Below are 143281 nucleotides of genomic sequence, written 5' to 3'. Positions count from 1 at the left end.
AACCGTGAGATCTACCATCTTTATTTTGGGATCACCACGTGTGAGGTACTAGTGTAAGGTTAAGACGGTTCGCGAACGCGAGAAGAATGAGTGCGATTAGTCAACACAAACGGGTGAAACGTGATTTGACTGAGACATCGCTATAGAAGATACGCAGGCCCGTAGCGGATTGCCAAAACTTTATTGTCTAAGGAATAAAAAGAAATAAATATTTATTGTCTAAAGATTTAAATATGTTTTTAGTTGTTTAAATATATGACATTTTTTTAACGTCTTTTAAACTAAAAGTTGTTTTTTTAGCTCTCGTATATGATAAATGTTTTGTTTAGTCTTTTTTAGATGTCATTAGTATGTGTCAAATAAGGAATTATGAATGTGCAATTTGTGATCATTTTAATTTCTAATTTAAATTTTAAATATATTTTTTGATGATAAAAAACCATCAACAAATTGGAATGAGTAATCACACCACCAAAAAATATTTTATGATGAACATTTTACTAAATTTATTGTTATTCAACAGTTTAAAGCAACACTAACATCAATGAACAAAAAGAATTAGCCTCTAAACAAATCCTTGAGAGTGTGAATGCGAGTGTTCCACTCCTCACCTTGTCCCTTGCATGCTTCACCTTGGAGCATCCAACAAACACTTTAGGGAGTATGATGACTCAAATGGTGATGGCATCGAGAGGGTCGAAGAAAAGGAGTTGGTTAGAGAAACGATGATTCTGACTTTGGAGGAGGTTCTTGCCAGCATACCAAGCATACCACACATTATTAAGAAGGTTTAAGGAGAGCTCCACCAGTTCGATGAGACCCAATCACGCTTACCATGTCATCGATATCGTCACTCCCCATGTAACTTGGGACAATGAAGGAGAATATGCAAACCCTCAAGATATTGTTCCCAGAGCTTCCCACCCATACATAAGGGAGCGTGTAACCCATATTCAATGAGAAAGTGAAGTAATGGAAGTCACATATGGGTAGTTTAAGTTTTTCATGATGATGTCTTTTGCTGTTTGTGTGGTTCATGTTTTTATTGTTGAGTTGAAATCAATTGAAGAAATGGATCTAAATTCCCATTTTGAACTTGCTTGGGGTTGAAAAGAAGAGTTCCTCTTTCAAGAGACATTTTGTTTTCAAGATGGAGATTTATTTTTTCCTTTATCGAAAATTGAATCTTTGTATTTTTTTTAAGAGGTGGTTCTTGAGATTTTGGGGAGCATGGGTAACGAGTGTTTATCTCTTTTTTTATTTGATTTATTCTGATGTCACAAATTATAAATTTCATATTTCTTGTTTGACACATTCTAATGACATATGGGAAAAAGGGACTAAAAATGTATTTTTCTTGTTTGGGGACTACAAAAATAACTTTTAATTATTTGGATTGAAAAAGATAGATCATATATTTGAGAGACTATAAATATATTTAGGTCTTGTGTAAATGATAAGAAAACGTTAAAAAAAAATCATGAATAACATAATTTTTCATCTCTTAATAAAAATGTTTCTACTTTAAGTTCCTTAACTAATATCTTTAACTAATTGATTTAAAGTTGTTAAATATATTCAAGAAAACAAACTTAAATAAGATTACTTCTTATTAAAGAGACATGTGATCTATACAAAAAAATGATAGCATGTCCAAAAAAAATAAAGACATAAATTTGTAATAATAAAGTAAATCACCGGAAATTAAGTTTATCACAAGGCACTAGACAAGTTAAGATTTAAATTCTCACTAAAAGAAATATTTATATATTTTGTTGTCTTAACACTTCGATTCATCATAAAAATAAGACTATGACTAGTTTGAAATTTGACAGAGAAATAAGTAAAGTCTCTGTAATAATCATTTTCATCAAAGATTAAACTCAAATAATATCCGAACAATTCAATATTAACTTTTGCACATTAACTAATTGTGCTCAATTATTTGATTTAAGAAATATCTATATTAAATTTATATTTGTGATACGTTTGAATTATTAACTTGTATTGCCCAAAGGATTAGACGCCAACCATCTGTTGCGCGCTTAGGTTTCCATTATAACGTGCTTTTGTTTTTTGACGTTCCATTAAAATGTTTTTAAAATGACAATAAATGAAAATTGTTAATGGACTCTCAATCCTCTCACTCGTTAGGGATGTGTAGGATAAAACTAACGGAAAAATTGAAAATTAATTAAAAGCTAAAAATTAATTAGTAGTTGAAAGTTAAAAATCATCTTATTGAATCATAAATCTTTGGTAAAATAATCTAATGAAGCAAGTTGAAAAATAAAAAATCACACAAAATGAACATATTTATGTTATATTTTTATACAAATTTTAATTTGATTTTCTTGATAAAAATATTTTTTAGTTTTTATAGTTTTAGTATTGAATTAACTTTAAACACTTCTAGCTTTTTATTTATGAAATATAAAAAATTTTAAAACTACATAAAATTATTATATATTATTATTATTATTATTATCATATAATAAAAATTAAAAAAATAAGAAAATCCTATCATGTGTGAAAAAGGGTAAAAATAATAAAATTTTATCTTAAATAGAAAAGATTAAAAATAAAATCTAATAAATGTTCAAGAACAAAAAAATAATGAATATAAAAGGCTAGAAGTTAGTATTTTAAAAAATGGAACTTGAAGTACCATTTCAAAAAATACTAGAAACTATTAAAAAAAATTGTTTCCTAGTAAAAAAATTAGTTTGAGTGTTCGAAAAACAAACTTTTTCTAATAACTTCTAATGTTTTTTTAACTCTACTTGAAGTAACATTTTTTTAAAGCATTAGCTTCTTGCTTTTAAAATTTTCTTTCATTTTTATCCTCAATATATTTATCCAATTTTCTAGTTACTCTTTTTAAATAAATAATGATTATAATTTTTATGTCATTTTACACTTTTTAACTAGTTCAATAGTAAGTTTTACCAAATACTTATAATGTAGGCTATGTTTGGCAAAACTAACAAAAAACTTTTAGTTGATAGGTGGAAGGTGAAAAACTAACTTATTAAATTATAAGTGTTTGATAAAACTAAATGTTGAAATAACTCGAAAGTGTAAAATGATATAGAAATAATAAAATCGTGATTTATTTAAAAAGATAATGAGGAAACTTAATAAATGTATAAAGGATAAAAATTGAAGAAAATATAAAATGCTAGAAACTAACATTTCAAAAAATGTTATTTCAAGTAGTGTTTCAAAAAACACTAAAAACTATTAAAAAAACTTGTTTATCAAACAACATTTCAGCTAGTAAATTTTTTTATAAATTAGTTAAAATACCTTACCGAACATAATTTTAATAAGCTAACTTTTTAACTTTTAATTTTTAATTACTAGCTAACATTTTAACTTTTAACTAGTTTTGTGGAACATAACTTAAAGCAGTCAAATAAATTTTTCCGCTAATAAAAAAATTAAAAATAAATTAAAACGTTTTTCCTAGGGCATAAGCCTATTCACCCATGAAAAGCTTTCCATATGCACAAGATGAACAAATATTTTGCCACAAATTAATAAGATTTTGTATAGATCAAAGGTTTTATGTTTAGTTTTGGAGAATTCAGCTGCGCGTTAAAAATTTAGATGTGGAATTTAATTAAATGTTGTATTTTGATACTAGCGGCCTTTGATAATAAAAAAAAGAAAGAAAGATTCAATTTTTCCTACAACGTAAATACGTAATAGCGTAATGGATTACATTTATAGTTGACCTTTTTTTTTATTTAAAAAAAACGGTGTGTATAAGTTTTCAGTTCCATGCCAGTTTATTCTTTGTAAACACATCTCAATCTCAATATATAAAATAAAATTAGTAATTGAATTTAACATTTCACAATATGATAATTAATTATTAATATAATGTTAAACACACATATTCTTAAGAAATTAACCAACATATTTTCTAACACGTTGTTTATTATTATTGATTTCTAAATTTACAAATTTTGTAAGCCCACTTCTTATTTAATGAGTTATATTTATGATTTTTTTAGTTTTTTTTATAATTTTAATAAATATGAAAGAATGTGTTAGAATGAGTGTATTAGAAAATAAGTTTCTAGTACTTTTTGTACGATGTAATTTTCTAGAATTCTCAATTATAGAAAAATAATATGATCTTAGAAATTAATTAATGATTTTCACACATGTTAAGGAATAACACATTTTTTTTCGTGATGAAGATTCTGTGTACATTTTGATTTGCTTGAAAAATGAAAAAGACAATATTTTCTAAACACTAGAGAGGGAGTAAAAAAATATAAAAATAATAAAATGTATGATGTGATGGAAGAAAAAAATAAAGAAAAATAAGAAATATTAATAAAGTGTTTAAAATTATAAGTGATTCATTCCCCCTATTTTGTTATTTGCGACTTCCTTCTACTCACTCTTTCATGACAGTGAGGGTTAAAATAATATACCAATAACTAAACGGACCATCTTTTATATGAATGGAAACTAACCTCTTAAAACCATGACTCCCATAAAAAAATAACAACTATCTTTATAATCTTCGGCTTAAACCCATTTGCCATTTAATCCTTTATTATTTATTATAACTAACATGTCTCTCACGTGAGAAATAAAATCTTACACTTCTCACATAACATAATAACAAAATTAGATCCCTTTCAACCTATTCCTTCATGGGAAAAGAAGAAGAAGAATAACACACGTAATAGGGAGGGGAAGCCAAATGATGGAGAGAGAAAGATAAATTAGATAGAGATACAAAGGCTTAAGAGAAAGTAATGAGAAAACCACTAAAGGATTTGGGTCTACAATATTAGTAATATTCAGGATAAATATTCGTTTTGATGCTGGAATTTGTCAAACATTAACATTAGATCCTTAAAAAAATAAAAAATAATTTTTTTATTTTTAAATGTGTAAAATGTACAATAAATTTTTTATACGATTATTTTTTTTTATTAACTCAAATAACCGTGCCTACATAATATCTTTAGTGATGATGTGGCAACTAATGATTGTCATGTGTCATCTTTATGATTATCACTTGTAAAAAAATAATTTTTCAATCTGATTTCTAAATTTAGTAACTTGTTGTCATTTTAATCCCTAAACATACTGACTTATTGACATTTTGGTTCATGAATTTAACAAGTATTGTCATTGCAAAACTTATAAAAGGAAGAAAAATAAAAGTGTTATAATCACTTTCTTACATATCCTTTTAATAGGGGCAAATGTAGTAGATCTTGTCCCTATTTTTTTTTCAAATTTTCATATCGTTGTTCAGTGATTGAATATTAGAGGACATGACCCCATATAAGTTGAAAATATAGTTCATCCATTATATTCTTAATGGAAAAGGTAGTTATTATGTGTCATATTGAAGTACACTCATAACTGTGAAATATAAGCAAATTTGATAGTCAATTTGGATTAATATATGAGTGTATTTTTTTAATTTATTATTGTTTTTAAGGAAATAATGAAGAAATTAACATCTTTGTTAATTTTGATTAACAAAATTCAAAAGAAGAAGATTTCAAGTGTTTTAAAGAAAAAATTGATCCAAAAACTAGAAAAAAGGCCTTGAAGAAAAACTGAAGAAATAGACAGCTAGCTTAGCTTGTCAGTAGGCTTAGTGCGTTCACGCGCTTAGTGCACAACTCAGGCTTAGCATGCGGAAAAGTCCATAACGAAGTCCAAACGCGCGTTTAGCGCGAAGTCGACGTGAAAATTAAGCTACTTAGTGTCTATATAAGGAGGAGGAAGCAAAAGGGAAAGGCACACCGAGCCTGAGAGCTATCCAAAGCCTGGGACCTATCCCTTAGGGAAAACCGTCTTTCTTAGTCATTTTTCCTTTTCTTGTTATTGGTCATCCATCCCTTTTTCTGTTAGCCTCTGAAGTGTAAAGTCTCTCATGACTATGAGAGACTACACCCCTTGTTGGAGCCTAGTAATAACCCCTTGTAATGTAACTACTCTTCTTATTTATTAATATTATTTTTTTTTTGTGTTTTTTATTGTTATTGTGTGGTTTGGTCATCCATGCATCTGTTTTTAGGGGTTATTCATTAAGAAATGGTAATATCTAAAGAATTGGGAAAAGACATCTCAACATTGCATTGCTAGGGATAGATTGACTTTGTTGTTGTACTTCTGCATACATCTTTATACTTAATGTTGTTTATGATTTCATCTTTACAAAGGGATTTGAGAGAGAGAATACATAAAGTAGACTCTTCATCGTGAGAGATCAGGGTTGAGCATATTAGTAGATGTGGACGAAAATTGGGAAAACAATTAATAATGAAAAACATTAATATTGCATTAAGGATAATTAGGCATACTAGGCCCCAACATATTTGCATTATGAAATCATCCTTTGGATTCATCTTTGTTTATTTTATTAGTGTTGTCTTTTTAAATTTAATTTCTTTCATTCTCTTTATTTTTATTCTACTTCCTCTTATATTGCTTACAAATTGTATATTTCTCAACGCAAGTATAAACAAAATTCTTGTGGATTGACACTCAGTCCTCCGTTTTAATCTTTACTACCTGTGATAAAATTGATACACTTGTATAAAATATAATTCATTCATTATATTAGTCATTTTGAATATCTTTACTTTTAACTCCCTCCTTAATTAAATAAATATAATGTCATTTTAAAATAAATTATTTGTTAGTATCTATATATTTACACAATATACATTTTTAATTTGATTCTTATGGAAAATTTATTTAACTTTTATATGTTTAATTATTTTCAATTTAGTTATATTGTTGTTTGTCACTCTTATAATATTATTTGCTAGAATTATGGTTTAATAAAATATAATAAATACAATAGTGATTTTAAATATAAAATATAATATTTTTTATTTTTATATTTGACAAATTTTTTTATTTAATTTTCATCACCATAAATAATTATTATCATTATAAATAAATGTTATTTATTATCATTATGCTAATAATTTTATGTAGTGTAAGACAATTAAAAATTCAAAAATTTGTTTAGGAACCCAAATGACAATACCTGATTAAGTCTGGGAACCAAAATGTCCCTAAATTGTTAAGTTCAGATATAAAAAAAAAAAAAATTTTTACATGTGGCAATTATTAGTTGTCATTCTATAAAATTTTAATTTTTCATCTTTTAAGAATTTAATTTTCAGCGTCTAACAAATTCATTAATAAAAGTGAGTATTTATCCTAATATTTATATTTTTCTAAAACTAACAATTAAGTTTTCCATACATATCACTAATATTATATATTATAATCCTTTAGTGTATAATATGACAAGACATCAAATAATTAATCTGTATGATCTCTTTTTTTAATTATATTTTTTTTCATTCACAAAATTTAAACTTAAGAAATTAATTAAAGATTTCAAATCAAGATCTACTTAAGTCAATAACATATTAGTAATTAGGTTGAATTTAAAAACAATAGTCAATTTTATTTTTTTTTTACCAAAGATTTTTAGGTTTTTCATTATATAAAAGTAGAAGTTTCTCTTATTTGCTTTGATAAATTTTTTTTTTTTTGCATTTTTGTTCATTAAAAATGATTTTAATTTTTTTAAAAAGGAACGGATCATTAAAAAAAAAAAAAACTGGCCTGATTAATGAATGAACTAAGATCATAAATAACCTGAGTAGTGACGAGTCTGAACAAGCACACGGTTTCTTGGATTGCATTTGCATCTAAGGCAAAGCAAAATAAATACGTTCATATTCATATACTTAATTAGCATATTAATTGCGTTATTTTTCCTTTTTGAATACCCTCAACATAGCCACTTGACCATAACACACCCTCAAAAATCCAAATCAAGAAAGAACTCAACGAAGCCGATAGTTTCCTTCAACGAGACGGTGACCTTCCACATAGAGAGAGAACCAGCAACGAAAAATATCTGTTCCCTTTTTGCAATATCGGTGACCGGTCACCGAACCAACCAGTCTTCACCATGAGAGAGATAAATGTTTATATATTCCTTCCCTCTTAAAACGAGCCTCAGTACAAAAAGAAAGTGTTTCTTCGCTTCGCACTTCTCATCTCTCTCTCTCTCTCTTCCATGGAATCCAATAGTCGGCGACGCTTTCACTCTCTCCGGCGACGATGAACTCATCGCCGAAGAAATGAGTTCGCGCCGATTCCTTCTCTTTCCTCGTTTCGTGAGTTCCTTCCTCTCACTCCTCCTCCGTTCTCCGGTTGCCGGAAAACTTATCCGGCGTTAGAGACACGGAGAGCTCATCGCGATTCCGTTTTCTTCCTCGCTTCGTTTTCTACTTCTCTTTTTCTTTCACTTACATTGCCTCTTTCATTCGGTTGTTTCCGATCGGATCCATTTCACCGTCGCCGGCGAAGTTAGTTGGAATAAGCTTTAGCTAACTTTACTTATAAACCTTAGAAATTATTAAAATAGAAAATCGGAATTTAATAGTTAGTTTCGGTTTTTAGTTACTTAACGGCTTAACGATATAATAAAAAAAAGAAGCGCCACGATGTTAGATCTTAATCTCAATGCGGAATGGACCGATTCGTTTAGTAACGGTGACTCGCCGTTACCGTCACAGAAGTTTCCAGAGGGTTCGAGGAACCAAATGGCGGAGTCAGGGACTTCGAATTCCTCCGTGGTGAATGCGGACGGGTCCAGTAACGGCGGCGGCGACGAGGACTCGTGCTCCACGCGCGCTGACGATGTGTACACCACCTTCAATTTCGATATCCTTAAAGTGGAAGGCGCGAACGACGTCGTAACGAAGGAGCTCTTCCCGGTGATGAGTGAAGGAGCTAAAGGACACGCTACGTCGTCATTTTCAGCGAGGAATGGTTTTGTGGATCTCTCGTTCGATCGCGAAGGAGGGGACAGTGAGATGAAGATGCTTCAGCCTCAGACTCAGACTCAGACTCAGCAACCAGCGAAGAAGAGTAGGAGAGGACCGAGGTCTCGAAGCTCGCAATACAGAGGGGTTACTTTTTACAGAAGGACGGGAAGATGGGAATCGCATATCTGGTTCGTGAATTTTTGTAGTAATATATGAAGTTAGCTTTGGTTTCTTTTGCTTTATAGTTGCGTTTTTCTTTCCTTTTAGGTCTTACGGGGAAGGGAATATTTAGTTTGATTTTGGTGATACATGGTTGAATTGCATCTGACTTTTTTGTTTTTTGGTCTATTTTTGTAATTATTTGCTGTAGGGATTGCGGGAAGCAAGTCTATTTGGGTATGGATTTTTAATTTATGAATTTATGATTTTCAGTGTTTATTTTAGGGTACACAGTTTTTGTACTATCTGAAATCGTTTTCTATGGTTTACTATTTTAAGCATCTTTTGACGAAATTGGTATTTGAGCTTGTAGGTGGATTTGACACGGCTCATGCTGCTGCCAGGTAGAGCTTTGCGCTTATTTTGGTTTTCTTTGTTGTAATTTTGGGTTTTAAGAAACGGTCTCTTTGTTTTCGATTTTTGAGGATTTGATTCTTGTGTTCCTCAACTGACTTGGACTTTTCTTAATTAGAGCCTATGATCGAGCTGCTATTAAGTTCAGGGGAGTTGATGCTGATATCAATTTCAATCTGAGTGATTATGAGGATGATCTTAAACAGGTTAGGAGAATCAGAAGCAATTTGTTGGATATGAAACTAGATGGTGCGTATGATTTGTTTTTTCACCAGTTTCTTACTGGGCAGATGAAGAATTTGTCCAAGGAGGAATTCGTACATATACTGCGTCGCCAAAGTACTGGTTTCTCAAGAGGAAGTTCTAAATACCGAGGAGTAACACTCCACAAGTGTGGCCGGTGGGAAGCTCGAATGGGACAATTCCTTGGCAAAAAGTGAGGACATATTTTTATATATCAACTTAAGTAGTGATCTACTGTGGTTATATGAGATATTATGAATTTAAGCACCTATTGGGCTGCAAAGTGAATTGGTTTCAGCTTAGTTCTTGATGCATCTTTATGCTTTTTCCATGTTTGGAGAAACATGCCTAAGATAGTAATATAGAGATGTGTTTTGGTTATAGAGATTGCAATGCTTTCATGCAGGTATATATATCTTGGTCTATTCGACAGCGAAGTAGAAGCTGCAAGGTCCTAGTGATACATGAATTGCATTCTACCTGCACTGAATTTTTTTCCATGAATTATCAAGCTCATTAGGCTCCATCCAACACGTATCTCCCTTTTGATTTTCTGGAAATCAGGGCTTATGACAAGGCAGCTATCAAATGCAACGGAAGGGAAGCAGTGACCAACTTTGAGCCAAGTACTTATGAAGGAGAAATGAAATCTGCAGCCATTAATGAAGGTAATACTTAATAGCAAATATCTTCTTTTACTTTTAATTTCTAAGTGATTTTCTGAATGAAAAGTGTTCATTTTGTGAAATCGGATTTATATTTTTTCAAACACAGGTGGCGGTCAGAATCTTGATCTCAATTTGGGCATAGCAACCCCAGGACCTGGTCCCAAGGAAAATTGGGGGCAACTTCACTTCCCCTCCATCCCTTACAACACACATGGTGGAAGAAGTTCAAAGGTATAATTGAACCTCGTCTTCATTTTATTCAAAGTTTATTCTAAATTAAGCGGAATGAAGGTGGATAACACTTTTTATGCTCTCATCTTAGGGTGTTCTTGATTAACCGTTCAGTTCTATTTAACACCATTGACCATAGAGATATGGATTGACGTTAGAAGTGCATTGGAAAGTGGGAAATGAATAAAACAATGACACTTAGTTTAACATAACTCTTCATATCATGATAACTGTTGAGAATGTTTGTCTGGCTGTAACGTTTTTGTAGCTCCCGGGGGGTTTCCTTGTAGCTAATTACAACCTGTTTTCCTTCGACATCATTGGTTTTTGTGGAACTTTGGGTGTTTGGTATTTGTTTTTATTAACTCTAGATGTCCTATTGAGTGATCATAATTAACATGGTTCTCTTTATCTGCAGATGGAAACCAATGTTAATTCTGGAATTGGTAATCCATCTTTGAAAAGGATGGTTGTAACTGAAGATCGTCCTTCATTATGGAATGGCATGTCTCCTAATTTCTTTCCCAATGGGGTATTCCATTTGGCCTTGATTGCTTATTTCTTTATTGAGTACTTCATTTAAAACCTTCATAGTTATTTCCTTGCTAGTGTCTTCAATTACATAGACTACCTGATCCAAAAAAATTTCATTAGAATTCTAAAGAATGCTTGACTTTTAAATGGGGTGCATACGTTACAGCAAAAGTTGATTTTTTTATGTTCAGGAATTTACTGATTAACTTCTACAGCTTTTGCTGTAATTTTTGTCATTGGACAGTCAAGGGAATTGTTGGTATTTTGTTACACATTTAATATTTGTTCCATGTTATTCAATTTTTTAACAAAATGAATTGGTCCGATATGTGTCTCAAAAGCATTACTTGGAACGGTCAGTCTTTGTAATAATCCATGGTCTCTCTTTTTTTTTGGCGGTCGGTAAAGCATGGTCATTATATCAATAAAATAAGACAATTATGGAGTTTAACTTGAGTTTGAAACGAAAGCCCATCAGAGGATTGTGATAATAGTTTCACTGAATATTCCGCCACATTCATTTTATTTATTAGTCTATCTAGAGGTTTTTGGTTATATAACATAGAACTTGGAGTGTAAACACAAGTCTATGATGGCATGTATTCTGTATGTAAAAATATCTCTAAGATTGTTACTTATTTAGCAGGAAAGAGCAGAGAGAATCGGCATTGATCCTTCAAAAGGACTCCCCAATTGGGCGTGGCAAACACATGGCCAGGTCAATGCTACCCCAGTACCATCGTTCTCTGCTGCAGCATCATCAGGATTCTCAATTTCAGCTACCTTTCCATCGACTGCCATCTTTCCAACAAGTTCTATGAACTCAATTCCCCAGAGTCTCTGTTTTACTTCATCCAGCTCGCCTACCCGCAATGTATCTGAATATTATTACCAGGTTAAGCCCCCGCAGGCACCACCATAGCTGATCTAGTAGTACAGATTAAAGGCAAACAAAAAAAAGTGTCTATGGTCGAAATTCTGTGTAATTCAGTGACTGATTGGTGTATACTGAGATTTGACACCTTCTTGTTACCTCTTTTGCTTAAACTCTAAGATCTTTGAAGCAAATGCTATTTTTAGTGCACTGGCACAACGATGTTTCTGTTTCCCACAAATTTGTTGGCAATCAAGATTCATGGTATGCACGGCAATCTTGAGATTATAGGCCCTGATTGTGCATCCCAGGAAATGGGAGAAAAGAAGGAGTATTTTTATTTTCTGTTTTAGTACTCAACCCAATTTGACATGGGATAAATCATGGTATGTCTAGTTTCTTCCTTCAATTGTATAAAACAACGGTCAATATTTCCCATGAGATTTGGGATCTCTTCACCTAGTATATGAACAGATTAATAAGGCAAAGAAGGTAGATAGGGTTACACCAGTACCACTTGCAGACGTTTCCAATGGTAGCTAAATTCATATGGCGACACTAACGTTACTATTTTTTTTATCAGGGAAAACGAAACAGACCCAAAAGAAAAAGAATTTTTTAGAATGGATAAAAATACTATACTTTAAGCAGGATACTACACGTTTTCTTTTTCTTTACCTTCATAATGGGGGCCATTAGTTTCGTTTTTGGTTGATGGTGATACATACCGGCCTATCATATCAAAATGAAAAGGAGGGGAAGAAAAATTGAACTCTATGATGATTAAGGAGCCACCCTGCAACTTTGTAGCAACGAGGATCGACCTCGTCCAATGACAATGCCAATGGGTGGCAAAAGTCACATTACACTTTGTCTAGTTGTCATGTACTAAATTGGTAGAGCAGTTTCATTCACAATTGATAGCAATTACATGAGTGGGGAAGACCAAACCTATGGAATTGGATAATGGATGGTACTATTCATATTCATATTCATATGTCATCTCTCTCTCTGTTTTATTGTACCGTCAGAAAAAAAAAAAAGATCAGTCAATAATGTGAAAGAGTCTGTTTTCCCAGGCCTACGGGTACAGGTGTTAAGATGTTTGAGCCTTTGAGGAGAGGGGAATGTTAGGTCACGACCCCGCAAACCTGAGCTATAAGCCGAGGGTGGCAGGTCCATTAGGGCACTTGTCAGAACAGAGTTTTTGTGTGTTTATGAGGTAGGGGACCAGCCCTTAATGCCTTCTCCCTTCTTCATCTAGCTAACTCCATTCATACGCCAGAGTATAGAGGTCCTTTTGAACAATTTTCACAAATAAGCATAAATATCTTAGGCTCTTAGCTATGTATTTTAGCTTCAACTTACAGTGCCAGCTAGAGAGTTTAAACCAAAAAGGGGAGAGAGAAAAAAAAAAAAACTCTTTGAAGCATCATTTTTATTATGCCCACCCCGGTGAACGGTTTTGCATATGACAATTTTTGTCAACTAAACCACATCAATATATAAGAGAGAAATTAAAAAAGAAAAAGAAAAATGAGTAGATTGATATGATAGAAAAAGATAAAAACAAAAAATAGTGGGGTAAACTAGAATTATAGGAATCTAAATTAGTCGTTCAATCTAAACTTTCATTTTTTCCCCCTATTATTATAGTTTAAAACAATTATCGTTATAATTTTTCTCTATTTCATTCCCTTAGTATTGTGGTTGTAAACTTGTAATAAATCTAGGCTCTGTTTTCTTCGGGTAAACAATTGCGGATCTATTTGTTTTGAATTATTCTCAACGCCAAAAAGCTTTGCGCCTACAGAAATTTAATGCAAAGTTGCAAACATACTGTTTTATATACGCAATATATGCAAAATTTCCTGAGTTCTTTTTAAGGACGCGTAATTTCTTTTAGGAGGAATATAAAAAGTTAACAAATAAAATATGATTTATGGTCATTCATCTGTGAAGGGATATGTTCTTGGTATGGGCATCTATCCAAATGGTGACCATATTCTACTATTCTCCCACTTCTTCAATCTCTATGCTGCCAGTTCTGGCTGTTGATAACCTAAGCTAACAAATCATGTCATTTTCATGAATGATAAATGCAATTTGCACCACAAGTGTATCTTGTTTTTATTCATTTAAAATACTTTATTTGATATTTGTGAGTAAATCGTTAAATTTATGAGATTCTTATCATCGTCTTTCTTCTGGTTTTTTTGTTTGTTTCCTGCACTGGTGTTGAGTAGGGTCTTTTAACATGTCTCCATTCAGTGAGTCACAAGGAATTGTTTAGATAATTTTTTAATAAATATTTAGAAGAGAAAATAAAAAAGTAAAATTAATTAAACATTTGCTATAAATTGAATTTCTTGTATTTAACTTTTCAAAAAGTTGATTTTATTATGAAATAAGTCAACCAAGTTGCTAAAAATCTTGCTAGGGCATTTAGGTTCCATGCCAGCCATCAAGTTTTTGATTGCTTACCTTCACGTAATGATTCTATTATTATGAATGAAATGATGAGCCTTTTTCCGTAAAAAAAAAGTTGATTTTAATAATGTATAAACTAATTTTATATTGTGAGATAAGTTTCATTCTTTTTATCTTCTTATTTTATTTTTCTATAACTATTTATAAAGAAATTTATCTAGATTTGCATAAGACATCTTAAATAATGTAAATAAATATATGCATCTAGATTTGTGTCCTATGAAACAGATATTCTTCCCCCTCACTATAATTTTTTTTTGTCCGAACCAATTTGCCATCCTAAGTTGGAGTTTCGTAGCTCTGTTTATTTACTAGGCAAAGCAAACTGCACTGCTTTGTTTTTTAGGTTTATCGTTGATCCGATTGTTAATTACATTAAAATCGCTGAGTTTTTGAGGTAGACATGTTTCTTCCTCAATATTTCTGAACAAGCCTCTAACATGTATTTTAACACGATACTTACACGATTTTGCTTATTAAAGAGGTTTCAGAGGAGATATAAGGCTACTCGAATAGTTGAAAGAAGAAGGATGAGAGACCACGTGTTCAGATCCCCTTAAATTGATATTTTTAATACATAGGGTGAATAATTATTTTTGTCCTTGGATAAAACATTGACAAATTCGTTTGAAAATTTTAATTTTAGTCTTGAAAGTGAAAAAAAACATGACAAATTTATTCATCTGTTAATTTTTATTTGTTATGATTAATGAAATGAAAGAATCTATTTAATATATTTAAGGATGAATTTGTTAGCGTTTTATACATTTAGGAACAAAAAAAGATTATTTACCTAAAATATAATTTAATTTTCATCTTTTATCTCTTTTTTAATCTTTTAATCGCTAAATATAAAATTAAAATAAACACTTAAAAAATAAAAAAACAAACATAAGTTAAATCAAAATAATAATAATAATATGTTGCTCTCAAATTTTTATTGTGACAGCATTGTCCAGTTAACCAAAATAAATTTGTCATATTTTTTTTTTAAATTTAAATTTAAATTTTATCTAAATATATGAGCAATTTATAAGTTTAAAGATGAAAATAAATATGTAACCTAAAATCTAACATTTGTGATAAAAAGAGGTTATTGACTATTGCAATTTGCAACGTGCATAAATGTCCTGTACGTACTTCATTAAAAAAAAAACATCTAAAATGTGTGGCTCCTAGGAAGACAGCACAATGTAGTTAGGAATAGAAGGACCGCCTATGTGTGGCGGGTGTTTGTTTCCCATATTTGTTTGTCTGCAAGTCAGTCCTATAATTGTTGCTATTGATGTGGGACAGTTACTTTTACTACCATTGACATTTACCATTTAGCAACGCCAAGTGGGAGGACCCCCCAAAAATACCCAATCCAATGTTTTTAAGAAGGGAGACAGTGTTTCAGCCACCTCTAATAAGGTCCCCACCTCCAACCACGCAGATCACTTTTTTTTTTTTTTTTTATCCCTAAATATTAATTTTATTAAAAATTTAAATTCATAATTTCTTTCTTTATCTTTTTCCAATTGTTAGATTAATCTTATATTTTCTCGCATCTTAGTCTTAATCACGATAAATAAATATATAATTCATCAAAGTATGAAAAGTAGTCTCTTTTTTTTTTTTATCTTCCTCTTTTTATTACTATTATGTAATAAGTACAAAGTATTTACTACAAATTGTTCTGGTGAGTTAGCAGATGTAACCCATATCTTATTGGATCCGTTCCTGATCATAAGTAAATATCGGCCGGTAACTATGTTTGTGTAACATCGTCATCTTTTCTCTAATGATTGATGTTAGTGGCTCACGTTTTGCTTAAAAGCACTGTTGCTTCAATCGATGGAATCACTTTCTTACAAAATTGAGGAAACCAATTCCGTGATTAAATTCTGACATTGAATGGTTCAGCACATTATTGTACGTAGAACGCATTTTGGTACCATTCGAGGAATTTCGGTGAATACCCCAGTTGCTCTTAGATTATACGGTGATGCATTTAAAAAGAAAAAAAAAATGTCTTTTGATGAAATTTAATATTTGCGAAACAACAAAGCATCTCCTATTTGATACTACTATACTCTAGGAATTGAAGCTTGGTAGTTTACACAGGTGATAGAAAGACAATAGTGAGGATCAAACCTATTCGGATTAATAGTATATCTGATTTCCAGTTTAACTTGCTCTACATGAATTTTGAGATCAAATCCAATGATTCACTGCAAACTAAACATAAAAAGAAGGGTGAGGATGCTTTTGCAAACTTCATTTTACCACCAATGCTGATTTGCAATAGATATCCAGACATGCATGCACTAAGACTTTTATAAAAAATTCACACCAAAAGGACATATTATCATTATATGATGATATAGATTAAAAAATTTGTAGAAGGATTTAATACTATTCTTAAAACCATATTATCTATTTTTAGGTATTAAAAATACATTTAACCTTAAATTATATATATATATATATATATATATATATAGAGAGAGAGAGAGAGAGAGAGAGAGAGAGAGAGAGAGAGTAGAGGAACCGTAAAGAAATAAAGCACATTATAAAAATTTGAAATTGGTACTTTCACAGTATTTATCCTAAAATACTTTCTCTGCCTCACCAATCACCATTATGTGGTGCTTTCATCCCTTTGCCAATTTGCCATTAGGGTTGTTCCGACAATGATACGACACGCCCCTCAACCTCAATAAAATCCATACGACAATGGTAAAGTCAATTTGACATATGATTCTTGGCGTTGTTCAGCCCATTGCCATCATTGTGGGTAGTTGCAGAGTCGAATCTAGCTAGCAAAAGGACATACAAAATCTCAAGACATGAAAATAAGCAGGAATAAGACTAAGTAAGAATACTGTGTTCTGTTTTATTGATTATTGTTTAGTGTTTAAAATATTTGATGAACACAATTCATTAAATAAAATTGGATTACTTATAAAAGTGAAGAAAAAATAACACCAAACTCTTGAATTAAATGACATGTGATTGTTATATTTTAATTAATAATCTCAAATTTAATACTTAACTATGTAATTATATTAAATATTCAAAGAGATATTTTGTCCCTCCTAATAGTCTTAATTTGACTAAAACGGGATGATATCTAATGAATAATACACATGATTTATAAAAAAAAAAAATCACTATTTTAAGAGAAGGGCGAAAACGATAAATAAGGCGATGCAAAAAATTAATAAAATTGACAAATCTCCAAACAAGGTTAATTTTGAAATTTGAAGTTCAAATAATTTTTTAAAAATTAAAAATGATCAACTAATTTTAACAAATCCTACCATCAGTATAAATTAGTTAAAAATTACTTGTAAAAAGAGATAGAGGGAGTAATTATGTTCCGCAGAACTGGCTACAAAACTACAATGCGTTAGTCGAAATGTTTGTGATTTTGCCAATATTTCTACTCATTGGATAAATCTAGAATCTAATTACCCAAATTTGTTAATCGGACATCAGATATTGACAGTTACAAATACTCTCAACATTTAGCACGAGGAAGTTTATTGAAATGCCCTAGTTTTAGGATTAAGCTCAACTGACCAAAATATGCGCAGGACTATGATTGTGTTGTAACTAGTTTTGAAATGGGTCTCGCAAAGACTTCAAAACCTGTAATCGTCTTGTCTTCTTGAACTCGAAGTCTCCTCACTTATTATTATATATGCCACTTGACAGGACTAATAATAAATGAAATTATTACATAATACAATATGTGGTCTAGAACAACTTTCATACCATAGGTTATTATTTTTTTATATAAATAAAAAAACTGATATTATATAAAGATTGATCAGGACTGGTGACTATATAGTCTTTTTTTTTTTTTTTTACATAGCGTGACTATATAATCTTAAACCAAATAATAACTTATATAATATATGATTCCTTCGGAGTGGATCACAAAACACCCCAAGGATGCGTCTGGTCAGATGCGAGCAGGTCATAAAGCACACAATAATTCCTCTTGTTTGGAGTCAAATGAACTATGGGTTGGAGCAACAATAATTACTTCCCCAACGATAGCTTGGCATCAGATAATTTCACTAATTTACAAGCCATTAATTAAGGAGGACGGACTAAACTATATTTTAGACAAATTTTATTTCGAAACGGTTGACTTCTCAAAAGACACATAGGTTGATTAGTTAAAAATAAAAATTATAACTTACATGGAGCCTGGAAAATTATTTAGAATATTCAAACTTTCCCCTAAATCTATTTCTTCATTAAGTTATGATTTGCGGATAAGATGCTATTATTATTAATCTTTCAAGTGAACTTCACGAATAATTTTTTTACAACGGAAATTACATTAATCTAATCTTCTACATTATATGTGTTGGGACTTAGTTTGTCCGATGCTCAGTTTTGACTCGGTGGTCCGTTTTTTTTTAAGTCAATGGCTCAATTTTTTACTCTAGGCCTTTGCGATTTTTGCTCATTTTTGGCTTAACTAGGTCCCTGATGCCAAGCTTCGGCCTTGTGCTAAGTTTTGGGACTTAGTTTACCCCATGCTCAATTTTATCTCGGTACTTCGTTTTTGGTAAGTCATTAGCTCAATTTTTGACTCCTATAATTTAGAGAATGATGCATCATTTTCTCAATTAAACATTTTCAATGATTATCTTTATCTTATTTAGATATACATGTTTATGCTATTAAAAAACATCTGAATTTTTTAGATTATGCAGAGAAAATAGGAAGGGAGAAGAAGAGAGAAAGATGATACACAATAGATTAACTTAAAGGCTGTAACTGGTCGTCCATCTTAGAATCTTACAATCCGTCAATTAACAAAAGCAAATAGAACAATTTTTTTTATTAACGGGTTGTTTTATTTTATACTATAAAGAATATCAAATAAAAGAATGCTTGTTATTTAAAACAAATTTTACCCCTTCTTTTTGGAGGATAAAAGGGCCTTAGGAGGAGGGGGGAAGTTGTTTAGGACAAAGGTAAACCATCCTCACAAAATGAACACATTAAGACAAAAAATATGCATAATCATTTTGGCTTAATTAAGTTTTTTATACCTGAAAAATAGGTCACTTTTAAATTATTATCTAACATTTATTTTTTTTCAACCAAGCACCTGAAAAGATTTTATTTTTTATTTTACTATCTATCATTAGTCTATTTCCGTTAAGTGATGATGCGATAGACGAAGTGCTACATCATCGTACCTGGTCATTGATACCTCAACACCGCATCATTTTACCTTGTCACTAATACTTCAACGCCACACCATCACCTTCTTCCCCTCCTCCAAGGAAACCACCACCGCAGACCACGCCATGCCTCCACTGTCGTCCACCGCACCATCCAACCGAGGGAGGAAGCCACAAAAATAACAGTGTTGGATTTGGGTACAAAGTGAGGAAGCAACAAAAAATTAAACGAAAATAAAAAAAAAATCTTCTTTTTATGTTAAACCCATTTTGTCCTTTTCTTTTTTCTTCAACAATAAACTCAACATAAAATATTGAACCCACATCAGTTAGATAATCGAAAAAAAAATTGCAAATGAGATTTTGAGACCAGATCTGCCATTAGAAAAAACTTTTGAAAAGAAAAAAAGATTTGCAAAGTGAAAAAATGAAGGCAACACCAAATCTGGACAATGGCGACATTGAAAGGGAGGTGGCGGCGTGGGTGATGCTCAGGTTGGTTTAAAGGATCCCAATTGCTCCAATTTCCTATCAACTTCTCTTCGAATTAGATTCAACTTAAATAAACAACAATGTTTCATTTTATTTTTTGTGCTACTCTTGGTCGCGCTTGAAGTCGTGGAAGACAATGGTTCTTGCATTATTGGGGTGATTGAGGTGGAGAGAAGTGGATGATGGCATTTTGGGTAGAAAAAATATCAAAAGGTACCTACCCTAAGGGGAGAAGAGGTTGGAAAGCACGATGGTGGCAAGACATGGTTGGCGATGGTGACACAATGGTGGTGGTTTCCATTGGAGAATGGAAAGAAGAAAAGAAGGTGATAACATAATGCTAAGATGTTTGTGATAAGATATGATGTGATACTCTGTTTATCACATTATCACTTAACGAAAGAAAACTAACGACAAATAATAAAATGAAAATAAAACATAAAAAAATTTTAGATACTTGATTGAAAAGAAATATTAGGTAGTAATCTAAAGACAGTTTATTTTCCAAATATGAAAAAATTAAGTCAATCCTTTTTAATAAATTCATAAACCGTCTCATTCAACATATCCAAAATCAGCCCTAGAGTAATAATGTCCTAAACATTATTTCATACACACCTTAGATTTTCAGCTGCGCCAAATGCTGAAAATTGACTGGCTAATATAGACATGCCCAAAGTTAATCATAACAAGGCATGGGTCACGCCGTCCCTGCTGGTTATATTAGTTTGAGAAACACTACCAAAATCAGAAAACAGCTAAATAATAACAAAGGGAAAATACAGTGCACTTAGAAGCCGCGGTGAATATATGAAACGATTAAAAAATAAACTTCCACAGAAAGAAATGACAAATTTAATTGACTTAAGAGAAAAAAATTGGCCAGAAGCTCTAACAGCACAACGGTATTTCATTCACATCACATGGATAATGGACCTTTCAAGTTAAAAAGCGATATATTATGAGTATCAAACTGAAGCATGTATATCCACTTCAAAACAATTTCCCTTTTACTAGTCGTATCAAACCTATAATTCTACCCACAAGGGTAGTTAATCTAAAAGGTAAGTTACAAACAATAAATGAGACCGATCTTGTTGATTTTGAATCAACAAGTTTCCATGCTCCGTACTATGAGGGAAAGACTCAACTAAGATCTACCTGCCAGTTTGATCACGTCAGCACTGACATTTTTGATATCTTATAATCCCAAAACAGCTCACTTCTGCCAATCCAGAACTAGAAAGAAAAAAGAGGGAAATGAGTGCACAATTACCAAACAAGCAAAACACCAATGTCATTCTTGACATAGAAAATATGAAACCCAGTACAAAAATGAACCAAAAAAAACTTTTTTTTATATAAAATGTTCTGGCACAGGCAGGTGAAAACACTTTCATGTGTATGCAGGGCAATGCCATATAAGCCAATTAAATCATGAAAACAGAGTTAGTTTGCTAATTACCAACTGTAGCCATAAATTACACTTCTTGGAGCTTCATCATTAGGTAGCCCAATACACGCCAGCAAGAATCAGTTCCATCATCCTCAGCAGCACAAAAAATTGTTTGTCCATTTCTGCTAGGTTTTACCATTTCCAACAACAACAATGACAACATAACTAGCAAAAGGTCACATCCCAAATGTTCTGTTGTAAAGATCCCCAGAATTTGGCATCCGAAATTTTGAATCATCATATCCTGAATAAAATTTATTGAATCCAAGTCTTTCATTTCTCAAAAGCTCAGCCACACCCAAACCATTTCCACTCTGCACCTCATTCCACCCATCCCATTGCCCATTTGACAAGACTGCATTTGTAGACTGCTGCAGAGATAGCTGTTGGAATGGGCCTAGATTACTGACTTGGGATTGATCTAACCTTGAAGAAACAGCATAGGAATCGCCAAGTTGAGAAAAAGTATTCCCAATTTCAGAAAATCTAAGGTTTTGCTGTGGTGCGAGAGATCTTTGCATCAATAATTGTAGTCTGGCATCATTTTCGAAGTAATTTAATTGTGGCATGAAATTAGATCGAATGTCCAGTGCCGGGCTGTTCAGTGCACCTTGAAGTCTCCCTTTGCCAACTGCCAAAATAGCAGGGTCCATAAATTCAATGTCCCCTGCACTACCAAGGTTTCCAGCTGAAGGTGTCTGATATGAATTTCTCAATAGGGAAGAATGGTCAAGCAAAGAATTCCCTGTCAAAAGGACTAACATATTCGACAATATATCAAAAATGGTATGCGTGGAAGGATAATAGAAACCATAACTAACCAGAAATGGAGTCAAAAGCCTGCTCCACTCTCTCATGGGAAGAAAACCCAGGTGGTGGCAGCCTGCTTGGAATGGAAAATCCTGGTGGGGCTGAAACTTGTGCTCTTGAAATGGCTGTCAACCATAACAAAAAGTAAGATCATTAGATTAGGTGAATACAAAAATCTGAGACACCAGAAATAGATATTAACACAACAGCTGTGCAGAAATCAGAGGAAGGCAAATAGGTTGCCCAGGAGTGCAGACTTACATATAGCTAAAACTTTTGAACTTTCTAACTAGAAAAGGGGCAATTACGCAACAGAACCAGCAGTTGTTATGCCACTTTGATACAGTGGACATAATTTTCTTTCTTATCCAGTGATCAATAAATCATCACAGTTGAAATCATAATTGAAAAATGTATGTTGTCCAGATACTTTTCATACACTACATTCTTAACAAATTATTATACAAATTATTATTCAGTCACGACTGTTCTACACAATACAATGTTGAGATTTTTTACAGGAGCAAAATTGGTTTCAAAGTCCCCTTCCAGCTGAAGGTCTTCATTATATTTAGTTATTTAGCCCTTATAAAGTGAAAGAATGGCTTTTTAATTATTGAAAAGCAAGGTTGACGATAAGCTCAACCTGTAAATTGAGCCTTCAGTCTGATTAAATTTTCTGGCAGAAATCATCCAGCTTTTTAAACAGTCTGAATACAAACTCAATATTGGCCTGTTAGCTGCAGCAGCTTCTGAGTTGAAGACAAGTAGCATATATCACAAGCCAAGAAAAAAAGACTCTAATCCTCCAACATTGTTGAAAAGTCACAACAAAGATGCAATTTCTCTTCTTTCCCCATACACAAATTCAAAGCACTTGTGTAATCAAATACCACAAACAGCACATAAATAATCAGGTAGCAAAAAACTACTATACATACAACAGGAATTCAGATAACCGAGGAAACCACAATTTTAATCTACAAAACAGCAAAGGAGAAATTGTGAAGGAAAAGAAAGCAAAACCATAATGTACCTAAAATTATAATAATATCAGATGTTTTAAATACATGTTAATCACCAAACAAGAATGGCACACAAGCAATCATGGAAATGTAAAATTGAAAATAATAGCAGAGAAACAAATAATAAGATATGCCATTAGAAACGTAGGCATCCCAAGAAAGTTATTGTTACTCACCAGAAAACTTATTAGAAGATGCAATGGGATGACCACTGACCAAATTATCAGCTTCCTCAAAGTTACCGGTAGAAAATCCATTTGCAATGCCCAACTTATCCATATACAAGTCTCTTTCTGCAAAATTCTGGAAGACTGTATGGTTTGGCCGTTGATGGCTGACACCATAAGATGCATGTGCATCAAACATTTGGATTTTGGATTCCTCTTGCCTCGCAAAAGAGAACCTTGATTGATTGTTACCATTACCTTTCCAAGAACTAGATTTGTTTAAAGGACCAGACCGGTTATCAGTATTGTCACCCAACAACTTAGCTAAATTATGAGGTGATGTTAGTGAGTCATCCCAGGTATCAAAATTCATGGACAATATATTTGAAATTATACTACTTTCACCCTTATCCCTAGCAACATCATGCCCAAAATTAACATCATCACCGACTAATCTTTGAATGATATGCCCATTTCTTTCATCGTGAAGCAGACCATAGGAGCTGCTGCTGACCAATTTTTCCGGGTGGCCATTACATAATATATTGGATGCATGTAACATAGATTCATTTTGAACTCTATCATCAGCAGATACAGAACCTGCATTTATGGCAGTACAAAGTTCCCCATGCTGCAGAAGACAAGGGCTAGAATGGTTTGATGCATGAAGGAAACTGGTTGACTTTGGCAAATAAGAACGGCAAACAACTTCTGGATCCTTGAGTCTTTGATTATCAAAAGATGTCACATCATCATCAATTTCAGCAGTATCTGATACTAGAGATTGAGAATCCAATTTCCAATCACACTGTTCCCTAGAATTACAGGCCACATTATTCAAGGTAGCTTTACCAGTCACATTTGTAGTTATCACATCTCTAAATCTGTCAACATTATATTTTGATCCTTGAATTTGAGGGGATTTAACCAATGCATGATCAGTAGGCGGGCTATTAGGTTTGGTTATACCGCAATGTTCGGCATTTCTATCAATGTTAATTGAGGACAACTCATTGGACAAATTCTGAATCTCTTCATTGGTAGCAGTCATTGCTTCCTCAGGACCAGAGTTACAAGACTGTCCAGTCATGTTAGTAGAATATATTGTGTTTGCTGTAGTACAATTGCCATCACTATCTCGGGACAACGGTAGAGAAGACAACTGGCTGTTCAAATTCACGAGCACAGGAGAAACATCAGAAGCTGAAGTTTTTTCTCCTGCACTAACCAGACTGCCCACGCTATTGTTATATTGTTTAACAGGTTTCAACAATTCACTTTTCACTGTAGGTGTCATACTATGGCACCCATCACTTGATGGTGGCCTCTTTGTAACATCAGAAGCCTGAATTGAGCCTGTAACAGCTGCAGAAAATGCTAGTGTGCTGCAGCCTGTATCAGGTTTCGGCTTGGATGGCCCATTTGGATATGATAGACCTCCAGCAGGGGGCTGACAATTTGAGGCCTGAGTACCCCTGCCAAACATAAACATAGCCAGGAACCATAATTATCTTTAGATAAGATCAACCTTCAAAGCCAAGTACAAAATTATACGTGGTGCATACCATGCAGCACTAGCAGGAAGGGCCATATTTTTCCCATATATTCCATTTGGAGGTGAACCTCTTACAATGTTAACAAAGTTCTGATTCATAAATAAAATTAAATGTCAGTTTTTTGCGTTGGCTGAGTGCATAAATGCACTTCACTCAGTTTAGCAATTAAAGATCATAATCCAAATGAGCTTTCTACATCAATATAGTGAAAGCTGACACACAAACAATATGGGGTTATAGGAAAGATTAAAAAAAAGGTCTTACACAAGAAGAATTTTTAACAATAGGCTTTACAGATGAACTATTCATATTATCATCCAGTGGAGGAGGTAATACATTCCCTGACCGCCGTTGCATATTGTTTGTGGCACCAGTGATTTGTTGAACTCGACTTCTTCAAAATAACAAAGTGAGCTAAGATATATTTATTGGAAAGCACTATATTCAGTTCAAGCAACTACAAGTACAGGAAAGCACAATCTGTAAACACATCCTTTTCCAGCACAATATAATTAAAGCAATTTCCTTCATTTTAACCAATTAAATAGTTTGAAAGCAAAGATCACAAATCCTCAATTTCATCAAGAAAAGGTTTTATTTATCTGAATCACAGTAAGTATCGTCAAATTATCAGAAAAGTACCTAGTGTATGCTGAAATTATTTCATCCTTGGTAAAACTATCTTCTTGGGAGCCAATCTCATGCAAATATAGACAATCCGGATTGCTGCAAGGCTGGTCATAGAGATATTTCCTCAATTACAAGAACAAGTAATTAAGCATAATTTGAAAATTCTATCTAGACCAGTAATTCTCATACCACATTTCGGAGCCATGCATGACAATATTTTGTGGTTCCAAAACAAGCCCTGAAATGTTGAATCCAAAAACACACACAATTGATGAGCAAAAGTCAATGCTAAATATCCCATGTATGACAAGTTTCAATGAATATTTGTACCTTAAAGGTCTACCCTCCAAAACAAATCCATGTACATTTTGAATACAACAAACCGCTTCCTCTTCCTTTGAATAAGTTATATATCTGGAAAAAAACCTTTGATTAGGAACTGTAGTGTTTTTATTAATATATTAATATATCCTATAAAGATAATCATCTGTGCTAATGTAGCAGCAGGAAATAAATGGAGAAAGGGGGAAGATACACCCATTCTCAGAATTTTTTCATGTTATTTGCTTCCTTCCTTCTAATGTGAAGAGAAATGTCCTAAAATTCAAAGCTATCCAATTCAAATCAATGACAACAAGATTAAACAGTATAAGTTCTTTTTACAGTGGCGAGATAATTAACAGAAACCCATAATACCATCAAGGAAATCACAAACTTGAAGAGAATATACTTACACACTACAAGTATCATTCGGAAACTGTTGAATTACACCAGCTGCTGTTCGAGACATTGACACTTTTAAGACCTTCCCATACTGAGCAAAATACTCTCTCCGCTGAAGAAGCTGGATGAATGGTGATTAAAAATAAAAATTTGTTCCAAGGAAAATAGCCCAAAAAATTCCAACGAAAAGAGAACAAACAAGTTGAATGGCAACATTAAGGGGCTCAAAAGAGTGGATGAGGCGAAAATTTTACATCTTCATCTGCAAGATTGAGAGGCAACCCAACTATGTAAACAAGGTTCCTCTGAATCACTCGCACACTGCTGAGCTGCTTGCGCCCATCAGATGATTTAGACTTCGCTTTCTGAGTCTTCATCTTTTTCTCCATATTAATTCCATTCACCAATCTACAGGAAAAATATCATCTAGATAAATGCACACAAAAAACGGACTAGGAACAAAAAGTTCAGTAACTGATATTTTCCTTTGTTTCATTCTCAAAACAAGAAAAACTTTATAGAGTTCCTTATATATATCTCATTGAAATTTGCTAAGAAACTCAAAATTATGAGTAGGACTCACATCATTTCAACAGTTCTTATAAATTTCAGCAAAACAGTAAAGAGTGCTTTGTTAGCATTTCTCATTTTGATAAATAATTATACAAATACATTGATGTATATTGAATAATAAAGTGAAGAAAAGACCTACAGAAACACTACAACATAAACAATCCTACAGAAATAAGATAGGGTTCATCGAATAACCTCTCACAGTTTGCAGCCGTCCCAACAATCTTTTCCTTATCATAAGGAGAACGACATGCAGGGCATCGCCCCTCAGTGTCATCCTTCTCAGCCATGTCCATTATGTGGTGCCAGCACCAGACACAGATCTGCAATCAAGGAAAGATGAAACTGACATTTATCATAATGAGTCTTTGTGATAAAGGCACATCACATGTACAAGTCAATTTCCAAAAGATGAAGGATTTCCAAGAGACAAATGCTATTGGGGAGAGTTACTGAATAAACATTTGAAGGATCAAAAAGAGGGAAATTTTATACAGACTGCAGACCAAAGAACAAGTAGGGACAAAAATTAATTAAAATTTTAACAAGATAAACATAGAATCAAACCTCATAACCGCATTTGCAAGGTTTCAACTGCTGATCTGTCAAATCCATCTCTTCAGCACAGAGAGGACAAGTTCTTTCTCCTTCGTCACTCATGATTGCCTTGAAGAACAGGATAAACCACAAAACACCCTTGTGTCAAATAAAATAAACATAAACATAATAAACAATGGGCATCAGAAACTTAACCCTGAAAGGAGAGCAAAGCACTTATCCAGCTGATATGCAAAACAAAGGAACCAAACCACAGCTGTAAGAGTGAAAATTATGATATACCCCTCAATACAGCTAGTTATCATACACGGCTCTCGACACAACAAGTTCACAGTCTCTTAAGATTGTAAAGCATTCACCTAAGGAATATTGTGACCGGTGAAAAAGAGTGCATCGGAAACTATGTGGATGAATAATACAGCTAGTTATCATACACCCGACACAACAAGTTCACAGTCTCTTTCGATTGTAAAGCATTCACCTAAGGAATATTGTGACCGATGAAAAAAAGTAAAGTGCATCGGAAACTATGTGAATGAATAATAACCATAATCAATAATAGCATCAGGAAATCTAGACAAAAATCCAAATAACCCCCGCCCCTCAGTGTTTCGACTCTGGCAACATTTGATTGATCAATAATAACACCAAATCACTTAAAAAAAAATCATAGATGCATTGAAGTACGGCGAACCCGAGACACCACAGATCAACTAAAACATCAATCAGAACAGAGAGAATATATAGATATACAATAAAAACAACCATAAAAATTGACAATCGAAATCGAATATGCAACGAGAACGAAGAGAAAGCTCTGAAGATTAGAAAAAGAAAGGGGGGGGGGGGGAATATTGGACGGTGAGAATATTAATAAATAATAAACGAAATTTGAGAAGGGATTAGGGATCTAAGAAGATATGGTATTGGATTGGGAAATTAGGGTTAGGAATTGAGAGTTGATGACTCACAGTGGTGAGATCGAGAAGACGAAACTGTGAGGAGGAGATTGTGTTGCGAGGGCGGAGAGAGAGAGAGGGCGAAAAGTTAAGAGGGGCAGAGAAAATGTGTATTTTAAAAGAGAGAGAAAGGCCCTGTTTGGATGATGGCGTTTTCGGCTTTTGGCTCTCTATCTCTATCTCTTGCGCGTCGCTGTCATTTGCGTGGTTAAATAGCCTCGGTTTTTCAGTTAATTACTGGAATTGCCCCTCCTTCACACCTCTTCTCTCCCTTATGTTTTTGTTTTGTTTTGTCCGGCATCCCCCCAACTGGTTCCTGCGGTACACGTACTCCTTGCTCCTCCGTGTGTGGGGTTTTGGATGCGCGACACGTGGCTAGTCCTTCGATCCTACGAATGTTCTTGCGGACAAGTTTTTGGTGCGGGATACGGGGGCAAAAATCAAAAGAATTTAGTTCCATCTTTTAATTGATATGTCACTTTTTTTAGACAAAAAAAATGTTTAAGCCATATCATCATAAATATATTATAATATTAACTATTATTTTCAATTAATAATAACTGTAATTACTTACCTTTGTTAATTATGTAGTTACTGGAAAAATTAATTGCCTTTGACTTATTTTAGAATAGTCAAATCCAAAATAAAAAGCTTATGTTTACCAATGATAAAAACTTGAATTTATAATTTATTGTTTAGTCCCGCATTATTTAATCAACATTAATTAATAAACATGAATGCTTATTTAAAAGCGTAAACGCAACAATATTTATTTATCTATTTATATAGCTTTTACGCTTATCTTTTTTTGGTACAATTTTTTATGCTTATCTATCTATTATATATAGTGATTCTAAACAAAATGTATTTTATATTGCATTTGTTATCTTTTTTGTTTTGGTGACCATCAGATTTTTTGGTTGGCTTCTTAGTGGATCAGGTTGTGTCCACAGATTTTCAGTATTTTAGGCTGGCTATAATATGACTAATTCTTTTAATTTTAGGTTCAGTCAAGTTCTTTGCCAATTAGTAAAAAATAATATAATAAGTAGATTACAAAAAAATCCTCAACAAACACAGGACAATCATAGTAAATATAATCGAACCAAAATTATTTTAAATATATTACTATACTTTTTGGGTAGAAGTTACTATATTATTTCAACTTGGTATAGAATAATATCATAATGTTTCCTAATTTATGTTGTATTTGTTAATATTCAATTTTCTGCTCAATTTAATTTATTGATAAATGGATTATGATCATATCTTCGTATTTTTACTTGTTTCTTAAAGTTTGGGGAGAAATAATATCTAAGGAGATTAAGGTTGGACATTATATCTCTCAGAAGAAAAAGGTTAGACATTATATCAATTGATGATTAAATTTTACATAATTATGTATAAATTAAAATTCCTAATAAATTTAGGTTAAAGGATATTTCAACTTGTTATAAAATAGTTTTATAATGTGTACTGTTTTATGAGATAATTGTTAATTAATATTTAAATTTGTTCTCAAAAAAAAATCCACGTTAAGAAAATAAGAAGGGAAAAAAATATTGGTAAATTGTGATTGTAGTATCTCCCTGCCTTCTTTACTTAACTTTCTTGAAGTTTATTGTGAATTATTTATTTAACAAAAATATATTACATGATGATAAATACTTAAGCATCACTTGGGTAATGTACCAGAATGGGCCGTGCATGTTTTGGACGGCTACCCCCAAATGACCCAAGTCCATAATATTTAAGAACCGACCATTTTCCTCATTTAAACCAAAATGTTTGATATTTGATACTATGCTGTGATCTCATCCTTGGTTCAATAATTCAAGTTTCGTTTGATGTGGAATTTAGTTTTAAGTTTTAAAATTTTAAATACGTATATGATTAATTTTTAGCTTTCAATTTGTAATTTTAGTTTTCTTTGGTTTTAAATTTTGTTGATAATCTTATAATTTTCTTTTAAAAAGTTTAATAAAATCATGGGAAGATTTTTACATGAAATTGTGATTAAGGGGCATGGAGTGAGAGCAGAACAAAACAAAAAATCAAGTAACTAAGTTTTTTACATGCTTTCGTGAGCTGCATCAAACAAAAAAATGCCAACATTGAATTTGTCTCTAAATTATATATTTTCAATGGATGGACTCAAATTTGGTCAATCCTAAGCTTCACGTGAGTCATTAATTATAGCGAGTCAAGTCAAAATATGCATTCAATTTGAGTTTCTAAAATGAGTCACAAGTTTAGTTTGTATGAGTCTTGTCCACAGATGATTAGGTTAGACTAAAAAAACTCATTTAATTCTTGATCAAGATTTGAAGCACAAACCCTATATACAATTGAGTGGGTTTAGGCTGATTGTGGACTTGATGTAGGTTGTGGGCTATATCAAATATACAAAATAAATAAATAAAGTAGACTTTGGCTTATAAAATGAGACTCAAGTCTAATGAGAGCTTAATTTGTATGAGTTTTTTTAGCGTTAAGTCTTAGATCAAGCTCAAATCCTCATATTTAATTTGTGCTAAAAATTTAAAGTTCAAAGTCAACATTTCATTAAGCAAATTCAAGACAAGTGGTCAGAAGCTTTGATGTATGTAAGTCGCAAGTGTTGGTTCAAGCCAAAAAAATCAAATTCAATTCAATATTCTAAAATAAGGTTTATGCCCAATGAAAACCCTATCTATACTATCTTAGATTGGTTAAACTCCAATGGGGGCATGAAAGAATTGAGTTAATAAACACTTGTTTAATCAATGCTTGGTATCTAAAGCTCAATCCCTTATGTTTCATTAAATGGGTTTGAGTTGAGTTGATTACAAACTAAATGCATATCAAAACTATAGTAAAATTTAGACCAACTCAGTTAAAATCATTTATTTTTGTGGTAACAAACATTTTGTTCTTTAAAAAAACAAAAATTATTTTTGTTTTTTTAATTATAATTTTCATTTTTATTGTATTTTATATGTATATACAATACAATAAATATAAAAAAAATTAATATTAGTTTATGAATAAAACTAAAAAATGAAAAATTAGATCTATGTCCAATGGATCACAATTACAAAAAAAAAAGTAGTATTTTATTTTGGTTTAGCAGATAAATTTATGTGAAATAGTGTATATGATCAATTTAGTAAAACTTTTTTCCTAAGATACATTATGAGAAAGAGATAAGTAGTGCATAAGCTTAGATTAAGTCATGATCCAATTGACCTAAAAATGATTAAATTTAATTTGTGTTTAAAATTTAAGAATCAAGTTCAACATTTCATCACGTAGTTTAAGTCAAGTTGATTAGAATAAAAAGGCAAAGAAAATATCAAAATGGATAAAATAACTTCTAAATACTTAAAAATAGAATTAGATTAGAATAATTTTAAAACCTAAACTAATATTGCTTACAAGATTAAGTTTGAAAACAAAAAATGTTGAAACTCAACCACTCCAAGTAAGGTATAAGTTTATACATTTTTTTATCTTATTGGTGGTAAGAATTCACTCATTTAATTGATAGTTTATTTCCTTTATTTTTTTATCACAACAATTATTCAAGGGGTATCCCCAAATAAGATCATCCAACTATATCATGTATTTTTTAAACTTAAGAAACCTCTTTTTTAGTATAAGTGTGTCTTTTGCATGTACACGCTTAATTCTCCTTTATTGAAAGTATGAAGAGTATTATAACAACACTATAAGCATTCAATTTGTTTTGATACTAGATTTTAGTCCATGCTCTTAAAATTTAATTATGTATTTAGAAACAAACTAGCAAAATGATAAATTGTGGCATTGCAAAAATAATTGTCAAATTATCACAAAAAATGAAAATATTAAATATCTAAATACAACAACAATTATACAAATATTCAACAACACCTATCATTGCGACATTCTCACACCAAAAACATAGCCTATACAATTGCACACCTATCATGACCAATGCCCATGTTATTAGTAGAGATGATTATAAAAGAATTAAAGAATATTTAGCCATTTATATGCTTACGTAAGTTTTAATATATTTTGAATTTTTATAATATTAAATAATATTTTTAATTAGTAGTTTCTTTTTAATTTCTTATTGTGTTGTCATTTTTAAAAAATTATTGAATGACTACTTGCATGTTTACTAGTTTTAATTCATAGACGTTCAATATATAATAAAAAAACTTAAAATATATTAAAAATTAAATGGTTAATCTTAATTATTAAAATATATGATTTCAAACTTTCAATATAATTATTTTCTCAAATTCACCTAAAAAATGGAGCAAATATTTCATCTAACAATTTTGTTACCCTCCATACAATAATCATTAAATATGTTGAGTAGCTTTGATTGTTGTCGTATTTTTTTATAGAATAAATTTTATTATAATATAAACTAAACCTCTAACAGAAAATGCTAAAGTCCAAGAAAGATAAATTATATGTACTCTATACTCCATATTAATGTAAATAAATACAAACAAAATAAAAAATATTTCAAATGTTAAACCCTTTTGCATGTGATAACAATGCAAACCTTATAATGTCTATTTGTCACCACATCATGATTCCGACAACCAACGAAAAAACAACATCATGGAGCACAAATGATGCACAGCTCCAACATCATCACTCAATATCAAGCTTTTATTCAACATTCAGTACCAATCATATTTTCGAAAAGCATAAAATATGATCTCTAAACCAACATCTTTTGCATGGAATATAAGATGAAATTGTATCTAGTGGAATGTTAGAACTAATAAAAAAGAGACGTCGTAATTAAAATAACTTAAAGTTTTGAATCTCACAAGTACAAAAATCATTATTGGAACCATTATGATAAAATAACACCCAAACAATTGTTCAAGTTAGAAAATACAACATAATATTTGATATTACCAATCAACCACAAGCAAATTGAAATGGTTCAAGATTGAAATCATAACATACAAAACAACTTAATGGATTGAAATATATCATGTATTATAGAGCATCCAAGTTATGAAATTCCATAACAAAATCATTCATTGTTGGCTAACCACTTGTTGACGTATTGCTAACACTTATGTTTGGTAAAAATACTATTCATGTGCAAAATTCATATAATTATATGCAAGAAAAGTGTCACAATGAGATAGGAGATAAATGTTTAGACTTTCCTTTATGTCCAATTAAGTTGGGGTCAAAGATAAAATTATGCATCACTTTTTAATTCTTTCAAAATCTTTTTTTTATAAACTAAAAAAAATACATTCAAAATAAGCTAACTCGAATACAGAGTGAATTATTACACCTACATCAACTCTTTATACTTCAAAGTTTTCACTCATCCTCATCACATAGATAGGTGTAGTGTTAGAAATGAGTGAAGCACCTCACTCATGAGAAAACTTAACAAACATTTCAATGAGAACCTTTACACATAAGCTTTTAGAGCAAACACATGTTTGTTTCTCATGTGAGTTTGCCCCAATATAAAATAAAGGTCCTATACTACATGGTGAAGTGAGATTTGGATTTTTTTTTCCACACATATATAGTTTCAATAGCCTTGCAGTGGTCATGCATAATATACTGAATCTTATGCAAAAAATAAATGTGTTTATCTTAATTTTATTGTATCTTTCTATCCACAAAGATGTGAAATGACATTGGATTATGCACGATGTACATTGTATGCACATTCAAGTTAACCAATATATCAGTTCGGGAAAGGTGAAGGGAGAAGAGAGAGAAAAAGATCGTATGTTCGAATCTCTCAACTAACATTTTTAACAAAACTAACAAATTAACATTTGTTAATAAAAAGAAGTTAACTAGTATCTCAATCACAATGTAAAGTAAAATTAAATTAAATAACTTTTGTTGAATTAAATTGCAAATATAATATTTTAATTTTTGTATAAAATGTCAGATAAAATTACATTTATCATGATAAAAAATACTTATAAATATATAAATTCCTGTGATAGACTATAATCATATTAATGATTAGAAAAAATTTATATATTTATAAATTAATTGATAATGAATCCTATAGGTACTCAAAAAATATCCACAATCAAAGAGAGTATCGTAATAGTTATCACACTCTATACCCACACTAATATATAAATCTATATACACTCGTGTTTGTGATGCGTATATGTTTACATACGTTTATTTATATACAAATGTGTATATTTATATGTTTACATATGTTTATTTATATACAAATGTGTATATTTATATGTATAGACACACATCTCATATTACAAAGTGAAACTTCTCAAAATACTTACAAAGTATTGTTTATTTTGATGGACCGATTCATTTTTTACTTCCATTTATGTCGACTCATCCTCATTCGAGGAAGGGATATGAAAAAGATAAAAAAACAATATTTAACATAATTTAATAGCTTATATAAGTCATGCATGTAAGTGTTATGTTCATTCAAACTTCGGCTCAATTTGTCTAACTCAATACGCTATATTTTAAAATTTCTCAATATTCCACGCAAACTTCACATCTTTTCATCTCAATATCACACTTTAAGTCCTTCTCTATTTCACATTTCCCCTGCATTCTTCTTCCTCATAATTTTTCTTTTCTTCCCTCAAGTAAAGAGTCTTCGCATACCCAACCAAACTAAACTTATAAAAGACAACTCCCTCTCTTCATGTTTATAAGACCCAATTACTTAGTCCACTCATTGTCATTAATATCTCTCTTTCTTCTAATTATTTGACAATACAATATATCTTATTTTAATGAGAGATATTTATAGTTTATAAATAATTAATGTAATAAACATTATCAATCGAGTCTTGTAAAATGAAATAAACACAATTTCCAACTTTAATATTTAAAAATTAAGATATATATATATATATATATATATATTTATCTTTGAACTATTTATTATTGTTGTTGTTAGGAGTGTACTTTACTTATGTTAATTCCAAATTGACTAGAGTGAGTTATCTAGTTTAGGTAAAGTTACTAATTTACCTAATTAATAAACATAAAAGTACATATCATACACTCCTTCACGATTTATAAAGAATTTATCTTCTTTTTGGTTTTTATTGAAATCAAGCACAAATGTACCTCAATAACACCACAATTTTTTTTATAAATGTTGTTATTCATATTTTCCATCAAAATATTATTATTGTACATTTATAAACAAATTCCATATTTATTTTAATTATGGCATTTAAATGTTTCTAAACCTAAAATTTCTATTATTTGATTTTCATAAATATTTTATTTAACACAAAAATTCATGTTAAAAATAAATTATTTAGGGAAATATTTTAATTGCAGTTTTACATGACAAAACAAATGTGATAAAAAGTTATTTCCTTTAAATTCCAGTCCATAAATTGTAACTGAATTACATAAATAATTTGATTTTTATAATGATTCTGATTTTTCAAAAAAATATTTTTTTTATCTTCTATAAATTGTGAAATTGAAAGTTGTATTGCAATTAACCAGTTCCTTCTTGCTTGATAGTTATTTTTATGTTGATTTATAATAAATAAAACTCCTTTGCTCTAAAGAAATCAATTTGCCAGAAAAAATCCTTCCACATTCAATTATGTTATAATTTTTTCCATTTGAAATTATATAATTTTAAAAAATAGATCCCATATAAAATTATATTCATAAACAAATGTCATGTTTAATTCCATATTCAAATTTGTTATGATTATTTCTAAAAATTAATTTCCGTATTAAATCATCCTATAAATAAATGTCATGTTAAATTATTTTTGTAAATAATTGTTTGTTTTAAATTAATAAATTTTGGTATATTAAAATGCTACTAAAATTATTTCCGTAATCAAATTCTATAATGAATTATTCCCATAAATAATGATCTATTATAAATCAATCATCTAATCTAAAATTTGAACTTAATCATCTTTTTAAATCTTAAAATGATGTCAATAAATAAATAATAAATAATTTAGTGGTGATGCAAATATTATGAAAAAAAAAACACAACACCTAGAATTTTTAGATTGAAAAAATGTCATACGTTCACATGTGACAAACGAAGATTTATTTTAGATAAGATGTTTGATGTACATGTAACACAAATGATGATTCTAAATAAGGGAGTTGATTCCTCTCCTGGAGGAGTAAGTAGGAGAGAGACAAACATAGATGGATTTTTTAATAAATTAAAATAAAAATGAATGTTGGTGACATTCTTTTTAAATTATCTTTTAAAGATTTTTTATGATGGATTAAAATTTATTAAAAATTATTAATTTTAATAAATTTGGTTTCTCACTTAACATAAATTAAATTAAGAGAAAAAAAATCATTAAATCGAGAAATTAAAAAAAGTATGTTAGAAAAAAAAATATCGCTGTCATTCCCTTTTTTTCTAAATGAGTCATTACTACCATTCAAATTAAATTTACTTAAAAAAACAACTTAGTTTTAATCTTATTTAATACAAAAAATGATTGAATATCAATGAGAATTCCTAATTTAGACTATCTTTGAAATTGAAATGCTGAATTTATATAAATAGAAGAAGAAAATTATTTCAAGATTTCGTTAATGATAATTGATAAGTAGCCTTTTTGAGTTTTTAAAATACATACAAGTCGCGTGGACAGCTCAAAGTGAGGGATGGGGAGCAATCAGATTGCGTCAGCAGGAAAGGAGGGGAGGTGTGGAAGAGGGTATGCCTCAACGGTGACATTAATATTGCCCAATATGGAATCTTCTGAAGTGGAACGCGTTCACATTCTCGACTTTTATTTTTTTATTTTTATTATTTCTGCCACGGAAGGTTACCAGCTCCGTTTATAATTTTCAAGCTGAATTTACGTAACTAGCCTTCCACGGAGACTCGCGCTGGACGTGAATTTTGAATTTTAGATTTGTGTTGCTTTTCAAATTAGGCATTACAATTATTTTTTATTTCTTTAATTTGAAATCATTAAATATATTCAAATCAATTTCAGTCATAATTTCCTATTTAAATCATTGAATGTATATTATAGTAGAAAGAAGCAATTTTAATAATTTGTCAAATTCCCTTCCTTAATGGTTACCTACTCCAATAAATCATATAAAACGCCTTGGGTATTTTCTATACCTTAATACCTTAATTATTATACCATAATCAATTGTAATATGTATTAATTAAAAACATGCAACTTGTGATGTGTTTTATAATTGACTATTGTTAATGCGTTTTATTTTCTAAAGCATATTTCCTCACTTTAGAGGAGACAAACAGTTAATAACTGTGATAAAATTAAATACATATATATTAAAATCTATCTAGCGAAAATCATATGAAAGATTTATAATGCCTTCGAGTAAATATTTAAAAATTTATTTTTAAAACGTTTTAAATTTATAAAACTATTTTTGTTTAAAAAAATTGAGTTTAGAATGAAATGCTCCATATTTGAAAGTTTTCATTTTTAATAAGTTTAGAAGAAAATTTCACACAACATTTTTAGTCTAAGGTGAAAGTACTACTTTTCTTTTTAATTAAACTTACTTTTAAGGTTACATTTGATACATAATTTTTTAATTCTCAATTGAATCATTAAGAATAAGATTCACAAAAATACTACAAACATGTTTACATCTAATTACCATGCAAAATATTAATTTACAGTCAATTATTAAAAACTTTTTCTTTTTTCATATCTAAAAAATATTTTTATTCTTTTTAATTTTTCATAACTTTTAATCTTCTTGATACTATCTTTCTAAAAATATTAAAACATTTCTTATATAAGACTTAAATATGTTTAAATTTTCTAATAAATGATTAAATTTTATTATAGATTTTTAACAATTTTTTTATTGTTTTATCATGGTATATTAAAATTTTTATTTAAAATTTCTGTTTTGAGTTAAGTGATATCTTCATAATCATTAATAATATTAAAAATATTAATTTGAATGATAAAAATCATTAATGAAGACAAAAATTACAATAAATAAGAGATCGAAAATAACAATTTTTTTTATTAAAAACCTAAAATAAAATTCGATATAAACATAATATTATTATGATTAAATTACTCATTTAGTCCTTATAATTTTATGATTATTATTTTTTTAGTTCTTTTAATTTAAAAATGATTTTTTTAATCACTATAATTTAGATTTTAATTATCTTTAGTCTTTATAATTTATATTTTAATTCTTTTTTAATTTTTATAATTTAAAAATTATAAAGACTAAAAAGAAAGAATCATAAAATTATAAAGACTAAAAAATTTCTTTTAAAACTAAAGAATTAGAAATTTAAAACATCACTTTTAATTTACAGCGACTAAAAAAAATAAGAATCATAACAAAAATAAATAAGTAATTTAATCTATTATTATTATTATCCCTAGCCGCTCCAAAACATGGCTGTCAGTATGGTACGAAAGCGCGATCACACAACCCAACACAGCGAATGTACTAATCCCGTCAACGAGGGCAACTTCGTCATTTCACCCTCAAATTATAATAGTCAAATGGGCTTATGGCTTAACGCCACCAAATCCGTTCTCACTCTCTTCGATAACAATAATCCATTGTTGCCTTTTACAATCCCATCCTTTGTTTCTCTTTCTCCTCACTGGTCAGTCATAAAGCCTTTCCTCACCTACCCCACCGTGCAATTTACACGTGCAAACCTATCCCATCCGTCAATTTCCCAAATCAACAAAAACCGCATGATAACAATCCAACGGTCCATGATCACCTACTAGAACTTTCTCCGCTTCTCCCCGTTATATCTACCTTCCCCCTCCCACACTTTCTTCATTGTTGGCTTGTGCTCTGCTCGTGCCTCTAGGGTTATCATATCTCCATTTCCATTTCCTCTCTCTCAGTTTCCAAGGTTCGTTTCGCTTCGCTGCATTCTCCGAAATCCATTACTCTAACTTCACGATCTGCATTTTAACCTTTTTTTGTTGTTTAGAATCTTAAGCTATGGGAAAGTCTTACCCAACCGTGAGCGCTGATTACCAGAAGGCCGTTGAGAAGGCGAAGAAGAAGCTCATAGGCTTCATCGCTGAGAAGAGATGCGCTCCTCTAATGCTCCGTTTGGCGTACGTTTTTTTTTTTCCATTTAACTTTAGATCACTGTTATTTACGACTCTGAGTTTGTTGACTGTCGTTTTGACACGTTTTGGTACGTTTTGTGTGCAGATGGCACTCTGCTGGAACTTACGACGTGAGCTCGAAGACCGGTGGTCCCTTCGGAACCATAAAGCACCCCTCCGAACTCGCTCACGGCGCTAACAACGGTCTTGACATCGCTGTTAGGCTTTTGGAGCCACTCAAAGCGGAGTTTCCTATTTTGAGCTACGCCGATTTCTACCAGGTGATGATTTTTTATTTGTTTCGTTTTTTTTTTCGTTTTTTTTATCTGAGAATTTGTTGTTACTTGTCTTTGGTGCTTGTGCGCTTATTTCTGTGTTTGTGTTTAACGCAGTTGGCTGGCGTTGTTGCCGTTGAGGTCACCGGTGGACCTGAAGTTCCCTTCCATCCTGGAAGAGAGGTATCGTACTGCAAGTTTTTAGTTCACACTGTTACTGTCCGTTGTTCGATTTGATTAAATTTTATATTGTATATAATAATACATGATAATCTATGTTTTGTAAACTGATTTGATTGTATTTTTAATTTTTATGCTGAATTTTGTTTTGCTCGTAGTGAACGGTAGTTGTTGTAGAGCTATTGAATTGTGGATTCGGATTCCCTGCATTCAATTTTATTCATTCACGCATTAACAATTTAGAACTGTTTGATGAAGATAGACGGCTCATTAAGTCATTTAACACGTTCATATTTTATTTCAACAAATCTGATTTATTATAAGCATTTATCTGATTTGTCAGATGTCCATCCATTGGTATGACTGTGTGAATGCGTTATTTTGACTGCACTGAATCTGTTTCCTTGGATTCTCATGGTGTATAATCTGTGGCATTTCCCCCCATAAAATTCCTTTAATAGCTAACATTTTTTCCACAAGATTCCGTTAATAGCTAAAACTCGCAATTTGTTCTACAAGATTTGCTTGGGATACTTACCAATTTTGATTGCATGTATTGTTGCTTTGGATACTTTGCAGCATATTTGTTGCTTGTATTATTATTTTGCACCCAATTTTAGAAAATTACGGGGCACTATTTTGCTGTCGCAACTTTTTTGTGCGATATGATTGATTGTCATTTTTGAAACTAATGTGGTGGTTTGTTCTGATCAGGACAAACCTGAGCCACCACCAGAGGGTCGCTTGCCCGATGCCACTAAGGGTCAGTACTCTAAACTTGTTTCAAGAATTTTGTGATTGGTAGGGATTGCTTTGCTTAGGGTTTGTTCCTGATTGTTGCAGGTTCTGACCATTTGAGAGATGTGTTTGGCAAAGCTATGGGGCTTAGTGACCGAGATATCGTTGCTCTGTCTGGGGGTCACACTATTGTATGTTATGATTTTAAATTTATTTGTTTTAGCTACATTGTCAAATTATACTGCTATTATATTGGAAAAAATGTAATATCTAAACTCGTAGCTTTACTGGTGTAATTTTGCCAAATGTATTTTGTAGGGAGCTGCGCACAAGGAGCGTTCTGGATTCGAGGGTCCCTGGACCTCTAATCCTCTTATTTTCGACAACTCATACTTCAAGTGAGTATTTTTACGTCTCAGCAAAAAAATTAACACTTCTTTTTTACTTGTTGGAATTTTCATTCTAACTCTTTATCTATGTCCTAAAATGTTTTAGGGAGTTGTTGAGTGGTGAGAAAGAAGGCCTCCTTCAGCTACCTTCTGACAAGGCACTTTTGTCTGACCCTGTGTTCCGCCCTCTTGTTGAGAAATATGCATCGGTATGTATTTCGTAATATTTTGCATAACATTGAATTTTTGGAATGTAGAACATTTCTTGATGTATTTGATTTGGTAATGACTTCAGGACGAAGATGCCTTCTTCGCTGATTACGCTGAGGCTCACCAAAAGCTTTCTGAGCTTGGGTAAGTCTTGATATTTCTTACATTGATAATTTATAAATTCATGATTTTATGAAGCTTTTCTCTCCGTTTTACTTGACATGTTTTGCGTTGTTAATTGGGTGGTTCTGATTCGTGTCATGACTGTTGCCTCTCAGGTTTGCTGAAGCCTAAGCAACGTTTTGGGGATTGTTGGAGAGGCACAGTGCCCATAATATTTCTCTCATAAATTCTATGGTCATGGTTTCTAATGCGCCACTGTGGGTTCCTCAAATTTTTAGATAGCTTTTGAATGTATTTTGCTGGACGTGGTGATGATGATTGGAGTTGGGTTGTTTTTGTTTGTGGTCGATCCTTTTGTTAAATAACATTGTTCAGCGATTGCGATATTATTACCCTTTCGGACCTAGCCTCGATCTTTAGTTCTTACCGACTATATATAGCTATTGCGTTTTCCCGATTTAATTATCGTATTTTGTGCGTGTGGTTGTTCTTGCCGTTTAATTGCTTTGTAGTATGTGACCATTTACCGTAATAACTAGTAATTTGTCTATTATTACTGGACAAATGTTTGTGGCGAAAGAAATTTAGGACCGTTAGATTGGCGCGCTTCATCCTAAAAAAAATCATCCATGTCGACAATGCCCCTGCTGTTTTCTTGTGTTGATTGCGTATTTCTTTTTGCATATCTGAGAAAAGTCGTTGCGTTTTTTTTTTTGTTTTATTTGAGAAAGGAGGGTGGTTTGTGATTTTCAGATCTGAGAAAGGGTAGGTGTTGGTGGTGTTGCCATCGTTGCCTTGGAAAGGAGAGTCGTTGTGGTGGAGGTGCTGTTGCCGTCGTTGCTGTAGTGTTGGTTATGGATGTGAAGGGAGTTGGTGCTGTGGTATTGCCGTTGTCATCGTTTCATTGCCGTAGTTTGCCTTTTTCATTGTCGCTGCCATTGGGGTTGCGGTGGTGTTGCTGCCGTTGAGCTTTGGTGGTGATGATGCGGTGTGGTTGTGTTGGACTGTTAGCTTTTTAAATAGTCTGGATTGAAATGTGTACAAAAATATTCACAAACCAATTATAAAGCAAACAAAAATACTCCCAATAAACAAATATTTACTAACACAAAGTAGATAAGGGAGAAAAATAAATAATGAAAAAATCTTAACCTTTGATTAAACAAATAGTTTATCCAACGGTTGAAAGCAACTTTTTCATTCTCATAATGGGAAACTTGCTAACTTTCCCACGCTGGCCTTCGTCTGGTAGCAAGTGCATGAATGCTGATTGTCTTGTTAAGTGCTAGGGAGCTAAGTACGGATTTCGAACCAAGTTGTAAAGAGGGTTTAATTCAAATCTTGAGTGGATTAGCACTTGTAAGTGCCACGTTGTACGGACCAAAGTAAAAGATTTGGGTCAAGTTGAAATCGATGAAAAATGGGTCAGCTGTTTGGGTCGTTGAGATCATGTTGAGACCAAGTTGTTTTGGGGTGAAGCTAGGTGCAACCAGCATTTTTGTTGGTGTAACCAACACTTTACGCAAAAAGACTTTATTAGACTTTATTACCCTTGGCTTATTTTTAAAACATTTGTGCACCCAGTGCTTCAGTTTCTCTCTCCTGCTTCTCGTATTCTTCTTCTTCTTCACCCAACGCTTCAGTTTCTCTCTCCCGCTTTTCATATTCTTCTTCTTCTTCACCCAACTTTTCATTTTCTTGCGCGCTTTTGGTATTCTTCTTCCGGGGCATTGCCATTTGCAGTGATGTGGAGTTGCAGTGAGGTGCATTGAGGAGGTTCCTGTGAAGAGCTTCGCCACCATCCACCGTTGAGGTAAGCGTCATTTCCATTTCTTCTACTTTTGCGCTGCTGTAGTTAGGTTGATCCGCTAAGGTAGTTAGGTTGATCTGCTAGTGATTTAGTTGATCTGCTAGGTTGTATGTTGATTCGCGTTAACGGCAGGTGAATAGACGTAGATGACTCGCAATTGTATTTGGGGTACGGATCAAGTTGATCCGCAAAAATCTTGCGGATCAACTTGATCCGCAAGAATGTCTTTTAATTTTAAAGAGTGGAAATTAGGTTATAATTTATGAAAAATGGTTTTTAATTAGGGTTTAGGGTTAATTTTGAGGCTTTTAGCCTGAAGTATGATATTGTATAATGGTTGTTTAAGATATTGGTTTGAAATTTGGTTTTAAGGCTTTTTATTGTATTATGTATGAAAGTATAATGCTTGTTTAAGATATTTTGGTTGGTGTCAATTTATATTTTGAAGGTTTTAGTGGTTTATTACTTTATTTATATCTTGTATGGTAGTGAATAATAAATTAAAAATAGGAACACAAACTATTAGGTTGTAGCTTTACTTTGAACATAAACTATTAAGTTTTGCTTGTCATATGGTGCTTATCATATCCTATAATCTTTTTTAAGGACTTCTCATATGGTGCTTGTCATGTGCCTAAAAAAGATTAGAACCCTTAAATTTAGACAACAATTTCTAATGGTCCAAAATTTATTGAAATTGTTGTATAATAGATCATTAACCACATAACAGAATGATAAACTATGTTAGCAATAAGAGAAATAAATGGTGCCACTCGGATGCCACATAGCTGAACCTAGCTGAAGTGGAGGTGTATCATTGGGAAAAACTTATAATTCATGGGACACAACCACTGATCTTAAAGTCACTACCTTTGTTCCTAGTGAAGATTCTGATTGCATTGTTCTTAACCAAACAAAAATTGGATTCTCTCAAGCTGAAAACCAGCTAACCAGCTTCCTTGATCCTACGTAGTCTAAGCTGTAACCTTTGCACTTCTTGTAAATGCTCAGGGCCTCAACCATGCCTCTCTGCACATTTATTGAAAATGTTAAATTAAAAAAACTACAACCTTCCATATGAAGCATACCTTGAAACCATTCCAAGAAGCCTCTTGTATAAGGTTTTTTTGAAGACATGTCCAACGACATGTGTACTTGTTTCAAATGATGCTCTAATTTCCGTGTGCTGTAGCGTCATCATGTTGTTCATGGCATCTCAGACACTGCATAAGTCTCTAAGGCTATTTTGTAACACTTTTTTTAAAGCCCAATGAACAGATTTAACCTTACATTTCAGATACACAAATAACAATAAACATATACAATAATAAAGTTCCATCAATTCATCAATGTTAATAGAAATAATTGAACAATTTCATACCTGTTTGTTTTTGTGTTACCTAAGTGCATCACCTTATTCGTCCATGCGGTAACAAATTTTTTCTTGTGTGGGATTATCCATGTATCCTTGACATAGTCAACAAATATTGGCCAAGGTGAACAAACCATTTCAAACTTCTTTAGGCACTCATCAAACTATTGCTCCGAAGGACAATCAAGAAGAGTTCCCTAGGCATCCATGACATACTTCCAAGCATTTCTTTAACCAATTAATGATTTACATTTGGTCTTCACATTCTTGTTTATGTGAAAGTTGCACAACAAATTTGTACACTCAGAGAATACAGTTTTCATTGCATTTATCAATGTTTGGTCTTTGTCAGTCACAATAACTCTAGGGAGGACATCACGTCTTAAAAATAAACCTCGAAAGCATTCTAAAGCCCAAACCACATTATTAAGATGTTCACCCTTTAGATATGCAAAATCAACAGAGAATGTCATCTCAGTTGGTATCATTCCAACAAAATCGAGCACTAGGAGTTTGTACCTGTTTGTTTTGTAGAACTGTCTATGAAAAACACCAAATTATATGCGTTGACTAATTTCACTGCATCAGGGTGACACCAAAAGATATCACGAACCACGCCTTCATCCTTTAATCTGTGTCAATGAATATACTGATCCCGTTCAAGAAGCTTCATTAGATGTTGTATTTCGGTATCATTTCCTCTTATGGAAGAACGGTATGCACTTCTTGCATTGTATATTTGTTTGATGGTCGTACAACTATTGACATTGTGCTCCTTCGGAGTTAGCAAAATATTTCTTGGTTTGACCATTGACTTCGTCATATCAACAATAAGTGTCTTTTCAACTTTACTCAATCGCCCGACATATGAATGTCCAACTAATGACTTGACCAATTCATGATTATGAATCTCACAGATCAACTTCACCATCCAGTCTTGTCCTCCAACTACTAGCTTGCCACGAAGCTTGAAGGAACACCCACATTTCCTAGTCCAAGTATCTCTTCTAAAAAATTCTTATTTCCTACATCGATACTTGCTACTCCTTTCACAGCCAATTAACACAAACGAAGTCCTTCCTCTGCTACCAGTGTTTGTGTCAGTTCTTCCTTTACTTAAGTCCTTCCTCTACTCCTTTAATATTTAATTATTTTATATATGTATTTATTATAAAGTGAGAAGAAGAAATGGTAAAAAAGGAAACCTCATGATTATTTTATTAGAATAAAAAAAAATTATTATCTTTTTTTTTTATATTCTTAGATAACATTAAACGACATGTAAAAAGAAAGGAGAGAATAATATATAAGAAAATGACCCTCAGGGTTTTCAAATACAGAGGAGGAGGTTTAGTGTAGAAAGAAATAAAAGAGTATTGTTATATATAATTAAAAAATAGCTCAAAAGTACAAGTATAATTTGTTCAAAAACTTCGTAGCTGGGATGTTATTAGAAGTAGTTGTCAGTTAGAGATTAACAAATAAATTTCTTTATAAACCTAATCAATTATTTGCGCAAATAATTATCCTCAAGTCGAAAATAATTTTACCAAAATTATTAATTTTGGTGACTGAAAGGGTCCAAATGCCGAAACAAAGGAATCGAATCATTTTATAGCTTTATATATTATGCATAGGCATAGGAATGCTTGAGTCAAAAATTGCAATTATACTAACACGCTTCTGACTCAATTATTCAGTTTTCTTCTGGCTCAGGAGAATAACATCATTCTATTATATTTATTATCATTATTATCTCTCACGTTAGTTTAAGAAAATACACGAGGTGGCTTTGACGAGCATATAAATCACATAGAGGAAAAGAAAAGGTTGATGGCTGTTGAAATAATTGAACGAACGAGCTCCGTAGATGAGAGGCGGCTACGATCTGAGCCGTCAGATTAGGTTTCGTACGCGTCACACGTGTGCGCGTGTGGTTCGTTTCGTTAATTTTTCCCCCTCGCGCGTTTTCACACCTTCTTCGTGGCACCTGCTCCGAAAGAGTGTGAAGTGAAGACTCAACGTGCTTACTTACTCGGCCGAGTTGACCGAGCGAAAAATAAGAATCACTCACATGCCCGCCGGCACGCACGCACGCACTGACTCGGTGACTTACTCACTCGCTCCTTGCGGACACTATTTAAATTAAAAACCTCTTCCTTCCACTTCTCCATCGGCTTCGTCTTCTTTCTCGTTCTTACTTTGACGGTTTCTAGAGAGAGAAAGTGATGGCCGGAGTTAATCCAAACGGCGTCGCCGATTTTGCGGCGGTTCCGACGCATGGCGGACAGTTCATTCAGTACAACATATTTGGAAACCTCTTCGAGGTTACGACGAAGTACCGTCCTCCGATCATGCCTATCGGACGCGGCGCGTACGGAATCGTTTGGTACTGATTCGTTCGTTTTCTTCGATTTATTTTGTTTTTTTTTTTTTGAAAACGCGATTGATTTAATTAAGAAGTTGTGTGTTTCTCTGATTCGGTTTTTCGTTCCTCGATGAATTGGATTTGATTGTGGATATGTTAATCTGTTAGCTAGTGCTTGAGTGTTTATTGTTTAACGTTTACTTTTTTTTTTTTGAGAAATCTGAATATGTTGATGTGCTTTTTGAAGCTCACTGTTGAATACCGAGACGAACGAGCTGGTGGCTGTGAAGAAGATAGCGAACGCTTTCGACAATCACATGGACGCTAAGCGTACGCTTCGTGAGATTAAGCTTCTTAGGCATTTGGATCATGAAAATGTGAGTGATATCTCTCCTTTGCTAAGTTTGACTTATTTTAGATATATCGTATCATATGATACAAATTCAATTCGTGCTTGGTGGAAATTTTTTTCATACACTGTTTTGATTATGCCACGTAGTGTAACATATATTTTCATGAAATAGTCAGTTAAAATTAAGATTCCAATATACATGCAGCACTGTCAGAGTAATTTTTTTTATATGATTTTTAAAATAATTTTTATAAAAAGCAACAAACATAAGACACGACACATTTTATATGATTGAATAATAATGTAGAAAATCTTTACAATATCAGTGCTCTCTAAAATTAAAACCAAAACTGTTGTGAATTTTCATATAACTTTTTTAGAAAAGGTTGTAGCAACATAAAATGCTACTATGCCAGTAAAATACATGTGGTGAGTGGAGACACGTTTGCTAGGGACTTAATAGAGTCAAGTCACATCTCCCAATTGACCATGACTTCCTAATTTGTGGAACACACGATGACATGGTACTGGGATTTAGTTATAAACTTTTGCTATTCATAACATTGAATTTAATTTAACTTATGCTTAATAAGTTGGTTGTGTACTTGTGTTGGTACGGCTTTAATGTTTACACTGTAGTTTAAAGCTAGCCAAGTCCACATTAATAAAAGAGTTCACACCGTTGTCTATTTCGTTGTGATTAAAATGTGTTTCCCTGACAGGTAATTGGTTTGAGAGATGTTATTCCTCCACCCTTGCGTAGAGAGTTTAATGATGTCTACATAGCCACTGAACTCATGGATACTGATCTTCACCATATCATTCGCTCCAATCAAAATCTGTCAGAGGAGCACTGCCAAGTGAGTGCTCTCAAATTGTTATTTTCTTAAAAAAAATTATATCATAAATATTAAGTTTACACATTGGAACTTTGTTTTGCTGATGATTGGATGCTCTTGTACTTGCAGTACTTCTTGTACCAGATTCTTCGTGGGCTTAAGTATATACATTCTGCAAACGTAATCCATAGAGATTTAAAACCAAGCAACCTGCTGCTAAACTCAAACTGTGATTTAAAGATTATTGATTTTGGTCTTGCGAGACCGACTTTGGAAAGTGACTTCATGACAGAATATGTAGTCACAAGATGGTATAGAGCTCCCGAATTGTTGTTGAACTCCTCTGATTACACCTCTGCTATAGATGTGTGGTCTGTTGGTTGCATCTTTATGGAGCTTATGAATAAAAAGCCTCTGTTTCCGGGCAAAGACCATGTGCATCAGATGCGCCTATTGACAGAGGTGAGATTGAAAATATAAATTTAAACATGATGTAAAAAATTGCATTAAATGCTCCCATAGCTGCTCATATAAAACATTGATGATCATATAGTTCAAGTTATTTAATATCATGAATATAACCAATAATTTAATTATAAATGGTAATTCTGGTTCCATGCTTACTTATCCCTCTTCTCTTATCCACAGCTTCTTGGCACCCCAACTGAGGCTGACCTTGGGTTAGTGAAAAATGAAGATGCAAGAAGATATATCAGACAACTTCCTCAATATCCTCGCCAACCTTTAGCTCAAGTCTTCCCCCATGTTCATCCCGCAGCCATTGATCTTGTTGATAAAATGCTGACAGTTGATCCCACCAAAAGAATTACAGGTACTTTTCCCATTCTTTTATGTTTCTGTAGATAGATAAAGCAACATTCGGTTTCACTTTGAACATTGATGATATCTGCATTAGCATCAGTAAAGCTACACAAAGAATAGATTTGGGCAAATTTTCATTTCTATTTTGTTTAAATATTGGCAGTTGAAGAAGCACTAGCCCATCCATACCTTGAAAAACTGCATGATGTAGCTGATGAACCAATCTGCATGGAGCCATTCTCATTTGATTTTGAGCAACAGCAATTGGATGAAGAGCAAATAAAAGAGATGATCTACAGGGAAGCATTAGCACTGAATCCTGAGTATGCTTAAAGCAGAAGACTCAAGGACTTGAAGCAAGCATATAAGGAAAAATAATAATTCGTTTTTAATTTTTTTATCACTTAAGTTCCCTGCTTACAAGCAGGAAACGATCAAGTTGAATGAAAATTCAATCTTGTTGCCAATCAAACTCCCTTAGGTAATTTATTCAATCTGTGTGACTAGGTAGGTGCAATTACGGCTTCATGAGCGCCCTTTTGTTGTAAAGTGCCATGTAACTATATTAATTTCCATATATTTTTTTTAACCCTGACGGCTTATTGTTGTAAAGTGACATGTAACAATATTCCCTGTTTGCCACACACTAATGCCATATGGGGAGAGGGACTAAAAAAATCATTCCTCAAGTTTGAGGGACTAAATAAAACAAACATTAATGCAGAGGACTTAAAAAAACATTCCAAATTTAAAGGACTAAAAAGATATTGAAATCTTATTTTTATTTTTTTGTGTGACTGTTTTCTCGGGTAACTCATCAAGTATGTTGCTCATGTTATTTGCATCGTAACTTATTGCTACCTTGATTTTAGTTATTTTCTGCTATATTATCTGTATAGTGGATTTGAATTCAGTGAGCATTTTTTTTATAGAAAAGTACTTCCTTTATGGTTCAGAAAATTGAATGCATCATGACTTTTCATAGTTTTCTGTAATACTCGCGTCAGATAAGTCAACACAACAAAAAAATGCTACTTGGAATGGATACACGAGATGTGCAGACAGAAGGTTTAAGGCTTGAGGGTATGTATTCATATCTTCTGTTAAAAAAATGAACATTCTACTAAATTGGTATTTATCGATAAAAAAAAACATTGATATCTTTATCTATCATGGTAAGGAGGAAAGCTTTTTTACAATTCTCAATCTCGGGTTGTTTGAAAGAAAGGAAAAGGGTGAAGTTCATGGGAAGCAAAATAGTTTAACTTAAACGCATGTCAATGTAAAAGAATTTTGCGCTATTGTGTAATTAATTAATATGTTGTTACATTATTTGATAAGTTTAACAGTACATAAAATGTTCAAGTTTATTAAATATTTTAGTAGCATATCATTAAATAATAATGTGAGTTTTACGAGCCTGTAAAAATTAAATTCTTTAACATGTGAAGATTCTGTTTTTTGTACAGTAAAAATGGATAGGACATTTTTTTTTCTTTCAAATTTCATTAACAAAAGGACAACAAACACAGGAACATGAAAATGTGATGAAAAACCTAGAGTTTATAGGACACCAAAGTATATGTCTCACCTTATACCTTGTGGGAAACTTTTAAAACTAGAATTCTATAAAGTAAAAACAAGTACACAAATATCATTTACAATTTGAGAGCAATAAGTGTATTATTTATTAAGCATCTTCAGAGTAAGGCATAATTGTTAATTCTACATGCGTAGCACTTTGCTCCGTACAACGTCTTCTAACTTTTGAAGCGGTTGAAGGGTTGGCTCAAGCAATGAAAAAATGGTTAGTGATTAATAAAGATTAAATCCCAGTTTTATATCATTCTGAACTGGAATGCTGGATATTGTGTTTGGTACAATCAAAGGGTCCAATCGATTGATTCTTGCGTCTCACCTGCAAAAACCAAAATGAAACAAATAAATTAAATACTGAATAATATATAGTCCAAATGCAAAGCATAGACAACGAACGAAATAGGGAAAGTAACAGTAATAATGCAACTTCTTAGATGTTCAACTAGAAAATATTATAGTTAGCAATAAGGAAGAATAAAGCGAAACTGAGTTGATTATCAAGACATCAAAGATAAGGAAAAAGGATTGGGTAGATTTTAATGTTACATTGGTGTAAAGCTGGCAAGGCATTTTTAAGTTAAGATAATCACAGGAATACCAATATCAAATGCTGTTCTCATGCAAATTACATCTTTTGAAGTTAAGAAGGATTAAGTTCTGGAGAGATGACACGTCAAAATAGATTGCAAAAAATCCCATTTTAATAAAGCAGGCAGAGGTTGGCCCCTATCACCATCGAAGAGGATGAAATGAATATAGAGAATATTCCCATTCTGGTCCAGGGAACATCTACAATAAACGATGTCTGTTCCTTGTTTATTTTTCATATTTTCTGAAACTACAAAGACACAGGCACTGCAGCAGTGGAAGTGGATAGCTGCTTTATGCTTGCTCTTTTTATTTTATAAGTTCTTTTAGGTTGTGTTGTTTGTAGGAAATGTCTCACATGTTAGATTTTTCACGTGACTTCGTTAGGTCAAAATTTTGTGCGCATCTTTCCATGAATATTTACAAGACTAAAATATGTTTTTATCTCTAATAAATATTCGAATTTGAAGCTTACTCCTTAATAAATTTTTGTTTTGTAATTGAGTCTCTAATAAAAAAATAATTTTGTTTCTAATACTTGAATTTTTTTTAATTCCTGATAAATTAGCGAATTTTGTATTTGTTTCTTGATAATTTTTTTTTCATTTGTTATTAGTCGGGACTAAAACAAAATTTGCTAATTTATCAAGAAATAAACACGAAATTCATCAATTTATCAGGGACTAAAATAAAATATCAAGAACAAAAAATGAAATTGTTATTTTATTAGGAACTCAATGAAAAACAAAAATTTATTAGAAAACAAACACAAAATCAAGTATTTATTAGGGATCAATAATAAATTTAAACCTATTTATAAATATTGATGGGGTTTCCAATATTTAAACCGTGAAAAGAGAGATACTGATCTATTATGTAAACACAATTCAGGTGAGGGAATCCGTAGGTAAGGTGTAAATCTTATACTTTAGTATCCAATTTAAAGAAGAAAAAGTCAACTATTCACGCTAGAGCTTTATGCTTATAATTTGAATCAGAATTAGATACTGAAGAATGAACCTACCGGGGACCAAGGACCTGGTTCTTGCTGAGGCTTGTCAGGGGGAGAATTTTGTACAGCACCGCTTTTCATCGTTAAAATCTCCTGTAAACACGAGGTGTAAGATGAATCTAACATCAAAAGATAGTCTACCACATTTCAAAGAACTAATGGCATAATATAGTGAAGCTAAGTCTAACAAAAATTTGATTCAACTTTCACATGCAATACAAACAGGAAAACAACACTCAACACTGAAGTGGCATGAAACAACACGCCATGCATGATTAATCAGTCATAAAAAATGTGCAGGTGTAGCAAGAAATCTTACTCACCTCTCCAGCAGCTTCAATTGCAGCTAACCATTCATCTGAAAACGGAGCAGCATTTGGTGGAGGCTTCACAGTAGGAACTTCTTGCTTGCTTTTAGTTGCAGAATCCTCCCTGCCATTCAAAAAATTAATATTATATCACTCAATTTGTCAAATGAAAGGATTGCCAAAGCGTAATTGATCAAATATTTTCAAGAACTGAGATACTCACAAACAAATTATTTTGCTGCTGTCTTCTGCAGAATAAATATTGCCACTTGACTGGTGCTGCATGTCTGTATTTGGAAACTCATATTTCTCAAAGATATTATTAGTTTCAGCTTCATCTGAAAAAATTGTACTGTTCAATGAACTAACTTCGCAGACCTGTGGGGTTCTTGTGTTGAAGGTTAGATCATCTAAAGCTGGTAAGTTTGAACTTTCACTCAAAGAACAATGCTCCTCAGATTTCCAAGTTACTACGTCAGTAACAGAGACTTTGCTCACTTCTATAGAAAAATTGCATTTAGAAGATACAACATTATCATTGAGTAGAACTTCAACTAATGGCAATATATCTGAAGAACCTTTTTTCGCATCATCCATTTGCAAAAGCTCTGCTCTTTCTTCCACATCAAGAGTTTCATCTTTGTTTTCAGGCATAGCCTGAATATGATGATCGGAAGCATTGTGCTCACTTGAATGGATATCGGATCCTTCTAATGCACCCTCAGATAATTTTTTTTTCTTGAATTCTTCAGAAGAGGCAATATTTGTGGGCAGCCAATCAACATCCAAGTTCAGTATGTTATCAACCTTCTGGGAACCTTTCAGTTGAACTTTAACTAATGGCAATATGTCTGAAGAACCTTTTTTTGCACCATCCATTTGCGAAAGCTCTTCCCTTTCATCCACATCAAGATTTCCTTCTTTGTTTTCAGGCATAGCCTGAATATGATGATTAGAAGCATTCTGCTCACTTGTATGGATATCACATCCTTCTAATGCACCCTCAGATAAATTTGTTTTCTTGATTTCTTGAGAAGAAGCAATAAGTATGTTATCAACATTCTGGGAATCTACACCAACAACAGCACCAGGCCTTTGAAACTCAGAAAGATGAAAATCTTCATTTATATTATTGTTATCAGCCAATGGAAATTTATCATCAGTAACAGCAAGATGGTGGTTACTGCTGCAGTTGTATGTCACTGGATTTTCAGCAAATGACTGCACTTGTGCAACTTCCAGATGTGATTCTTCAATCTCTCTGTTGGTGTGATCAAATTCTTGTACTAACTGAGCCAATAGTGTATGTTGTAAATGGCCAGGGGGGGTTTCAGCTCCATTACCAATAGAACCTTTGGTGTTTGAAATGAAATCTGCAGATACTTCAGAAGAATCAATCTGATCAACCAAGTGATCATGATTTTGCACTGAACTCTCATCTTCACAAAGCATTTCATTAGCTATAGAATATGTAATCATGCTAGTTTGTTGCTCAAAGTTTCCAGTAACATCACATTGACCATCATAGTGCATTGAAGCATCCCTAGAAGAACCATCATCTCTAAGCTGCAACTCAGAAATGGTACAGCAGTTATTAGTTGATATATCATTTTCCCTGGAATTAAAATCTTCTTTTACCATTGGAAATAGTTGGGCTGTAAAGTGGAGATTTTGTACAACATTCTCATGAAAAGGTGTGCTTTCTTGAGTAACATCGTTTACCTTAGTGTCGCAAGCAGTTGCAGAAACAGTTTCCGGCCAATCTCCATGGGGGGCATTTTGATTCAACTTCTACATGCAACACAAACAGTTTGACTAACATGCAACAAAAATATACCAAAAGAATAATTATTAAAATTTTAAGATTCAATTTTCTCAAAGATATTAGTTTCAGCTTCATCAGAAAATATTTTAGTGTTCGATGAACTAACTTCACAGACCTGCAGGATTCCTGTGTTGAAGGTTAAATTATCTGAAGCCGGGAAGTTTGACCTTTCACTCAAAGAACAATGCTCCTCAGATTTCCAAGCAACCATGTCTGTAAAAGAATCTTTGCTCACTTCTATAGAAGAATTGGATTCAGAAGATATCACGTTGTCATTGAGTTGAACTTCAACTAATGGCAATATGTCAGAAGAACCTTCTTTTAAATCATCCATTCGTAAAAGCTCTTCCCTTTCATCCACATCAATATTTTCATCTTTGTTTTCAGGCATAACCTGAATATGATGATTGGAAGCATTGTGATCACTTGTATGGATATCACATCCTTCTAGGACACCCTCAGATAAATTTGTTTTCTTGATTTCTTCAGAAGAAGCAATACTTGTGGGCAGCCTGTCACCATCTAAGTGTTGTATGTTATTAACATTCTCCGAACCTACACCAACAACAGCACCAGGCCTATGAAAATCAGAAAGATGAGAATTTACATTTATGTTATTGTTATCTGACAATGGAAACTTATCATTTGTAACAAGAAGGCAGTGCTTACAGTTGCAGTTGTATGCCACTGGATTTTCATTGAACAAATGTACTTGTGCATCTTCCACATGAGATTCTTCAATCTCTCTGTTACTGTGATCAACTTCTTGGACTAACTGAGCCAGTAGTGTATGTTGTAAACAGCCAGAGGATTTTCCAGCTTCAATAATGATAGAATCTTTGGTGTTTGAAATGAAATCTGCAGATACTTCACAAAATTCACCCTGATCAAGCAAGTGACCATGATTTAGCTCTAAACTCTCACCTTCACAAAGTATTTTGCTGGATTTAGAATATATGGTCTTGCTAATTTGTTGCTCAAAGTTTCCAGGGATATCAAACGAAACATCATTGTGTATTGAAGCATCCTTAGAAGAATCCTCATCTTTAAGCTGCAACTCAGAAATCGTACAGCAGTTATTGGCTGACATTTCATTTTTACTCGAATCAAAATCAGCTTTTACCATTGGACATAGTTGGGAAGTAAAGTGGAGATTCTCTTGAAAAGGTTTGCTTTCCTGAGAAACATTGCTTACCACAGTGTTGCAAGCAGGTGCAGAAACAGCCACACAATCTTCACTTAAAGTATCCAATTCAAATGCTTGAGAACTCTCATGCATTGCTATTGGGTCAATAACCTTCTCACATCCTTCCAACACTGGTCTTGTCAGAATGAAACCTGATTGATCATCTACTGGAAACTGGCAGTCTTCAATTTCGGCTTTTGGTTCACTTTCAGCAGGACAGTTGATTTCTGGTATAGACTTCTGAGGAGAACCTTTGGAAGATAAGGTTGTCATATGAACTAGTTGACAACTATTTACATGTGATTCATCTTTTGATGAACTAATTTCTCCTACAATACCAGCACTTGTAGTCTTGAGTTGTTCCCCCTGTAACTGCTGATTAACTGCCTCTAAACTACTTTCAGTGCTTTCATTGCACTCAACTGAGAGATTCCCGTTCAATAAATGCACTTGTGCATCTCCTCCACTTGTAACAAAATCAGTAGCATCACCATTCACCTGTTCAGTATTCTTAAGGGGGATTTCTTGTATAGATCCCCCCAAAACAGTTTCACTCAAATCAACAAGACTATAATTTAAAAGTGCAGTCTCGACACTATTGTATTCCTTGAACTCTTCAGAGAGTCTACTATCCTTAAAAGAAGTATCATGATTTTCCTGTAGCACAAAACTTTCATTGGAAGTAAGAACATCACAAGCCAGCAGTTTGAGTTGTTCATCTTCATCTTGTCCCATGGCATTATGCACAGTATTTGAAATACTAGCTTTCATTAGTAAATTTCTCTGCATGCCATGACTATCCATAGACTGTGATTCCTGAAATACAGATTGATACTCGTTTGACAAAACGTCAGGGTGATCAGCCTCTTTCTCTGACTGCTCTTGGGTTTGACTCACTGAAAGAAGCTTCTTTTCATGTCTAGGGAATATCACATTCTCCATGCTAGAGGCATTATCGCTTCTATGTAATTGTCCTTGATCCTTAGATTTTATGTTGACATGTTCAAGATTGTTTTCAACCTTTTCTTGCTTGCTTATTTTTTCAGAGCCCATAGAGCTATGTTCCACTTCTACACCAGCCAATTGCTTATTATCCACTTGCATCCTTGGTTCTGACTTTACATCTAAAAGGGTTAATACATTGGTGCAATTCTTTGCTGCACCTTTGACAATTTGAGACCTTATTCCAGGTGCATGCGGTAGTCTTGCCTCATTAACAGAATTTGTTTCTAAATTCTGTAATTTAGGAATGTTACTACTATCAGGTTTGCAAGGTTTAGAGCTTTTCTGTAATTGGCTATGTGAACTGGGAGTTTTTTCCTGCAAAAGCAGTAACAAGCATGAATATGAGCATTATTTTACTGATACATGCCCCTAAATATGAAATAAGGACCAACCACAACCAACATACTAGAGAAAAGAATCCCAATGAGGGAGATGGCATACGCAGGCCCGACAATTTTGTTGTTTGAATCTGTGTCTGTTGCTTTTTCTCACTGATGTCAGAAACACCTTGTGGAAGACAAGCTTCTGACTCCTTATTTGCTTCAGTTCCTGATTGATGCATTCTGGATGGTAGATGTGTTTTTGAAACAGAGTTATCCTGTGCAGTCAACCAATTTCAAGAGACAAATCATGTGCCTAATAGTTAAATAAAAGGAATTGAAAACTTGATGGAACAAGTGATCAATGTTAAAAAATTACAGACTCTTGACTTCCTTACCAAATGTTTCCTAGCCTGCTTGGCAAGTGTTCTAGTAACTGAACATTTATCAGCCAGGCCAACTTTTGGGTTACTTGGGACAGTTTTAGGATTTTTGGATAGGCCTTTTACTACAGCTTGCTTCTGAAGATTAGTGGCTGTAGAGGAGAAACAAAATTAACAAAATATTACCAATAAAATCATCTCATGTTAAGGTTAGAATTTGATAGTTGGTTACTCAAGAGAAACCTGTATTTGCGAAGTTCATTGAGATTACAAACCTCAATCAAAATTAAATTTGTTATATGATCCATTTTCACGTTGTATTATGCAAGAGTACAATAAAGATACTTGAAATTATATCTCTTGATTCTCTTTGTTCAGTCTTGTCAAAGTTCCTAGGATAAAAAAAAGAAACAAACACAAGTTGCAGAACAAACCAGGACGAGCATTCTGATTTCTCTTCAAGGAACCAGTGATCAACATTCCACTCCTAGCAGTTGTTGCACTTGCAGAAATATCTGATTTTGGACCAGGTATCCTAGTAACTTTCAATTCTTTACTTGGCGCTTTTACTGTGTCAGGTTTTTTTAGTTTGCAAAGGGGTTAAGGTAAACTCTTCCATAATGCAACAGATAAAGAAACACAAGACAACTCAATTCCATAGAACAGGCATAATATAAGACACTCCACTTAATATCTATCCTAAACAAGCAATGGGAAGGATATGAGGACGAAGCTACTGGCATCCGTGGAGGACAAGCATTGCGTTTAGATCTGTTGCCAACTGAGTCATTGACAGTAAGCACTTTCCTCTTTGCCTAACAAACAAGCATCCAAAGTAATGTGTGACAGAAATCAGACAGAGTTCAATTTCAATAAACTATCATCATTTGCGCAAAGAGCATATAAAGACCGACTTTGGAAACCGGGGCTGGAGAAGCTTTAGCTAATGCAGCAGGCTTTGGAGATAAGCCAATCTTTCTATCTTTAACAGGAACAGCATCGGATGAATGCATGAACAAATTTTCTTCAATGTCCTGCAACTCTATTGAATTGCCAACACACTCTTCTTCATGGATCACTTCCAAATTCAACCCTGCCTTGGGAGTGGCAGTGCCACTTATCATAGAAAGCTCTACCGGGTTCAAAACACCTGAAAAGTAGGGTTCGGGATCAATCCATCAATTAATTAATGGATAACAATTAGTGTTAAATGTTAATCAATCTTTCACAGTTAATTAATGGGCAATGGAGAGAAGAGAATGCCTTCTTCGGTAAAGAAAGCTCGATTCCATGCCAAGCTCTTGCGCAAATTGTAACCGCCTCCTTTCTTCTTCCTCTTCTTCATTTGCTGAGGCTCCAAGCTAAGCTTCTGCGGTGTGTTCCAATCAGCGTTCTCTTTGCTCGCGCTGTCACTAACCGAGGAACTCAGATTTCTGGAATCCGCACCGCCACCTTCTCTTCCTTCTGCAGGTGCATTACACAAATCAACAATTACTCATCACAAATTATCCAGAAATTCAAAAAAGAAAACGAAATAGAAAAACCCTAACCGGATTGAGGAGGATTAGATCTGAGAGGTAGGAGAGGGGAGCAAGAGAAAACGTCGGTGGAGGACGCTGCGGAAACATCGAAGAGCAACGAATCGTCTTCGCCTGCCATCTCTAGGAGCGGAAGGTTAGAAATAGAATCCATGAATATGATAATATGATATCACTTCTTTTCTTTTGTGTTAGTTGTACTTTTGAATTTGGTGTGAAATGGATTGGATCCGTTAGTGTGAGTGTGTGTGCTTCTGCAAATTCGTTCGCAATTTCAAACGATGGCAAGCGGGAACCACCATTGTGGTTTTGGCACGTTAGTGATGCGGATTTTACGAGATAAGGCACGAGGGTGTTGTGGATTTACGAAAAACCATCCAACGGTAGTGTCAGCGTGACTGATAAATGTGATTGAGCTACACCGGATCTGGTCGTTAGTTAGTTATTACCACATGGGAGTTGCTCTTGGCCCCAAATATGTTTTGTTATTGGTCCTTCCATTCTTCAAAATTTTAAAATTATTTATTTCGTAATAGTACTATGAGATCGTGATTTTGTTGTATAACAAGAAATATGAGAATTGTGCACAAGATTTCCTTTATACAAAATTCTTGCACCATCTTAAGAATCACTATTTCATAGACATTTTAATATAAAGGAAAAACTCCACAATGAAATCATGATTCAGTTAAGCAAGGGATCAAAAAATAACAATACAAGGAAAGTGTAAATCTAGTACATACAACAAACACTTCTATTTAATATTTTTTTCTTAAAAAAATGTTACAATGCACTAGACAATGAAATTTTAACTTCATTGTGTAACAAAACCAATGAAATCTTATTTCATTGAGTAACAACAAAATCGAAAAAAATGAAATTGATTTCGTTGTGGAAAAAAAATCATCATTCTGTTTTGAGTATGAAAAAAAAAAAACCTAAGAACATGTGAATGAAGAGAGGAAAAGAAAAAAGAGAAAAAATGTATAAAGAAAGGGAAATAGAAAGAGAAAATGAAGATATGAGAGGTGGAGAAGGATGAGACAGAGAAGGGTAGTTTGGTGATTGATAAGAACCAAAAATAATTTTTTGTTGGGGCTCTATTAATCACCTTACCACTTTTCTAAATGGATCTATTAGCCTATTTTTATCTCTTTCTTTTCTTTACTACTCGTTCAACTTTTTTTCTTTCTTTCTTTTGTAAATTCGATGCTTGGAGAGACATCTCTAATGCATTTTCAACCAAAAACAATAAAATGGTTATCAAGATTAAGTTACAAATATTAGTTTAAGATTGAATTAACAATATTCATTTCTTTGTCGTAATTTCTTGTAGTATTGATCACAATTTGAATATTTAAGAATCCACCCATGTAATAGTATATATATTTTTTTATAATGCATATTAAAGAATCTTACTTTTATAATTGTCATCCAATTTAATCCCTGAAATTGGTATCACTGGTGAATTTAGTCCTTAACATTACAAATTCAATCTAGACTGAGAATTTGCAATCATAAGTCAATTTACTCAATAATGTTAAGACTCAAGTTGACTAATGCATAGCAAAATTAGGAACTAGATTGATACCCATTAAAATGACTAATAACGATCAAAAGTTAAGATCAAATTGATAAATTTTTATTATTAGAAACTAAATGACTAATGATTAGTACCTGTCTAGTTCCAATTTACAAAGCCACGTATTTCAATCTTTTCACCCCAAATCCACACAAGATCCAAAAGCTAGTTATTTTAGTTTCAGCGTGTTGATGATTTTAAGGACTTTTTTCTTCATAATTTGAAGGATTGAAATAACTAATAATTATAATTTCAGAACATTCATATTAGGAATTGCTAGAGATACATTAAGAAATAGGAAATTCATATACATTTTTTGGAATTCTAACTCCATTTCATCCTACATTAGATTCTATTTATTATTATTATTATTATTTTTATTTCTTTATAAAACGAGTATTTGAAATACTATTTACATGAAATCTTTTATTTTAGAGGGACATGGTAATATGATTTTTTGTGTATAAAATGTAAATGCATGTATTGTTATTGAATGAATTACTCAGATAATACAAAACCAGACAGAACTGCTAATAAAAGCAATAAAAAAAAAGGTGTGTAACATCACTTATTTCATTACCGAAGAGGCTCACAAACTAATTCAAATTTTATTCCTAGGGTCCGGCCGGCTTACATGACAAATTCATACATATGGCATCATGTTTTCTGACTAAACCTTGCAAAAGAGATGGGATTAAAACTTGTGATTAATCATTACAAAAAAAAATCAGAGTCATACATGACTACATCCTAGGAAAGCCCGCGCTACATTATGTGTATATGTGTAATCCCAAATAACCAATAGCTAAACTAAGATGGACTTCTTTTTCACAAAATTAGTCTAACAATTCCATTCACTAATCTCTTCCCATTTTCCTACTCTAAGAAAGAAAAAGAAAAATTAGATGCAGTCCAATACTCCAGCAGTAGCCACGGGAAAAATGGCTTGGATATTGTTGCTAGGCCAAACCCAGCACCCATAGTAACCACTAAATTGAATCCCACAAATTCTTGCCGTGTTCCTTCTAGTTACGTATATACTCTTTGCACATATTTGCCAATAGACCAAGAAAGACAAAAACGGATCAATTTTCATCCTCTGTTAAGGAGGCAAAGGAAAAAGGTTTGAACTTGTAGCCATCACCGCTGTAGAATTTATTCTGAAATTCTACCCAGTGAAGACGCAAGGCGTGAAGAAAAGCGCTGAGAGTCTCCATCATTAGTAGTATAAAGGCAGTTGCAAAGGCAAAAACAGCTAGCCCCACTAACCGAATGACAAGATTGTCATACCTGTTAATGAACGATGATATCAACAATTAAATAGAGAAAAATGCCAAAAAGGAATGCAAACATAATACATGGATAAGTCATAAGCCTAAAATATCCAACAAAAGAATGCAGACATGAAAGAGGGTTTTTTCATGCAGCTCTGAATTAGTTTTAACTAAAATTTCTTCAATTTAACTCCAAAAACATACATAATTTTTATATTTACAATATGTGGAGACTAGTTGCATAGTTGTATCTTCACAACTCCGAATCAGGTGCTCATCAGAAGTCACACTAATATAAACTAGCAAGTGAAGAATTAAACAAAAAAAAGACTAGCAAGTGGCTCGTGCAAAATTCATTAATGGCTACACAGGTATTGATTAAGATACTTTTGTCAGTCATACTTTTAATGACAATAGCACCAATAGAATAAGCCATAAATACATTTATCTGTTCAAAAACTACTCTGCACCATAGAAATATCTTACTGACTTATCCCTGTTGAAAAAAAGTTTCTAACTGTCCACCACAATGATACCCATTCCATACTATGATCTCAAACTAGGAATAATAATATCTATGAAGGTTACTTTCACGGTAACAAGAAAATTCATCAAAACTAAGGTATGCTATTACCACCCAAGACTGAACATAAAAAAAGTACTTTAACATAAAAAATTTATGCAATTTGATAAATATAAATGATGCCATTTATTGCCAGCACCCTTCTTCTTCATGTTCACACAATAAAAATATTACATTTTCCTGATGCTGTACTTAGATTCCTCTCTGCCCAAAGATCAAGTGAAGTTTTGTGGACTATTAAAACCTTCCTTTATTTGGCATTTCATGATAACCATTCAGATAAGTTTAATTATAAATTACAGTTTTCTTGTCTATTACAGGATGCACATTGGATGGGGAGGGGGATCCAAAAATAAATAAAAAAATAGAAAATCTCAATAAAGAGCTCAAAAAATAGTACATTGTATTAATGAAAGTTTATGAATCAAACTCACCCCCAAGCAAGTAACAGGACTTTCTCATAAAAAACGGTGGAAAGTTCTGAGTGAGCCAAGCTGCAAAGAGGTAAAAAAATATCAACAAAGGATAAATTTTTTTGATATAATAAGGACCCAATGCAATGAGACAATCATAGCTGACCAAACCTTAATGCCCAAAGTCGTAGATATGAGGCTGTATTTGAAACTGAACCTAGAACAAACTCAATGGAGTGAATCATTTGGTGAACAAAAACCTCACTGAAATTGAATTCCTCATGATGTTGCCTGGCAGAATCTGGTTCCAACTCAAGATCAACCTCAGAGTTATTAAGCACACCATAAGTGCGTCCTTGAAATCTCTATATTATCATCAAAGATAAAAGATTAATAATCTTCACAAACTCCCCGCATTGCTTCTTTAATAACTAGATGCCATCAAAAGTATAGGACAAGGGCAACTATATAGCTAAAACAATGTCTGTATAGCCAATAGAAGTTGTAAGTGTTTTGAAACTAGCATATTTTAGTCTGAAGAAAAATGATCTTATAATGGACCTCAAAAGAGAATTTAAATTTGACAACCTTAAGCAAAAATCCAGTCGAAAGGGGAAATTGAACCAACAAGGATTTATATGTAATGTAGGCATATTAAAATGTAAACAAGAATTTTAGTGAACAAAGTTCTCAATATTCAAGCAATAAAATCACACACATGGGAGGCAAAAGCGGCACCTCATTATGAAGCTTCTTTAGTATAAAAGGTTTTGGAAAGAGCATCCATGGAACTGCAATTACAGCCAAAAGCAATAACACAACCTGCATATCATAAACAGTAATTTGGAATGATGTAAAATAGGAAATGGAACAACAATTATTAAGCAATAAAGAAGCAAAGAAGTGAATCATACTTGAAGTGGTCTTTGGCCCCAGAATAATTGATTCTCACCAAGATTGTCAAAAGGGCTTAAAAACATGTAAATCATTACATGATAAAGGTCTGCCTGAGAGCCAGTACACCACTTGACAACGATGAGAAGGGAAAGATACCCAAATAGACAGTTAAGGAAAATCATCTGGGGCACAAACTGGTACCTAAAAGCATCATGAAGATTAAGTTACAACATTCTACTCAAAGGAAAGCAAAAAGTAACTGCTGGGAGAAGTTAGAAGAAAAGCGAGCACCTTATATCCAGCGAATTGCCAAAGAAACGAGCATTGAAATAACTTAAAAGAATTCCCAAGTTCATGTGCACCACACCCAGCAGAATGGACATCTTCATCTTGAGAGAGTTTAGAAAAGGCAACTCTGAACGACTTCCCCGCCAACTGGGATCCACACCAAATGGATATGGTTCTCGGTATTTTACTAAGCCAATAGTATGTGCATCCCTGGGGTGGAGAATGATAAAAAAAATCACACACCAAGTTAAAACCTGGCTAGAAAACAACTTTCCAATTGATGCAAGCTCTGACAATATAGCAAAAAATTAGCACAATTTGAAGGAGGAAAGGAGCAAAAACAGAAAGCATAACTGAAGAGTGCAGACTGTGGAAGAGATGCAAATGAAATTATTTCTGATGATGCAGATTTGAAGGTAATATTTTTAAGTGAAATGAGAATCAATTTAAGAACTTCAGTTTTTCAAGGTAAACAGTCATAAGATACAGACAATTAGACATTAAGGCAACTCTCTTAGAAGTGTGACTAAACACATCTGATGGTGTCAAGCCAAAAGATTCTTCCCAGGATGGAATTGGTGATACATGACTGCTGCATAGCAGAATGATTTGAATCAACATTTGTATTTTAGCAAAAATAGAATTCAGTAATCAAGGAGTCATTACCAGGAATTGAATGGTTGATTGTATGTTTCAATTAAAAAACAGAAAATAGAAAGGGCAACCTAAAACACAAACAACTAATGCATTGTTTATCTACATAATGGAAACCAAAAAAAAGAAATAAAACTGGCACAAAAGAGAGAGAGAAATAAAAGACACCTGCATGAGTTATCTCGGCATTTATAAGCAGATGGACCAAATATGTGATAAGGAACTGAGAAGAATTCATTGTAGATTAACCCACAATAGATTGAAAATAGTGACATCAAAAGTAGCACATAACGCCCACCAAATAGCATCTCCATAAAGCTTCCAAGTCGCTGGCAGAAATCAAATATAATTGTTAGGTACTTAATTCCAATGCCAAGAACAGAACAAAAATAAAGGATATTGTGCAACTCATTTACACTAGTATGCAGTACAATAGATTTATTACCAACCATAATACATTTCAAGATATTTAAAGACATAAAATCATAATAATTATAAAAAAAAATGTCAACTATTGTGGTGTTTATCAACTAAATCATAGAAAACACTGGATACTCAACTCTGAACATTAATACGATGATCCTACTTCAATCAGATGGAAAAGAATCTCGATCAAATTTGATATATCATTAATAAGTTTTTTCGCAAAGATTAACTAACCATAATGACAACACACTCATTATATTTTTTGGTATAATCCTCCCATTGCTACTTTATTTATGTCAAAGTTAGAATGGCATTACCTGAGTGCTGAGCTTGCTTTGACGTGCTATAAGAACCAACGCTCCCAGCAACAGGCAAATTCCATGACCCCAGTCACCAAACATAACCGCGAAAAGAAATGGGAATATAATAGTGGTATAAACTGCAGGATTTGCTTCTTGATATCTTGCAACACTGCCAAGTACAAGGCTCATTAGGACTAGGAGTCTTTTCAGTTTTTATAGCAAAATCGCAAAATAGCAGTTCTATCCTATTGATCTATTGACATGGGCATAGCACATCGTCATGCATTTCTAACTTCAAAGAAAGTAATTTATTTCAATACATTAACATACTCATGTTGCAGCTAATAAACATATTATATATTAGGCTCACCCATATGCATCAACAATTTCCTGATATGGACTTGTGAAACTATTGGTCCTAAAATATGTAGGTGGTGATTCCAGTGCATCCATTGAATGAAAGATTATGCCAACTTGAGAACTACTGTCAAAAGTTGCACGCTGCAGTGCCTCCTGAATCTGGAAAATCAAAAGATGCAATCTCTTTAATGGGCAATAGGAATCAAAGTTTTGAAGTCCTAAAAAATTAAAGGGAAAAAAAAATAGTGAGGATCCAACAAATTTGAAGGGGGAAAGATACCTGTGTTTTTGCAAATATAGGGCACCAGCCCTCTCCAACAAGACATTTTTTGGTGACATCAAAATTTAGCATGTTCAGTGTATCATACACAGCCTTCTCTCTTCTTACCTAGGACAAGATGATAAGAATGAGAGCTATAGGTTCATAATAAAATACCCATCACTTGCAAAGGCAGATCAAGTATTAGGAATGCCGTGCAGCTACATCACAAGGAACAAGAATATATTCAGTAGCTAATTCTTACCATGTCCATCCATTTTGTTAAATGGCCTCCTACAGAAGCTAGAGCCTTATTCCGATGCCTAATCCCAGCATCCAGAGTTGCCTCTAAGTCAGCAAGACGGGATGAAACCTGTAACCATAAACTATATTCTCTATTAGAAATCATACAATCTCTATTAGAATATCTAGAAAAGATATTCTCTGATATCACTATAGTATCTTAGAATTGCTTAGAATATCTCTAGAAATGGTTTTCATATTTCATTATGTCATGATTTGTTTCCTTAATCGATTAAACTTAGGATTCTAGCATTCATATTAAATTATCAATAGGGTTTACTTCTTTGTCTTTTTGTATCGCATCGAATCAAATTCAGATTATTCAACCTCCATTTTCTCTTTTCCTTTTTTTCCTACCTAAACCTTGTAAGCTGAACATGATATTGGAGCAGTACCAGTGGCCTGCCACTTCAGCTGCTGTATTTCCTTAAATATGGAGCTCCACTTTATTTTCATGATTATTTTCTTTTTCCAATTAGTCAGCTCTCTTGCCATGTTCTACTTCTGGCACCCTCTCTCTATCTCTTTGCGTACTTGACTATTTGCAGACCAATAACAACACTTCCCCATGCCTAGGAATAAACATCTACAGCGTAGACAAATATAGGTGACCCAAAAACGGATCTAGGATAAGATTTGATATAATCTTCGAATTTGGAATTAGGACTTAACCCCACAAAACCAGCTTATAAGGTGAGGAATGTCCAAGCCTTATAAGGACCACATTAGTCATATATCTCTAGTTGAAGTGAGATCTCAACAATATAAACATATTGAAGTTCAGACAACAATTTTTTCCCCACATAAACTGTAGCAGCAAAAAAACTCAATTTTATCAAGAAACTAGAGTACACATGGCCCCTATGTCATGATAGAAGAGTATGCATAATCGAAGAGGAAAAATATCTTCTTAATCTGAGCATACATACCTCCGAAGTTATTTGCCTCTGTTTACTTATATCTTCAGGAACAGGGTAACAATTTGCACCAAATGCATCACAAATTTTCAGAATCTTGGTTCTTGCTTGCTCCCCAGAGAAAAACACAACAAACACAATTTTCTCAACCTGAAAAGATCAGGAATCTGTCATCAGGAGAACAGAGGATAAATTATTAGGGAAGTAAACAAACTGGGCACGGGATTGGTTAAAGTAATAACAAATTAAATACAGATTAACAGAGCTACAGCCAAATTATCAATATTCTTTAAATTGATAAGAAAGGAATAAAACCATCTCAGTTGAAATAGGATCCATGATTTGTTCATCGGCTAGTGCATGATTGAAAAGCATATTGCCTCTTGTGGCACGAAACAACATCCTTTCAAACCTAAGAACTTTGGATTTACAAATTATCCCACTGATAAATCTTAAACCAGATTGATCTGATGGTGCATGCCTCATTTCCTGTAAAATAAACCATTTATAACGGTTCACTTACATTACAAGATAAAATTGAAAAAAAATAAAAAACTTGTAACAGAATTTACAGTTTTTATAGCAGAAAAAGATCAAAAGTAATAAGAGATGTTACAAGGAACCTGCTCAAACAAAAATGGTGTCTCAATATAGTCTCCATTTGAGAAAACATTCTCCTCCAGTTCTCTCTCTTCTGAAAAAGCATTGCCATGACTTGAAACAAGAAAACGACATGCCTGAAACATGCCCACAATATTATATCTCATATGTACATGAGAGAAAGTATGCAGGTAGTATTTTTTATCAAAAAGAACAGAATTATATTTATAATTAAAAATAAAATATCATTGATATTTGACAGAATACATTAATATCAGAAGTATAGTAGAAAAGTGAATCAACAAAAAAGAATCTCCAATAACTAATGCTGAGTTACAATCAGAAAGACCCCTATTGGCTAACTGAATTCAAACAGGAGAAACTAGCATAACCAAAAAATAACAGGGAGCATATCAAAACCTCCAGTACTTTCAAAGAGAGTATGCTCACCACAAATATCTAAGGAAAATACCTTTTGTAATACAATCTTGAACTCCAGGAGTTCATTATATGATTGCCGAAGTTTCTCACTGTTAGAGTTCATTTCAATTAGCTCATGTTCATGCTCAGCAAGTTGTATCTGTTTTAAGACAAATCAACAGAACTTACAGTGTCAGATTCAATGGTGATAACCATCCACGTAAATTGGTAAAAGTGCAGACAACCAACTTAAGTTTATCATGTTATTGCTGGGAGCCAGACAATATATATATATATATATATATTGAAAACAACCTAGGACAATGATCACATCTGATGGGGAAAAAACAGTGAAATAGAGAAGGACCTCTAAATCCTCCAGATAAATATCTGTTTGCAAGACTGAAGGAGAAGACATTAGACCAGCTTTATTGATTTGATCCTCGAAGAATCGTAGCTTTCTTGACATTTCTGCACATCGCTTTACCTGTCAAGCAAAATGCAGTTCATGTTGGTAAATAAAAAATATATACAGGATATTATCACAATCAGGACTTCTGGAGATACATAACAATATATCCAGTGCAACGAAACTATGAAAAGTTAATCTGTCTGTTAGAATATCAAAATATCTCATAATATCATTTTAAATATCTTCAAATATTTTAAAATATCTTTGATGATCTCTTAGGAGTGTTTCCATTTTCATGATTTGTTTCATTATTTAATAAGGATTATGAATCAAATATATAAACAAAGGTTAATGCCTCGTCTTTCAAGTCACATATCACATCACATCAATATACATTAGAGAACATATTGCGTAGTCTCTTTTATCTCTCTTTTTCATTTCTTCTACCTTAATCCCATTAATTTCAACAATGACAGTATTTTATAAACCAAATTCAGTTTAGTTCTAGAAAAAGAGAGGGAAAACAATAAAAATAAACTCTTTCCTGAAGTCTGAACCAATTTCTTCCTTATTTTAGTATCAAATATGGAGAATTTGAAAAATAATAATCCGATTCACATGAAATAAACTATGTACTTAACAGAAGACTTTCTTATGTATTTTTTATCTAACTAGTAAATTAAGAACAGTGTCATAACATCTGGCCCCATAGAAAAACCTCAAATACAAACTGCAGACTAAGTCAGCATCAAAAAAATTTACTAATGAATTAACATTCCAAAAGGTGACAAAATTAAGGGCATTCAGGAATAATTGGTGCAGTGTAGATTACCTGGTTAACAAATATTCTCTGGAAGGGGCTTTTTTCAGCATTTAACTACAGATGAGAAAATATAGTCCATAAGAAATGCAGTGATTAATATCACAGAAGAATTTTACAAGATCAACATCTAAATCAAAAATTTTAGAAAGGTTAAAACAAACTTAGAATATTTCCATACACACACCCCTGCAAGTTGCCACTCAAAATATCATTTATAAAAGGATACAGCATCATATATGATATTGCAAAGAAGATATATTATTCACAATTTTAAATAATATCCCCACTTTCAGTCTGTCCTTGCAAAAATGTATGAGAAAATAGACCAGAATTGAACATTAACATCCAAGTTTTCACATATTTGGATCCACCAAAAGAGCTACAATTCTCTAGATATACAGCAATTGTCCCATGTTCCGTGTATGGTTCTCCAACAATTTTTAGAGAATCAATTTTTACAATAAGATCACACATGAAGAAGCAACTTGTAAAGAGAGTCCTATTATATGAAAAACATGCTAATGACAGGAAAAAAACTATAGTAATGATGAATAATAATTTTTGAACAGCATGGTTGTCTAATACAAGGGCAAGCCTTGTTGCCTTGTGACTTGGAGGTCACAGGGTCAGATCCCTCTCAGCTAGCGTGGTTAATACTGCATACATCTCCACTCTCCAAACCCTATTAGGTGAGAGCCTCATGCGCTAGATCACCCTTTCATAGTTCTCAGACACGACTATGTGCATAGTGAACCATTCGTTAGTGGCATCATTCTGTCCTTGATTACCAATAGAATTCACTATTATCAATAGTTGTGGCATACACAGTCACAAAAGTAAAAAAGGAAACAACATAATCAGGTTTCTAAAATTAGCTTTCTGAGCCTAAATTTAATGCAACAAAGAATAATGCAAGACAATGAACAGAGAATGCCAATCTTATTTGGAACTAAGAACCCGCACCATGAGAAAAGTAAATAGTACCATTTCAGAATTTCAACAACAACGTGTAGTAGTCTAGTTGTGTATATTTGACTACTCTAAAGTGAATAAGGATAAAATGAGTAATCTTAATCGTTGTTGAATTAATTATTGATATTTTATTGCATCCATGATTAGTTACGCATGAGAACTTAATCAATGGCTGAGATTACTCAGTTTACCCTCAACTCACATTATGTAGAGCAGTCTGATCCTAATTGTCTACATTCAAACACAAAGTATATTATAGATTCAACAATGCAACCAAACTGTTCATCAACCAATCTCTCAAACATAATTAGAGTCAAGAAAACTGTTGGGAAGGGAATAATGGCTCAACAAGATACTACATGCATAGGCACGAATGAGAGACCTAAAAGGAAGATCAATCCACCAAGGCATCTAAAGGATTTCATTTAACAGATTCAATTATTGGTTGCTGAGCTGGCTTGATAGCATTGGCTAGCTAGAAGATGACGTCTACCTATTGTTTGCCATTTTCCTTTCTGTTATACCTTTTCTGTTATTTTCTGCATTTCTGTTATTGTAGTATCTTGCACACAACATCCAATATGCTTCTTATAAATACCTATGCATCATGTAAGAAAGTAGACAAGAAATATAAACTCTCTTTCTCTTCTCCTTTGTGCTTGGGAGGCTTCCTAGACCTCGAACTCTAGGTCCCCTTGTTTTGAATTCCTAACATTTGATGCTTTCATTGAGTTCCATAGCTGATTCTACTCGTTCCAAGTCCAATATGGACCACATCAAAGAGGCATCGCGAAACTCACCTCCAATCAACTCAACCTCATCGCTACTCAAAACACCATGTCCACCAAACTGGACGAATTCTTTAGAAAATGGCCCATCTCAAAACCAGTCGCCATTCGCCCATGGATTTCACAATGGCGACTCCATCACCGTTGCAGCCACTCAAAACAACTATCCACCACCAACCACCCTTGCACTTATACTACCCTCCACAGGACCTTTTCCCTTCGTTACCGTGCCCACACCCGTCTCCACAACCAATTTTAAAATCATCATCATTATCTCAGAAATTAACTCATCTTTGCCCTTCCACCCAAAAGCTCAAATCCCACTATACCAGGATGGAACCATTTCGGAAAAACCACATTGACATTCAATTGTTGTGCAATGATGAAACTCCCCACTCTTATGTTTGTGCCCTATGGTTCCTCAAGCAATTGGATGTCTACTTCCTCTTATTTGATGGTTGGGTAGTTGATGCATGCCAACTATTTGATGATATAGGCTGGGTAGCAGATGCGACATCTGCGCGCCCCTTTATCAAGTGGTTTTGTTCTGGTGCTATAAGGAGCAAATATTTGGCACATGCCCAACCCAATCCACATGAAATGCTTCCACAGCATCCTACATTTCATGATTCTGCATATCCAAAAAGGATGTTGGATAAGAGAGTTGCAATTCTGTTTTGTGCCACATGGACCTGTGTGCTATTTGGGAAAGGTGGTATGATGTCTATGGTTGTTAAGTCTAAGACAAAGGATTCTGTGAAATATGAAGTTGTTGATGGAGGAAAGCTCAAGTCAAGGTGACTTTTGAATGTTAGAGGAAACTGTGCAACACTACCTTCAATCACTGAGAAGGATTGGGATGATATCACGTTTGGAGTGGATAACAAAGTTGACTTCTATGTTGTTTCCTTTGTTAAGGATGCTGAATTTGTTCATGAATTGAAGAATTATTTGAAGAGCTGTGGTGCTGATATACATGTCATCGTAAAAATTGAAAGTGCAGAGTCTATACCAAATTTTCATTCGATTATCACTGCATCTAATGGGGCTATGGTTGCCAGAGGAGATCTTGGCACTGAGCTCCCTATTGAAGAGGTTCCACTTTTGCAGGGAGAGATAATCAACTTGTGTCATACCATGGGAAAGGCTGTTATTGTGGCAACAAATATGCTAGACAGCATGATTGTTCACCCAACTCCAACCAGAACAGAGGTATCAAATATAGCAATTGTTGTTCGAGAAGGCTCTGATGGAATAATGTTGTCTGGAGAAACAGCTCATGGAAAGTTCCCACTAAAAGTTGTGCAAGTAATGCACACAGTAGCATTGTGGACAGAAGCCACTATACCAAGTGGTAAAATGCCACCTAACATCGGTCAAGTGTTGAAGAACCACATGAGTGAGATGTTTGCCTACCATGCAACCATGATGTCTAACACCCTTGGAACCTCAATTATTGTCTCCACTGGAACAGGTTTCATGGCTCAAGTGGTTTTTCTTGACCACATACTTATTGTAACAGACAGAGTGACAGCCACAGAAAATGGTCTTCCCCCACACAAAGCAACACCTCTGTTTGATAAGCTTGCATTTGAGAAGACACAACAAGCACTAGGTGGACATGTTCCTATCCTATTACTAGGAGCTGCTTCTTCACCTCGACTTGTGGAAGAGATTTGTTTCTCATATACAGGAATTAACAACCTTGTCTTGCATTTCATCTGTTGTAGCAGTGGTGCTTATTGTTCTTTATATATATATATATATATAGTGAGGGGTTTGAACTTGGTTCTCATTTGGCAGCTTGACCATAACTATCACCTTGAGGACAACAAGATACTACAGGCATAGGCACAAATGAGAGGTCCAAAGGAAGATCAATCCACCGAGGCATGTAAGGGATTTCATTTAACAGATTCAGTTATTGGTTGTTGAGCTGGCTTGATAGCATTGGCTAGCTAGAAGATGTTGTCTACCTATTGTCCGCCATTTTTCTTTCTGTTATACCTTTTCTGTTATTTTCTGTATTTCTGTTATTGTAGTATCTTGCACACAACATCCCATATGGTGCTTATAAATACTTATGTATCGTGTAAGAAGGTAGACAAGAAATATAAACTCTCTTTCTCTTCTCCTTTGTGCTTGAGAGGCTTCCTAGACCTCGAATTCTAGGTCCCCTTGTTCTGAATTCCTAAAAAAACACAAAAATTGCACTTCAATGCTGGATGGATCATATTTAGTATTAACTCTTCGCGCGAAGCATCCAACATCCAAAATCCAAATCAACCACGTAACAAACAACAATAGAACAACGAGTTCCAACAAATCCGCGCACCAGCGCCAGATTCCGAAACTCAACACACGAATTCAAACAATGCCGCCGCAAACGCAAAACCTTCTTCACGCACTCGATTCGAACAAATGCCACAGAACACCAAAACTAACGTCGACAAAACACGTTTCCGCAAAACGAAAGAAACAAAATGCGCCAAAAACAATAAAACGCAATTCGAAGAAAGGAACGGAAATTGGATCTGAGAGAGAGACAGAAAGTTACGTCGCGGAATTGAAGGAGGCCGAGTTCGCCTAAATAGTTGATGGCGCGGTGCGCGGACTCGGCGGGGATGATGAGCTGGACGAAGGTCATCGTCTCGGAGCGCATCAGATCCATTGGCGGCAAGTTTCCAAAGAACCGATCCATTTTCCCGGGAATGGATCTTCGGCTCCAGATCTCAGAAAACCGTTTTGTTTTCCTCTGTCAGTGAGTTGTGTGGGGCTATGCTATGTTTGAATTTGATTCGGGTGCGTTTGGGGTTTGTTAAACTAGAGCACTCTGCTTCAGTTTCCCTTCCGCAACTGCCATTGGAAAATTCGCATTATTCCCACGGAATCTCTTTCACTGAAACAAATTATTTCCATATAGCCAGTGCAAGTGCTTTCTGTGGTTGAATCTCTTTTTATCCTCATGATATGTGTTTATTATGTGATGCCGTCTTCGGACAGATTAAATTTTTACGATAAATTATAAAGTATAACACAATTACACAAGAGATAGGAAGTAAAACATATAAGATAGATAATAGAATATAAAAAAATTGAGAATTTGGTTAAAGTAATTAATAATAGTTTGCCATCTATATCTATATTATTAATAAAGAAAATATCTCTTTTTGGTATCACAAATTTTAGATAATTTTACTATTTTTTTAATTTTTAAATTTCTACTATTCTCTTTTAAAAATTACCCACTATTTTCATGTTGTTTGTTAGTTTTTTTTTATTAATCTTATTTTTTATTTTTTAACTTTTAAATCTTTTTTCCTTTTTTATTTTTATTTAAAATGCTCTCCCCCTATACTAATAATAAAGACTAATAATAAAGGAATATATTCCATTTGGTATTAACCATAATTTTTAAACTTTAAATTTTTCTTCTAATCTCCGGTGAATTTTCACTTCTATATTGTTATTTTTTTTAAAAGTAATAAATAAAAAAGAAGTTAAACACAATTAATAAAAAAATTGAAAAAATAAAAACCTCTCTTCATAAATATTTTAAAAGCCATATTTAAGATAATTTCTAATTGTTTAATAGATTAAAATTATTTACACTAACAATATATATAAAAAATTAAACTAAATATGAAATGTAAAAATTATTGTTGGATGCATAACATTATTTTATGCGTTTATGAAGAAAAAGAAGGCAATATCTTTTAATGGAGAAAATTAAGTAAAAAAAAATAACTGCGTTATTAACTTGAAAAAGTAACTCTTGTTTTTGTTTTTATTTCACTCGCAAATATTTGAAATGCTATAAATTTTGTTTCATTTTATTTTTATTTTGTGTGGCTTACATGCTCCATTTTCTCCCATGGACGTAATGTACTACTAATGCATGTGTTAAATGGAAATGGAAAATTGAAGAGCTTTATGTTGGTCAAAATCAATAAATAGGTATACGAATTATGCTTGTCAACATCAATTACTAATTAATAGCAGTACTTTAGTTTGAGAAAATAAACGAACAGTTACGTGTCTTAAATTCTTAATACATTGAGTTTGACTTTATTTTAAAAAATCATATTAAATTCAATACAAATAACTAAAATTAGTGTGATAAAAAAACATAATTAGTTGTTTGCATGGAGTAATAAATAATTTATCATAGAAAATATTATATAATTTCTCTGTAAAGATGTCAAACTCTTAGTTTTCAAGTTATGTTATACAATATCATATTATAAAATCCACTTTTTACGATATCATTTCCGATATAAATTTTAAAAATCGAGCATTATTAATTTATATAAAAAAGAAAATGATAATTTGTTGATTGATACTCTCTTGTTGAGTGGTAAATAAGTTACTTTCTCCTGAAGTTATTATATAAAATATAAATCATTTCGTAATTTAACCAGTATATATTACTCATTTTTTCTATCATATTTTTTTTATTATTGAAATTTCTTGTAAATTAAATAAATTTTGAAAAATATTTTTGAATATATTAAATGTTAATTTAGCATATTTAAATTTGTTGAAAATAATATTTTAGGTTTTAATATATTAATAAAAAAGACTCTTGAAATATAAGCATATATTTTAAGCAAATATTATATCTACCATACGATCAAATTATATTTAATTCTACATAACAATGTGTTTTGCTTCAAAAAAACAATGTTTTACGCAATAAGTATATGTATAGTCCCTTCGTTCCTACGTATGAAACTATTTTTTTTTTTTGTTTTTTTCATAAGATTTTTTTTCAAATTTTCTTTTGTTATAATTATTTTTAAACTCAAACACCCTTAATTGATTTACAATAAATGTTTTGTATTAAAAAGATAAATATATTATTTCTCTTGTAAGGATTGAACAAGAAAACTAACATGCATTAATTAATTATTTGAGAAAATAATTAAGTGAAAAAAGAGAGATTATGAGTTCCATTATTTTTAAGGATAATTTTGAAATTTTTTTACAAATTATTAACAAATTTAATGTTATTAATCATATCAATTAACTTTCTTTAAAAAGTATAAATTAACTAAAAAAACTTATATTTAAGAACAAATAAAAAATAAGTTATTTTTTCACAATTTTAATGTTGTTAGGTGACCTGGATATAATAGGACAAGATAAGATAATTATCATATCCTATCATCCTATTTTGTCATAATTTTTTTGTTTGTTACACGGATAGAATGTGGTAAAACAAAGTTGATCCGGACAGAATCATCTAAAGGAGGTGAATAGGAGTTTTAAAACTTTTATCACTTTTTCAAAATCTTTTTGAAAAACTTCTAACCATCATTTTTTTTCTTGAATCGTTGAACCACTTGGAATGTGACATCACCTATTCCAACATGCATATAAATGGAAAAAAACATATAAAACATGGAATTTAATTAAATCAATTTTATTCAATAAAATTGTAAGTAAATTCACTTGGATAAAATATTCACATTTGTTTCACTATTACCAAATAAAACTTATCAGAAATATTTCCAACTCAAAACAAGGTCGTTCAAGTTTACAAAAAAACTCAAGTTAAGCAGTAGAACAAAATAAAGTAAAATAACATGTTCGGAAACATCATGCAATTAAAACAAAAATTTATGCCCCAATGTCACATCCAATTAGAGTATTAAGTCCCGACACCCTCCAACACGAGGTTTCTTAAAGCAATTCACCTAACCATTTGCTTCCATAAACACAAGGTTCGAGATCATTACAGGATCTAAACGCAAACAACACACGAGGAATGAGTCATCACATTCCTCAACGAATAAAGATAAACGAAAACATATAGGTATGATATAAATATAACAATAATATAATTATAACAACAATATAGGTATAACAAGGCTAAAATTTGGCATAATTCATATCATTTCAACACTTAACATGTAACATCACTTGTTCTAGAATTTAATCACATTTCATGCCTTCACGATTAATCACATATTCAAGACAACACATCTCAAATATAATATCATATTTTACACTTAGACAATTCATTATACACCATCACATAACAAGTCACAATGATCATTTCACAGGCATTATGCAACAAATACACTAAGACTCAATCATATATGCAATGTGGTACCATGTGAAAAACAACACCAAGACACCTAGGAGTACATAACAAGATGCGTCACACAATGGGTATGTCAGGTTACTTTCACTAAGTAAAATCATTAGGTGACCAATCATGGTCACTCTGTTTTGTGAGAATGCTCCAATCATATGGGATTAACATAGGTTTAAAAGAGCACTCAAACCAAATGTATTTACCCCAAGGCCTAGATTTCAAAGAATCTGTTAGGGCCTCACCTTCCTGATTTAAGTCCAACTCCTAAAACAACTTTTACACGCAGACAATGCTCATGAATTATACAATACATGCGATCTCACACTTATTTTCAAACATGTTTAACACATTGCGCTATAATTTAACATCTCAGGTTCCTAACTTGGAACTCTAGACTTTCCTTTTAACACCTCAGGTTCCTAACTTGAAACCTTACACTTTCCTTTTAACACCTCGCACATAAACACTTTTCTCAAGGTAAACATCAACCGAGTTATTGTATAATTCACAATTCACAACACAAGTAATATCACATCAAGTATTAACCAAACACTTATTCACAACCATATTTCATGTCCATAACTTAACATCTCACAATGTTACAATTCACAATCGCATGTTCAAGTGTATCTTACAAATTAACGCATGTTCAACTTGCCACTTATACTCAATCTCAATCACAATTTCATAATCCCAAAATGTCATATCATTACACTTTATAAATCATATACATGTATATATATTAAATCCAACTATATTACATAGTAGTAATATTTACATGGCACAACACACACACACACACACACACATACACACACACACACACACACACACACACACACACACACACACACACACACACACACACACATATATATATATATATATATATATATATATATATATATATATATATATATATATATATATATCATAGAATAAAAATCTTCCAACATTTAAAGCATATAATCATTCACTTATTCATTCAGTTAATAGCAATCACACGTACATATATAGTAAACAAGTATATCTTTACATTTCCTTCTAAGTTACTACGACCTTTGTAGAGTAAAATTACAAGTATAAGGAATGTACTAATCCTATTAAGTTCATACTTATCTTGTTTAAAACAATCATCTACAACTCTTATGTTGATCACAAAAACCGGTTTGACCATTAACTATGTCTAAACTTAAGGTAACCATTGGATCATTGCTTAATCATCTCAGCTTGACCTTTACTCAGTAATTTGACTCTCTAGGGGGTTATAAAACTCTGAATTGGGTGGAACCAATGACACTTGTTATCTAACATCCAGGGCTACAACTTTCATGCAAACCACAAAACATAATTCAATCATTTTCTTAGTCATCTTTAGGCTACGAGTTAATTCATATTGTCAAGAAGATAACATGGGCTTAAAACAACTGATTTTCACTAAGCACCGGCGTGCTCTCATCAAGCACGATTGTGCTTCACTAAAAACCTCTATTTCATGAAGCAAAAGAGGCACAATTTAGACCTCAAAACAAACTCAAATTCAAAACGAATAACACAAAACATGCGATCATATCATGGGAAACAAAATTCCTCAATCAATTTCAAGAAAACATGCAAGAATCAAGAATTCTCAAATTTCTAGGTTTATAACATTTAAAGCCAAACACTCAATTAAACCATCCAATTTGCACCATGACATCAATTGACCCATCAAACATGAGCAATTCATAGTTATCATTTTGCAGGAAAAATTAAAACGCATAAAACACCTCAAAATTAATCCCAATTTGATATTCTAAGGTCTCCTACACATGTTCATTCTAACCCCAATTGCGATAAATTAATCTTTTACCTCTAAGTAGGCTCACGCGTGTAGTCTCGTAGCAATAATGGCGTCTCTAGTAGTTCCCTAAGATTTCTCAAATTTTTTCCTCTAGTTGCTCTGTGAGGGTTTCCAAGCGTTAAAGAGAAGGAGAATGGATTAGAGCCTTAATTTCATTGGCTTCGTGTGATGGACACTTCTCTCTCTAAAAATGTTATTTCACAAATCTCATCGGTGAGAATGTGTGAAAATGAGTTTCGAAGGCAGTGTCCAAATTTTAGAACGATCAACTTGTTAACAAGTTCGAGATTTAATTTTATTGCGGCAAGTTTGGGTGTATGCGAGAAAAAGAAAGAGTTTTAAGAGAGGAAAAGAAAGCATAGAGACTTATCATAATTATAAAAATTGACCTAATATATCTTTATTTATAAGTAGGGATCCTGAGGTTATTATTTACTCTATTTTTCTTTATTTTATTATTTTATAAAAGAAACTCTATTTTATTATTTTATTAAATAAATAATCAACTAAAACATCTCTTTATTTTCTAAAATATCATTTTACTTTATTTATTTTTTAATACTATTAAACCCTTATTTTAATTAAGAAAACCCCTTTCCTCTCATTTATTTAATTTCTAAAAACTCTTTTTATTTATTTTACATAAAAACGAGGGTTTACATATTGTATGATGGAAACACCCTTAAAAACCTTAATCACATACAATAGTACAAAATCAATTGAACAAATATTCAATTTTATAAAACACACAAATCACAAAACTTATAAAAGAGAATAGGGTTAGGAAGATGAATGACTCAAACAATTTATATTGGTTTAGTGATTTCTCACCTACATATACCCAACAATCGTAGTTGGATATTCTGTTAACCGAAGCTTTTGTTTCTAAACGAACACTGTTTGGCAGTTCGGCTTCGCTATATAAATTATACTTTTCACTTTCTCTGAATCTGCAGCGCTTGTTCGACTTCACTCACTCAATCTCTGTAAGTCATTCTCTCCGATAACCATAGTTGATTCTTTTCGTTTTCTTTATTTTTTTATTCTTTTCATATTTATTCCAATGCATTCAAGCTTAAATTCCAACATCACTGCAAAATTAGGTTTGATATATAATAAGATTTTCTCTCATTCTCCGAAGTTGCAGGTTAATCATTTACCCCCAAATTTACTTTTCCGTCCCGCAATTTCAGATGAAAATAAATTAAGACAAGTTTTAATAAGTAGGGAACGAGATTACTCATCGTTTGGACTCGATCAATCAAATTTAATGGTAAAAATTATTAGAAACATTCCTCACTGATCCTGTTCTACTTGATTAAACTATACAACGAAAGTTTAAGGCTAAAACAGATCTATCTGATGTGAATTCCTTCTTATGCAGTACTTGATGATTTATCTCATCTTATGATTTTGTTCTTGGATTTGTTTTATTTTATTTTCTCTTTTGCTGCGGTTGCAGATTCAAGGTAATTGGTTATAACATCAGAAATTTTGATCTCTTAAGAAAGCATTTTTCAACTTTGAACTGAAAATTTGACAACTAGGCTTTTATGCTAAATAATGTAATCATTTTATGCATAGTAGAGTAAATCCCAAGTGACACACAGATCTTTTGAGCAGTTTGCTTATTCCTTTTACTCATAAACATTTGAGAAGGCATTGTATGTTGTGTTATCTAAACTAGACCATTAAATAGCATAAGTACTGGCTCTGTGTGCGTGCATGCCCTTTTATTCTCCTTTGGAAGTTGCATAGGTGATGATCTAGCTAAGCTTGTCCTAATTTGTTTTCATCAGGCTAGCCTATATACTGGGATGAGGAAATCAAAAGCAGATGAGAAGATTCTCAGCTACAACGATGTGGTGCTTAGGCGATCTGATTTACACATCCTTAGTGGTCCATATTTTTTGAATGATCGGATTATCGAGTTTTATTTCAGCTATCTTTCTTCATGTCATCCCTCTCAGGATATCCTGCTGGTTCCACCATCCATTGCATTTTGGATAATACAATGCCCTGTCGCTGAGGCTCTTGGTGATTTCATAGAACCCCTTCATTTGCCTGATAAGACACTGGTTATATTTCCCGTCAATGACAATGATGACGTTGACAGAGCTGAAGGTGGTTCTCATTGGAGCTTACTTGCATATTACCGCAACGCTAATTTGTTTGTTCACCACGATAGTTGCAGAAGCATGAATGCAGCACCCGCCAAGCAACTCTATAAAGGCATTGCTGGATACATGGGATCCTCTGGATCAGCTTCTGAGGCTAGCTTTCTGGAATGCACTAATTCACCCATGCAAGACAATGGTTATGACTGTGGCTTATATGCCACAGCCATAGCCAGAGTAATATGCAACTGGCATGTAAATCATAAAAATGCTGATACAAATGATCTGTGGTTTTCTGCGGTGAAGGAACAGGTTTCCCCATCTGCTGTCGCCAGCATGCGAGGCGAGATCCTGGCCTTGATCAGAGATCTAATGGCAAGACATTGAGATCAGCATGTTCCAGATTAAAATCTGTCTTCTTACTTGGAAGTCTAGAATTTTAAGTGTTGAGCTTCCCCTAATGAGAAGTGTCAAGTCTGTCTGAACCTCAAAGTTTGAGCTTCCTCTATAACTTCATTTATGAGGAGACTCTGATTTAGTGTCGAGTCTATTTGAGCCTTTGACTACCAGTCATTGCTGAAGCAAATTTGATCTTTAGCAAATTGATGTTTGTTGGGCAGTAAATACTAAGATGGGCGTACATCTTGGTTAAAGGAAACCCTGTATACACTGTTATTGGCTTACTGCCATTGCATCTTCAACTTCGTTACATTTTTTTTGTTTATTTTTTTCGTTACAATGTAATTGAAGAGTGTGACCCTTGCTGCATGTGAAGAACAATTTATTTTTTTTTATCCGTTGTGTCTCTTATGCTAGATTAATTTTTTTAGGTTTGTTCTTTTGACAAGTTGATATTGTTAACTTAAAAATGTAAACCTTATACTCCATTTGGGGTGGTTGTTAGTTTTTTATTTTCAATTTTGAAATGTAATTTTCAAAACAAAATCCATTTGATAAAAATGGAGCTGAATTAGTTTTTATCTAAATTTCAAAACAATTTTACATTCATTATCAAACCAAGAAAAAAGATTGTGAATTTAGTTTTTAGTTTTAAAAAATACATTATAACTATCACCACTGCCCTTGTCCCTACCCGTGCCTTCAGTGCCACCTTTCCACCACAACCACAATCGCCACCACCATTCCACCGTCGCCACCACACCTCATCGTTATCGCCTCCACCACCACAATCGTCACACCATTTTGTTGTCTTCATCGTTGTTGTTGCCCTCGCTATCACTATTTCACCCCATCATTGTTGTCGTTACCACCAACACCATTCCACTATTGCTATCGTCTACCACTAGTGTCCCCACCACATTGTCATTGTTGCCACCATCATTCCACTATTACTATCGCCACTACCACCACCAGAGTCACCATCACACTGTTGTCATTGTCATTACCATTCCACCGTTACTACTGTCATCATCGCCACCATTCTATAGTTTCCATCAACGTTGTCGCAATCATTGTCATAATTTTAAAATTGAATTGGCGATTGACTCGATCAAGGCATTTGGTCACTTGGTCAATGGTCAAACCAGTGAGTCACTAATTGATCCGCATGACCTGATCTTAATTAGAAAAAAGTTAAAATTTTATACCCAACCTTAATTTACCCACATGACCCAATGTGTTTCCTTCTTCGGCATGACTTGACCCAAGTCAATGGGTCATTGGTTTAACTGCAAACTCGATTGGGTCGTATCAAGTTGCATAAGGTCCAATGCATGGTCAATCCGATAGGCAACTCAACCCGACCAGACCTCTGGGTCATGATTGAATAAGTCGGTCTGAGGTTTAAAATACCGGAATTGTCATTCTACCACTACTACTGTCACCATCCCTATTCCACCACCACCGCACCATTGTTGCTGCCATTATTTCACCTCTACCACTGTCACCGTTGCCACTCTCACTCCACTACTTCTGTCATCACCGTTATTTCATATCAGAGCGAGACAAGATAAAACAATTGATCCATTTTATTTACTTTAATTTGTAATGTTTTCTAAAAACTAAATGCAGAGTAAATCGAAACTCAACTAAAATTGATTTTAATTTTTAAAAATTTTAAAACTGAAAATGAGAAACCACCTTGAACAAGGCCTTACATTTGGAACTTCGAAAGTATGTTATGCTAATCTTAGCTGACTCTAATCCATTCACTCCAAAGTTCATTTATATTCTTTTTTCGCTTTTTAATCATTTTGGGTTTTTTTTCAAACAAAATACTCCTACATTTGACGAGGCGAAAATAACATAGGACAGATAAATAGTTTGCTTGACTACCCCATTTTGATATTTTGTTTGGGGATGCAGGCTACCATGGGTAGCCCTATTAGCACTCACCCCATTCCTATTTAAACCTCCCCTATTTCTGTTGTGTTGATAGAGGGTGTAACTTCAAAATACACAACGAAAATATATTTTCTTTATGATAAATTTTTGGTTAAATTGTAATTTTGGTTTTCTTATAATTTTAAATCCCTAATTTTGTTTTCCCTATTTCTAAATTAAGATATATAGTTCCTCTATTTTTCAGAATAAAGTAAAACATAAAAAAGATTTTAATAGGAATTGAACTCATGACTATTTATTCCAAGATAAGATAATAAACCACTAAGACACTTGATTTATTTATTTAACTATATAAAAATGATTTTGTATGTATCATTAGTCAACAGTTATTAATTTGTTTCAAGTTATAAACATTTATAAATTAAAAAATATTTAATATATAAATATTTTCAATTATATTTTATATATTTTTATTTTGAGTACTTTACATATTTTTATTTTATCAATTTATAATTAAATTTCATAAATTAATATATAAATTATTTTATAAATTGATTTTGATATACATAAAATTTTCCTCTAATTATACAAATCAATATAATTACATCAATTAATATGTAGATTATACAAATTACGTAAATTTATTTTAATATGTAAATTATTTTTATTCTAATTATATAAATTGTTAAAAAATTAATATTTAATATTTTAAGAAACTTACATGCTAATATTTTTGTTTTAATTATAAAACATTATTTAGTGAGTTTTTTTAATACCAAATATATAAATCAAGAAAATTAAATAAGTTACTTATGTAATCTATAAAATTATGTAAAATTATTTGTATATATAAATAATACAAATTTCATTTTAATTATAAAAGTAGTAATTTTAAATTTTAAATTTACATAATTTCTATAAATTACATAAAATAGTTTTCTAAATAGTCTATATATGAGTTTATGTATTTTTTTTAAATTATAAAAAAATAACAACAAATTTTATATTAAAACAGATTTTTATAATAAAAGTAAATACATGTAAAATTAAATATTTTATTTTAATCTATAAATTTTTATAAATAAAAAAAATTAATAACTCTTGAGTAATGGTACATGTAAAAAAATATTTATAATATTAACTAAACAAAACAAGTGTCTTAATGATTTATTGTTTTGTTTTAAAACTAAAGGTCATAAGTTTAACTTTTACCTTTCTATTTTTCACTTTATTTAACCCCTTAGTCACATAAGCCTCATATCAACCATCTACATAAGTGTCACACAAATACTAATATGTCACATTAAAGTCATTGTTTGACTTTGAACGCTCACCTGATAGAATGACCAAAATTGCTTATTTTAAACAATAGAAAGATTAAATATCTTGATTTAGAAATAGGAAAATCAAAATTACATATTTGAAATTATAGGGGAACAAAATTACAATTTAACCTAATTTTTTTTTATAAAAAAAATACAACAAGAACTTGTTTTTATTGTGTTAATTTTTTTTGAAAGAAAATTAACACTACGGAAACAAGTATCCGTTGTGTTAAGTTTGATCAATGGAAAACATGTTTTTGATAGGTAATTTTAACTAAATACTAAAAGAATAGTGTTTTGCCTCGGGGAGGGTTTAAATAGCAACATAGGAGGTGCCATTAATAGTTCCCCTCCTGTTATCTTAGATGCCATCAATGATGCAAGATTTTGCTCTAGCTGATGCTAGGTGCACCCAACATTATTGCTGGTGCACCCAACACCTAATGGTAAAAGTCTAAAATACCCCTGCCCTTTTTTTAAAAATTTTGTGCACCCAGCCTCTTCTTCTTCAGCCAGCCTCTTCTTCTTCTCCGACTGTGAGTGCCCCCTCTTTCGCGTCTGCGAGTGCCCCTTCTTCTTGAGCCCCTTCTTCTTCTTCAGTCCGCGCCCGATTTATCTTCTTATTCCATTCTTCTTCAGCATTATTGTCGGCGTGTTCGTGGTGCTTTGGAGGTTCTTCTCTTCCCGCAAGACGTGCATTGCGCTGCTCCACCGTCGACCTTCGAGGTAAGCCTCTTCTCCCTTTTGTTGTGTCGTTTGCGTTTCTGCTTCCATTTTTGTTGGTGTAGTGTAGTTTGTAGGGATTTAGTTGATCCGCATAGGGATTTAGGTTATCCGCAGTAGAGATAAGTTAGGATTTAGATGATCTGCAATAGGATTTAGATGATCCGTAATGTATTTTGATCCGAAACAAACATATGAATCAAGTTGATTCGTATGCCTCTCACGGATCGAGTTGATCCGTAAGAGTCATACGGATCAACTTGATCTATATGCTTCTTACAGATCAACTTGATCTGTATGAAGCACTACAAATCAAGTTGATCCGTATGCTTCTCACGGATCAAGTTGATCCGTAAGACGCATACGGATCAAGTTGATCTATAAGAAGCATACGGATCAAGTTGATCCGTATGACTCTTATGGATCAACTTGATCCGTAAGAGGCATACAGATCAACTTGATCCGTATGTGTCCTATGGATCAACTTGATCCGCAAGAAGCATACAGATCAAGTTGATCCGTATGCTTCTCACGAACACCAGTAGCATCACCGACACATGCCCGTTCTGATGTGGACCAGCCTAGACATGCAATGGTAAGTGTTACTATTGCTTAGTTGCATCAAATGCCATTTACGTAATTATTTTAATACTAATCCGTCTAACTTGTTTGTTTTCTATTTAATAGGATGTTTGTCATGCGATCGCTGAAAGGTTGAAGCGTCTGCTCAACCTTAGGATAGTCACAGCAGGCACAGAGACACACGAGGTCATGGAAGAATGCATCAGGATTGTCAGGGGTGTCACAGAAGAAGGCAATGTGTATGTGAGGTCTCGACGTAGGCGGCGCACGGATCAGCCATAGTTTCTTTAGACATTTTATATTATCATATTTGGACGATGTATATAATTTTCTTGTATTTGAAAACATTTTGTTTTTGACTGAACATTTTGTATATTTTAAGTTATTTTGGTTTATAATTTTAATTTAATGTTAATTCATCAAAATATCAGTGTTAACGTTAAAATCTTATTTTTAAATTACTTAATTCCAAATTGATTCCAAATTTGTCAAAATAGTATGAATGTGATTCCAAATTGAAGCAAACAACTAAAACTAGGTTCATATAAAATTACAAAAATGATAACAGTGGGAGGATAAAATAAACCACTTATATTTATAGAGAAAATATGAGTTCAATTTTTTGCAAAACACGTCATTGCTTAGGAACAAAAAATTATGAATATGAGTAAACCTCAATCTATAACTAAAGATTAGTTCTATAATTAATTCAAAGGACTGAAATATACTTTCAAATTTCACTTGATAATTAAATATCATAATTATGATATTACCAATAAAACAAAAGATATATATATATATATATATATATATATATATATATATATATATATATATATTTGTCATTCTCTCTTTAGATTAAACTGCGAGATCGAAAAATCCTAACTAATATTATATGTGAGTTGAAAAAGAAGAATATGAAAAAAAGTAAAAATGTAATAAGTTGATAGATGGGGAGTTTTTTATTTATTATTTATTTACTCTCTTTTGTTTTTTTTTTTTTATCTTTCTATACTTTCTTTATTTACCAACAAATTTATTTTCTCCTCCCACTGTTATAATTTTAATTTAACGAATTTCTTGATTAAGGTAAACCATGAACATAAAATAATAATTATACGGTTTCATTTCGTAATGGATACGAATTCAAACATTACATTAACTTCAATATAGTGGAAAGAAATAAAATTTGCGTGAAATACTACAACTAAGTAATGCTAATTTTGCGACAAGGACATGTCGTCTTTCATTTCCATTACATGTTTACTAAAAATAGAGACGCGTGCAGATGATTTCTATTTGTGTTATCAACTACAACAATGTCGTGTCATGCTTTATCTTACATCAGAATGTGTTGTCAAGTCTTACAAACAAAAAAATTATTTTAGTAGTGAAAATAAATTTCAAATTTTAAAAAGTGAATTTTCTTAACTACACATACTAAAATCACTTATAACTCAATTAACACCATAATAATGTTCCACGTACAAAATTTTTAAAAGCAATGTTTCAAATAAGAACTGTAAAAACTTCTAAACATGTACTTGACTGTGAGGAGACAACACATGATGACCAGCAAAATAAATTTGTTGTTTCTGCATCAATGGGACATGACAAGATTGTTGTTCTTGAATCAACAATTGCAAATTGTTGGTTTACATGGAAGTATATCCCAATTTTTTCAGTCAAAAAAATACGAGACAGTGAAACAAGTCAATAACTGTTTTATCTTTTTCTGAGTCAAAAAATAGATTCATGCCAGTAATTTGTTTTAAACTGAACCCATTTTGATAAAAAAAAGTTCGTAAAAATAACCCAAATGGGTCAATCACTACGATGCTTTTAGATACAATTGTATCTCGTTTTGTTCAAGGACAATCCGAATACTGTGTCCTCATGGAGGTGTCACACTTAGGTTGAACATATGGAAACATCATAGGGAGAATTGGTAGTAAGGGCAATGAAAATAGATATTTGAACTAACATGTGAGTAATAATAAAATAAAAAAAGTTGTTGATTCATTGTATGCTAGTTGTGAGAACATAAATTTAACGGCAGGGGAGGCCCATCAAAATTTAAAGAAGCTTGTACATTTGATACTATTTTCTGTATATATCTTGTATTGAAGCAATGCAAACTCTATTTCCATCAGCATGATTTGACCACCGGAAGAACTGTGCTCCACACAACTGTAATTATATTTGGGAGTCCTGCAACAACAAAAGCATACAGCAAAAGCGTAAAAAAGAATAGCTACAAAATAAAAGGCTAACATAAGGGATACAATTTTATTCGGTTATTCCCAACAAAAGCAATGATCCAATAGGAACATCACGTCACTAAATCAATTTTAGCAATGACAAACATCTATCAGGAAAGCAAAGTTGTTATTATTTACATTGAAGATCTTCTCACTTTTCTTTTCTTTTTCTAGGAAGGGGAGGAGAGGGAGGATGCAGAGTCGTTAGCAAACCAAGAAAACAGAGATTAATGGAATACCAGCAGAAGCAACAAGGAATCAGGGATTCCTGGGACAAGGAATGGAGACACTGAACCATTTTTAAACGATAACCATGTAGTATGATTTTGGTAAACTCATACACAAGAAAACCAATACGACAGAATTGATGAAGTTCATGCACAACACTTCAAACTGCAATGATTAGCTGTTCCCACTTCCCATCAAATTAGATGATTTGACACAGCATCAAGAAAAGACTAGGCTATCTCATTCATAAGAGCAACGGTGGATAAAGCTCCACGCAGTTTGCAATAACAATCAAGATATAGTACCAAAGTTTCAAAACTGGAGGTCATTTACATTCAGTAAACTTGCTAAGCTAAATCTCCAAGGAAATTATTCGGATAAATAACACTCACCTCTTTTGGAGATTATTTACATCGAGCTAGTGTCCACAGGATAGCTCCCTAGCACACGCAAGAATGTAGCAAATTCCTGTATAGTGTATCAGTTTTAAGAATGTCTACTCACAATTAATACTCTCAATATGCTTTGAAGGATTAAATTAAAGCACACCTTTAGATGCCTTAGGGCATTTTGTGCACTCTGATCAGCCATTGATGTTTCAAAATCAACATAGAAAAGATAATCAAAGTACCTGTATAAGATAATAATTATGATCAGATCAGCACAATAATCATTATCAATATAACCTTTTGTAGACACAATATGAATAATGATTTTAAGTTTTTAAGTTTTAACTGCTAAGTTTAAATGATCAATAATGATGACTGTATCAGAGTTCAGTAAAAGATCAGGAGCTATGACTTTTAGTAATTATACTTGGAATTGTTGCTATCATCTGATGCTCGTAGAGGTTGGTTACGCAAAGGACGACTTTCAATCGGTTGGAGAAACAAATAAATTATGTAACAAAGAATGCCTAAAAAGCATGCTTGCAATGTAACTTCCTCAAAAGATATAACAGGTGATGCCAAGAAAGACAACAAACCTTTGTAAGGTTAATCTGACGCAAAGCAAAAACAGCAAGGGCTTTGAAAAGTATACCAGGACCCTCTTCTAAAGAAAAGACTATGCTGGTCTGAGAAATCCACACCACAATCAATGGCAATATTCAATATTGATAAGCATAAATCCAATCAACAGGGGAGTTGGGAGACATGTGATGTGTTCTATCCAATAATTCCCGCTATTTATTCTAGCTGAGTACCTTAAATCGCCTATCAGTGCCTGGAATTATAGGTTCTCGTGCTAACATTAAAAATCGGGTGACATTATCACTGTCATCCTGCAAATGTAAATCCATCAGTGATCAAATCTACCATGAACTAGAACTGTCAACCACACAAGTAAACACTGACAACATGGACCCAGACCTGAATGTCTTGATCAAGTATATTCAAGCCATAGATCTTTGCTGCAGCAGAACTAGCAACTGCTCCTGCATCTTGTAGTTTGTGGTAGGCGACATGCTATAATTTGTAACTATGTTAGGTTGAGTGATACTGATAAACAAGTCAACAGTAGCAGTAAAATGTGAATTTCAACCCTATAACCCAAGGCACAATATTTAATCATGTCTTTCAGATGATAAGAATATGCTAATTTACCAAGCAAATCAGAATCTGACCAAGGATGACCTACTTACATAAACTAAATATATAAAATGCTCTGAAATGTAAAGGAAAGAAGCATGTTTCTCAACCTAAAAAAAGTGGGTATGGTTCCAATGATCATGACCAGAAGTAAATATTGTATCACAAAAATTTAAGCACGACCATCAATCAACAGAAACACCTAATACCACCTAAATAGCTTTCAATAATTCTACACTTACCTTAGCAGCGCCAGCAGTATCGTCAACTGCTTCTCGCACCAATCCAAATTTCGTCAGTGTGTTCTCACATTGAGCAAGAGCCTGAAAAAGTGTCAGTCAGGGATATGTTTGTGATTGGGAGAAGGTAAGGCCTAAAATGTTAGAATCACACCTGTGGATGACTTAGAACCCGTTTTAAATCCTCACGTTTAACACCATGGTTGGCCATCAAACAGTGACAAACTGCAAAATTTACTTCTCCTACTATATGTAAACTGTGCCGGAGTAAAAGGTCATAATTTCTGTGGATGCTCCCTCCTAAAGAATTCTCAATTGGCAAAACTGCTCTGTCCACAAGCCACCTTTCAACAGCCTATCATGGAAAACCCAAAATGAGAAAAATAAAGAGATTAGAGACAGTTAGAATTAACCCTCATGGAAAAAGGTAACCGCGACAAGAAAACAAGACTAAAAGCTAAGAACTAGAACATAATTTTTAAGTAGTTATAGCAGTAAGGCAAAAAATCAGAGTAAAATTTCTCAAGACATGAACAAGTACAACATAAACTAATCAAGATTAACATGAAAGTCCACAAAGAAACAAGGGAAACCAATAAAGAAACTTAGAAAGAGATACTCCCTCCAGTCCTTTTTATAAGGCCCAATTAACTAATTCAATAGGGCTAAGGAAATTAGTTAATTTAGTTAGTAGCATTAAATTTATCAAGGTTAAATAGTGGGTGGTGGCCTGTAGCAGTGAGCCAAAAAACTGCCATATACATACTGCAGACAAAAAAAAAGTACATATTATGTGTAAAAACTATACAAAAAAAAAAGCATAAATAAATTTAAAACAACAGAACTATAGACTAAAATCCAAGAAAACATCACAAGTCTTGAAAGAATTTGATTTAGGGTGCTTCAAATTGTCCTTTAAGTGAAAAAGAATTGGGAACATTATAGGTTTTAAAAAAAACATAGAACATGATTCTGAAATTCTAAAAAACAGAACTAAATTCTGAAACTTTGAAAAAACAGAGCACAAAAACATAGAAGAGATGAAGAACAAGAACAGCCACACTAAGAAAAAAAAGAAGAGAGAAAAAGAGATGAGGAACATCTGAAGAAATGAACAGGTGAAGAATAAACAGGGAAAAAGAAAGAAGTGGAAGGAAGAAGTTATAGGTTGCCAGATTTGTTCATTGGAAAAGCTTGCCAAAGCTCAAGAGGTTCACAAGAGAGAAGACATGTGAAACCCTAGGTTTCACGCTTTCACGAGAGAAGGAGCAAATACAAGTAATGAAATGGGGGCCTGATATGTTTTAAGTATGAAGTTAACCCTTAAAAGAGATTTTAAAAACAAAACGAAAAAGGGGGGAGTTCCACCATGGGCGCCCTGGCGCTGTGGCATGGCAGGCGCCATTGAGGTTATGGCTGACAGCACCATATAACAACAAATAACAGGTGGTGAATGACAAAAGGGTCCAAAAATGCCACGTTATAGCGTTATGGCACCATAACAGTTAATGAGACATACTTTAATTCTTTTGTCAAATATTTTTATTAGTTTTAATTCCTTTAATCTTTTTCATCACTAATATATTTATTGCTTTAATTTTTATTGACTATGCATGTGAATAATCAAAATAAGTTTCCTAAAATGCTTTCTATATAAAAAGACTCTCAAAGAACTTAAGACATTAATGTATTCCACTTACTATTAAATTAATGCAAGAGACATTCTAGACTGATTCTTATAAAAAGAACCAAGCCAAACTTCTAATTTGATTTGTATAAAAAGGACTAGAGGAAGTAACATATTACTAATAGTAGTAAAGAGGGAAGGGTAACAAAACTTCACATCAAATGCGGTTTCAAATTGTTCACAAGGCACAGCTTCACAATTTGGGTAGGCCTTCTGTGCTGCTGATTCACTATAAGCACCATGAACCCCCTGAAAAATGCAGTATTTAGCTATCAAATCGCCGTATATGTTAAGATTGCAAACATTTTGTAATAATAACTTTAAGAAAACATATCTAAAGTGGTTTGTTAAATGGTGGCGCCATGGCTGCTATGGCGGAATGGCGTGGTTGATTTTTTGCCAACTGCCATAGGCAATATGTGAAGGGAGACCCGCTATGGTGGTGCCATAGGCTGCAATGGGGTGTTTACTTGGCGGAATTTTGGGCCATCCGCCATTGATAACATTGATCTAAAGTGATTTCTAAGATTAGCTATGTAGAAATGTACACTGGTAAGACGAAAAAACAAAATGAGTATAAACTATGAAGTAATTCTCGCATGAGCACCGGCACCGCTAATAAAAAAAGCTCAAGTTAGTATCCAAACAATTTTTCAAACAAGATCTGTTATCTATTTTATCATTATTATTATTATTATTATTATTTCAATAATTGTGCTTATATAGAAAGTGCTTTATGTAAGAATTGCTAGTTTGTGATAAAAATAAATAAAATTTCATTCCAGCGATCAAATCAAATGCATGGGAAGAGAAAAAGACTACATGCAATGCAGCAATCAAACACCTGATATGCAACACGAAGGCAAGAGCCATCGGAAACTGAAGCAGATAACTGAGTCGAAGACAAAGGCCCTGAAAATTAAATCGCAAAAAGCATCACCAATAATAGCAATGGCTAAGAAAAAGGGGAAAGCGTGTGTATATATAGGTACGCGGAAGAGAGAGAAGATCTCGGGAAACGACGACGTCGGAGGTGGTGGCTCGCAGTTCGACGGAGTGGGGCTTATCGCCGCGAAGGGAAGCGCAAATGCCGAGGTTACGGTACCGTTTTGGGAGGAGTGTGAGGTTGAGGGAAGGCGCGGCGTCTGATGGCGGAGATTGACGGTGGAGATAGGGCGGAGGATGGGCCACGATTCGCGACGCAGCCATCAAGACGGAGACAGTGTTTGGGTTTCGCAGAGTGCGAATTGCGAAGTACGTTTAGTTTGCTTGTTAACCCAATTCGAAGACTTCCTATTCTTTGCCCATATACACTACTGACTAGTACCTGTTTACCGGGTACCCTGTGACTCTGTCTCCATAACCTCCGAAGAGAAATACAGAAGAGAGAAATAAAAGATACACGCAATAGAAATACGTTTTCACTAGCAAAAATATTTTTGCCATGTGTCAAATTTTTACACACAAAGAAAATGAACCCGTGCCCCATTTTGAAATGAAAACATGTTTTTGTGGAGGGTTTTTCGTAAAAGAAACAAAAAGGGGTTTACTTAGCAAATAAGGCCCATTACTCTTCAGTCTAGCAAAAAGCCCAATGAATGCATTGTTCATGAAGTATCCCAATAATACAACGTTAATATGGGCTTCTTGTCACAATGGACACCAGAAGCCGACGAAATAGAAAACATACGTCCTAAGTCCTGACAATAAAGTAGAAGTCAATTTTGTAAAGATTTTAATCTCTTATTTTTTCATTAATTAAAATTTTCTTAAGTTCAGTTTGATTTTTTATCTCTCTCTGGGTCAAATATAATGCAAAAAAAAATAAATTTTAAAAAATTAATCAAGTAATTAATTATTATATATTTATATAATTTAAATTTTATATTTATGAATGTTCGTTCACTCTTGATATGTTTGAGAGATTATTAGGGAAAAGGATAATGGAAAGGCTTATAATTAGCCCTTTTTTTTTTATTTGTGTACTTCTGAGTTATCCCATATTGGAATATTTCGGGAGTGATGAGGGAAGTACAAATAATTAAATTAATTTTGTTAGTTTTCTAAAAAAGAAGAATAGTATATAAACTTATATTATTATTAATTATTTTAATTTAATTAATTTTTTGTGTGTAAATTAGTAACTTCTAAATAAACATAATGGTTTATCTTTCATTTTCTGTATTTTGCTCCCTTCATTCTCTTGATTTCTTTCTTTTCCTTCGTAGTACCCAAAAACATGGATAGTGTAAAATACACATTTTGAGTAAATGCTCGCGAGTCTTTTCTTTAAAAAATAAAATAAAATATTTGTACATGCCCATAACTAAATTATTACAAAAGAAAAGTTCAAATCAGCAATGAGTAACAGCTCAAACGTGATCTTAATTAGAATATAGGTCCATATATTATGTTTTAAAATATCACGGAACAAACAAAGTGGAGCATTCAGAAAAATCGGAATCAAGATTTTGCAAATGAGTTGATAAAGATACGTGTATGTATTTTGATAGACATTCCCTATTCCTTTTCCAAATATCCTCCTATAAACTATTACCAAATTGACAACACACGCATGCTTAGCTCACAATATTTGAACTGTGGCGCGAACAAACCAACCCAACCCATTAAAAACAAAAACACTAGACAATACCTTGGACCGACAGATACATGCAAATTTCATTTTTATAAAGACCCTTCACCTATATATAATTTGTTCGTATCAATAATCCAATTCTATATTATGCCACGAGGAAACTATTGGTGCATGTAATTGTTGGATTTGCGGCTAGCTTTAATCAGACCAAATGGATTGGGAAACGAATACTTAATTATGAAGAGTTGATCTTTTTGGTTTCTTTCCTTAACCCTCTCCACTTCCACTTTGGATAAGCAAATTTGGTGCTCTGTGATCGAGAGGCCATAAATATCCAAAGTAATAATAATAGTATAAAGGAAAACATATATATTAACATAGCCTTTTATTAAGGTTTATTTTATTTAACTTAATTTATTAAGGTTTTGTTGAAAATAAATATTTTGTTAAACCATAAATATTGTTATATTCTTAATCAAATATTATCACTTTCAAATATTTAAAATCAATCTTAAGACTTAAGAGGAGTATAAAATAACAGTGCACACTTTAAAGTTTAGTTCGCAAATTCGATGGGTTGCAACTGAAGATTAAGACGCATATAAGATTCCTTTATAAGTATTATTATATATAAAAAATTATTAAAGCTTTACCATCTATGTCAAATAATACATATTTAAGAATATCTCACATGTTGATTTATAAAAAATATATATATAAAAAAGAATAAGTTAGTATCTTGTCCGGAAAGATGTGAATATTATATTATTTTCTCCTCTTACGTTAAAAATTACACTACTTGTCAATTTTGAATATATGTGACTTTGTTTTTTTTTTCTTTTAATTTTTAGTGAAAGTATGTTAACTTCTATTACAAAATATATTACTAAAATATCTTTTAAGTTTCACTCCTAAAAATGCAAGTCTTTCTTTTCTCGTATTAAAATAGGCACTCTCATCATTATCAAATGCAAATGTATGGAAACAATGAATGCAATTAAGATGAGAAAGACAAGGGTCCTAATCCCTTTCTTTGCATGTTTTCATGTATATTAAGTGCATGTTTGACAATGGAATCTGACCAAAACATTTCCTTCCTTATTTTTGCGTTCATTCGTTAGATTCCTCTTGGAACATATGCGGCAACAAACTTACTAGCAAAACAAACATGTTGATCCTCTCTTTTAGATCAATTTGAGATGAAACTTCTCTGGCATGAAACCCACATTTTTTGTATCCACTTTCATTTATCACGTTGGGAATTATGGCTGCCTTAACAAAGGAGTAGCCGTTTCGTCGTGGTACGTAGCTTGGAAGTAATTAGCAAGAAATAGTGGGATCAAAACAATGAACCCTATTTTTTATTTATTAATATGTTAGATTTTTATCATCAAGAGGAATCAAATGTGTAACTTTTCTTTTCATGTTTTTGATTTTAATCAACCAATCAATTTTATATCTCCTAACTGTGCCATCATAACGACATATATTCTGTTTCCTTGACTTTCATTTCTAACTCCCTATTCCACGTACTCGAACATTGATTCATTCCCCCTTCAATAAGCTTCATCATTTCAGTTCCCACTCTAGGGATTGGAATGCCACCGAAACTGAACCCTCCATTCTAATTCCTTCCGTCGTGCTTCGTGTGTCCTCCATCATTCTATCCACGTGACATTTCATACCCTGTCACAAACCACCTCCCTTCACTCTTTTTCAATGTAATCGGATAATATGCTATTTCTTTTTCAGAAAACTCTACATATTTTTTTATTTGTTAAAATGTTATTGCAGCACAACTTTGTGTATATTTATTTTTTATTTTTTTGTTAAACCTCCAAAAAAAATTTGATAATAAGATAATAAGACTATTATATATAACCAAATTCTTTCCATTATTTAATGAACTCAGGTATTTAGACTTCAATTCGAGACAAAAAATTAATGTTGATTTACCCACTGAGTGTAATTTTATCAATACTATTTATTCTATCTGACCCAAATTTAAATAGATCGGTAAAACTGAAAAAAGAAAAAAAAATAATGGGAAAGTTTATTGAGTTAGGATGAGAAGGACGTCACCCTATGTAACTAGGGTTGTTGGAATTGGATTGCGAAATTGGGATTCTTTGCTTGACAAGAGAGGAGAAGTTAGTGGGGGCCCACTAACAGGGCACGAAGGGTCCAAGGTTATTAGAGTGTGTGTGACTCTCTCTCTTATTGCTATCTATCTACTCACTCTGCACACCACTCCACTGTTCTTTCTTTCCTTCCTCGTAAACTGCAATATTCGTCTCACAAGTCACAAGCCGCATTTCCCATGCCACGTGTTCAAACCAGACACCTGCCATCCTCGTAAGGTCCCACCTTACACCGACCATAACCATAACATAATCACTTTCCTCGCCGATCTTTCTTTTGTTTTTAGCTTACACCTCGCCGCGATCTTTTACTACTCTCTCCCTCCTATTTGGTTTCAAACACGCTATTCTTATTCTTAGTTCAGACACAACGTTATTATAAAAAAAAAACGTATTTAATGTCCATACAATGATACATATAAATTATTTTAAAAATAAATAAATTTATCAGATATAATAAATTATGATTCAACGATTGTATGATTTTTTTTTTCTCAATAAACATTATGTGTTTTTGGTTTAATCTTAAACTGAGCGGATACATATTTTTATGGCCATTTTGTGAAAAATAATAATTTATAGTTTTTATTTCAACAGTTGCTACCTTCCAACAGTTAACCAACACACATATAGTGGCCTCCGTAGTAACTCGCGCTACTGGCCAACCGTCGCGTGGCGTAGAAACATGTAGGATACAAGAAAGCAATGCAAGTAAAATGAATGTTTTTGGTAAATAAAAAAAAAAGTTTAAACTATGCAAATAATAAGTTTTTCATTCATTGACAACTATAAAATTCTCATTTTCTTCTCTCATAAAATCGAGATGAATTATAATTTGATTTCTTTGATGTTGTTTACTCTCGTTTTAAAGAAATAATTTTAAAAATGTAAAAATTGATAATTATTTATATAAAATTCATTAAATTGGATTTTATATACTTTTGTTAATTACGTTAACAAGAATGAATTCATTCGAATGTGAAAATCAGAAAATCAAAACTAACTCTATCACACCGTCCGAAAAACTTGACACATACTCAACTCGTGGGATCCCTTGTCCTCATCAAACAGTCACCTATGAACTTGATTACGTTACAAAGAAGAATAATTTACCAACGTGATTTTGAACATCATGTAACTATCTCAATATCAAACATCTATATAGAGACCCCGAGGAGATCCCCTAGTACATTTTTCTTATCCTAGTAGTAGATACATAAATATCATACCAGAGCACCACTAACTTGCTCGTGAGAGTTCTTTTTACATGTATTTATTCTCATTTCCACATCACTCAGATAGAGAGAACTAGATAACTCAGTCTGATCTCATCAAAACTTAGCGGGAACATTAATTATTTCATGAAATATTTATTATGAATTTTATTAAAGTTGAGGACTCTGTCTTCACCGATTAAGAATTTTATTCAAGTGGAGGACTCTATTTTTAACAACTAATTTCCCTTGAACTTCAAGGGAAAAAGCAGGGATTATATATTGTAATGATCACTAAACCAAGTCATGATTAAAAAATTAACTAAAACTCGTGAGACGATGGGTAGCAAAGCATTACCTGCATTACATATGCTGTGAAGCTAACATATGCCAAATATAGTTACACGTCAGTTCCATGTTTATTCACAATTAAGTTAATATTGTCTCTTGATTGGATGCTACGTAAATAATATATATATATATTATAGATTAATTGACAATGTAATCTTTTAATATACTGTCTAAAAGCTCGCACAATGGTTATATGCAGATTATTTTTAATTTTACTATTATCAAGAACGGGTCTGATGTAATTAAAAAAAATGCTTCCATATGATATTTAGGAAACAAAAATCGTTTTTAATTAATAAACAAAGTTTTATATATGTAGAATTTCTAGAATTTTTCTTTGCCATTTTGTGCAAAACAAAAAATATCATGTACGATCTCCAACATGCGCTGTCTTTCCGAAAATGGGGTGCAATGACTTAAAGTAAATTTCAAATATTCTTCCCTCTTTAACAAAACTTTGGAAACGGAACTCAGTTTTTCCGTTATCAGTTCTTAAGATTATTCCAAACTTTGTATGCAATAAAGTGATAGAACAGGGGAAACATGCTCAATATATTTGGACTAGTAATATTTAATTGATATATTATATTACTACTAATATATTTGGACTAAAATGTTATTTGATGTAGTATCTTAATTTTTTATGTTTTTTTAGAGGATGTTAATTTTTTATGTTACACCACTAGAAATGGGATATTAAATAAAAATACAATTGAGACAAAAGCATTGATTAAGCGCTAAATTTCTAAAACATCAATAATTAATTATGGGAGGGAGATAATACTATTACCTAACAAAACACTCATGATACTTTGAAATTGTCAGTAGAGAACCTACTTAAAAAATTACTACGTAATACTTAAACTGTAAATAATTTTGTGTTATAACTATTTAACTAGTCCCTAAATGACAAAGATTTTTTCTAAAAATAGTTGTTCACTAATCCAAATTATGTGGCATCAGAAGATATAACACCTGTATTCATAAAGAGGACGAAACTGAATTCCAAATCTTTGAACAACTGTGTCGATTTATGATATTTTAAGATGATTCAATTGAGACTAGGCGAGTGCCTATTATACTAAACATCAACAAACCTAACACTAGACACTAGTACTGTTAATTTTCCCCCAACAAACAAAACAGAACCTCAGTGTGTAAAATTATCAGCAACAAGGGATGCCCGGAATGCGTAACTAAAAAGTGATAGCGATGCAAATTATCGACTTTTAACATCGATGACTAATAGTGTATCATGATTATTATTATCTTCAAGTCGTTCCAAACTAAGAACGAGTTGTGATTTGTGGTTAACATTTTTGCCTTTTTATGTTCATTGGCCAATCCAATGAAATTAAATTGTATGCTACAAAATTATTCCACACGCCTTTAGCTGTACGATCCACAGTTTCCATTCTTTCAAATCACCCTTTTTATTTATTTATTTATGTTATATATTTTTTACTTAAATATATTTTTATATTTATAATATTTTTTCAGTTTATTATATAATTTTTTATTTTATTATCTGATATTGTTAAAAAAATTCTTTTAATATATTTCATTAAATATATCATATAATAAAAATAAATAAATAATAAATTAAAAAGTATATTTAAGTTTATATCCAAACCCATCACACCCTACTTGTTAATTATTAGAATGATTTATGATTATTAAACTCCAACCAGCACACAAAATTAGAAGACATATCAACCTCAACCATAGAGACAAAGATTCTGCGCGGAAGAAAGAAGTGGGAACACCAGATTCTTTTCTTCACAGAAATGCTAATACAAACAACATCACCGTATGTGTTGTGTGCCTAGGGGTGTTGGGCACAGTTTCCCATCACTTACTTTTACTTTTTTTTTTTTTTTTGTTCTCAGTGTTTCCTTTGACTGATATAAATTTGACCAGTCAACCAAACATGACTGATCCCTATGATGTTCATGCCTCATGACCCCACCTACAATCCATGGCCCACCACATATTTTCGCATCCTCCAATCTTTGATCGACTATTATTTAATTTAAATAAATATCCTAAACATCAGCCATTAATCCTCACACACATGTTCATTTCAATCACCACATGATAACATTATACTATTGTTTTTTTTCTCCTTTCAATCTATGGTTACTTTGAATACTAGCTAGCCAGGGACTTAAGGTTACATAGGGTGCACTCAAAGCTAAAATTTCCAAGGGATCCAAAGGATGTCAAAGTGGGATCAATCATTGTTTGCTATTTTTTTTCCACAAGTACTCCAAAACGATAATGACACTATGAATCATAGTTAGTATTATACTATATATTTTCCCGCTAGGCACTCTTAAGAATCTGATACGAATGGCTATGGAGGCATAACACCCAATTTAGGAACAGATCATACGGTATAGAACGTACTAGCTAGCATGACATAGTTCTACTTTTTTCATTCGAGTGGGAAGAATTCATAGATACTTAAATGCCCTATGATATGTAGCAAGGTTTTAAAAAATGATATGCGTGCAACAGCGATTTCAACTATAACATCAAAGTTTTTTAGTGTCTGTGATTGAATTGCAATCATAATTATGATCACAATAATAATATTTCTCTCAATAGCAAGAAACTCGACGAAATTGTGTCCTCAGTTTAAAACAATGATATGTGTAGTTTAGTTGAATTTTTGGTCATATATACCTACCTAGCTATCTATCACATGCAATATTTGTTTCTTCTTTTAACTATTTTCCCGGGATAGACATAATAGCTATGATTTGTTAGGTTAGCAATCAGTTCCGATGGTTTGCATGTTCATCTTAATTGCAACTAAAGAGAAAGAAATAGTGTACCCCATGATTTATGTAAACTAGGGATTAAAAATTTATAAAATGCAATGATGACTCTTAACTTTTCTCTAATTATTTTTTGAGTAAAGAACGAGCCCAAAGATACAGATCGGTTGTGGAAAAAAGGAAAGTAGTTTTTTTTTTCTACAGCTAAGCGACAAAACGCCAAGTGTGAAGAAATACATCTGATTAATCTGCAGATTGATTAAGGAAAACAAGAAGACGAAATTAATCATTCGGTTCTGCATTAGCAAATAATAGTAACTAGCATACAATCATTCCCTATATATTTGGCGGTTCAGATGAATCTTTGAGTCTGTTGTTTTGCTGAATTATATTACATACAGTTGGAAAAGAAATTGACCATAATCGTGCTGTATTTGCAAGGATATGCTCTAGTCTCTATGTGTGTATATAAAAAAAGTACAAAAATGTATATATAACTGGGCATATGTAGTTGTATATATATATCTAAAATTCTAATTAGCTATAAAGCTAAATTAACATATGTATAATATGTATTTTGCATGAAAGTATGAATGAATATGAAGTTAAACATAATCAACTGTTATTTGATTTGATATGTATTTTAATTATGAGTCAATTTAATTAATTATATCAGCTAAAATGAATTAATCTTTTGTAATAATTAAAATAAAATTTATATTAACTTTGTAAAATTTTAGATGAAAGAGTTTCTAAAAAATAAGGTGGACATATAATTTTATTATAATTTTATTTTATAAATAAATAATATATACATCATTATTTGATTACAAATTATTATATATAATAAATTTGTTGATTTTTATTGCAATCATTTTAAAATAAATTATTTTATACCGACAATCACAGAAATTATTTGCTTTTACTTCTTGAGGTGTTTATTTATATTGAGCAATAGTCGTGTCATTATAGTGATTATGACCATAATTCTGTACTGCATGTTATGATCCCATTAAAATGTATCCATTAATGAATTTGGTCTAAGAATGAAGTTAGATAGATATTCTAACTAACGCACAAGAGGGATAAGACATCATAGCATTAGTTAGCTATGCTTAAAGATATTTTGTGGGGAGGGGGGGTTGAGATGATTATGCATGGTCATATTAATTATTTTTGGCAAAAAGATATTGGTTGTGGATATATTGAAGTGATTATAATGGGAAATAATGCTAATGCGTGTAGAGTGACAGGGAAAACAAAGGGCATGCAGGAATTGCATTGCATCCATCCAATAAGTGGGAGTTGAGTAAGACAAGTCAGTGACTGTGTTTCAAATTATTATTGATCTGGATCAGGAAGAGGGACCACCAGCACCAAAATTGAAGGGCCAAACCAAGAGACCCCAAAACAGGTAAAGCAAAAATTGACTGATGAATAATATGGAGTGAGTGAGTGAGTGAATGGTGACAGCAGTAGTACTTGTTAGGTGTGAATGAATGAACCAATGACTCTTGAGTCAGGCACAACGTGTTAATTCCGTCCCATACATGTATCAATATGTTTTTAAACTCATCATATTTGTACCGAAATATTTATTCAACTAATAATTTATTTTTGTTAAAAAATTTGACTCATCATTTCAATATACTTTTTATTTTTAATTACATTTTAATTTCGAGATATTACTTAAGTTTTTTTTTCTTATCTAAACTATAATAGAAACAATCATATTTAAGTTAAATGAGATTATCAAGAACAATAAAAATTTTCTCATTAGTATTGATTGTATATTTAAAATTCAAACCTAAAACTTTTGATTAAGTTAAATAATTTTTATGTCGATTGATTTACAATGCTTGGTTTGATGATAAATGTTAATTAAGTAGGTATATATGTTAGTATTAACATATGTATATATGAGGGGAAAAAATGTAAATAAGGGATATGGGGGAAACAGTGAGTGAGTGTCCACACGAGAATGAATGCACAAAAAAGACGAAGGAAGGATGAAGATGAAAATGGAGATCCTCTGTCACTGTCATTAGTGTCCCCTTGCCTGTCCCCAACATCATTACAAGTCCACATCACCTGGACATTCAACAAACGACGACAATCCTTCCCTTCCATCAATTTCAATTAATAATATCTCCTTCCTCTCGGTCCCACCTCATCATACACACATACCAAATCCTTGTTTTTCATTCCAACATTTTTTATTTATTTATTCTCTTTTTTTTTTCTAAATATACAAATTGGGTACTACATGGAAAATGGAATGATTAATTTTTTTTTTTTTAAAAAAAACAAACATGGAAAGATGCGAGTGGACGAGGTTTTGTATCTGGGGGTTGACAAAAGATCGCAGGAGGTTTCTCTTTTTATTTTAGTTCGGACGATGAATTGGATTGTTTTTTACAATTCAACATTAAATATAAATAATGTCTTTTTAGTAAAAATTTGAATCTTGATTATCATGTTGTGGAAGAGTAGTATCTTTCACTAAATTAAACACTCATTGGTATTGGATTTGTTTTTGTTTTCACATGTTTTATTTCTTAGAGTAAATTCTATTCAAAGTAGATTAAATATTAAATGTGAATATTTCATAGAGATTCAAATTTAGTTCATCGGATTATGAAAGACTAATCCCCATCCACGCTAATCCCAACAGCAGTTGATATTGATTTTGATTTTTTTTTTTTTTTTTTTTAGGTGGAGTGGATTATGGAGAGGGAGTGGTGGATGTGTGGGGACCGTTGGTGAGGTGGGGTCCACTAATAGTTGCATCCACGCGAGAGGGGACCCACGAGAGAAGGGTGTGTTTGTGTTTTGTGTTTCTTTTTGTTTGTGTTTTTTTTGGTTCGTATGAAACCGTTGCAGAACAGAATTGGGTAAGTAGGGAAGTGAAGGCACTCGAATTTTCTTAATGCTTTCTCTGCGTGCAAGCCAACCTCATCCATCATCTTGTACGGCAAAACCCATCATTACCACATTACCCTTCTTTCTCTCTCTTGGGATTGCTTGTGTGTGGGGTGCTTTATATATAACTAGTCCTACGCCTGTGGTTTCTATTACCATTACCTCACTTCTTTGCATGACTTCCTAAACTCTCTCTATACTCTTCTCTCTTCTACACTTTGCTCTACCCTCTTTCCCTTCCCTCAAGTACTATCATACACATCACACACACAAGCAAAAACTCTTGCTTTCCTTTTCAAGTTCTTAAACTCATCACTTACCTCAGGAGTTTGCATATTTTCTTTGTATGGATGGATCCTTCCAGTGGACAACACCAGGTAAATATCATTGCATACATGATATATCATAACATGCATGCGTGCTTTTTTTTGTGTTTTATATCAACGTGTCTTAATTTTGTCTTTTCTTTTGTCTTTCATGGCTTTTTTAATACTTGGTTTTGGTTTTAATTCTTCCTTAAGATGAATTTGGATGAGTGAAGAAGGAAATTAATGGTCTTAATTCACACAGAATTATTGATTTTATATTATTTAACATTTTTATATAGGAAACTTCTGTCCATCCCTCGTTATTCTAAACCATATACTATACTATTCATGGCGTTTTCTATGAAACTCATACTTATATATAGCCGGGGTATGTAATTGATTTGTCTCTCGAAGTAGAAAGTAAAGGCAAATCCCTTTGAGTTAATTGGAAATTCAATTATACGTATATATATACCTGATGTATGTACTGTAATTTTTTAATTCTTAAAATTAACCTTTCATTTCTATATGTATATAACTTGTAAGCATACACTCAAATGGGATGTTAAAAGGAATATAATTCAGTTGGTTAAATATAATTAATAAGTTATTGTAAATTTTCTTGACATTGTTTTTAATTTCCACAAATAAAAAAATATATATTCGAATTGGGTTGAGGATTAATTGGTTAATTCCTATGTTTCATTTCACATGTGATCAATTAGTTAATTTGGATGTATTGTTTGTTGCAGCAAATGTCTAGCCAGTCATTGGAGAACATGTTGGCATGTTCAAAAGCACAGCAAGAGAGGAAGCCAAGGCCTCAGCCAGAACAGGCTCTGAAGTGTCCCAGATGTGACTCCACCAACACCAAATTCTGCTACTACAATAATTACAGCCTCTCCCAACCAAGGTATTTCTGCAAGTCCTGCAGGAGATATTGGACCAAAGGAGGTACACTTAGGAATGTCCCTGTGGGAGGAGGGTGCAGGAAGAACAAAAGGTCATCATCATCATCATCTTCAACATCAAAGAGAGTTCAAGACCAAGCATTCACACCAAATCCTAACTCTCTCATTGGCCTTCCTTCATTGTCCTATGACTCAAGTGACCTCACTCTTGCATTGGCAAGGCTTCAAAAGCAGTCATGTGGGCAATTGGGGTATGATGAGCATGATCTTTCAATGTTGGGGAACCACCACCCAAGCACCCCATGTGATAATATCCTTGGCATGCATCATCACTCATCATCATCCACAAACCCAGGGTTCTTGGATGCCCTCAGAAGTGGGTTCCTTGGAACACAAAGTAGTAATATGCAGCAGAATCTGTACTATGGATATGGGAATGGAGACATGGGGGAGGTGGACAATGGAAATGCTTCTTGTGGTGGAGAGATGATGATGATGCCTTATAATGATCAAGAAATGAGTGTTGCATCCACACAGGCAGTGACAGTCACCACCATGAAGCAAGAAATTTGCAATGGAAGGGAACCAAGTAGTGAGAGTAGGGTGTTGTGGGGTTTTCCATGGCAATTCAATAATGCTGACACAAACATGGGTGAACTTGACTCAGGAAGAGCTAGTTGGAATGGCATCAATTCATCATGGCATGGACTTCTCAACAGTCCCCTAATGTAGACAACACAAGGCACTACTGATAATTTTATTTCCTTTCTCATGTTTTTATTAAAAATATTATTAGTCTAATTAGGACTTTCAATATCCTTTTGAGTGCTGGGTTAATTATAGGGGTTTGGTTGATTCCCTTGAATCATCTTTTCTTTCCTTTTTTTTTTCTTGTTTGTTTTTCTCTTTTTTGCCCCTTAAATTGTCAAATTTTTTGCGCTACTACTATCTTTTTAATTGGTGAATAGACTAATGAAATTCAGAGGTTGTTTGCTAACCAAGTCAATGAAGTTGGAGAGAAGTAGATATAGAGAATCAAAATCATCATTTCCTTATTTGACATATGAGAGAGAGAGAGAGAGAGAATGAGAGTGATGTTTCATGGTTTAATGCAGCCTGATCGAGCCTGAACAGTTAGAATCAAATTTTCAGGAGCTTTGGATTTATAATTAGTGTGATGGTTTCAAGTTATTCTTCTACGATTGCATCTTATTCTCACCAGGTAGATTCTTAGAACATGTTTTTGTACTGACAACTGACTACTATATATTATTGAAATGCATTATTAAATTAAATTAAAGTTGTTACCAATGTAGTGAATGTGTACCATTATATCATATGATATATGATAGTGGAGCTGAATCAGGCGATTAGAATTTTAGAATAGAAATTTCAGTGAAGCATGAGCGCCAACTTCGGGAAGGATTTTGTCCCTCTTTAGCACTTGGCAGACCATATCCAACTTAGGATTTGGGCGTGAGGAAACGTCAGTTGTAAGTTTGAAAATAATTTCAATTTGCCTCAGTAATCAATGACAATGAGCTTACATTACTACATCATAGTTTGAAATTTTTTAAGAGGACGTGGTTCTGCGGCATAAAAAATTCAATGGAGTCAGAGGGAGAATCTGATTTGTTTTGCTGTCACTCTTTGAGAATTCGCTCTTTGGGTATGAAAATAGATATATGCAGCTGTATAGCATAATTGAAGAAGTGTTTTTTCCTCCTAGTTTAGATGAGATTACAGTTTTGTCCTTAATTAAGGGTAGAGGGATTGGTGGCAGGAGATGGGCCTAGGGTTGATCTTTAATTAGATGATTATGATTATGATATGACAAATTATAATAGGACTAAAGGGACTATATTTTAAATTATGTCAGCAATGAACAATATTTTAAATTGACCGTCACATTCACCTCAAAGAGCAACAAGTACTGGGCCTACTTTGGTTGGGGATTCAAATGAGAACGAGGTGGAGCAAGTACAGTTGGTCAAAGTCTCCAACTAGCACTATCTCTTGTTTATCTGACAAGCACATGGCACAAACATGATAGTATATTATTCCATCTATGTGCTTTACTTTTAGTTTCTTAATCTTGTATTCACAAGGCTTTACAATTTAAATAATGCTTTACATTACCCTTGTGTGCTTTTAATGGAATTGGATATATATATTTATGTAGGACTAAGAAGTGTAGGGGAACAAATTAAAGAAAATGCTTGGCTTTGTTCCTTTGAATTACGTACAATACATTTCAGAGTTACGGAATTTCGACATACTTACGTAGCCAAAAATACACTCCAGAAAATGAAGCAGTGGTTTAAACCAAAAAAGGTTTTTCATTATAAGTTGAAGTATGTGCAGGCATGAATTTTGAGATCTTCTAAGTTGAAGCAAGTCATTTTCGACCCCAAAAATAAGTTGAAGCATGTAACATAATTGGAATATTTGGAACCTTATGGGCCAAGGGACATGTCACTTGTCTTGACAATTGAATTACGGCGACGAGACAAATGTGCCACTTGTTCAGACTTGAGAGTCACTCATCAGATGAGCACATGCACAGACACATAAGTTCTTCCAATTAAGTTTAGTAATATAAATCCTTTTAAAACGAGACAAACGACAGAGAATCCTCAAAGAGAAGAGTAATAAGATATTTTGTCTTTGAAATTCTCCAGTGTAAGATGATTATTACATCAAATTATTAAATTTAGAGTGAGAAGTTTTTTTAGAACCCGAGTTTCACATGTTACACTACATAGGAACTAATCTTATGATATCAACTTACATAAATTATGTGTAAAAGCATTATCAGCAAAGATATCTCACAAGGCAATTTGTGAGTAATTAGATGTAAGGAAAGAAATATAAAGCAAAAAATAAAAATAAAAAATTACAGATCATAATGGGAATACGTAAGATTTTAATTTTTGGTTACAGTGAGATTATCTATGATCTGTGAAGAACTTTATTTATTTTAATTTGCAGGAGGGCAAAGCGCCCGCTAAACAGCAATAAAACGTGGGAATGAGATGAGACCCCAGTTAGGTTCAAGAGAATAAAATCTCTACAACTGATGCGAGGGGAGTCGGTCTAACATGAGTAATATTTCAAATACATATTCATATTGTATCAACTAATAAATCTTCATAAAAACTTTAAATGATGAAGAGGAACTTCATAAAATTTCTGTCCATGCCAAATGACCTTGTTTGTCAAGCCGAAGTCAACAATCCTATAATGTTCAACAGTAGATTAACCCTTCAGTTCTGTAACCTTGTTATGGATTTTACATTCTTTAATGCCAAGTTCCAACCGCAGGTGATTGAAGAAAGAGCAATCTCGTGGAAAACCAATATACAAGCCATACTCTCCATAATATTAACAATCAATAAACCAACAAATGAGCATGATTTTTAACAAGTCCACACATAGGATTGAAATGTGCAAGGTTCTAGATCCATGAAGAGAAGAGAACCATGTTCTACTTGTCCCAATTCCTACAATTGAAAACCATAAAAAACCAAAGATGGGGACTCCTAAAAGCAATAACTCAAGACCTAGGCTTCTCCTTCTTCTCTTTGAAGAGGGCGAGAAGAGACACCCCAGATACCTTCACAACCTTAAATCGGACTCCAGGAATATCTCCAACTGCATGCCCTTTTCGCCCAAAACCAGCAATAAGCATTTCATCCTGCACGAGCCATAACAAGCATCAATTTTTAATTGGAAAGGAAAAAGAAAAACAAAATTCACCCCAATACCTCCACTTCCCTTTTTTAGCAAAACTTACATTTTCTTCAATATAGTTCAAGCAACCATCATTTGGCACAAAAGCTGCAATCTTCTTTCCATTTTTTATTAATTGTACTCGAGCACATTTTCTAATGGCAGAGTTTGGTTGCTTAGTCTCAATCCCACTGTGTAAGATGTCAATTTAGACAAATCTTTTGTTAAAGCTTATGGAAAATTTCAAAGTAAAAATGGTATGCATGCCATCGACAGAAAAGTATATATTATTAGGCTAACAATGCCTTTTGCATGAGACGATCCAGCAAATGGCTTTTTCCATTCATTTCCAAGATGTGATTTCTTGTATGATTTGTCAGCCTTCCTCTGCCTTCTTCGGTGGGAATTCAACTTGCGAGCAGCTCCCATACCATGTGTTTTCCTGACAAAGGAAACAATGCCAGTACATAGCTATTAACTATTATTAGTTCACCCTATGATAATGGACCCTTTAGTTTAATACAGAAGACTGGATAGTAAACAGTGATTCAATTGGCAAAAGTAATACACAACAGAGGAGCTACTGCATTGTTGTGTGTCAATATTTTCTCTGAAGTGTGAAATACTGAATAAATTAAGCTTTATTAGATATGAAAGTTCTTGTGTTATCAGTTATCACGTTAGACGTAAGTATATAAAGAGGAAGGGCACGTCCTGCAGTTGCTATACAATGGTCGTCGTTTTATAATAAAATGACATTTTTAAAAGACAAGATGATTCAAACATGAAAATGGCTCCTGAAACATAAGATTCCAATTGTTTCCGGTTGCACCACTCAAAAGTAAACATCTGTGGGCAACTAAAGTAGACTACATGAATGATAATTTGGACAAATATAAAAGCATTTTCAGCTCAAAGCAACTACTCAATAATAGTTACAACTTACAAGTGAACACTGAGCTAAATTATACAGACAAATTGTTATAAGCTCACAAATCTATAACTAATAGTATATTTTGATTGCAGGAAAATCTTATCCTTTTGGCAATATCATATTATGCATGCTCATGTGAAACATAATTTACTTTAAAAAAAAAAAAACACTATTTTTTGAATTTCCTCCAATTCTGGCGGGGAGCTGAATACTATTCCAAAGTCCAAACACCCTTTTAAGAATGATTCCTCTATGTGAATTGGAAAGAAAAAAGACATTATAGCATGAATTTTTAAGAGTGTTGATTAATGGAATGAAGGAAATTGCACTACAACAGGTAATGATCATTATGCTGAAACATAAATAACCATTCAAAGTCAGAAAAAACGATTTCGTTAAATGAAATAGCGTTGCGAAATGAGACTGGCTCCATGGTGGCGTGTGGCGAGTACCAATGGCAGCTTCTGAGCCGGACGGAGTGGGCATGTAAGAACCAGCTACTACACTACTTACCACGCCACACTCAAACCCTAACCGTTACCTTAACTAAATTTAATAACGTGTGAAGCCTTCTTTCTTAGACTAAAAGGCCATTTTCCATTTTAATTTTTTTTTCGTATATGATTGCAAAGGAGTATTCAGGTTGTTTATTGAGATTTTTAAACTCTTCCGAAGAATTTGCTAGCACTCATAGGTGCGTTGTTGTCTTTCAAGAATGATTTCTCTATACACACACCGATCAGGATTCGTACTCCTATCACATATGATTTTTTTCATTTTAAATTTATTTTCTCAGGCTCCTAGGTCCAAGGGTGTGTTTAATTCTTATTTTTAAAAATTGATTTTAGTTTTCAGAATGCAACTAAATAAGCTTGCTTAGATAGTTGGTGAAGGGGGAGAAAAACATTGACAAGATGAAAATAAAAAAAAATATGAAAAAGGTTAAATTAGTTTTTTCATTTCATTTATATTTTAGATTTAATTTGGTTTTTTATTTTTTTTTATTCAATTAGGTTCTCTTATTTTTAAAATTGATTCAATTTAGTCATACCTATTAAATTGAGTCAATTGGTATTAAGAAATTATATTTTGAAGTGATTTACTGAATAGTTTTAAACGGTCACAAAAGATATATTTCTAGCATCTTCAATTTAATTTAGATGATAGAATTAAATTGAATTGATTTTAAAAATTAAAGAATCAAATTGAAACTAAATAACAAATTAAATAAACAATAAAATAATTTAACCTATGAAAAACCATTGCTCAACTGCTTTTTTTTTTAGTTTTTAAAATCTTATTTTTTTTTATTTGTAGGAATCTAACTCAAATATGAAAGAGTTTATAATAATTCACATTACTCAACCAATTGGGTTGAATCCCTTCTGAAAAAATACTTGTTTTGAAAACATTTTTCAAAACTTAATTGATTTTGCATAAGAAACTAATTACTTAGTGTAAAATTATTATAAAAAAACATTTTCAAAATAAAAAAATGAGAAAAAAAATCAAGCCCCTATTTTGTTTTATACCTAAGACACAGTTTTTCTTTTTATATCTAATTAAAAAATATATCGCATTTCATTTACCTAACCGAAAATGGTATGTGATACTGATGTTAAATTTGAAAGATATTATTAACATGCATTGATCTCAGTGAAAGGAACTCGAATTCTTTAAATAAGCCTTCCTAGGTTTGTATGAAGAAAAAAAAACATTGTTAAAAAGGTCTCATTAGTAGGAAAAAAAATATATCGTTTTTTAAGTGCTTTTAAATATCTTTAATTAAAATTAAAATTAAAATTTAACTTAATCATTAAAGTGGATAAAACTTTCATCATGTACAGTACAAATAACACCTAAAAAGAACTATACTTAAATTTATTTTACCCTACCATTTGGCTGACTGCATAAGGAGAGATTAATCTTGAGGAAACTGAAAAATTACAAAACATGTTAGCGATTTTTTTTTTCTTTTTACAAATCAGCAGTCAGCAGATAACTTTTATGGAAGACTTATATTCAAGCAGGATGACCACTATTACAAAATGTCCTTATTAGGAAGGTATTTTTTTATTATAGGTAAAAAAACAAAAAACTATTTACTACTTTAAAAGAAAATAGAAACATTTACCAAATGTAAGTATTGAATTCAAATGCCACATTAATATTCATTTCCCAAATAAACAATAAAATTAAGAATTTTATTAATTAGTGTCCTTAAGACATTTATTAAAAATAAAAAAATATATATTTATTACATAAATTATAACACAACATAAAAAAATCACGGATAACATAATTTTTTGTCTTTCAAAAACATATTTTTACTTTAAGTTTCTTAACCAGTTCATAAGAGACTGATTAGCATTTTTCTAGAATCCAAACATATTCCCGGGTGGAGGAGAATTATGTTAAGAGCTTAGTTCATTCAATAATTAAACGCCAATGTTTCAAGTACAGTTCACAAACAGTTTCAGATAGGGGCAGGATTTACAGTGCAGTGCAGAGGGTAATGTAGGGGTCAGACAATTGCAAAAGACATAGTAATAAACATGACATGAACACACTATTTATTGGACTACAATTTCAGAACACTTCATAAATCAGACATCATCACAACTATTTTTGAGGCTTCTTCCACAAGACTCCAATCTTCTTCAGCATGTTGCCATTTTTCTTCCTCTGGAAATCATCATCCATGTCTTCAGCATAGGGTGAGCACATATAGTTGTTGTTATCCAAAGACACAGTTCTCTCTGTGAGCCTCCCATTGTTGTTCCCTGTTGAAATCATAGCAGCAGCTGCCTCTGCAGCCTTCCTCCACTGATCAGACTGCACCTTCAGTCTTCTCAGTTCAGCTTCCATTTCCAAGTTTGCAGCTTGTGCCGCTTCCAGCTGCTCAGCCACTCTTGCAGCCTTCTTGTTGCTCTTATCTGCTTCCTCCATCACAATCCCAAGTTTCATGAGAGCCTCGTGTTCTGCCGCCTTGGCTCCCTCTACTTCAGCAGCAACTTCCTCTCTCGCTTTGCCACTGTTGTTGATTTCCGATTTCAGCATTTCGTTCTCTTCAGATATGCTTTGCAGTGTTGTCTCCTTGTCCATCATATCCGCCTTCAGTTCTGCCACACATTCTGCTAGTCTTTTAATTTCCCTTTTGAGTTTGTGCTCATTTTTGGATGACATGCTCTCTTCAAGTTTTAGGTTCAAGTTGTCATTCTCCTCCACAATGCCTTGCAACTCAGTTTCCTTGTCCATTAGGTTAGCCTTCAACTCTTCAATATCAGCTTTCTTCTTTTTCAACTCAGCCTCTAGCTCACATTCCCTCTTACCTGATTCAGATTTTATCTGCTCTACTAACTCATATGCATTCCTGATCTGCACCATGCTTCGAATCTGTTCCTCTTGGTATTTAGTCTCAGCAGTCTCTATAGCAGATCTCAATTGTTCAACCTCGGACTTCAAAGAAACAACTTCTGCTTCCAGCTGATTAGGATCCTCTCCCTCTTTCAATATTTCAGGTTGGTGCTCAGATTTATGGTCATCTGCAACATTTTCAGAAGGGATGCATTTATTATTGATGGGGTCTTTCTCAATTTTGCTAACAAGTGCCTCTAGTGAGTTCACCCGAGCTTTAGACTGGTCTAACTCTAAAGCAACGGAGTTGTAGCCATCAACAGCTCTTGCAACATCAGCCCTTAGGAACTCAACAGTTCCTTTTGCGGCCTCAAGTTGCACCGTAGTTTCATTGACCAATGCTTGGGCCTGAGCTTCAGACTCTTTGCAATCCCTTACTTGGTTTTTCAAGGCGTCCACAAGAGAAAGAGTTTCTGACAAGTTCTGCTTAAGGTTTAGTAGCTCCATGTCTGCTGATTCTGCATGTTGAGATTGCACGCTCTCACAATTAGCAACCAATTCAAGTTGCGCCTTGAGCAACTGAATTTCATTCGCTGCAGATGCCAGGGAAGCAGACTCAACTGAGAGCTGCTTTTTGGAGGCCTCAAGCTCAGATCGGCATGCCATATCACGTTCTTCTACAATTTTCTGGAGCTCAAGAACACGAGCTTCTCCAGTAGCACAAAGATCCAGAACTTGTTTTTGTGACTCTTCAAGTTTTGCAGATAGGGCCAATAGTTGCTCCTTGGACTCCTCAGCTTCTTGCTGAGCTTGCTTCTTGCATGATTCGGACAAGATAAACTGGTCCCTCACCTTCTTCAAATCATTTTGGAGTTGAGAAATTTGAGATTCCAACTCAGATATTTTGCTAGGGCGCTTCCTCTAAAGCAACATAAAATTACAATGGTTTATAATTATCTACAAATTTCAAGACTACAAAAATGTGACAAATTTGAGAAAACACATCATATCAACCTGGATAACAAATCCCAAGTAGAACAAAATTGAAAAAAATGAAAATTGAAAAATGACACAAGATACCTCATACCTCAGAGGCTCTGAAACATATAAAAACAAGGATTTTACAAGTCATTATGTACGATGCCCAAACACAAATATAAAACCAATGATAAGTTGTTATATTGCAGCCCAGTAGTTTATTCTACTCACTCTCCTCAATGACATTTTTTTTGAAGTTCAACACGTATTGGGGAATTTCATTCAAGAGGAAATATGTAAATTTTGTACATCAGAAGAGATAGGTGTATCAACTTGATACGGATAATCCTCAACCCAACACATTAAAACAAGAAAAAGTAAAATTGGCTAAAGCATGTGCAACGTGATTCCCTTCTCACTTGTAAAGGATAGGAGACTAAGAAAACTGTGACTTGTACATCCGTGACTTGAATACACTTAAATATTTAAGAGTAGAATCATTTAAAAAAGGTCCATTTATTATCCAATTACTAAATGGCTAAAGTGCTTTTGTAGGAGGAGAATCTACATCCTAAAATGAACTTCAAGATAAATAATTAATAGCACCCATAAGCTAGTACTTTTGAAAGGAAACCAGGAAACAGTCCCACATTGCATTTAGAAACACTTTTGGCATAGCTTCTTTCATAAGCTACTAAAATATCAAACAAAAAAAGCTTATCTAATAGGAGATCATGGTTCTCATTGTGAAGATTATCCAACAGATACTTTGGTTCAAACACTTTCAGTTAAAATATCTGCACTGAATATAGTATTTATAAAAGAATTTTTACCTCAATAACTGGGCTTCTGGGTGATCTGCGGTCAGTGACTTTGGGGCTTCTTTCTTTTGATGATTTAGTAGCCTGACTTAAAGAAGATGCAGAATCAATGTCCAGAGTAGTAGGCTTGAGTTGGCGTACAGCACGTGGAGACACCTTCTGAGGCACATCAGAGGATCCATTTCTGAAATCAGAATATACAAATGTAAACAAGTGAATTCCATTGTGAGGAATGGAAACCCATATCTCTCAATTCTAGCCATAAATACCTCGTAGCCATATTAAACATTATCCTCACACTCACATAGCAGCAGAAATTCTTTTAGATGATATAGCTTTGAGACTACATAAGTCGAACCATTCTTCAAGCCAAATTTAAACATACACAAATACAAGCTAAAAAAACAACAGAGTAATTGAGTATAACAACAACGTGAGAATAATTCCTATAGTTTACAAGAAAGTCTTCCTAATATAACATAGAGTCATCATCTTCATAAATTCAGTTTGAAAATGAAAAGTGTCTTCCAAGCACAAACGAAGAAACTCCTAAAAGTTACAAGAAAGTCTTCCTAATATAACCTAGGTGCCATCAACTTCATAAATTCAGTTTGAAAATGAAAAGTGTCTTCCAAGCACATGTTATGAAATATTTTCAATTAATTAACAAGGTGACTAACAGTGAATTTTCAATTGCAAATTTCTAGTAATTGGCAGAGAATCTTATCATTTCAAGAAATATTATCACCATTGCTCAATGGGGATAGTTGGTGCTACATACTGCCCATTTGCCCTAACCAAATGATATAATGCCTTTAAAATTTGATACTCATTAGGGAGAAGAAAAAAAAAGAAGTAATAATATGGCTGTTGATTCATAGAAAAAACCAATGTTTTGTTCACTCATTAGAATTGGTAATAACTGCCCCAGGTCCCAATCTCCCATTCCGCAGTTAAAGGGACAAGCCATTTTAAAGCAACCAAAATGGAAACGTGTAGAGGAATCATTAGGCCTTCAGGTTTGGAGACAAATATGCTGGGCCATCATCAAACTATTTATCTTTTATAATAACACAATTGGTCTAAAAAAATAACACATTATTTTGGTAAACTCAATAGAGCCTTTTTGGTTGTAGAGTCATGATATCTTGGTTAGCCTACGGCAATTGATCATATTGGAAGATAAAATTATACAAATTTACAAATAAAAGAATAATCCAGAATCCAGCAAAATTAATATTGCAGGACAAGTTGCAATTAGATATGCATGTTGAGACAAAGAAAAATCTGAAGCATTCTCCACTGCAGCTAATAGCTTTGTATGAAAATGGCATGAACTCGGTGGTATTTTTTTTTTTGGAACGAGAAAACGCAAAAGAAAACAAAAAGAAGGATTTACTCCCAACAAAGGAGAAGCCCAGGGTATCTGCTAATAGCAAGTGCCCCAAGCTTGAAGGAGGAGACTTGACACTTGTAAAAACTTGACAAACATTTGGTGCACTAATTGCTGTTAACAACATGAAAAATTAATATAGAGCTTATTATTTATTCACATTTTCTCTTTCTATTTTAGAAATACTAAATGACATTAAAATTTGATAAAGGAGAAAATAGAGAAATACAACATATATCAAGGTAAACAATACCACAGAGCTGATTTAACTTTCTAATTGCATTTTAAAACCAGAAATCTTTTTGAATTAGCAAAGTAAGAAGCAAATTAATAAAAACAGGAAAAGAGCAATGGACCAATTAATCCAAGATTACCTTGTCTTTGGTGTTTGCATGGTTTAATTGCCTTATATCCAGTAAAGAGAAACAGGTTAATTAGTTGGGCCTCACTGCTTGAATGCTCCCTGACCCACAAGGACTGTAACAGTTCAGACAAATATCACACACTGAGACAAGAGAATCCAATGTGAAGGTTGAAGTTATGGAAAAAAAATAAATGTGTTCATGCAGGATGGGGTGATCTTCTTATCTTCACCTCCTATGCTATAAATGCAGAAGATTTGCTCACTGTGATTTTCACTTCAATGCTAAAATAAAAAAGCACCTTAACCTTACAAGTGACTAAGTACCTAAAAATAACACATAGTGAATAAAGAAAACCCTTCATAGATTTCCCTACACCCTAAAAGTATCAATAAAAATAAAATGTGACAAAAGATATCACTAGAAAGGTGTGTGCAAGTAAGGATGATGGGAACCACTTCAAAGGATGGAAAAATAAAAGTCAAGCAAATTGGTATTAATACAAAATGTCAACCACAGGTCCACACATGAGGGAAAATGTTCTCATTACCAACTGATGCTATGACAAGCTTTCAGGTTAACAGCACCCGGTAATGATCAAGAGGGGCCTACAATTACAACAACAGAAAATGATGAAATTACACAGGGGCCTAACATCAACCCCATCTCAAACGAGGAAAATACCAATTCACCCCTATGTGCTAATGAATCAATTTCATTCTCATCTAGAGGTAGCAAAATGGATCGCCTGACTTGGCCCAAATCTGCCTAAAGAAATGAAGGATTTGAGCTTTAAATTGTGAGTCCAAATTAAAAGTAGACTTTTTTAGTCTGATCTGATCAAGACTCAATCTAGACATAGACCGCAAAAACCCACCAAAAGCTTGAACAGACCGAGCTTTCATTGAGTTTGAGCTTCATTTTAGATACCCAAATTTAATCTCTCTTTTTTTTTTTTTTGCCCCAACCCATTTTCTTTTGGTGGGTACCTCAAGCTACTGAAATCTATTTAACAGGCTGAACTCTTCCAACATGTATTTATCCATACAAACCAGTGAGGCATTGAATCCTTGACCACATGCTCAAGTGACAAGGTTATATACTAACCATGTCACACCATGTTGGTTGCCCCAATCCACTATAACTAGCAACCAGCATGGGACCGGTTTTTACACCTCTTTCTCATGCATACATTTACAAGGGGTATTATTGTAAAACACGAATGAAATTTTCTAAGCCCCCATTTTAGCCTTGAAAGAAGGCACGGTCCATTCAACGAGAGTTTAGGATGTGAAGTTGGTGTGATATGAACACATATCCATTTATCTAAAAACGCTCAAACCTTCTGATTCTGTCTGCCAAACGCAAAAGCCAAAATGATCAATACACTAGGCTGTAACCCATTGACATTTTCCACATGATTATTGCTTCAATGAGAAAACAAACAAGATAATTTTATAACAAAGCATGTTCTATCCATGTGCATTGCAGAATAGAAAAACGCCAAAACGGATAAGGAAAAAAAACCTCGTGCAATGATTCTCATCTCATTGGGAACAAGAGGAGAGGAATCAGATGTTACAGGAAACGAGAAAGCATGAAAAAACGTTAAACCAGGCAACAAAAGAAGACGATGGAAGGAAGGAAGAAACACTGAAAAGAGAACCCATCTTTTGAGAGAGAAAGAGAGAGATTAATTTATTAAAGCATGAAATAAAAAGCGGAAGACGCAGAGAAAGAAACGGACAAAAGAAGTACGTTAAGGAATCACCCCTTTTTTCTTAATATATTCCCTTTGCTTTTAAAAAAAGGATTCAAGTAAAATATTTCATACAGGGAAAGCTACCAGACCTTGCACTTGCAGCTCTAATGTTGGTGTCAGTTTGTTTTGGCATAACTTTTAACAGGCAAAAAAAGCGCTTTTTATCACATTTCAGGTTCAACAAAGTAACGTCTTTTATTTTGACAAATTAAGAAGCAAAGCAGTTTTATGCGAAAAAGAGAAAACAAATGTGAAGATGGAAAAGGGATGAAACTGGAACCAGGGAGTTAAAGTGAAGAACTTTAATGAAGTGGAAGATCTTTGTTTGCCATGTGCTATATTATAATAACCTGGGCAGCAAGAAATTATGTGAGAGGTAACAAATGAAGCAGTAATTAATAATAATGTTACGTGTATTATGAGAAAAAGTAGAATGTAGATGGGAAGGGAAATGTGCATGGAACCATGAGTTCTAACCTTAACTTAATGAAGATGGAAGAGTAGTGAGGATGTTTGTGTCGTGTGTTAATGATGTGTCTGGTTTCCCTTGTTGTCTTGGATTCTTGTCTGTGTGAAGTGTAACACTGAACACTGAACACTGAACACTGGTTTGTGTTTTGTTAAGAGGATAGTGTGTGTGCTGAGCGTGCAAGTGAAGGGTAACAAAGGAAGGGGTGAGAGAGGAACGAAACAAAACAAAAGAGTACTAGAGAGAGTCTTTGACACTTCACGGAACCCGAATTAATCGGTTTGAAGTAGAGCTTTGCGTCCGCGAACTGCACTCCATGTGTCCTACCGTATAATTCTCACCTGCTCCTTCCACTTTTTACTGACTTTTTTTTTAATTCAACCGCATCTTTTCAAATTCAAAAAAATCTGGGGTCATTTTGTTAAAATTTATTTATTAAAATAAGTATTTATTTTTAATAAAATATTTATATATTTTTATGTGTTTTTTAAAATTGTTTTTGCTTAAAAAATAATTTTATATTTATTTTAGGCTTAATTACAAATTTAGTTCTCTTATTTATCTTAGCTCACTAGTTTAGTCTCTCTGTAGTTTAATTTACCAGTTAAGTCTCTCTCTTTTTTTTTTTTTGCAATCCAATTATTTTAGTTTCCAATTTCAAAATTGAACGTTGACTCTTAATTATTTAGGTTGACCGTCACATATCGTATTTTTATTAAACGTTAATTAGGTACACGAAATTATCCACATCCTCCCTTTCCTTGAAGTTGGCCTCCGAGTTCGGCAGCGGTGACACGGAGTTGGAACTCATTGAAGTCAAGATCCCACCGCACTTGTTGCAGCAAGAAACCACCAGAACATGAAGGCAGGAGGGACAAAAGGAATGCAATTTGAGCCAGGCATCGATGCAGCTAACGTGGAAGCCATGTTTGCACTAAGGAAGCACCTAGATTTCGTCTACGACGATTAACTCGATGAGGCAAATCACACAGTCGGCGAACTTGACACCAGTTTCGGTGGTGGCAATGAGCTTGGAGAGGGAGTGAAGGACCTTCTTCTTGACGCCTTTATTGGCAGAGGTCGGGGAGTAGCATTGGAGGAGGAGAGGTGGAGGTAGTGGAGATAGTCGCAACGAGCGACGGCGATGAGGCCAAGGATGTAGATAAGAGCGCAAAGGAGGTTTGTGAGGATGATGACGAAGTTGGAATCGACGAGGACGGAGTCCGTGGCCGAGTTTCTTGCACCTAATTAACGTCTAATAAAAGCACGACATGTGGCGATCAACGTAAACAATTAACAGTAAACGTCCAATTTTGGAGTTGTGGACTAAAATAACTAGATTGTAAAAAAATGGGAGACTCAATTGGTGAATTAAATTACAACATAACCAAATTAGTGAGCTGAGATAAATAGGGGAACAAAATTTGTAATTAAACCTTTATTTTAAAAACAAATCTTATTTGTTTCTTTAAAATATTTATATAAAATGTGTTTATTTTAAAATTATTTTTTAAAATTTAAACAAACCCGCTCAATTCCTATGTTATCACTCAAAATATTTTTGTTAACCGAATAGCTTATAGTCGAGTCAAGGTTGTTGTCAAATTATAAGGATAATGATAAAGCAAATAAATTCAAAGTTATTTGAATTAAATTATCATTAAACAGTTACAGTTTGGTAGAAATACGATCAACCAAAATTAAGAGGAACTTTCAGTCACCATGGATTAAAAAAACTAGGGCTAATCAGCAAAGCGATCAAAGGCAAAAGTTTGAAAGATGTGATAAGCTTAACTAAATGTGCCTTGAAGATAGAAGTAAAAATTGGAGCAAAAGGATGCAAAAAATTTTTTGAAAGGCAACATAAAATTGATATATTAACAAAAGGTACTATGAAGTGTGACTCCCCAAAAAGAATACATCAGCATGAAAACATAAAAAAATAGAACGAAAAGAAAACAAGAATGCAATCAGCCTAAAACAACAAATGACTGCAAACACCAATGACAAAGGAACAAACAAACATCTCATGACTCATATATAGAAGCCATGACCAAGACAGAGTCTAAATTTATCACAAAACCACATGTGCATCTGCTACCTCTCCAAGGAAAATAATATGGTTCTTGTAAAACCAAAGATTTTAGCAAATTGTATGACATATGAGATAGCGAACTCTATGTATTCTCTTACCCCTCTAGAAAAAAAATCACGTTGCATGAATTGAAGCGACACCTCTTAATGTTGTACTAAAGAATTACCCCACCAAAGATAGACCTCGCACCAAATCTGAAACGAGAAGGTGCACCCCAAAAATAGGTGTTGTGAATCCTCCCTTCCAGCCCAATGAAAAACACACCCACCATCCTCCACCATAACCCCCCTCCTCACTAGAGCTACACGAGTAGGCAGTCTGTCTCGGATTAGCCTCCAAGAAAAAACCAAGATCTTGGTTGAGACATCACACTTCTAAAACAACCGAAAGGGGAAATTCACTACCATAAGACTATCAGAAACCTTGGATGTGATAACCAAATAGGTTGAGGTCTAGGAAAAGAAGGACTCACCCTTAGTCCACAACTATTTGTCCTCAATCATCAAATCCAATCTAACCAGAGAAAGTAAGGTCTCCATCTATTGTATCACCACCTTTTCTCGCTCAAATGAAACTCAAAAGGATGCAAATGAATATAAGATTAGTTGAATCACATGTAAACTAGCCGAATTGATAGTTAAATATCTAGTTGTTAGTGGTCCAATGTGGACAAACACAATCTTAAGTTGTTACTATATACATATGTATTTGAAAACATAATCAATCCATCTCGTCAATACAATTATATTTCCTAATTCTTTTTTCTTTCTATTTACTTGTTTTTTGTCTTGCTTTTTTTCAAATTAATTTATTTTAAGTCTTGTTTATCTCCAAATTATATTACAATTCATTTCCAGTTAAGTGTTTTTGGAAGTAACTTGAGAACTCATTACAATTGAGTAACTTGAGAACTCATTACAATTGAAGACAAATTTTTCCTTTCAACTCAAAAATTGCTTGATCACGAATTCAAATTTTAGAATCGTGTTTGAGTAAAAGTTACCCGAAACACATTCGGCTGGTTGATTGACTAACATAACAATAACCTTTCTATAATTATGTTTGGATTGCTGGTAACACCTTTCGTTTGGGCCGAGCCTTCATTTTTAGGAAACAACATCTTTCATTTCCTTGTATTTCATGCTGCAATGAACCCAGCAAAGACTAATTATTTCAAAGATACTATTGTTTTCTTTCATTCTTTAACGAAGATATTTTTAAGTTGTGTTTGGTAGAATAAAAGATAATGAGAAAGGAAATAGATATGTGAGAAAAAATAAGAAAAAAAAATATTTAAATTAAAGTATTTTAGTGTATACAAAATAAAATAAAAAATAAATTTATAATGAAAATACATTATTATTCAATAAAGAAGCAAACCCAAGGACTGCGGCACCTCACGGAAACAGCAGAAAAACAAGAGACCAAGGGGTATTTACGTAACACTGCAAGCACAGTACTTATTTATTGGCATTTCTTCGCATTAGAGAAGAAAATGCATGGAACCAAGGCTATTTCTCTGCTGCCAAACGACGGAAAGAACACGCCCTTCCTAGCACTTCTTCGCCTCCCTTTCTCTTTCACCGATATTTCGGTTCTATCAAATACAACTCAGATTTTCTTGAACCAAAATGTTTTCAAGAGTTTTTGATAGGAACGTTTAAGAATAGGATTGGGATGGAATATATTTGTGTAATTTTTTCAAATCAAATTGATGCCATTATTAGCAGGTGGAATTAAGTTGGATATATGGATCAAAATAAATAAAAATATTTTTTCTTATCATTTTCTTATGACACTCTGATAAAATATTTGAATAATTATATTGTATATGCATTTTGATTTTCTTTTCTTTTAAATATTTATGTTATAAACATAAAAATTCATATGCAATTATAAATACATTACACATTTTGATTTGTTACGAAGTCAAGAACCTTGGATAAGAAAAGGAAAAAGCGAGACACTCATTGTCTAATTGTTGTGACTAGATGTAAGGTAAAAATGTTTGCCTATTGAGAATGTTAGCAATATAGTACTTTTTTACTAACCCAATTTTTATGGTTGGCTAAAACTTGTTAAAATATACATTCTTTATTAGATGAAATTCACTCATAATTAAGTTTTCAATAGTAATAAAAAGAAAATATTTTATTATCTATAAGAATTGAACTTAAGTACCAACAAATTTATAATAACTCACACACACTCTTCACTCAATTGAATTAAATTTTCTTTAGTAAAAAAGATAATATTAAAGATTGTGGTGCTAATATTTTTCTTTATTTAATTTTTATTAGTCTATATTAAACAATTCCTTTTTTTCTAATGTGAAGAAACATTCCCTTAAGAGATGTTTGATTTAGAAAAGATAAATTTTTGAATTAAAATAAAATATAAGAGATGTGAATCTCACCAAATAAAATAAAAAATTTCTTTAATTTAATTTTTTTTAGTATATTATTTTTCTCTTTCTTATCAAACATAACCATGTGCTATCCTTTTTTACCCCCACATTACCTGTGAGAAAGAAAGATCTCACGTGAAGCATAAATTGATTGATCAGTCTCACGTTTTCACTTTTCATTCTATTCATGCATTACATGCGCAGGCTAACAGGGTCAAATATATGAATTTGTGTATGGTGGAGAAATTTTTAATAACCGTTAGATATAACTATATAATATTGAATGGCTAAATTGTTTCCGTTGAATCTTCTCTATTTGTTAATTGTTTTTAGTAGTTGTTTTTTTTTTACGTGTTTGTCCCTTTCGTTATATTCATATTCAGTGGTGGACTTAGGAATATGTGAGGGTGTGCAATTGTTCCACTTTATTTTTTAAAATTTATTAAATTTATAAATAAAATCTTATATTTTTATATTTTATTTTATTTATATTTATATAATTGGATCCACTGATTTTATTGTTTATAATTTAAATTCGCTGATTTAGAATCTTAGATCCGTCATTAATTATATTTAAATATAAATCATTTAAGTTATTGTGTTTGACACATTTTGCCTTTGAGTAGGATTAGTAAAAATTAATACAAATGATTATTGATATGTTTAGTACGCGCTAGGTTGGAATGTAATTGGCGGTGGCAGTGGAGTTTTAGGTGGGAATGTTGTGTGGGAGAGTAATTGTTTTGACGAAACCGAGGTTGAGAAGAAATGGTAGGGCATGTGAAGAAATTGAGTGGGGTGATGCTAATAAGTAACTGAGGTTGATTTGTTGAATCGATATGTGTAAGTTGTATTTCTGTGATTCGTTGAATCGATATCATATTTTTGTTGTTCGAGTGTTCTGTCGTTTTTTTTATGCGTTGTACTCGACTCTAGTGCGGTGGTTATTGTTTGAGTTCGAGTTCCAACATAATCCGTGTAAGGTGGAAGTTGAACAGTTCGAGGCCGAACCAATTCTGCTTATGGTCCCCTGAATGGTTTGGTTATGTTTTTGTGTGCAAGGCCCATTATATGACTTTTGAAGTGTTACGGAAAATGGATATGTGGCCCAGACTAACTAATTTGAAGTTAAGGCTTATGTGTAGAAAGGGTGCATGCCTAATGAGTTCAAATTCTGGCCTGAGGGTGAAAGCCAACTAAATTATGAATTCTTTGGTGATGTCATTAGTTTTGATGCCACATATCAGAAGAATAAGTACTCGTGTTCTTTTGCAATTTTCTCCGCGTGTTAACAACCATAATCAAACAGTATTTTTTGCCACTGCTCTAGTATTTGATGACACTAAGCAAACCTTCTGTGCATGCAATGAAAGGGAAGTCACTGGTATCAATAATAATGGACGGGGACTTAGCGATGAAGAATGCAATAAAGACAGTTTTTCCTTCTGTGCATCAGACTATATGTCTGGCATCTGATTCATAATGCTAATTCTAATGTGCATATTCCAGCATTCATGATATCCTTTAAGAAATGCATGTTAGGTGATTATGAAGTTGGTAAATTTGAAAATATGTGGGTGGAAATGTTATATGAGTTTCAGTTGCATGAAAAGAAGGGGATAAAAGATATGCATGAAAAGAGAAAAATGTGGGCAAACTCTCACATTAGGGGGAACTTTTTTTTCAGAAATAAGGACTACTTCATGTTGTGAAGGATTTCATGGTCACCTTGGAAAATTTGTGAGTTCAAAGAATAAATGTTACAACCTCCTGACTGTGTGTGCTATAAAAACCATAGGATCTTTCTTTTTCAACCGATGAAGAAACTTTAGTGCTCCTGTGGCATCAAAGTAGTCTTGTCTTCTTTGTCATGTAATGTTGTTGTGAAGATCTATCTTATAGAATCCAATCTTCTCATAACCATCGGAAATGTTGGCAAAAAAACCAAAAATCTGAGGAGCTCTAATTCCTGCTTTCCTAAGGTTCTCAAATTGCAAAATATCACCTATTGTAAGCTTTCTATGTGTCAGGTAACAATGAACAGTAATCTTCCTTGTAGATCTAGTGATTATGCGTATCAGTCCAATCCTTTACCTCTCATCGCTCACAATTTTTCTTAACATGCATGACAAATTTTGCAGAACAGTCACATCTAGTCTTATTTCTTGGTGGACGCCCTTACAGCCTGTCATATCGTTGACCTTCTCTTGAAAAAAGAAATGTTTGCTGTATTTTTTTCGGCCTTACAGCTTTTAACAACTTTACTCTTCCTTACAGAAAACCTGTTAATATGTGCGTACCAATAATAAAATAGATATGCGCTTCAAGGTCACCAAATAAAAATTTGTCCACTTCACTAGTAATGCTCCTCATATTAATTTTCCAATGTCAACTAAACCATTGATGATGATTGGTTCACCTCCTACACTTTCCTCACACAACCTGGCTAGTAAATTGTTACTGAACAAAGTACCATCATCCTCAAATACATCTTCATTTTCATCTTCAACACCATTATCTTCTTCCCCACTAACATCATCATTCTCTCTAAATACATAGGTTGCTTCGTTCACAACCTGTAAACATAGACCCACAGAAAAATTAAATATTAACTTAATCAACTAAACACACAATATGATGCATACTGTCAAAAACTTTAAACACTTACATTGAGGATCGTTTCATTTGATGCATTTATGGCCACCTCTTCTTGCTCCTCCTCAATACTTTCCATACCTAGATTAAAATATAAACCTTTCGCCCAACAATTGCCACTATTTCAAAGTCTACCAAAACAACTCAACCATGTTTAACATAATATTATACTCAAATAATTCTTGTCTATTAATTAAGGGCAATGCTCAATCAAAAGTCACAAAAGAATTAACAAAATATAGATAATCACCACACAATTTAATTGGTAACAAAATATTTTAGCACCCCATTCAGCATGACATTGAAACAACCAACACCATCAACAAAACACAAATTAACCAGTATCAACCACTAATAAACTACACATAGGATGTATCATCCATTCCTACAACGAAATTTGTATCCATCCATTTTAGCACTGGACCGAAACCATAATTCCAACCAAATTTCATCAATTTGAACAGTCGGTTATACACACAGGTCAAAAAACAAGCAAACACCATGCCATGATCTTGTGATCCAATTAGTTATACAACCAAGTCCAATTACTTAAACAAAATTTATATGGGTTTAAGGACAAAATCACATATAATCAACATAGGGACCATATATAAAAACCTTGTTTTCCATCCAAATCTACATGGGGCATGGACGCCCCGAACTAAGATATCATGCAGGGCACAGGAAAGCACTCCAAACTTGTTTTAAGAAGGTGCATTCACGTAATAGGATGAAATTGATTCACAACAATACAACAAGGAACGTTACACGGAAGATCCAAAAAGGAGACCGCTTACACAGGCTATATCCAGAGAGGACATTTTATCCTTTCCGAACCCTTCCAAAGCCATATAGAGTTGAAGAGAGGAATAGTAGGGGAATTATTCAAACAAGCCAACTCATTGTACGCAGATCTCACAGTGAAAGTACCATTAGTCCATGCTCATCATCAATAGCCTTATTCAAACAAATGATTTATGACAGAGTATATGGGGAAGAAATTGAAACAACACACACAGATACAAATATATAAAGAAGAAAAATAATTTAAACAAAAGACAGGCAGTATCGTATTAGGTGAAACCATGGAAGACTTATGAATGAATACCACTGCCCACAAATGATTGAAACCGTGAAAGACTTTGGATCGATTACAGGTGATTCCAATAGAATGAATATATATATACGTTTAAATTATTCTCATATTATTTATATATATATTTTTAAATCCCATAAAGTTATTATGTAATATGGATAACAAATTTAATTCAAGTAACAGTCAATTGCATGCTCAGCATCAAATCTAAGATCATTGCTTAAATGGAAAAATAATCTCAAGTCAATTATTGATGATGCATGCATATAAATTTATATTTTGAAATATATGCTTAGAGTTTATTTTAAACTCCTAAAATCATGGGACGGTTAGGTTATGTTTGATTTAAAAAAAATTAAATTTAGTTTTGAATTAATTTATTTTGCAAATTGTGTTTGTAAAAATAATTCTCCTCTTACTTTCATTTCAAATTGAATTTTGAGACAAAATTAAGTAGCATGGTCTTTAAATACTTAATTGTTCGATCTCATGTGGATGTGTATAAAAAATCATCTATGTAACTATGTTGATAGAAGCTTTTTTAATCATTAGAGACTGTTTTAGTTTTTTTTTTCTTTCGTGTGAACATTTTTTTTCTTCTCAATTTTACCTTTTCAGTTTATAACAGTGTAACTAGACTTTTTTTTTCTTTCAAATTTACTATTTAAGCATAATTTGAAGTCTACTAATTAAAAACCAAACATGCACTCAAATGGTGCATAAACCACTCGGCACGTGGCTCACAAAAAAAAAAACCTTATGGGTACTTATTTAGTTATATATATATATATATATATATATATATATATATATATATATATATATATATATATATATATATATATATTGCCACAAATCATAACCGATACATAAAATACAAAATGTACAACTAAGGTAATGGCTCAGTTTTTGTGCTGTTGTGGATGGCTTAAGTAGCCAAAACTCAAGGCTACGTTTGATCTTTAAATTAACAATGAGTATAATTATAGTTGGTGAGACATAATACTTTTTTAAGAATGTCACTTTTTAGTATATACATCATTATCATTTGTGTACGAATAAAATATACGTAGAAAAAAAGTTTGACCATAAAGTCCGGGAGCTTTGAATTACCATGCATCTTCTGCTGACTTTATGCTGGATCATTTTGCATGTCCATCTAGGCTTGCCCCCACATATATATGTTAGGCAATATATTTATTTGGACCATCTGATTTGATTTGTCATCACTTATCAAGATCTATCAACGAATAATAACGAGCTAACGTCTTCTACACCCCAATCATAAACTATTTAGAATGTGCATGCGAGATTGATGCTCCCTGCCATTTATTATTATTAATTAGTATCATTGTTTTGAAAATTTTCTGGCCCACGCATAAATTAACTCAAACTATATCCTTAGTACGATGATGTAATAAGCGGGGAAAAAATGGAACTGCCGTTCAGAAATTTTTGTCGACTTTGACTTTAGTTAGAGGAATGTAATTTAACGGTATGGATTAGCATTTTCGATATATACAAGGATGATGAGAAAGAGTGAAGGAAGAAGAGAATGAGGAGAAATTACAAATTCGAATGCTCTCAACTAATATTTATTGATAAAAAAATTATTTTCAGAATACAAATTACATTTCGAATTAAGGTGATAAAGCAAGTTCGGACCGTGCAGGAAGCAGTTGTCAGGACTCAGGTTCTCTAACTACCCACACGGCATAGCCATGAAAATCCAATACCGAGACTGAGAGTACTTCACTGTTTCAATTTAATGGCAGAGGCAGATGAATACAACTTTATCTGCTAAATTTGCTTTCACTATAGTACATGGCCCATGAAAATATCCAATAACGAGATGATACCCATATCTTAAGTTCGTAAAGGCTTAAACAAACAAAAAAACCACTAGTGAAAAGTACCTTTTTATATGTCGTTTAACTATTTTTTATCAATAAAAAACTTTTCAAACCAAGAATCAACCAAAAAAAAAATGAGAATTAATAAGTTAAACATTTACTTTAACAACCTTAGTATTAAAATGAAATTGTGTGTAGAGTTTTTAAATTTGTGACATTACAAAACTCATCATAATTGTAAGATAAATATCACACTCATTTAAGCAATCATATATTATAGATAGTTTTTTTATTTATAAAAATTAAACTCAGTACCAAAAATTTATGAGAACTCACGACTGTTGAAGCACGTGGACTAGATCCCTTAGTTTACATTGTAGATGCTATAAATAGTTAATAAGCACTGCATGACAATACGAGGAGACAAAGGAGTTTTGAAACTCCTTTACCAAATGTTCCTTAATTTATAAATCTTTGTGCCTTTAAAACTTCATTTTCTATCTAGTCCAAATGAGTAGCTTAGTACTACTATAACACGTTCTTGATAAATGGAAATTAGTATTATTAGAATAATTTTAATGTCAGATATTGAGTTCAACATCTAATCTTATATGAATCTTACAATAAAAGAGAAGCAGAAATCTCTAGGATGGAAAATGAATTGTTGTACATGAATCTTGAAGATCTCTAGACATACTTGAAAAAAAATAAAAAAATTTCAAAACAGAAACTTGCAGGAAGAAAGTTGTTGAAGAAAAAAAAATCAAAAGAAGAGGCAAAGAATAAAAAAAATGGACTTATCTAGAGGTCATGAAGGAGGCGATGGAGGGGGAAGGAGGAAGAAGGGGAAGCCGTAGAGGAGAAGAGGCAGGAGAGAAGGAGGAGAAAAAATTGAAAAAAAAGAAAGAAAGAAGTGAAGGTAGAATGAAGGAAGGAAGGTAGTGTGAAGCAACAAATGAAAGGAAGCATGTGTATAGTTAGGATAAAAAAATTGGACTAAAGAAGAAACATGAACGGTAAAAAAAGAAATATCCATTAATCGTCGAAAATTTTTTACACTATAAATTGATTCAAAGAGTAAAAATTTATATACCCAATTTTCATTTTCATTTTTTATTTGTCAATCTCTATTTTTCAAATTCAATTTTAATAAAAAAAAAATTTCAGATGGATCCAAATTAATTTAATTGATAAAATTATATAAATTTTTATTCTCATTTTTTATATTTATACTTTTATTTTTTCTATTTCTTTTTCTCTCACAAAATGTTAAAAAATTTAATTTTAATGTATTAATAATGTAAATTGTCAATTAATCAAAAAAATTTAAAGGACAATATTAGTTATTAATTTAATTATTATAAAATTCAATAAATTTATTATACTCAATAATTTATAATTGATAATTAGACACACTTAATATACACACGGAGCTTAATAACATGTACTGAGTACCGACAAATTAAAAACTAAATTTTTAAGATAAATATTATAAAGTTAATAAATTAAAGTTTTGTGATTAAAAGATGGTATAAAATTATTTTATATTATTAATACATTAGTTTTACTGTCCACTCAAGACATTAATTAAGACCAATTAAAAAAAATATTTATTATAAAAATTATAAACAACATAATTTTATACTTTCCATTGGTTAACATTTGGCTTGATGCATACTTACTATCTTCTAAACTTTACCGAATGAATGTTAAATAGGTTACTGAGAGTGCACCGACCATTTTTGAAAAACAAAATTAGAGCAAAATTGTTTTAAAAGATTTCAAAATGAACATTGAACAAGGGCATTCCAGGAATTTCAAAATGAACACGTGTCGGAAACCCACAGCCCTATGCGTTCCCAAGCCACAGTTATTTGTTTAATTACACACCACACTCATCTGCATCTAATAAATACTCCCTTACTTGTGTTCGGAGCACTAGAAAAGAAAACCATAATTAAGATGAGAACAAGCAACCACTTGATCGGTCTTCTGAACTTCCTAACGTTCCTGCTGTCGATTCCGATCCTAGGTGGCGGAATATGGCTGAGCAGCAGGGCCAACAACACCGACTGCCTCAAGTTCCTGCAGTGGCCGCTCATCATCATCGGAGTCAGCATCATGGTCGTGTCCCTCGCGGGGTTCGCCGGCGCGTGCTACCGCAACACCTTCCTCATGCGCCTCTACCTCGTCGTCATGTTCCTCGTCATCGCCGTCCTCATCGGGTTCATCATATTCGCCTACGTTGTCACTGACAAAGGCTCCGGTCGGAGGGTCATGAACCGCGCGTACTTGGAGTACTACCTCGAGGACTATTCGGGGTGGTTGGAGGAGCGCGTGGCGAGTGAGAGCTACTGGGGAAAGATTGCTTCGTGTATTAGGGATTCTAAAGTGTGTGGTAGGATGGGGAGAACCGTTAATGGGATGCCCCAAACTCCTGATATGTTCTACCTCACCCACCTCACGCCTATTCAGGTATCTTAATCATTCTTTTTATTTCCTTCTTTTACCACCTTAACATGCTCAAATATTTTTATATTCACACAAATCATTATTCATAATATATAATTATCATTTATCTCATATAATACATAACCGAAGGACAACTCTAATGAAGTTAATACTCTTTAATAAGCATATTGACAGCAATTCTAAGAACAAGACAACATGCACAATTTATTTTATCATTTAAGAGGAACGGTTGTTGGGAAGAGGAATTGCAGTTATTTACATTTTTGTATAGGTCCTTTATAAAATTCTTAACTTATGGAGTAAGTTGTGAGGTCTGTTTAATTTTTTTAAATTGATGTATTAAAGTAAAAAAAAATTAACTGAATTGCTTGAAATAATAAAAACAATTGGTGTAGTATTATAGAAAAATATAAGATGTATACTATAAAAATATTTTTAGCATCTCGGAAGACTTACTCGGTTAAAGTTGACCTAAGGAAGTGCGTTTGGGGTTTTTGTCACGTTAATTTTTTTTAATGTTTAAATGGATGTATACTAAAAAATGAGATATTTTGGTCCTTTAAAAAAATAATCCTTTAATCCTTCAAGATTATACACACCAAATGGAAAAGGAAAATATGGATTTCTTTTTTATAAATGTGGACACTATAATCTCTATTTTTTTTAAGTTAACATTTTCAATGATTGATTTAGATCAATGATTGTATTAGAGATTAAGTTGATGTATGCTATATCATTCCACTTAGAGACAAATCGTCTTTTGTATTTTTTTATACGGAAGGAGGGGGGGGGGGGGGGGGAGTTTTTTTTTTTTTAAAGTTATTTTGTTTAGTGTTTTTAAAGAAAGTATATGGGTCGTAGAAGCAAACTTGAAGGAAATTAAGTAAAGGGTGGAGGGGGTTGGAAAAGTTTTGTTTAGTGCTTTAAAAGAAAGTATGGGTACTCATAGAGAAACAAAGTTGGAGGAAATGAAGTACATGTTTCATTAAATGGGTATGTGGGGGTGATGGGTTCTCACTCGTCAATTCCCGTAACTTGTGGTTGTTTGTCCAATTGATTGCAACCGAAGCTAACGGGGGACAAATAAAGAAAAGAAAATATGGCACCACTATAGTATAGTTAGTATAGCGGTGATAATTGATGGACATTATTTTGGAAATCGTGGCATCACAACCAGATACCAAATGTGTCATCTTCACATATTTTGCTTTGATCTTTACATAATTTTCTATACTCTATAGTGTAACATCAGATAAAGAGTGATAACGTTAAAACATGTCATGAAGGGATTTTATTTTGTGGAGACTATTGAACAGGTTTGTGAGTAATGACAAATAGACAGTGATTTATCTTGATACTATCTATGATAGGACCATATTAAGCGGTGCCCACGTTGCAGATAAGTAATGGGATTAGGGGACTGAACAATGGCATTCATAAAACATAATTATGATTTCAAAGAAATTATAGTTTGTGATAATTGCTTAATTTGAATGGAGGAGATGTGTTAGTTGTATATCATAATATGAAATAGTAGTAGTGTAATTAATTTTTTAAAATATGATTTGAAATTTTGTGTTTGAAACGGGGACTAAAAAAAAGTATTGGAATTTGAAACTTATGGGTGGCTTAATGATCTTACCTTTTTTTAATTTTGTTTTTGTCCATATTCCTAACTTTTTTCTCTTTCTTGTTAATTAAGCATGATAATCATATTGCCGACTATATGCATAGTCAATTAGAATTATTGACTTTTTTTGGTTTCTGTTTGGGCTTCATTTACACCTTTTACTTTTTTTGGTTTCTTTTTGGGCTTCATTTACACCTGTTACTTTTTTTGGATGGGGCATACTTGATGTATACATATAACCTAATAAGTTGTCGCTTTCTCCTTTATAGTTTTTACAAGCTTCCCTCAACTCACATAAGAATGTTCTAGGATACGTTTTTAAACTTTGAATGGCTGGGGTGGCCCTTTTTATATTTTCTTGTGTCCGTATGATTTATCTTTTAGGTTGGAGTGGGATATTCTTTCTCATTTCCGTTTGCTAGTATAGTACATATGTTTTCACCAAAAAAAAAGGGTACAGTACATGTGTAAGAGGCTGGTGGGACAAAATCGTAGAAGTAAGAATCCTTCCTGACCATTTTTATACACCTAATTATCACTCAATAATGCAATTTGTACATTGTGTTTTTATATGTTAAATTTCTTAATTATGCCCATAAATTTTATTTAAAATAATAGTCATATAAAATTGACATTGTTTTTCGTTACATGATGTATAATTGACATTTTATTGTAGAATCTCGTTGGTAAAGATATGTGTAGCTAACTATGTAACAAGAAAAAGTAATAGCTGCCTTTTTTTATGCTAAGTAATAGCTACATTTACTTTAATTACTTATATGGTCAATAGTTTTATGATTTAAGGTTCTGACTTCAAAGTGTTGATTTCTCATGTTGTAACTGATATTTTTATCTTTTAGAATGATTTGACAGTTTCCTTATCGAATTATTGTTTCGTGTTTTGCTCCAATTGGTAGACGAGACACAGACAATTTGGTCTCAGTCAGGCTGGTGTCTGGTCCGCATGTTATCCGTTCCACTAAACAAAGTAACTTTTGAATGCATGCTCATGCCATAACATTTTTCTAGGGGAAAGAAAAAGGGTAATTATAGTTTAACAGCAACCAGATACAAACAATAAAAGACAAATACAAAATCGTTTCTTTTTCAAAACACAAAATATTCATGCAACTATTTTCATGAACTTAGAACAGAACAACAGGTGGGGTTAAGGTTCTATTTGTTCAAAACACTCCTGTATGCACAGTTACCCCCATATAAAAAACTTAATTAAACCGGATTAATAGATTTTTTTTATATAAAAAAACAAAAACAAAAATAAAGTAACACTTTAATAATTTTTTTGGACTAAAAATACACTTTTAGTCTCTTATTTATTTGTTTGCTTATTTTTTATAGTTTGGTTTATCATGTTTAAAAGGTTTTATTTTAATCTCTTAAAATATATATGTTAAATTAAGTTAGTCTTTCCATCAATCTATCACATTAACATTGTTAACTTGATAATATGTAATACATTATAAGAGATGTCAATAATCACATCATAGGAGAGTTTGTTAAGTCAATCAGAACTAGCATAATTTTTATAAAAGAAATTGACCAAAGAATCAATTTGATCTAATAGAAACACTTTTAAAAACCAGAGCTAATTAAGTTTGTTAAACTTATAAGATCAAATTGCAACTAAAAATAAAATAAAATGAGCGATCAAAAACTATTTTAGCTTTTTTTTTTTGTCAAACTAAATTGACCTTAATATGTTGTTGCTAAACCCATTTATCAAGAAATTTATCGAAGTAATTAATGTTTTCTTTTGTGTTATAGTCTGGTTGCTGCAAGCCCCCAACAGATTGTGGATATGTGTATCAGAATGAGACAGTGTGGATCCCAGGATCAGGATTGATGGGAACCAACGCAGATTGCACAAGGTGGAGCAATGACCAAGAGCAGCTTTGCTATGCCTGTGATTCTTGCAAGGCTGGTGTGCTGGCAAGTCTCAAGAAGAGTTGGAGGAAGGTCTCAGTGATCAACATTGTTGTTATGATCATCCTTGTGATTGTTTACATAATTGCTTATGCAGCATATAGAAACAACCGCAAGATGGATAACGATGAGCCCTATGGTGAAGCAAGGATGACAAAGGCACAACCTAGTGCTTTTCATCTTTAGTGGCACTATTTGGATGCCAAAACGTTAATTTCAGCTACTTGTCTTATGATTTTGGACCTTTTTTTCCCTTGTAACTAGGTTGCTCTCATGGTTTTGTATCAAACACCCGTGACGTGTTTTAATCTTGAAAGGCTGAATGTATTTAATTATTATTATTATTGCTTACTTTGCAACTTCTGTTATTGCTTTGAAGATACTGATTTTGTTATGTTGGAATTAGTACCGGATTCACTTGCAAGGTGTGGAAGGAATGCAAAAATTGGGTTGCAATGCATTTCGTAACAACTGCAACTCTGCAAAGCCCATTTCCTTCAATTCATGTGCCTTCCTCAATGTAGTGCCGAGGATGGAATAATTTCACAGAGGAAGAGAGGTGTTAGTAATATTTTTTTAATATGCTTTTGAAAAATTATTAAGAATTACAAAATTATGTATATTATTAAATAAGCGAGATTCATAAAATTAGTAATTTTTAATAAATTTTAATAAATAATAAAAGGTATTATAAAGTAAAAAAAAAAAAAAAGTGTGTTGTTAGCAACTTTTTTTAAAAGAAAATATTTAATAGAAGATTATAGTTTACAATATGGGTGAGTTGAAGTCTTCAATCTACTAAGTTCTTCATCCACCCCCTTAAAATCAACTAACACTCCCTTTGTATTCTGAAAAGTCCAAATACATTCTGGATTGAGTTTTTAGGAATACAAATTAGATGCTGATTGATTTTAATGAGGTGCAAGAAGTTTTGATCTTCATTTAGTCTATTAAGAAAATGAGTTAACGTGATGCAACTAGATTAATCTCTCCAGTCTCCATCCATTTTTTTAATAAAATATCTAATATTTTTAATTTAAAACATGAATAAGATTGATTTATAACAATTCCTAGTCTACTAGATGAATTAATTAAATGTATTATTTATAGAAAAATTAATTTAGTTACACTTTTAGGTACATTTAATTTGGATTATATATATTTTTAATTTAACTTCTTGCCCAATGTTTAGAATGAGTGAGTTAAGCTTATAACATATAGGAAATGTTTTTATTCAAGGCAAACTATAAATGGACACAAAAATCCTAATGTTTATAACTCCGGCCTAATGATCGTAACGGGAGTGAAGTAAGCTTATAAAATATAGGAAATGCTTGCAATGGATGGTGGCAAGAGGGAGGTCGAAAGTTTGGATGTAAGTAAAATTTAGATTAAAAATTTAGCAAAGCAGTTAAAGTGTGTAACACAACACAAGAATGCTAAAATTCATAGTGTGAGTGAAGTAAGCTTATACTTTGAACCTTTCAACACCCAAAATGTTTTGGACATCATTCAATTTGGACAAGCCTGATGGTATCATTGTATAAGTTAGTGAGTGTGTGCTGGCGGGGTTGGTCTTGCATGCATTTGGGAAAAATCTCATGTCCTGATTCCATAGCTGGTGTCTCTGAGAGGATATGGATTACAAGGTTCCTACTGTAATAACGGTTAATGGAGCAATGGCAATTGCTTAAGCAATAAATAGCTTAAAGTGTAAGTGTATCAGAATGATTAGTCTTCACTCTTCAGGACTTCATTTACAATGAGAGTTCAAATATTGAGAAAACATTTGCAGACAGCCTCATTTTCCCTGAATTGGCTAGGTGATAGATAACAGTAGTAAGCATCTGTGTTTCCTCTTTGTATATGGTACTGACAATATGTGCTCTTGTAGTGTCTCTTTTTGGCTTCTGAAAGTTTATATTTCTCGCAATTTCTTTTATGTATATAAAAGATGAAGTGTTTGTTTAACATTAATTTTAGTCTTTTGGATGGTTCTCGCAGCATAATTTGAGCATATGTACTTTGTATGGATTTTTTTGGCTTTATGTAGTTTTATGTGTAAATGCCACAAATTTTTGTAACAAGACATAAAAACTTACGTTTGTGGGATGTTCTACTTTGAGTTATTAATAACTATCTACATTTTCATTTTCCCCTGAAATGAAATTTTTTAACTTTAGACTATAAAACAACCTTCTATTACGTTTTATTTTGGATTGCCCTCCTTCATCAAGCATGTAAAGATATGGCCAAATGTTTAACATCTTTGGATTTGTTTATTGACTTCTCTTAAACATGGTATTTACAGATAGTTTTTAGGTCGTTAAACTTGCTAGGTAGGGAAAGTGGAAAATGATTTTGGATGGGATACTTTCACTTGTGGAGTAAAAGTGACCAGAAAGAGATATGAAAGGTCATGTAGTGTGTCCTGGCTCCTGATAAATCACTACAAAATTGTTTTGGAATGTGTTGAATTTCGACTGTTTATAATCATTTAAAGTTTAAAAATCTTGTGACTCAAATTGAATGCTACTGCTTAAGTACAAAGTTCTTATAGCTTTAATATCTCACTTGCATGTTATCTGCACTTTCACCACAGCAAGACCCCATCTCTATCAGACCCCAAAAGAGTGTTGAGGTTGCTGTCGAATGAACAGGGAAAAAGGGGAAGTGTGGTGGCTTTTTGCAAGATGAATCCTTGTTGTGCAATGTGCAGTGCAGGTTCAAAAACAAATGTGCTTGTGCATTTTCAAAAAACAAACTTAAGGGGGAATGGAGTCTTGCTCACAACTCACACAAGGTGATTTTGATTTTGATTTTGAAGTCATTGTCTAAAGAGCTATAAATAAATTAATAATTAACAATGAAAGCATATGAATGAATGGGGAACTTTACTTTTATATGTAGCTCTTCATCAATTGCTGCTGTATTAGCATCTTCCGAAATTGTTTAAGCGCTTAACGATGCAGCTTTTGATTCGCATATTAGCCTTTGGTAACATTTTCATATAGTGAAGTTATTGTTGCATGTTGTGTAAACGCTGTCTACTTAAGATGAATGACTAAGATATTATCACTTAATATCTATGTAGTCAACATTCAAAAACAAAGATATTATCATGTCATTTATTTACTATTGGATAATTTATTTACTATTGATTGTTTAGTCTACCTAATCTAGTTAGCGATTGCTCAAGTAATTCTAATGGGTGAGTTTTACGTGCTGTAAATTGCTGAATAACGATAACATGTCATTCTGCAACAGGGCTTTGATTTTCTGTTTTTCGGTGAACATTGATTGATGACTTTGGACTTGAGGCACTAATTAACAACTTTGTCTTGACCTTGAATGTTGGTTAAACATCAGCAGAACTCTAATAGAGATATGAAAGCAAAAATAAATTTAGTGATTGATTTCCAAATGAAAAAATTTACTATAAAAACCTAATCAGCTAATCTAAATTAATCTCCTAAGGGATTTTTAACTTTGGATCTCAATGACAGTGCCAACATGACTCACTTGAAGATAATTGTAGAGACCATAGAGAGTGAAAAATTGTCTCAGCATTGTCTTTGCTTTTTCTTGATCCTTCAATCCGGTAAGTCCATGCATTTGTACAACTATGTATTTATTCAAGAAAGATGGATTATTACTCTATTTATCAGTCCAAGTAACCATTAGGATCGGCTTAGTGATTAGTGGTTTGAGTAGTTTGTATGAAATCATAAATCAAAAGAATTATCGGTGGTCTGAGTAGGTAACTGCAACTAATTTAGAGTAATAATGCATTATTAGACTTGATTATTTAAGTATTATGAAATTTATGATTTACTATTTTGTTTTATTATATTACGGAAATGTTTAATTAATTGATATGTTATTTATAAATATTTTATTGATATTTATATGAAGTGAACTCTTACGAGTCTACTAGTTAATCCAAGAATATTCAATTAATATACATCCTCATTCATCTCACAATAACTTATTTGTATGTTGTTCATCAGTTCCAAAGATTGCGTGAAATAAGTGTTCTATGCGTACGAAGCATAATCGCTCATGATTCCCTTGAACTTATGTGTCATGATCCTCGCACATCAATGTGGTGCACAACTCAATCGTGTGTGTGTCAATAGTCAATATTTATCCACCAAGGCTTTGGTTGGAAGTTTTGGTCAAGTCTAGAGAATGTTTTTAATCACGGTCCTCTTGGCACAACAACCCATCCGTCTCTGTACCATGTGGCTCACGACATAGTTTTGTTCAATTATTTTGATCTAAGACCAATGAAAGATTTCCTGGACACATGTTGTATAATGTTGTAGTACGACCATTCAACATATGAGCCATTCCTTTCATGCCAGGATAAGGGGTGATGGTGACGAAAGCCAGGTAGGGACTACAGCAACTTTGACTGGTTTTAGATGCAACCTTTCATTACTTTTTTTTTCTTTTCATAAGTTTTTTTCTTCGGAGATAATTTCATTTGAGATATAATCAGACATTAAATGTAAATATTTTTTTGTGAGAGACTAATCATTCGAACATTAGATGCAATATTTCATTTATTAGCATCTTTTAATTTAGTTAGGATATTTCACTCTAGTTGGCTAATTTATTTAATTATCACATCACATGTGACAAATCTTGGACATGATAAGAAGTCATGCAGCCAGGAGCTTGAATGTTGAGTGATTACGTCTCTATCTCTCTCTCATTTATTGGAGTCCCCTATATGTGTTTCCTAAACTAGATAGATTTTAATTTTACCCTCCCAGCTTGCTATGAACTAATCAAATTGTTTTGTGTCTATACTAATTAACCACTACTTTAACATTAATATGAACATGTTTATTATAAGTGGGAAGAAAAAAAAAAAGAGTTGATTATAGTGGGAGTAAACCGTAAAGTGGTGGTAGCTAATGTTCTTTTCTTAAGGTCCACACGCTGAAGACTCTTGAGGGCTATACAGAGCAACTGAGGAAGAAAAATGTTGTAAATTACAAAGGTCCAACTGCTTCCACCGCAAAGTTGAAACTTAAAATTAAAATTTTCCAAGTCGTGGAAAAATTAATCACTTGAAGATAAGTTAGAATCCCACTGTCTTAAATAATACCTATTTAAGAACTTAAAGACCTATGATTTATATTTTACGCATTGTAGAATAGAGTATTGACTCCATATATATTATACACTAATTATCAATATTTGAAAGTTCACATTGGTTAATTGGAACTTAAAGACTTTGATCATAGAGACCCTTTTGTGTTGGAATTTTCTCCAGCACCACATTCTAGTAGTCTTGTTAATTGATAAATGTTTTATATGCTTACATATTTTAGTATTTATCTTATATTTTACTTTATTTTAATAACTTTTACGCTAATATAATTATTAATTAGGAGAAAGTTTAGTGCCTTTAACTTTTAAGAAATTTTATTAGTTTTTTATGTTTTATGTAGGAAAAGAAGAAGAATTGAAGATTTTGGAAAAATAGCTTTGGAAGTTCAAATCACACATCTTTTGAAGCATATTGTGAAAACCTAAAGCATATTATTTGTACTTTATTTTAGTCCTTTTAAAATGATTAAAAGTAAGGATAAAAAAATTTAAAGACGAAAAAATAAAAATAAAAAAGTTCAAGAATTAAAAACAAAAATTCTAAAACATTTAGGGACTAAAAAATACTTTACCCATGGAAATATTATGAACCATTCTTCCAGATTGAATTTGAGAGATTTATTGCAATCTTATTGAGTGGGCATATTTTACAAAATTAAGTCATTTGATTTTTCCTTTTAACAACGAGAAGGTTTTTCACAATAAAATTCTCGGTGTTATTTTTCTAGCTTGACACTTATGGTGCCAATTTTGAACTCATAATTTGGTTTACTAATTCTGAACATTTTTTGTTACATGGCCATGTCCAATGAGCTGAACGACCCCCAACAACCTTGCCCCACCTTGTGGCCAATTAACTCCCTTGCACTTGCACACACATGCAAACAAGCACACACACCCAAGGAAGCGTGTGCATATATTCTACCAGCAGATACTAATTACAGAGAGTCTTTCGTAGTAGTTGATTGAGTAGAAACTTGAAAGATAGCCTTGTCTCTGTCGTGGCAGCAAAGTACCCTAATATCAACTCACTTAAGCAAACCGTTCCTAACTAATAATGTAAAAAATTAAGCCACTTGGCACAAGCATAAAAAGTCTAGTTTATAGTGTGGACCAAGTTAATTATAATGTTAAACCTGCTTAGCTAGCTACATTACCCACAACTAGGAACATTGGAGGTAGTAAGATTTTATTTTTTTTATTATCAAGTATCAAGTATTAATTATTAATGTTAATTTTTTTTAACATGAGACGATAAAATCATATATGTAAAATGAGAATGAGATCACATTTTAGTTTCATCACAAATTGTATTAGTGTTAGCTAAACTTAAGTCCACCGTATCAATTTATTGAATCAATTCAGCAAATTAAAAATAAAATTGTGACTGACTCAACCAAAGATTTTTCAGATGGTGAGAAAATATGGCTACTTTTGCTTTGTCCTCTGAGGCTGCTTTACATTGTGTTGTCCGTTATGATAAGGTTAAAAAATAAGAGGAAAAAATCGAAAACAAACAAATGAAGGAGTAATGTCGTAGTGTCCAATTTATACAGTTACCTTGCTTGTTTTACACGTAAAATAATTTTGGGAAGGAGAATTGTATTACTATGAATTCTAGAGAAAATTAAGCAGGCTAATTTCAATTAATATGTTATCCATTTTGTGGTTTATGGGTATGCTGCAACTCAAGCCCAACAAAGGTGGAGACTGAAGAGGACATGTCGATTACACTCACATGGACTTCTTTTTTCTAACTATCTATAGGGGAAAGCACTTTCCACATTCCTAGACAAGTTAGGCAAACCACAAAAGATTTCCAGTGGAAAATGCAAAAGCTGGTTCCATATGGAAAGAAATTAATAGTGACGAAAATTTTAATTTTATTATTTATTTTTCAAAGATCAAAATTGGGTCACAATCAGAAGAATTGGTCATGAAAACGGTTTTTTTCAAACTCTAAGAGTTTTCATACACAATGAGCCAAATCCACAGCACCTAACGAAGAAGTAGAAACCGCAAGCAGCCACGTCGTTGGTGACATCATTTTTTCCACGTGATAATGCTATACTGGCTTGAAGCTTCTCATTTCCCTTATAAAAACCACAAAGATTAACTTCGAATAACAATGTAACAAGCCCTCTTGTCTTCTCTTCTCTTTGTGTTCCTAAAAAACACACAGCACAAGTAGACAAACACAAAGGAACAAATTGCAAGTTGAGAAAATTAACATGGAAAACAGTGACATTTCCTCTGCCCCACTTTCTCACTCCCCCACTAATTCCTCTTCTTCCTCACCAACACCACCTTCACCTCCTACTGTTGTGATGAGTCCTTGTGCTGCATGCAAGATTTTGAGGAGAAGATGTGCTGAGAAATGTGTCTTGGCACCTTATTTTCCTCCAACTGAACCTGCCAAGTTTACCATTGCACACCGGGTATTTGGTGCCAGCAACATCATCAAGTTCCTTCAGGTAGTTACACGATCAATACTAACAATTTTTTTTATCCACAAATATTAATTATTTGTATTATTAATTTTTTTTTTTTGTTAACTGGAATTCGAATCTGCGATCTATCTTTCGTTCTCTTCTCTCTTCAACATCTTTTTTTTCTCTGAGTCGATGATGACAGTGTTAAGAATCCCTCCATTGTTGAGTTGTAGTTCCCTGTATCACCCGTCAAAGCGTCCTCTCCACAAAGACATATGAACAAAAGTGCCTAATTTTTATGCTGCTCCCGATAAGTGTCGACAAAGTGTAGATAAA

At 32.8% G+C, this 143281-nt stretch overlaps 13 protein-coding genes and 1 pseudogene across 35 annotated transcripts in view; 7 read left to right on the top strand and 7 right to left on the bottom strand.

Annotated features, from left to right (window-relative positions):
• Positions 1 to 8030: 8030 nt before the first annotated feature.
• On the top strand, positions 8031 to 12413 carry LOC114379959 (ethylene-responsive transcription factor RAP2-7-like). Of its 6 annotated transcripts, none has more exons than XM_028338811.1 (10): positions 8031 to 9037; positions 9220 to 9245; positions 9382 to 9412; positions 9541 to 9628; positions 9713 to 9858; positions 10072 to 10116; positions 10230 to 10333; positions 10440 to 10564; positions 10983 to 11096; positions 11745 to 12413. In XM_028338811.1, the coding sequence occupies exons 1-10, from the start codon at positions 8526 to 8528 to the stop codon at positions 12018 to 12020; spliced, it is 1467 nt and encodes a 488-aa protein (XP_028194612.1). In that variant the 5' UTR covers positions 8031 to 8525; the 3' UTR covers positions 12021 to 12413. The 6 variants fall into 6 exon arrangements, with proteins under 6 accessions (XP_028194612.1, XP_028194611.1, XP_028194617.1 ...); XM_028338810.1 differs by having other exon boundaries at positions 11742 to 12413; XM_028338816.1 differs by lacking the exon at positions 10983 to 11096.
• Positions 12414 to 21027: 8614 nt separating this feature from the next.
• Positions 21028 to 28757, bottom strand: LOC114380166. Of its 5 annotated transcripts, none has more exons than XM_028339117.1 (14): positions 28619 to 28757; positions 27657 to 27755; positions 27285 to 27412; positions 26771 to 26924; positions 26528 to 26637; positions 26124 to 26207; positions 25983 to 26031; positions 25806 to 25897; positions 25428 to 25557; positions 25173 to 25252; positions 23617 to 25082; positions 22427 to 22540; positions 21615 to 22362; positions 21028 to 21388 (listed from the first exon to the last, which is right to left on the bottom strand). In XM_028339117.1, the coding sequence occupies exons 2-13, from the start codon at positions 27747 to 27749 to the stop codon at positions 21782 to 21784; spliced, it is 3081 nt and encodes a 1026-aa protein (XP_028194918.1). In that variant the 5' UTR covers positions 27750 to 27755; positions 28619 to 28757; the 3' UTR covers positions 21028 to 21388; positions 21615 to 21781. The 5 variants fall into 5 exon arrangements, with proteins under 5 accessions (XP_028194918.1, XP_028194919.1, XP_028194915.1 ...); XM_028339118.1 differs by having other exon boundaries at positions 21615 to 22350; positions 25428 to 25554; positions 28619 to 28732; XM_028339114.1 differs by lacking the exon at positions 28619 to 28757 and adding an exon at positions 27843 to 27861.
• Positions 28758 to 39321: 10564 nt separating this feature from the next.
• Positions 39322 to 42064, top strand: LOC114379910 (L-ascorbate peroxidase, cytosolic-like). Its single transcript, XM_028338730.1, has 10 exons — positions 39322 to 39482; positions 39564 to 39693; positions 39794 to 39968; positions 40080 to 40145; positions 40857 to 40905; positions 40986 to 41071; positions 41199 to 41278; positions 41376 to 41478; positions 41565 to 41623; positions 41758 to 42064. Exons 2-10 carry the CDS (start codon positions 39575 to 39577, stop codon positions 41771 to 41773), a joined length of 753 nt encoding a protein of 250 aa, XP_028194531.1. The 5' UTR covers positions 39322 to 39482; positions 39564 to 39574; the 3' UTR covers positions 41774 to 42064.
• A 4701-nt stretch (positions 42065 to 46765) lies between these two features.
• Positions 46766 to 49809, top strand: LOC114379691 (mitogen-activated protein kinase 3-like). Its single transcript, XM_028338380.1, has 6 exons — positions 46766 to 47173; positions 47400 to 47529; positions 48227 to 48364; positions 48473 to 48805; positions 48992 to 49175; positions 49329 to 49809. Exons 1-6 carry the CDS (start codon positions 47013 to 47015, stop codon positions 49496 to 49498), a joined length of 1116 nt encoding a protein of 371 aa, XP_028194181.1. The 5' UTR covers positions 46766 to 47012; the 3' UTR covers positions 49499 to 49809.
• An 831-nt stretch (positions 49810 to 50640) lies between these two features.
• On the bottom strand, positions 50641 to 59332 carry LOC114379690. 3 transcript variants are annotated; one of them, XM_028338379.1, is made up of 14 exons: positions 58942 to 59324; positions 58655 to 58855; positions 58306 to 58541; positions 58115 to 58206; positions 57826 to 57980; positions 57407 to 57543; positions 57095 to 57286; positions 55167 to 57003; positions 54613 to 55052; positions 54395 to 54460; positions 52896 to 54238; positions 52688 to 52796; positions 52377 to 52457; positions 50641 to 51083 (listed from the first exon to the last, which is right to left on the bottom strand). In XM_028338379.1, the coding sequence occupies exons 1-14, from the start codon at positions 59081 to 59083 to the stop codon at positions 51009 to 51011; spliced, it is 5106 nt and encodes a 1701-aa protein (XP_028194180.1). In that variant the 5' UTR covers positions 59084 to 59324; the 3' UTR covers positions 50641 to 51008. The 3 variants fall into 3 exon arrangements, 2 of the variants coding, with proteins under 2 accessions (XP_028194180.1, XP_028194179.1); XM_028338378.1 differs by having other exon boundaries at positions 54395 to 54463; positions 58942 to 59323; XR_003659558.1 differs by lacking the exon at positions 50641 to 51083 and having other exon boundaries at positions 52425 to 52457; positions 52896 to 52959; positions 53051 to 54238; positions 54395 to 54463; positions 58942 to 59332.
• A 1734-nt stretch (positions 59333 to 61066) lies between these two features.
• Positions 61067 to 74150, bottom strand: LOC114379703 (V-type proton ATPase subunit a1-like). The gene is made up of 18 exons (XM_028338391.1): positions 73760 to 74150; positions 69452 to 69496; positions 68575 to 68694; positions 68260 to 68367; positions 67811 to 67924; positions 67503 to 67676; positions 67200 to 67337; positions 66233 to 66340; positions 65989 to 66096; positions 65719 to 65867; positions 65364 to 65517; positions 64789 to 64949; positions 63970 to 64176; positions 63696 to 63879; positions 63520 to 63603; positions 62953 to 63146; positions 62803 to 62862; positions 61067 to 61801 (listed from the first exon to the last, which is right to left on the bottom strand). Exons 1-18 carry the CDS (start codon positions 73901 to 73903, stop codon positions 61597 to 61599), a joined length of 2457 nt encoding a protein of 818 aa, XP_028194192.1. The 5' UTR covers positions 73904 to 74150; the 3' UTR covers positions 61067 to 61596.
• Positions 74151 to 79909: 5759 nt separating this feature from the next.
• LOC114378415 (NEDD8-specific protease 1) lies at positions 79910 to 82094 on the top strand. Its single transcript, XM_028337006.1, has 2 exons — positions 79910 to 80134; positions 80948 to 82094. Exon 2 carries the CDS (start codon positions 80966 to 80968, stop codon positions 81650 to 81652), a length of 687 nt encoding a protein of 228 aa, XP_028192807.1. The 5' UTR covers positions 79910 to 80134; positions 80948 to 80965; the 3' UTR covers positions 81653 to 82094.
• Positions 82095 to 88149: 6055 nt separating this feature from the next.
• Positions 88150 to 93597, bottom strand: LOC114380235 (arogenate dehydratase/prephenate dehydratase 2, chloroplastic-like). 2 transcript variants are annotated; one of them, XM_028339239.1, is made up of 12 exons: positions 93196 to 93597; positions 93048 to 93115; positions 92360 to 92452; positions 90671 to 90871; positions 90520 to 90600; positions 90059 to 90154; positions 89893 to 89970; positions 89674 to 89763; positions 89505 to 89566; positions 89238 to 89319; positions 89081 to 89156; positions 88150 to 88410 (listed from the first exon to the last, which is right to left on the bottom strand). In XM_028339239.1, exons 1-11 carry the CDS (start codon positions 93410 to 93412, stop codon positions 89097 to 89099), a joined length of 1128 nt encoding a protein of 375 aa, XP_028195040.1. In that variant the 5' UTR covers positions 93413 to 93597; the 3' UTR covers positions 88150 to 88410; positions 89081 to 89096. The 2 variants fall into 2 exon arrangements, 1 of the variants encoding a protein (XP_028195040.1); XR_003659693.1 differs by lacking the exon at positions 89505 to 89566 and having other exon boundaries at positions 93196 to 93595.
• Positions 93598 to 104199: 10602 nt separating this feature from the next.
• Positions 104200 to 107337, top strand: LOC114378060 (dof zinc finger protein DOF2.1-like). Its single transcript, XM_028336575.1, has 2 exons — positions 104200 to 104587; positions 105271 to 107337. The coding sequence occupies exons 1-2, from the start codon at positions 104561 to 104563 to the stop codon at positions 106159 to 106161; spliced, it is 918 nt and encodes a 305-aa protein (XP_028192376.1). The 5' UTR covers positions 104200 to 104560; the 3' UTR covers positions 106162 to 107337.
• Positions 107338 to 108984: 1647 nt separating this feature from the next.
• On the bottom strand, positions 108985 to 110581 carry LOC114380304 (40S ribosomal protein S23-like). Its single transcript, XM_028339314.1, has 4 exons — positions 110520 to 110581; positions 109481 to 109603; positions 109226 to 109352; positions 108985 to 109126 (listed from the first exon to the last, which is right to left on the bottom strand). The coding sequence occupies exons 1-4, from the start codon at positions 110579 to 110581 to the stop codon at positions 108986 to 108988; spliced, it is 453 nt and encodes a 150-aa protein (XP_028195115.1). The 3' UTR covers position 108985.
• A 1913-nt stretch (positions 110582 to 112494) lies between these two features.
• Positions 112495 to 119496, bottom strand: LOC114379815 (interactor of constitutive active ROPs 3-like). 11 transcript variants are annotated; one of them, XM_028338552.1, is made up of 6 exons: positions 119246 to 119496; positions 119049 to 119118; positions 117557 to 117614; positions 117019 to 117121; positions 115264 to 115435; positions 112495 to 114373 (listed from the first exon to the last, which is right to left on the bottom strand). In XM_028338552.1, exons 4-6 carry the CDS (start codon positions 117036 to 117038, stop codon positions 112718 to 112720), a joined length of 1848 nt encoding a protein of 615 aa, XP_028194353.1. In that variant the 5' UTR covers positions 117039 to 117121; positions 117557 to 117614; positions 119049 to 119118; positions 119246 to 119496; the 3' UTR covers positions 112495 to 112717. The 11 variants fall into 11 exon arrangements, with proteins under 11 accessions (XP_028194353.1, XP_028194358.1, XP_028194357.1 ...); XM_028338557.1 differs by having other exon boundaries at positions 117019 to 117107; XM_028338556.1 differs by lacking the exon at positions 117557 to 117614.
• Positions 119497 to 119952: 456 nt separating this feature from the next.
• On the bottom strand, positions 119953 to 120485 carry LOC114380303 (annotated as a pseudogene).
• A 10764-nt stretch (positions 120486 to 131249) lies between these two features.
• Positions 131250 to 135752, top strand: LOC114380390 (tetraspanin-3-like). The gene is made up of 2 exons (XM_028339412.1): positions 131250 to 131818; positions 135231 to 135752. Exons 1-2 carry the CDS (start codon positions 131306 to 131308, stop codon positions 135573 to 135575), a joined length of 858 nt encoding a protein of 285 aa, XP_028195213.1. The 5' UTR covers positions 131250 to 131305; the 3' UTR covers positions 135576 to 135752.
• Positions 135753 to 142633: 6881 nt separating this feature from the next.
• LOC114379247 (LOB domain-containing protein 1-like) overlaps positions 142634 to 143281 on the top strand; it is a 2128-nt gene continuing 1480 nt past the window's right edge. Inside the window, exon 1 of the mRNA XM_028337873.1 lies at positions 142634 to 142987. Coding sequence (XP_028193674.1) covers positions 142745 to 142987 — 243 coding nt within the window. The 5' untranslated portion in view covers positions 142634 to 142744. The remainder of the gene's footprint in view (positions 142988 to 143281) is intronic.

The sequence above is a fragment of the Glycine soja genome, chromosome 12, assembly GCF_004193775.1.
Source record: "Glycine soja cultivar W05 chromosome 12, ASM419377v2, whole genome shotgun sequence".
Classification (NCBI taxonomy): Eukaryota; Viridiplantae; Streptophyta; class Magnoliopsida; order Fabales; family Fabaceae; genus Glycine; species Glycine soja.
Note: the sequence above shows the minus strand (reverse complement) of the source record. Positions and strands in the feature narration are given on the sequence as shown.

What these genes read in the sequence shown, in the direction of transcription:
- LOC114380235 (XM_028339239.1), bottom strand. Translation starts at nt 93,412, where the DNA reads ATGGCTGCGTCGCGAATCGTGGCCCATCCTCCGCCCTATCTCCACCGT. An exon ending in TACTTGATCAAGACATTCAG is followed by an intron (nt 89,971 to 90,058) that starts GTCTGGGTCCAT and finishes TTACATTTGCAG; the next exon opens with GATGACAGTGATAATGTCAC. An exon ending in GTCAGATTAACCTTACAAAG is followed by an intron (nt 89,567 to 89,673) that starts GTTTGTTGTCTT and finishes TTTCTCCAACCG; the next exon opens with ATTGAAAGTCGTCCTTTGCG.
- LOC114379691 (XM_028338380.1), top strand. Translation starts at nt 47,013, where the DNA reads ATGGCCGGAGTTAATCCAAACGGCGTCGCCGATTTTGCGGCGGTTCCG. An exon ending in GGCGCGTACGGAATCGTTTG is followed by an intron (nt 47,174 to 47,399) that starts GTACTGATTCGT and finishes TGCTTTTTGAAG; the next exon opens with CTCACTGTTGAATACCGAGA. An exon ending in AGATGCGCCTATTGACAGAG is followed by an intron (nt 48,806 to 48,991) that starts GTGAGATTGAAA and finishes TCTTATCCACAG; the next exon opens with CTTCTTGGCACCCCAACTGA.
- LOC114380390 (XM_028339412.1), top strand. Translation starts at nt 131,306, where the DNA reads ATGAGAACAAGCAACCACTTGATCGGTCTTCTGAACTTCCTAACGTTC. An exon ending in CCCACCTCACGCCTATTCAG is followed by an intron (nt 131,819 to 135,230) that starts GTATCTTAATCA and finishes TTTGTGTTATAG; the next exon opens with TCTGGTTGCTGCAAGCCCCC.
- LOC114380166 (XM_028339117.1), bottom strand. Translation starts at nt 27,749, where the DNA reads ATGAGTGACGAAGGAGAAAGAACTTGTCCTCTCTGTGCTGAAGAGATG. An exon ending in ACGGCTGCAAACTGTGAGAG is followed by an intron (nt 26,925 to 27,284) that starts GTTATTCGATGA and finishes TTTTTCCTGTAG; the next exon opens with ATTGGTGAATGGAATTAATA. An exon ending in TTGTTAAAAATTCTTCTTGT is followed by an intron (nt 25,253 to 25,427) that starts GTAAGACCTTTT and finishes TTTATGAATCAG; the next exon opens with AACTTTGTTAACATTGTAAG.
- LOC114379815 (XM_028338552.1), bottom strand. Translation starts at nt 117,038, where the DNA reads ATGCAAACACCAAAGACAAG. An exon ending in ATGCAAACACCAAAGACAAG is followed by an intron (nt 115,436 to 117,018) that starts GTAATCTTGGAT and finishes TTCTGATTTCAG; the next exon opens with AAATGGATCCTCTGATGTGC. An exon ending in CCAGAAGCCCAGTTATTGAG is followed by an intron (nt 114,374 to 115,263) that starts GTAAAAATTCTT and finishes ATGTTGCTTTAG; the next exon opens with AGGAAGCGCCCTAGCAAAAT.
- LOC114378060 (XM_028336575.1), top strand. Translation starts at nt 104,561, where the DNA reads ATGGATCCTTCCAGTGGACAACACCAG. An exon ending in CTTCCAGTGGACAACACCAG is followed by an intron (nt 104,588 to 105,270) that starts GTAAATATCATT and finishes TGTTTGTTGCAG; the next exon opens with CAAATGTCTAGCCAGTCATT.
- LOC114380304 (XM_028339314.1), bottom strand. Translation starts at nt 110,581, where the DNA reads ATGCCCACTCCGTCCGGCTCAGAAGCTGCCATTGGTACTCGCCACACG. An exon ending in CACACGCCACCATGGAGCCA is followed by an intron (nt 109,604 to 110,519) that starts GTCTCATTTCGC and finishes TTCCTTTGTCAG; the next exon opens with GAAAACACATGGTATGGGAG. An exon ending in TGAACTATATTGAAGAAAAT is followed by an intron (nt 109,127 to 109,225) that starts GTAAGTTTTGCT and finishes TGGCTCGTGCAG; the next exon opens with GATGAAATGCTTATTGCTGG.
- LOC114379959 (XM_028338810.1), top strand. Translation starts at nt 8,526, where the DNA reads ATGTTAGATCTTAATCTCAATGCGGAATGGACCGATTCGTTTAGTAAC. An exon ending in GGACAATTCCTTGGCAAAAA is followed by an intron (nt 9,859 to 10,071) that starts GTGAGGACATAT and finishes GCTTTCATGCAG; the next exon opens with GTATATATATCTTGGTCTAT. An exon ending in ATGGTGGAAGAAGTTCAAAG is followed by an intron (nt 10,565 to 10,982) that starts GTATAATTGAAC and finishes CTTTATCTGCAG; the next exon opens with ATGGAAACCAATGTTAATTC.
- LOC114378415 (XM_028337006.1), top strand. Translation starts at nt 80,966, where the DNA reads ATGAGGAAATCAAAAGCAGATGAGAAGATTCTCAGCTACAACGATGTG.
- LOC114379690 (XM_028338378.1), bottom strand. Translation starts at nt 59,083, where the DNA reads ATGGATTCTATTTCTAACCTTCCGCTCCTAGAGATGGCAGGCGAAGAC. An exon ending in AGTGGCATACAACTGCAACT is followed by an intron (nt 55,053 to 55,166) that starts GTAAGCACTGCC and finishes TTGTTGGTGTAG; the next exon opens with GTTCGGAGAATGTTAATAAC. An exon ending in CAATTGAAGCTGCTGGAGAG is followed by an intron (nt 52,458 to 52,687) that starts GTGAGTAAGATT and finishes TCGTGTTTACAG; the next exon opens with GAGATTTTAACGATGAAAAG.
- LOC114379910 (XM_028338730.1), top strand. Translation starts at nt 39,575, where the DNA reads ATGGGAAAGTCTTACCCAACCGTGAGCGCTGATTACCAGAAGGCCGTT. An exon ending in GCTACGCCGATTTCTACCAG is followed by an intron (nt 39,969 to 40,079) that starts GTGATGATTTTT and finishes TGTTTAACGCAG; the next exon opens with TTGGCTGGCGTTGTTGCCGT. An exon ending in CCTTCCATCCTGGAAGAGAG is followed by an intron (nt 40,146 to 40,856) that starts GTATCGTACTGC and finishes TGTTCTGATCAG; the next exon opens with GACAAACCTGAGCCACCACC.
- LOC114379703 (XM_028338391.1), bottom strand. Translation starts at nt 73,903, where the DNA reads ATGGATCGGTTCTTTGGAAACTTGCCGCCAATGGATCTGATGCGCTCC. An exon ending in GAAATTGTTGATGCATATGG is followed by an intron (nt 65,518 to 65,718) that starts GTGAGCCTAATA and finishes TGTACTTGGCAG; the next exon opens with TGTTGCAAGATATCAAGAAG. An exon ending in CTACGACTTTGGGCATTAAG is followed by an intron (nt 62,863 to 62,952) that starts GTTTGGTCAGCT and finishes ACCTCTTTGCAG; the next exon opens with CTTGGCTCACTCAGAACTTT.